This window comes from Phyllobates terribilis, unplaced genomic scaffold, assembly GCF_046119375.1.
Source record: "Phyllobates terribilis strain yellow unplaced genomic scaffold, ASM4611937v1 Scaffold_1__5_contigs__length_1240528914, whole genome shotgun sequence".
Classification (NCBI taxonomy): domain Eukaryota; kingdom Metazoa; phylum Chordata; class Amphibia; order Anura; family Dendrobatidae; genus Phyllobates; species Phyllobates terribilis.
Genome location: NW_027362761.1, coordinates 1,032,066,575 through 1,032,210,753, shown reverse-complemented (window position 1 = coordinate 1,032,210,753; position 144,179 = coordinate 1,032,066,575). Strand labels below are relative to the sequence as shown.

At 43.6% G+C, this 144,179-nt stretch overlaps 1 protein-coding gene across 1 annotated transcript; it reads right to left on the bottom strand.

Annotated features, from left to right (window-relative positions):
• Nucleotides 1–34,152: 34,152 nt before the first annotated feature.
• On the bottom strand, nt 34,153–133,999 carry GASK1B (golgi associated kinase 1B). Its single transcript, XM_073644846.1, has 4 exons — nt 132,663–133,999; nt 61,842–62,056; nt 39,737–39,963; nt 34,153–36,763 (listed from the first exon to the last, which is right to left on the bottom strand). The coding sequence occupies exons 1-4, from the start codon at nt 133,558–133,560 to the stop codon at nt 36,556–36,558; spliced, it is 1,548 nt and encodes a 515-aa protein (XP_073500947.1). The 5' UTR covers nt 133,561–133,999; the 3' UTR covers nt 34,153–36,555.
• Nucleotides 134,000–144,179: the final 10,180 nt, after the last annotated feature.

Below are 144,179 nucleotides of genomic sequence, written 5' to 3'. Positions count from 1 at the left end.
CTCAGCATCCAACGAGAGTATCTAATTACAAATTTTTAACTGCATCTAGCCCAGGAAATACTTTGTGCCTAGTAGCAGTGTCTGCTAGTCAGCGGATTATCCCGGCTGTTAAGCAAGCTACACCACCTGTGTAGTTTGGACACTTCATTTTTTCAAAGGAAATGCTTCGGGACCACGGGATACTCAGTGAAGAGCATCAGGAGGCACCCCAAGGCATAGGGGCTCGGACTGGCAGTAGGATGCCTTGCGGTGGACAGCCGAGCTCGATCCTTATAAAAGCTTTTTAACTGCAGCAGCTTTAGTGGACGCTACTGGAGCTGGAATTACGCGGCTGCTGGCATGAGACTTGCCCTCCAATAGATCCTTGTAAATGGATTTAAAGTGTATTTATTCAAATTAGAGAGACAATTTAAATTAAAAAGCTTAGAGCTGCCTCCACCACAGGGGGGCTCGCTCGACCCACCAGCAGACAGGCACCAGTATTGGGAGAGGGGGGCTGGCCGTCAGGGTTCACCGCGGCTCTGGCACAAACCCGGCGACACGGAGGTGGCACGGGCAGGAGCGGACTGAACGTGTCGGCTTCTCACTTTTTGGATTTTAGAAGGGCATGACATGCCTATATCTGTGTCTCCCCCTCCTTTTACTCCTCCACCTCTTTTCTTTTCGCATGACTATATGTACTTGTCACTTTTCCATGTGTTAGTTGTGTCTTCTGAGCAGTTTGTCAGCTTTTGGACACCTTTGAAGGTGTTTTCTATGTGTTTCTATGTGTTTTTGTTTGCCTGCCATTGGTTTTAACGGTGTTCGAAGGTGTTCGACGAACAGTTCGACGAACAGTTCGGCAAACACACGGGTGTTCGACGAACCGAACCGAACTCGAACACTACGGGGGTGGCTCAACACTAATCCTGACCACTACCAGCATGATCAGGCACATGGCAGCAAAGCACCCGACTAAGTGGGCCGAACCCAAGGGTCCAGCAACAGTGTTTGTGGGTGACACAACTGCTTGTTCTGCTGTTGTGCGTGCACGCCAATCCCCCGTCCATGGCGCATGCCAAGATGCCTCTCGCCCTGCACCTGTCGTTGCATACTCTCAACTAACACCATCAGAAAGCACATTCACATCCTTATCCCAGTGCAGCGTTCAGTTGTCCCTACCCCAGTCCTTGGAACGCAAGCGCAAATACGCAGCCAAAGCCCCACAGGCCACACTACTAAATTCACACATTTCGCGAATGCTTGCGCTCGAAATGTTGCCTTTTATGCTCGTGGAGATGGAAGCTTTCTGCAACCTGATGGTGGCAGCCATCCCTTGGTACTCGGTCCCCAGCCACCACTGTTTCTCCCGGTGTGCCGTCCCCGCATTACACGAGTAAGTGTCCAAGAAGATTAGACGTGCTCTAAACAACACAGTTACTGGGAAAGTACACCTAACCACAGACACATGGACAAGTGCTTGTGGGCAGGTAAGGTACATCTCATTGATGGCACACTGGGTTAATATAGTGGAAGCCAGCACACAGTCGGACCTTGGGATGTAACACGTCCTCCCGACGCCGAGGATTGCGGGCCCTGAGTCAATCAGGGTTGCCCCCAGATTCTACAGCTCCTGCACCTCCTCCTCCTCTTCAGCCTCCATCTCCGAAATGATCACATCAGTCACAAGCTGGAAGCACTGCAGCACTGCCTCGACCAAGCGGCAACAGGCTGTGCTGAAGCTAATATGCTTAGGTGACAAACTGCACAATGCTGAAGAGTTGTGGACAGCTCTGAAAGAGCAGGCAGATCTGTGGCTGACACCGCTGAACCTACAGCCAGGCATGGTCATGTGTGACAATGGCCAGAACCTGGTGGTGGCTCTGAGGCGAAGCGAGCTCACACACGTACCATGCCTGGCCCATGTGCTTAACCTCGTGGTTCATCGGTTTCTCAAAACCTACCCGGATCTGTGAGATCTGCTTGTCAAAGTACGCCGCCTGTGTGCACATTTTAGAAAGTCAGCTACAGCTTCCGCTGCCCTTGCTGTGCTTCAGCAGTGTTTACAGCTTCTAGCTCACCGACTGATCTGCGATGTCCCCACGTGTTGGAACTCTACATTGCAGATGTTGGGAAGGATTTGTGAGCAGAAGAGGGCAGTTGTTGACTACCAGCATCAACAAGGCCATCGGTATTCAGGTCAGACTCCACTCATAAAACCTCAGGAGTGGACATGGATGTCATACATATGTACCATCCTCCAAAACTTTTAGGACTCCACCAAGATGGTGAGCGGCAATGATGCCATAATTAGTGTCACCATCCTGTTTCTCTGTCTTCTGAAACGCTCTCTGCTCACAATTAAAGAGGATGCATTGCAGGCGGAGCATGATGAGATGGAGCAAGGAACCATACAGGGAGATTTCACACAGCCCAGCCTCATCTCATCCCAATGTGGATTGGGTGACAATGAGGAAGAGGAGGAGGAGGAAGAACAGGATCTAGTTTCCTGTGTATAGACGGTACTACTTGCACCACTGTCATACCGTCTGTTCAGTGTGGATGGCCTGAGGACAGGGAGGAGGAGGAAGAGGAGGAGGATGAGGAAGAGAGCATGGTCAGTCGTCCACTTGATGAGGACACGGAAGTCTTGTCTCTTTGCAGTTTGGCACACATGGCTGAGTTTATGTTACGCTGCCTTTCCCATGACCCTCGCATTGTCCAAATTTTGGGTGGCAGTCATAATTGGTTGGTGACAATTCTAAACCCACGCTACAAGGAGAACTTTCTGTCTCTTATTCCCTTGCAGGACAGGCCTAATAAAATGGTGCCGTAAGAGAAGGCCCTTGTTGCGGAATTATTAAAAAACTTCCCATCTGAAAACGCTGGCAGCAGAGGTTACAGTTCGTTGGACAACCAAGGAGTACAGGTGAGAGAGACACAAATGCAATCGAGCAGAGGCAGAGGAACACTGTCAAAGTTCTGGGACAGTTTTCTCAGACCCTCCCATCACACAAGCCCTGATGCGCAGGGTACTCTCTCAAGGAGGGAAAAGTTGCAGAAGATGCTGAGGGAGTACCTTGCCAACTGTACCAACGTCCTCCGTGATTCCTCTGTGCCTTATAATTATTGGGTATCCAAGCTGGACACGTGGCATGAACTTTCTCTCTACGCCTTGGAGGTCCTGGCCTGTCCTGCCGCTAGCATTTTGACAGAGCGGGTTTTTAGTGCCGCCGGTGGAATTATAACCGATAGGCGCATCCGCCTGTCAACTAAAAATGCTGACAGGCTGACTCTTATAAAAATGAACAAGGGCTGGATTGTGCCAGACTTCTCAACACCACCAAATGATAGCAGCGTAACATAAACTCACATACAGTGTCTTTTTTTTGGGAGGTCTAACTCTATTCCCATGCATCTCTGTCTTCACACCCAGATATGGGTATACGCTTCCTGATTTTGTTTACTTGCTCTTGTCCTTCTCCTTCTCCGCATCCTCATCCTCAACCACTATATCACTACCGTATGTACCATATCAACATATCTACATCTCTTGCAAGGGGCATTGGAGTTCCTCCAAATTTTTGGCAGCCGTTGCTTCACTGCATAGGCAAACAGTATGGGAGACACACTTCCTAATAATGGGATAATTTTTTTCAGGAGGCCATCCGACCTCTATGTCTCTTGCAAGGGGCATTGGAGTTCCTCCAAATTTTTGGCAGCCGTTGCTTCACTGCATGGGCAAACAGTATGGGAGACACACTTCCTAATAATGGGAACATTGTTTTCAGGAGGCCCTCTGACCTCTACGTCTCTTGCAAGGGGCATTGGAGTTCCTCCAAATTTTTGGCAGCCGTTGCTTCACTGTATAGGCAAACAGTATGGGAGACACACTTCCTAATAATGGGAGCATTTTTTGCACAAGACCCTCCGACATCTACGTCTCTTGCAAGGGGCATTGGAGTTTCTCCAAATTTTTAGCAGCCGTTGCAGTCACTGCATACGCAATAACATTATAGGAGACCCACTCGTTAATAATGGGAACAACCAAGCATAGCCGACTGCTGGTCCTTTAAGAATAGTGAATAGTAAGGGCCGCCTGATGGCCCTATAAAAATAGTCTTTGTGACTTTCAGAGTCCCTCCATCATAAATGAAACAGGATGTGTCCGATGATGTGTCACACACCACATGGCCAGATAAGGTTGTAAGATGTTAAAATGACATTTCCTGGTGAATGCATTTGTATTGGTTGAAAGCAATGCAAAAGTGCAAAAACACATCAAAAACGCTATGTGTGAACATAGCCCAAGGTTTGGAGGAGAATATTTGTTTTTGGTTATGTATTTTGCCTTATATACAAGTCATTACCCTGTAAAGGATGTTCCTTAACATATTTCCCAGGAAAATCCATTTTGGTTTCATTTTTGTATGTTTTATTGTGAGTCCGTAAAAGTGGCATAATACCTCTGATAACGTTGTTGACAGCAGTGACCTGGGAGTCAGAATTGCTTCCAGGGGTCTTTCCCATGCTGTTCCCATGTCATTTGAGCACTGCTCCCATCGATTTGGGCAATTTTTAGACCACCGGGGGGAACCGCCGTAAAAATGCTCGAGTTTCCCATAGACTTACATTGGGCCCGTTACTCGGTCCGAGCACTCGAGCATTCCAATTTGCTTGACTCGAGCAACGAGTACCCGAGCATTTTAGTGCTCGCTCATAACTACAGGTGACCTTTTTTCTGATGGACTCGTTCACTTTTCCCGGTTTTTCCAGATGCCCGGACCGCCATGAAACCTTCTTCCAGCTACAACTCGTCTGTAGAGTTTACAACAAACACACATTCGACTTTTCACATTTCCAGCACTACCCCATCTATTCCCAACCTGCACAAACTTCTCATCCTACTGTCAATCCAATGCCAAGCCTTATGCTGCTGTATTTGTCCCTGTTAAAAGACCTGCTGTGTGGCACAAAAACAGTGCTCCTCTTTGTACTTAATAATGCCCACCTCTGTGCTTCTTATTAAGTAAAATGCCTTCTTTTATATGACAAAATTGCTCTTAAGAAAATATGAATGCCTTGTGCAAGTGCCCTAGATAACAGTGCCCACATTTTGTCCCCTAGCAAATAAAAATGCCTCCTATGTGCCTCTTTGAAGGACACAATGCCCTAAGTGTCCCTATAACATAATGCATCTTCAATGCCTACTAAAATATAATAATGTCACCTGAATCCCCCCACCTACTGTAATACTGTCCTCTCAGTCCTCCTATGAACAATCCCTATGTACAGTAATAATGTCCATAGTCCCCCATTCACAGTAATAATAACCCCTGAGCCCTCCCATTTATAGCTCCTCTATACACGTCTACAGCCCACCTATACACAGTATAATGTGTTCACAGCTCCATATACACAGTACGATGATGCCTCAACAGATTCCCAATGCACACATTTATGTCCTCACAGCTCTCATATACACAGTAAGATAGACCAGCAGCTCCCCTATACACAGTATCATCCACTCACATCTACCTTATACACAGTATAATGCCTCTACAGCTCCCTTATACACAGTATGATGCCTCCATAGTTCCTGTATATACAGTATGGTGGGCCCACAGCTCCCTTATACATAGTGTAATGGACCCAGTGCTCCTATATACACATTATGATGTATGAGGGTCCTCAAAGTATGAGGGTCCTCAAAGCCCTCCTAGTCATAGTATAACGCCCCCAAATCAGGCTATGAACAGTATAATGCTGCCTACATTTTATGATGGACCTCAAAGCCACACGTAACACAATATAATGCCCCCAAGATCACCTCTAAACAGTATAATTCCTCAAAAGTAGTCCTTACACATAGAATAAAGCCTCCCATAGCTTCCTATACACAGTATAATGCCCTCTATACTGTATGATGTTCCTCACAGTTGTCCCCACACTGTATGATTGCCCCCACAGTAGCCCCCACACTGTATGATGCTCCCATATTTCACTATAAGTAATATTAAAATAAAATTCATATGCCCACCAAACCCCACATCCTTGTGAGTCTGCCGCCAGTGGTAGGACCCGTAGACAATCAGCAATTTATCACCTATCTTTGGCTTTTACAGTCAACATTATACAATATGTGTGGCCAAATTTATTTAAACAAAGTCAATTTTTAAGCAAACGATAGTGTCAGAAAAAGGTCATATCTGATAGTATTTTATTTTCAAGCGAATATGAAAAACCATGCAGGCTTATGCCTTTGATCTGCAGTCACATAACTGGTAAGTGCTTTTTTAACATTGGAATCTTTGAAACAAAATGTTATCTGATAAGCATAAATTGCAAAACTAAGACAGTGATCACCATCTTGGTTTTAAGAATATTATGTCTCAATCTCACCATCCTCAGTCATAACAATGTTGAATGCATTTGGACGGACATATTTATAAAAAAATGTCGAATTTATGAAAAGTTACTTTTGAATTTAATTGTTCCATACTCCTATGTGTAACTGATGGGATGAAACAGTACCAGTTCATCGGTATAGTTCTGTAACAAGTATAATAAGTCACTGTATATCCATTTCATTCGAATTTAGCCCAAAATTTTCAAATCGTAATCCAACTGTGTGTAATTTACAATTATATTTTTGTTTTATTTATGCAACAATCTCATGGGTGGCAACCCCATAAAGAGTTTTATTGGTTGGCTATGATGGCTACTTCACACTACCTCAATCTGTCTTCATAATTGAGAATCAGAGGCATAGCTAGGGGTTCAGCCCGGGAGGGGTGGGGGAGAAACATCTGAGTGGACAGTAAACCCAAATTACAACTAAGGTGGTGATTTCTAATTGTGGGTATAGGGGAACCTCAGCAGATAACCATGGTGTTACTGAAATTATATCTCTATACATAGACCATTACTGATATTACTGCCATATGGTGACCGTATATGATAAATATCAGTTCTACAGAACATACAAGAGATAACAGTACAGTTATAGAGACTTACCGCTGACATTTTTTCTGATGGTGTCACTGACTTTACCCGTCTTTTCAATTGCCCTCTAGATGGTAAAATAACCCTCAAGAAGATATTAATGCCCTCCCCCCTGTATGAGGGGCCCCAATACTTTTTGATACCCCTACAATCACACCAGAAGTTTTAATTAAAATAAAAAACATCATATACTCACCTAATACAGGATCCTGATGAGTGCACTGGCATTGATGTCATTGAGCCGGCATACACACAGGGCGTCAGAGTCCCGATGCGACAAGATGACGTAACAGCGCTGGGACTCTGATGTCCTGTGTGTGCGCCTGCGCCTTTACCACTGCATCGCCCTGGCATTCTGTAGACCACAGGCTTATAACGACCTGTGGTCTACAGACAGAGAGCAGTAGTGCAGGCAGATCATGTCTCAACAAGAGGTAGGCGCTTTTGTGAAAAAAGACTTGTGATGAGTATGGTCCACCAGAGGATTTGATTCTGAGGGCCCACCTTTCTCCCCCGCTCAAGAATCCCATAGCAGCTGCAAGGTTTGCGCTATCATGAACTCTCCTGATGGAGAAGCCAGGGCCCACCCGAGGATTCTCTGGTGGGAGCATCCAACCCTGCCGAGAAGCAGCCCTGACTAAGAAAAGTGTGTAGGAAGGTTCTCGGACACTCTATGGCTGCTTTTCTACTGAGGGGGAAACCCACGCAAACAGGGAGAACATACAAAATCCTTGCAGATGTTGTCCTTGCTGGGATTTGAACCCAGGATCCCAGCGCTGCAAGGCTTCAGTGCTAACCACTGAGCCACTGTGCTGCCGTTCACCCTCTGATATCTAACAGGCTGGAGAAACTTGCACCTACTGCCATTCTGTATCTTTGTGAGAAACTAATGTATTTGGGCAGCCACTCAGTCTACCAAATAAAATTTCTGAGAAGGAAATTGGGGATGACTTCGCTACTGGTACTGGGGGTAGTGCTAATACCATGGCGTCATACAATAGTTCACAGGAAATATTCCAGGCTGGTAGGAGGCAAGCAGATTCCCACAGAAAAGTACCAGCAGTAATGTTCTGGGACTTGTGCTTGTGGAAGATGGGGACGACACCGGAAGAAATAGTGGCGAGTATGGAGACCCGGCCTCTGCCATGAGGTTGTGAAAAGCTTCCGCCTCCACGAGCCTAAAAGGCAACATTTCAAGTGCAAGCAGCTGTCCAGAAATGTGGTCTGTGGGTGGGTGACTGGCTGGCTGCATACTTACGCTTGTATTCCAAGTAACAGAAAACTAACCAGATGGTGGCCAATATCATCATCATGACCTCACCTCGGTACTATGAACTCTCCTGAAGGAGAAGCCAGGGCCCACCTGAGGAATCTCTGGTTCTCTGGTGGGCCCGTCCAACCCTGCCGAGAAGCAGCCCTAGCTAAGGAAAGTGTGTGGGACTGTTCCCGGACACTCTATGGCTGCTTTTTTTTACTGTGGACTGGCTCCAGCAATCTAGAAGATTGGAATCTATGATCCCTTCACTAGCCCCCCAGTTCAAAACCTGTAACCATGACACGCAAAGCCATCCACAATCTGTCTGCTCCACATATCTGTGAACTGGTCTCCCGGTACATACCTGCACTCAACCTCCAATCCTCACAAGATCTCCTTTCCTACTCCCGTCTTCTCTCCTCTTCCCACAGTCGCATACAAGATTTTTCCCTTCCACCTCTTCTACTCTTGAACTCTGTACCCCAACATATCAGACTCTCACCTACTGTTAATACCTTTAAAAGGAAGCTGAAGACCCACCTCTTCCAACAAGCCTACAACCTGCAGTAACACTTGCTCCACCATATCGCTGCACGATCAGCTGTACCCTCACCTACTGTATCCTCACCCATCCCTTATAGACTGTGCGCCCTCACGGGCAGGGTCCTTTCTGCTCTTGTACCAGTCAGTGACTTCTTTTCACATGTAAAGCGCAATGGAATAAATGGCACTATAATAATAAATAATAATTATACTACTTGTACTCTGGGTCAATTGATGGCACTTTCCTGGTGACTACCCCTAAATTGATGTGTTTTGTCAACTTTTGGTCCAGTTTGAAGGTGTTGTGTATACGTTTGGTTTTGGCACCGATTGAATCCAATGGTGTTCGACAATGTTCGGCGAATATTCGACAATTACATTGGTGAATATTGCAAAAACGGCGATTGTAATCTGAAAGGAATATTGAAATCAGAAACACCTTTAAAAAAAATTATTTGGGTGTTGCATCACTGTCTCCCTGGTGATATGGTGGTGGAGGAGAAGGGGGAGGGCAGCATAAAATAGAACAATTCTGGGTGTGAAAGGGAGCATGGGAATAGACCCCTCCAAAAAATAGCCACAGGATTTGAGTTTATGTTTGATGCTATCATCTGGTGGTGTTGAGAAGTCTGGCCCAATCCAGCCCTTGTTCATTTTTATAAGAGTCAGCTTGTCGGCATTTTCAGTTGACAGGTGGATGAGCCTATCAGTTTTATCAGTTATAATGCCCCCGGCGGCACTAAAAACCATCTCTGTCAAAACGCTAGCGGCCAGGACCTCCAAGGCATAAAAAGACAGTTCATGCCACGTGTCCTGCTTGCATCTTCCAAAACTTTTCCCTCCTTGTTAAAGTACCCTGTTTATCAGGTCCTGGGGGCTAGGAGGATCTGAGAAAACTGTCCCAGACCTTTGACAATGTTCTCCTGCCTCTGCCGCATCTGGTTTGTGTCTCCCTCACTTGTACTTCTTGGTTGTCCAATGAACTGTCTGACTGTGACCTCTGCCGCCAACGTTGTCAGATGGGAATTTTTTTTTTGTTATAAGTCTTCAACAAGAGCCTGAACTTAATATCTCCAAAAATGAACTCCTTTGGTTTCCTCCATCTACAAACCTACCTATACCTGACTTCCTATAATTTCCTTTAGGTGCTGCCACCATAACTCCCACTTGGCTTGCCTGCTATCTTGGAGTAATATTTGACCCACAACTTTCCTTTATTCAACGTGGAAAATCACTCACTCGCTCATGTCACCTGCACCTTAAAAACTTCTGCAGAAGTCGACCTTTTCTCACCTTTGATACTGCAAAAACTCTTAATATAGCACTTAATCACTACTGCAACTCTCTTCTAATCTGTCTCCCTCTAAACAAACTGTCTCCTCTCCAATCCTTTCTGAATGCAGCAGCCAGGGGTGTATTTTTATAATGCTGCTTCACCGACGCCTCTACCCTGTGCCAGTCATTGCACGGGTTAGGTTAAACAATTACTACAGAATACAATACAAACTCATCTTTCTCACCTACCAAGCTGTCCACAGTTCTGCACTGGCCTATATCTCTTCCCTCATTTCTGTGTATCACCCTCCTGTGCCCTTTGTTCCACAACTGATCTAAGACAGACACCCTCCTTAATCAGAACATCACACCCCCGTCTACAAGAATTCTCTTGTGCCGTGCCAGTTTTCTGTAATGCCCAAAATGCGTACAATGCAATGGTCACGGTAAAGGCAGGGGAACATAAAGTCAGCCTTTTGTGCCAACTGCCAACAGCCAAGACTTCCCTGTTCTCACCAAGAGTACGACTGTCTATGTTCTCTTCCTCCTCCGCCTCCTCATTATCACCCAATCCGCGTTGAGATGAGATGAGGTTGGGCTGGGTAGCATCACCCTGTATAGTTCCTTGCTCCTCCTGCAATGCCTCCTTTTTAATTGTGAGCAGCGAGCGTTTCAGTAGACAGAGAAGCGGGATGGTGACACTAATTATGGCATCATCACCGCTCACCATCTTGGTGGAGATATCAGACATCCATGCCCACTCAACAGTTCTTATGTGCGGAAGCTGACCTGAATGTCGACGGACGTGTTGAAGCTGGTACTCAACAACTGCTCTCTTCTGCTCAAAATCATTCCAAACATCTACAATGATGATTTCCAACGCGTAGTCACAACCAGCTGAGCTGGAAGCTGCAAACGCTGCTGAAGCCCTGCAAGGGCGGCGGAAGCTGTAGCTGACTTTCTGAAATTTGCACACATGCGGCCTACTTTCACAAGCATCTCTGGAAGCTCCATGTAGATTTTGAGAAACTGAAGAACCACTAAGTTGAGCACATGGGCCAGGCATCGTACATGTGCGAGCTTGCCTAGCTTCAGAGCCGCTACCAGACTCTCTGATAAAGCTTCCAACAACAATGGGTGAACACATTCAGCTGTCCACGTGTTTGTGGTTAGGAGGTCCTTCCCACTTTAGTCCACTGGGGAGGGCACTGGTAATGTTGTGGGACCCGTGCTTGTGGAAGGCGGAGACGACACCAGGAGAAATAGTGGCGGCTGGGGATGAGGATGGACACCCGGCCACTGCCATGAGGTTGTGGACAGCTTCCGCCTCCACGAGCCTAAAAGGCCACATTTCAAGTGCAAGCAGCTGCCCACATATCTGGCAGTTGACTATTGCAGCCTGTGGGTGGGTGGCTGGATACTTGCGCTTGCATTCCAAGGAATGGGTTAGGGACAACTGACCGCTGTGCTGGGACAAGGATGTGGACGGTGATTGTTGCAAGTCTGCAATGACAGGTGCATGACGGGAGGCATCTTCACATGCGCCTAGGATCGCTTCTGATGGGCACACTTTTAGGCAGTGACCTGGGAGTCAGAGATGCTTCCAGGGGTCTTCCCCATGCTGTTCCCATGTCTTTTCAGCACTGTATGCATGTGTCTGATCATGCCTCACACACCACATGGCCAGATAACATTATAAAATGTTAAAATGACATTTCCAGGTGAATGCATTTGTCTTGGTTGAAAGCAATGCAGAAGTGAAAAAAGACATCAAAAACGGTACGTGTCAACATAGCCCAAGGTGTGGAGGAGCATTTTTTTTGCATATTTATTTTGCCTTATATACAAGTCATTGCCCTGGAAAGGATGTTCCTTAACATGTTTCCCAGGCAAATACATTTTGGTTTTGTTTTTGCATGTTTTATTTTGAGTCCGTAAAAGTGGCGTAATACTTCTGACAACATTGTTGACAGCAGTGACCTGGGAGTCAGAAATGCTTCCAGGGGTCTTCCCCATGCTGTTCCCATGCAATTTGAGCATGGTTCCCATCGATTTGGGCAATTTTTAGGCCCTCTGTAGACCGCCAGGGGGATCCACCAGAAAAATGCTCGAGTTTCCCATAGACTTACATTGGGCTCGTTACTCGGACCGAGCACTCGAACATTCCAAGTTGCTCGACTCGAACAACGAATACTCGAACATTTTAGTGCTCGCTCATCACTAGTTCCTACTAATATAATTCTTTTACTTTCGCCTTTGCAGTGTTCGTTTGCAATTACTTAGCTAGGCATCAACTATACTCATCTCTCTACATTCCTCCCTTCTTTAAAATTGCCAGTCCTCAGGTGAGAAGTGTCTTTGTGCCCTTTAATGTTCTTCATGAGGCAGGCCAGATGCCCACAGTTTTCGAACCAATTCCTGCGTCTTTTGCACTACACTTTGCCAGAGGAAATCATCCAGCGCTTATCTCATGGGTGGGACACCAGTGTGGACACGCTGAGTTCCTCAAGGCCCCTCTTAAATTTTCTTGTCAAGAGTACTCAGAACTTCAGGTACCTCATGTGGAAGTTCGACATCTGGCTCTTCTCCATGGGATTCAGTAACCTCCGTCACTAAGTCACCTGACTGCACTTCACCATCAGGTCTCTCCAGCCTCATAGCCATTCAAAACATGGAGTGGCACTCTCGTACGCGGTATCTCCTTCAGCTGTGTTAGCGTCTTGTAACCAACACCTGACTGTGCATTAGCTGAGTCCCACCTCTGCCTCTTCTCTGGGGCCGCAGTCATATTCATCTTCTTCTGTGGCGCACACCGGCTCCACCCGAGTCGCTTCCATGCTCCAGGATAATCCATATATCTTCCTGCTGGCAAATGACGCCATCTCCCTCACTTCTTGGCGTCCTGCAGTACAGCTCCGCCTTGCTCTGGGTGAGGTTCCCCTCTGCTAACCATTCCACTTCCTCCAGGTCTCTGTCTATCCTCTGTGGTCACTCTGCAACAGGCGGACCTTCTCCCTCCACTCCGTCCTACTGCAGCGGGTGTTCCTCACCAATTATTAACTCCTCCAGGTGCTGCACTCTCTCCAGAAGGCATGACTGTTGGAGGAGGGAACGAATCTTCGTCGTTGGGTGTCTCGCATGGGGCATCTCCTTGACATGTGTCACATTTTTCCACAAGTTCAATACTCAATTCTGAGCCTGTCTGGTAAGTGCCTCGGTGTGTATCGCTGTCTTCTGAGATAGGGATACCCCCTCTGTAATCGTTCTTCATCCCAGGGTATGGGATTCGATTCCAGGGTAGATGCATGTTTTTTTTTGTGCTCTGTAGATCTCCTCTAATTTCTCGCATTTAATGCCGTAATTCACTGGTCCAGTCTAGTTCAGCATCCAGGGGCCCCAAGGCAGTTGCTTCTTAGTTTCGGACCATACCAGCCACAGTCAGGGCCTCTTGTTCTTGGACTCTAGCTTCTGCTCCAACCACGAGGAAGCTCATGATGGGATTGTAGCCTAAACGTTCTTTCAGGGCCTGCATCAGGTAAGTGTCTCTCAGGCTTGCAACCAACTGATCTCTCAATACTTCATCCAGGGTGTCTGGTCCTCCATATTTACCACCAGTCTTCTTGGTGATGTGGGCCGTTACCTCCTGCAGAGCGTTCAAGTATTGAGTAAATGTCTCTCCCCCTCTCTGAAACGGCCGAAAGAGGCGAGTGAGTAAATTACCTAAATCGGTCGTGTCACTGTGCAAGTCCTCTAAAATCTTGATCACCTTATCTACCATATCACGATCTCATGTTTGTCTGAACATGACCGTCTGCCGGGCATCCCCATCCAAAGTCAACACGATTTACTCAGCCTCAGGGTCAGCGTCAGCACCTGGGCAAGTGCCGGGGCCCTGAACAAACAGAGGGGCCCACTCGCCGTCATGGGATGAGGGGAGGCAGTGCATGTTCTGCGGTCATTCATTTGTATTTGCGTCTTTACAGACGTGAATGCAAATAAAGATGCAAGAGCCGACACTTCCGGGATCTTCTCCCTACCTGACATGCAGCGTGATGAGGTCATCTCATCACGCTGCAGGCATCATGAAAGCGCCGCAGAGGACTGGACAGCATGGGTGCAGCAGCCGGGAGATGGTAAGCGCTCGTAGAGCTGAAGACATGGCCATATATACATAGGAGATTAATATGGAAAGGGGCTCGTATGGGGATGCGGTATTACATCTGGGTGAGTCTTTATGGAGATGCTGAAGTATAAATGGCTCAATATGCAAATATAGGGCACGTTAATATGAAGATGGGGCAGTATAGGGGTCTCCATATAGAAATGGGGCAGTATAAGTGTGTTTTATTAGGAGATGGGGCAGTATATGGTGCTCTTTATGGAGATTGGATAGTGTAAGGGGATTCTGTATGGAAATGGGCACTAAAGGGCACTATAGGGGGTTGTGTATGGAGATGGAGCAGTATAGGGGGGATTCTGTATGGAAATGGGCACTATAGGGGGTTGTGTATGGAGATGGAGCAGTATAGGGGGGATTCTGTATGGAAATGGGCACTATAGGGGTTCTGTATGGAGATGGGGCAGTATAGGGGGATTCTGTATGGATATGGGCCAGTATAGGGTGCTCTGTATCAAGATGGGCAGAATAGGGCGCTCTATATGGAGATGGGGAAATATACGAGGACTCTTTTTGGAGATGGGGCAGTATAGGGGGCATAGCATGGCAATTGGTAGCATAGGGATGCTCTTTATAAAGATGGGTCAGTAATGTTGTCTTTGTGTGGAGATGAGGCAGTGCAGGGGGACTCTGTACGATATGCGGCAGCATAGGGGGCTCAATATGGAGATGGTGCAGTGTTTTGGTTCACTTTGTGGACATAAGACAGTATGGAGATCGGTCTGAAAGAGGGGGGCGGCTCTGCATGGAGTTGGGGTAGTATGTGAGGATTTGGTGTGGAGATTGGGAAGTATAGGGGGGACTCAGTGTGCAGATGGATCAATATGGGGAGTCTGTAACTGGAGATTGGGCAGTATGGGGATCAGAATGGAGAAGGGCAGCATTGGAAGTACAGTGTAAAGAACAGGCTCAGTAATGAGTTAGGGAACAGTGTGAAGAGTGGGCTCAATATGGAGTGAAAGCATAGTGGGGGGGTCAGCATTAGGGGAAAACAATGTGGAGGTCAGAGTCCATAAAGAAGGAAGGTGTTTTGGATATATCTCCAATGGAGGAAAATGTGGCAGTTGTAGTTCACCAGGGCATACAGCATGGTGGTAGTCATAGTAAAAAAAAAAAGGTGGAACAGTACGATGGGAATATGTTATAAGAAGGGACAGTGTGGACACTATGTAGCATAAGAGACAATGTGGAGTAATTTTTGTGCAAAGAGCACAGTGAGGGGCAATTATTTACTCCGGGGCACAGTGTAGGGCTTATTTAGGGCACAGCATGGGTGGTCATATTTATTCTATACCTATATCTCTCTGCCATATCTGTGCATCATGAATCGTGGCATATGTTAAAGGGGCCCACTGAGACTCTTTCGCCCGGGGCCCACGAAAACCTGGAGCTGGCCCTGCTCAGCCTGTAAGCAGGTGTCATGGTGTACACACATAACATATTTTTCAGATGTTCAACACAGTCCCACATCATTACATTGTCACTCGGAAATTTTGATATATTGCTAAGCATAGATCCAAGGTGAATGCTTCTCCTGGTAGGTCCAGTTTCAGACTGATCCGTCATTTCTGCACTTGAGTGTTGCATCCAGCCAACTACGCCAAATGTAAGCTGGTTACTTAAATGCAACAGCGCAGACAATGAGGAGACCGTGGTACTTAACCAACACTATTTATGTAACTCACAGAAAAAGGAAAATCTAATTATATATAAATATATATTATATATACATACCTTCCCTTGATAATGCCTGTATGCTCCACGCGAAATGCGCACCGGGAAGCGGGATACGTTCACCCTGACACTACCCAGGAGCCTTTTACTTACGGGGTAAGTTGTGTAGTATACATTTTACCACGCTCTATGCACATTCTTATAATATGCCTTCTATAGTTTTGACTGTGTTTGACTTTTTGTGATATGTCACATAAAATGCATTAGACCACTTGGTCTGCATTTCTAACTACCAGCCAGTACTCCTTACATATGGGCATTATACTACTACACCCTTCCCCCCACCCTCATTGGTTATATATTAGGATCAATTATCTTATTCCCTGTTCTTGGCTCCTTGAGTGTATCAGTTCTTTACCTTGCACACTCTTTATCTATTTATGTATTGTATGTATATGTGTCTAACTTAATACCTAATAAAGAATTGTTTTATACTCATAACCTATAAACTCCTTTATTCTCCTATATTTCCATGTCTTATGGAGTGGTTTTCCCATGGCGGCATACTCTCGTTTGTATGTGTTGATGCGCCGACCACCGATATTAAAAACCTTACCATGTGTCAAAGTTGACCTCTGTGTGAATAAGGGCAGACTGAGGCCCCGGTCCCAAACTAGGAACACCAACCAAGGGAAGCTTTTTAAATGTGTTGTCCAGCTCTAGGCAGGGAAGCCACACCCAGGTTTGCACAGAATGCAAAATATACAAAGAAAAAACACAAAATTTGAGCTTGGTTTAAAATGGTATACATGCAGCACATAAATGCATGTTTCACAATGGCCATGAATCAGAAAAACCTACAAGAAGCAACATGAAAATAAACCCTGCTGTAAATAAGTAAAAAGCAAGTGCATTTAAATAAAATAGGGTTCTTAGTAACACTGTTTTTGATCAAAAATAGTATGAAAGCTATCCCACCAGCGACAAGGTGAACCCATTCGGGATAGAACCTACTCTGTCTAATATTAAAAACCTTACCATGTGTCAAGTTGACCTCTGTGTGAATAAGGGTAGACTGAGGCCCCGGTCCCAAACTAACTGTTTTTTTTTCTTTTATAATTAGTAGCTGAGACACAGGTGTCACCTGACCTGGTGTGTAGTCTTCCAAACTCTTCCTCCGGGAAACATGTACTTCTTTCTTGGGATCCTACTAATATAATTCTTTCTTTACTTTCACTTTCACCTTTGACCAGCAGATGGCAGTGTTCATTTGCAATTACTCAGCTAGGCATCAACTATACTCATCTCTCTACATAGTACCCAGCGGACTACAAGTAGATGGCCAAGCTCCGCAATTAAGTACTTACGGCCGGCGGCTACCACCGGCTGGGTGTCAGACCCAGGCCAATCAGACATTGATGCCCTATCCTGAAGATAGGGCTTCAATGTAAAAGTAGTGGATTTTAACCTCGTGATTTCTAATCTTACAATGAAAATTTTTAGTTCGCTCTTGTTTCTATGATATCAAAGAGTTTTCCTTTTACTGCTACATATAATTAATGCATAAAAGTTTCAGTACTTTTAAACATTATTATTTTTGCAAATATAAAGATGCAGAATATTTTGTTATACCAATTTTCTGATATTTATTTAGAGAAACAATTCAAATAACTAAAACATGTCTAAACAATGCAAAAGGACGTTAGCCTGCTCTCCAATTCTCATTGGATAGCAGTCATCTTAGTTATACGCTGGCTACTCGCCAGTGTGAGCATACCCTTGGACTTTAAAAAAGGATTATCAGTGTCATATATAAACCATATTCTTAAAGACCCATCGTGTTATCACTTGGATGACAATGTTCTCCATTGTCTTCAACTTTGATTTACCTTTGAATTATGAACATAAGCATGTGGAGTATTGCAATATGCTACTGGATATACCATAATTGCAGATGGCCAATTTGGCCTTTGGTAGTACATAATGACTGATGCTGCAGTGTTCCATCTAAGGCACAAAGATTTTTAAAGCGGTCAAGAAGAATGTGCTTTCTAGTGGAAACTGCTTCAGGAAATGCACTTTCTTTGGAGGTGTTTTTGGAGGAGTTTAAATTTCCTGATGTGGTTTTAAGCAGTTTTTAAAGAGTTGTGGAAGATTATTTTTCTTAAGAATTTTTTGCAGTCTTTTGTTTTGATAGTGACTAGTTTGGAATAAATTGAATTAGTAGCTGATTAACCCCATCCTGACATGTGCCTTATATGTATGGCGCTGCAGTAGCTGTGTTCCTGCAAACTGCCATACATATACTTCTTCACGATGGCATGGATCGCTGCAATCGCACCAGCCCGAAGAATAAAGTCGTCTAATCACTTATACCGCCCGAGAAATGGCGTAAAAAATTAATAAAACCAATTCTTCACCTGCTGTTGATTTGTTCATTCTGCCTCCCAAAGATCGCAATAAGGCTCAGCTCACATTTATCCTGCGCTCTACACTGAATTTTACACCGGGGTTTCCGTGTAAATCTCTGAAATATGTGATTCAGACGGAATACCCGGTGCCAGATTCCCTATAATGAGGCAGATGTAAGCACTGTGGACGCCGTCTGACCTGTGATCTGGCAGTGTCCATCTTTTTAGGTGTGCATAAAAGTGCAGGCCGCCACAGTTTTGTGCACTTCTGAAAAGAAGGACAACACTGAACAGAGGCAAGTTTGAGTCCAGAGCAACTCTGCTGCCTCATTATAGTGAGCGGCTCCCTCGGGGGTTTCATCTGAATCACGCCACTCGCAGATTTAGATATAACCCCAAAGTAAGTGCTCAGCGTAGAGCGCCGGATAAATGTGATCCCAAACGTTATGTTCCTAATAAAAGCTTCAACTCAATCCACAAAAAAAGCAAGTTCCCACTCAGGTCTGTCATTTGTTAACGGAAAAATAGGGGACTTCCATATTACTGGTAGTACAAAGGTTCTGGAAAAGCGCTATGCCTCCTTGCCCCCCCAAAAAGAAATTCAGCAAATTCTGCGCTCTCAAATCCAAATGCCACCTCCCTTCTGAGCCCCATTGTTCCTAAACCACATTTAGTGTCCACATGTTTGCCATTTCTGTAGGGATGACATCCCACCTAATTTACAGGTGCATGTCTCCAGAAGTTTGAGCTGGGCACTACAACGTACTGGTCACTGCAACATACTGGTGACTACAATATACTGGGCACTACAATGGCAGTTTGCAAATTTCTCTCAGCAACATCCACTACTGCTTCTTTCCGGAAAACACCCGTGGAGTCAAAATCGTCACTACACCTGTAGATAAATTCCCAAAGGGGTATAATTTCCAAAATAGGGTCACTTGATGGGGGATTATGCTCTTCTAGCACTTAGGGTATCTGTATATATGGAGTCCGCAAACTATTCTAGGAAAATCTGCGCTCCAGGAGCACTCTGCTCCTCCTGACTCTTGCCATGTGGCTAAGCAGTACTGTACAGCCACATATGGGATATTTCTACATTCAGCAGAAATTGTGGGACAAATTTTGCCATTATTTTTACCCATTTCACAAAGTAGTGATTGGAGGTATAAATGTAATTATTTTTTCTTCACTGTCCAATGGTATAAAATGGTATAAAATTCTGTGACACACCTGTGGTGTCAAAATGATTACTGCACCCCTAGATGAAATCATTGAGAGGAGTAGTTTGTAAAATGGGATCACTTATGGAGGGTTCTGCTGTTCCGGCACCTCAGGGGCTCTGCCAATGTGACATGGCAAAAGTTTCTGGAATCATTAGCGAACTCCATGTCACGTTTGGAGAGCCGCTGATGTGCCTAAACAGTGGGACCCCCCCACAAGTGACCCCATTTTGGAAACTAGTCTCCTCAAAGAACTTATCTAGATGTGTGGTGAGCACCTTGAACCCCAAAGTTCATCACAGAAAGTTTATGACGTTGAGCGGTCAAAATAAATAAAATAACATTTTTCCTATAAAAATGTTCTTTTAGCCCCAAATTTGTTGTGCAATTTCTCCAGAGTAAGCAGATACCCCATATGTGCGGAGAAAACTACTGTTTGGGTGCATGGCAGGTCTCAGAAAGGAAGAAGCGACGTTTTGATGGAATGGTCTGTGGGTGTCATGCTGAGTTTGGAGAGCCCCTGATGTGCCTAAACAGTGGAAACCCCCCACAAGTCACCCCATTTTGGAAACTAGATCCCTCAACGACTTTATGTAGACATTTGGTGGGCAGCTTGAACCTACAGCTGTTTCACAGAATTTTACAATGTTGATCTGTGAAAATGAAAAAAAATATTTTTCTCACAAAAATGTTTTTTAGTTCCAAATTTTTTCATTTTCACAAAAATAGCAGGAGAAAATGGACCCCAAAATTTGTTGTGCAATTTCTCCTGAGTATGCCGATACCTCATATGTGGTCAAAAACTACATTTGAGGCACAGCGCAAAGCTCAGAAGGGAAGAAGTGCCATATTGGAGTTCAGATTTCGCAGGACTGTTTTTTTTCCTCCAATAAGATCAATGAAGCTGAACAGCAAAGAAAACATTAAAACGCTCATTTTAATACAGGATTACCGCTGTGTTTTTCAGGCTTTCCTGCAGAAAAAATACAGCAAAAACACTTTGAGTAAGCATATCATTGCAGAAATTCTTTGCACAGTTATTTGATAACGAGTGTGAGTATTGTTTCTTTCTGCAAGAAAGTGAGTTCTGTTTTTTTTTTGCCAACTCCATAGTATGTCCATATCATTAATAATAAAACATATCTTATATTCAACAAAAAAGGAGGGAGATATAATAGCATAGACCCATTATCTTTGACATTTACAAGTGAACTTAATTCTGTACAAAAACGACTTTTACATATTTTTATTAATTAAACTTGTCAACATGTTACAAATAAAACACTTACCAACATGGTAAAATGGTGATTTCATGAGATTTCACTTTTACATTGGTGTATGACAATGAAATCTAGTATAATTGCCTTGCAGGTAAGGTTTATTTACATCATTATTGCTGTTCACAAATCATATTCTCTCCTACAAATATGACAAAATTCAAGTGCTGACAAATGTATAACTTTTACATATAAAATCCTATACTTAAATACCGTATATTTTGTGCAAAGTCCTTTTTCTTGAATTTTTCTGTAAACATTTCAAATGTGTAGTTTTAAAAATGTCATATGTGATGATCTACAATGTATATAAAATTATGTTAGTCGAGCAACTGATTTGCTGATTAGGCTTCAGCAATATATGTAAAACAGAGAAATACAATTAGTCACAGTAAGGAATGGAAGGAAAGGTGAAGAGAGGAGGTTAAAAAGAGCTGCTCTCAAGTATTCTGTACACAACTTCCATAATACACAAGGGGGGGATTTATTAAGACTAGTGTTATAACCCAGTCTTAATGTAAAGTGTGCTGGAATAAGACAGAAAGCACAGACCATCTGCAGTGGATATAAAAAAAATCTATACACCTCCGTTAAAATGCCAGGTTTTTGTCATGTAAAAAATTCATACCAGTAAGAATTATTTCAAACTTTCTCCATCTTTAATGTCACCCATAATCTGTACAAATCCATTGAGGAACAAGTTGAATTAATTTTGAGGGGGGAAATAAAAATAACAAAACTAAAATAATGTGGTTGGGTAAGTGTGAATACCGTTTTAAAATTGGGGATGTTGTTGTGTTCAGAATTAGCCAAACATATTTAAACTCATGTTAAATAGTAGTCAGTACACAGCTGCCATCATTTATAGTGATTCTGAATGGCCCCATATAAAGTTTAGCTCTTCTAGTAGGATTTTCTTGACAATTACAGTTGCATTTTACAGCAAAAGCCATGGTCCGTAAACAGCTTACAACACAGCAGAGGTATCTCATTGTTGATTGTTATCAGTCAGAAGGAGGGTTGAAAAAAAATTCTAAGGCACTAGATATACCCATGTAAGGCCCCCTTCACATGTTCGAATAAAACCGGTATCAGAAAAAACAGTACCGGTGTCATTGGATCAGTGTATCATCAGTGTGCCTTCCTAGTTTTTCCAGTATGGATAAAGAAAAAAATACTTCACAAAGCTTCCTTTATGCTTTGTAATGTTAAACACATACAGCACACAAATGCTATCCGTGTGCTGTATGTTTTTGTCACAGACCTATCGACTTGCATTGTCATTTGTGCTGCCGGAAAAAAATGGATATGTCTCCATGTGGTTCACACAGACACATTTCTGTGTGACCATGTGAAAACACGGACATGTGAAGATCACCATAGATTATAATGGGTACGTGTGGTATCTGTGAAAAAAATGGATGCCACACATATATGTGAAGGGGGCCTAACACTGAAGACGGCCATCGAGAAGTGACTTAAATTTAGCACAATTGTGGTATTACCTAGAACTGGACGTCACTCAAAAATTGATAAACAGACAAGAAGAAAATACACACGTGGTCAAAATTGTTGGTACCCCTTGTTTAATGAAAGAAAAACCCACAATGGTCACAGGAATACAGTTATATGAAAAAGTTTGGGCACCCCTATTAATCTTAAGCTTATTGTTTTATAAAAATTGGTGTTTTTGCAACAGCTATTTCAGTTTGATATATGTAATAACTGTTGGACACAGTAATGTTTCTGCCTTGAAAGGAGGTTTATTGTACTAACAGAAAATGTGCAATCTGCATTCAAACAAAATTTGACAGGTGCATAAGTATGGGCACCTCACCAGAAAAGTGACATTAATATTTAGTAGATCCTCCTTTTGCAAATATAACAGCCTCTAGTAGCTTCCTGTAGCTTTTAATGAGTTCCTGGATCCTGGATGAAGGTATTTTTGACCATTCCTCTTTACAAAACAATTCCAGTTCAGTTAAGTTTGATGGTCTCCGAGCATGGACAGCCCTCTTCAAATGATCCCACAGATGTTCAATGATATTCAGGTCTGGGGACTGGGATGGCCATTCCAGAACATTGTAATTGTTCCTCTGCATGAATGCCTGAGTAGATTTGGAGCAGTATTTTTGATCATTGTCTTGCAGAAAGATCCATCCCCTGCGTAACTTCAACTTTATCACTGATTCTTGAACATTATTGTCAAGAATCTGCTGACACTGAGAGGAATCCATGCGTCCCTCAACTTTAACAGGATTCTCGGTGCCGGCATTGGCCAAACAGCCCCAAAGCATGATGGAACCTCCACCAAATTTTACTGTGGGTAGCAAGTGTTTTTCTTGGAATGCTGTGCTTTTTTGCCGCCATGCATAATGCCTTTTTGTATGACCAAACAACTCAATCTTGGTTTCATCAGTCCACAGGACCTTCTTCCAAAAAGAAATTGGCTTTTTCAAATGTGCTTTTGCATACCTCAGCCGACTCTGTTTGTGGCGTTGTTTCGCATCACTCTCCCATACAGCTTCTCCTTGTGCAAAGTGCGTTGTATAGTTGACCGATGCACAGTGACACCATCTGCAGCAAGTTGATGCTGCAGCTCTCTGGAGGTGATCTGAGGATTGTCCTTGACTGATCTCACCATTCTTCTTCTCTGCCTTTCTGATGTTTTTCTTGGCCTGTCACTTCTGGCCTTAACAAGAACTGTCCCTGTGTTCTTCCATTTCCTTACTAAGTTCCTCACAGTGGAAACTGACAGGTTAAATCTCTGAGACAGCTTTTTGTATCCTTCCCCTGAACAACTATGTTGAATAATCTTTGTTTTCAGATCATTTGACAGTTGTTTTGAGGAGCCCATGATGCCACTCTTCAGAGGAGATTCAAACAGGAGAACAACTTGCAAGTGGCCACTTTAAGTAGCTTTTCTCATGATTGCATACACCTGGCTATGAAGTTCAAAGCTCAATGAGGTTACAAAACCAAAAAAAAGGGCTTTAGTAAGTCAGTAAAAAGTAGGTAGGAGTATTTAAAACAAGAAAATGTTAAGGGTGCCCATACTTATGCACCTGTCAAATTTTGTTTGAATGCAGATTGCACATTTTCTGTTAGTACAATAAACCTCATTTCAAGGCAGAAACATTACTGTGTCCAACAGTTATTACATATATCAAACTGAAATAGCTGTTGCAAAAACACCAATTTTTATAAAACATTAAGCTTAAGATTAATAGGGGTGCCCAAACTTTTTCATATAACTGTAACTTGAATCTGACAAAAGTAATAATAAATTAAAAATCTATGAAAATAAACAAATGAATGTCAGTCATTGCTTTTCAACCCTGCTTCCACAGAATTTTAAAAAAAATTTAACTCATGAAATAGGTCTGGACAGAAATGATGGTACCCCTGAAAATAATGTGTCTACAATCTTGTAATCAGTCAGTGGGCCTGTATATAGGACTACAGATACTCACTGTGCTGTTTGGTGACATGGTGTGTACCACACTCAACATGGACCAGAGGAAGCAAAGGAAAGAGTTGTCTCAGGAGATTAAAAAGAAAATTATAGACAAGCATGGGTAAAGGTTATAAGACCATCTCCAAGCAGCTTGATGTTCCTGTGACTACAGTTGCACATATTATTCAGAAATTTAAGATCCATGGGACTGTAGCGTACCTCCCTGGACGTGGCCGCAGGAGGAAAATTGATGACAGATCAAAGAGACAGATAATACGAATGGTAACAAAAGAGCCCAGGATAACTTCTAAAGAGATTACAGGTGAACTTCAAGCTCAAGGAACGTCAGAGTCAGATTGCACCATCCGTCGTTGTTTGATCCAAAGTGGACTTTATCGGAGATGACTAAGGAGAACACCATTGTTGAATAAAAAACATAAAAAAAACAGACTGGAATTTGCCAAACTACATGTTGACAAGTCACAAAGCTTCTGGGAGAATGTCCTATGGACAGATAAGACAAAAATGGAAGTTTTTGGCAAGGCATATCACCTTGATGTTCACAGATGGAAAAATGAAGCATATCAAGAAAAGAACACTGTCCCTACTCTGAAACATGGAGGAGACTCTGTAATGTTCTGGGGCTGCTTTGCTGCATCTGGCACAGGGTGTCTTGAATCTGTGCAAGGTACAATGAAATCTCAAGACTATCAAGGGATTCTAGAGAGAAATGTGCTGCCCAGTGTCAAAAAGCTTGGTCTCAGTCGCAGACCCAAGAATGGCTAGGAGGAAAACATTGGACTATTCTGAAGTGGCCTATTGTGGGAACTGACCTAAATACTATTGAGCGTCTTTGGAAAGGGCTGAAACATGCCGTCAGGAAAAGGCAACCTTCAAACACGAGACAACTGGAGCAGTTTGCTCATGAGGAGTGGGCCAAAATACCTGTCGAGAGGTGCAGAAGTCTCATTGACAGTTACAGGAATCATTTGATTGCAGTGATTGCCTCAAAAGGTTGTTCAACAAAATATTAAGTTAAGAGTACCATAATTTCTGTCCAGGCCTATTTCATGAGTTTAGTTTTTATTGTGTGGAAACAGGGTTGAAAAGCAATAACTGACTTTCATTTGTTCATTTTCATAGATTTTTCTTTCACTAAACGAGGAGTACCAACAATTTTGACCACGTGTGTAGGTCCAGGAGGCTGCCAAGAAGCCTACAGCAACATTATAGGAGCTGCAGGAATTTCTGGCAATTACTGGTTATGTACTGCATGTGATGAAAACAATCTCCTGTATTCTTCATACATCTGGTCAATGGGATATGGTGGCAATACAGAAACCTTTTCTTACATCGAAAACCGTCCAAGGCCAACTGTGTTTTAACCAAAACCTACATTAAGTCTTCCAAACGTATGAGGGGAATTGTGTTATGGTCTGGTCAGACCAAGGTTAAACTTTTTGGTTATAATCCCAAAAGCTACAGTACAGACCAAAAGTTTGGACACACCTTCTTTTTTAAAGATTTTTAAAGATTTTTCTGTATTTCCATGACTATGAAAATTGTACATTCACACTGAAGTCATCAAAACTATGAGTTAACACATGTGGAATTATATACTTAACAAAAAAGTGTGAAACAACTGAAAATATGTCTTATATTCTTGGTTCTTCAAAGTAGCCACCTCTTGCTTTGATGACTGCTTTGCACAATCTTGGCATTCTCTTGATAAGCTTTAAGAGGTAGTCACCGGAAATGGTTTTCACTTCACAGGTGTGCCCTGTCAGGTTTAATAAGTGGGATTTCTTGCCTTATTAATGGGATTGGGACCATCAGTTGTGTTGTGCAGAAGTCTGGTGGATACACAGCTGATAGTCCTACTGAATAGACTGTTAGAATTTGTATTATGGCAAGAAAAAAGCAGCTAAGTAAAGAAAAATGAGTGGCCATCATTACTTTAAGAAATGAAGGTCAGTCAGTCTGAAAAATTGGGAAAACTTTGAAAGTGTCCCCAAGTGCAGTTGCAAAAACCATCAAGCGCTACAAAGAAACTGGCTCACATGAGGACCGCCTCAGGCAAGGAAGACCAAGAGTCACCTCTGCTTCTGAGGACAAGTTTATCCGAGTCACCAGCCTCAGAAGTCGCAGGTTAACAGCAGCTCAGATTAGAGACCAGGTCAATGCCACACAGAGTTCTAGCAGCAGACACATCTCTTCAACAACTGTTAAGAGGAGACTTTGTGCAGCAGGCCTTCATGGTAAAATAGCTGCTAGGAAACCACTGCTAAGGACAGGCAACAAGCAGAAGAGACTTGTTTGGGCTTAAGAACACAAAGAATGTACATTAGACCAGTGGAAATCTGTGCTTTGTTCTGATGAGTCCAAATTTGAGATCTTTGGTTCCAACCACCGTGTCTTTGTGCGATGAAGAAAAGGTGAACGGATGGACTCTACATGCCTGGTTCCCACCGTGAAGCATGGAGGAGAAGGTGTGATGGTGTGGGGGTGCTTTGCTGGTGACACTGTTGGGGATTTATTCAAAATTGAAGGCATACTGAACCAGCATGGCTACCACAGCATCTTGCAGTGCATGCTATTCCATCGGGTTTGCGTTTAGTTGGACCATAATTTATTTTTCAAAAGGACAATGACCCCAAACACACCTCCAGGCTGTGTAAGGGCTATTTGATCAAGAACGAGAGTGATGGGGTGCTACGCCAGATGACCTGGCCTCCACAGTCACCAGACCTGAACCCAATCGAGATGGTTTGGGGAGAGCTGGACCGCAAAGTGAAGGCAAAAGGGCCAAGAAGTGCTAAGCATCTCTGGGAACTCCTTCAAGATTGTTGGAAGACCATTTCCGGTGACTACCTCTTGAAGCTCATCAAGAGAATGCCAAGAGTGTGCAAAGCAGTCATCAAAGCAAAAGGTGGCTACTTTGAAGAACCTAGAATATAAGACATATTTTCAGTTGTTTCACACTTTTTTGTTAAGTATATAATTCCACATGTGTTAATTCATAGTTTTGATGCCTTAAGTGTGAATGTACAATTTTCAAAGTCATGAAAATACAGAAAAATCTTTAAATGAGAAGGTGTGTCCAAACTTTTGGTGTGTACTGTATGTTTGGTGCAAACCTAACAATGCACATCATGAAAAGAACTCCATTCTCACAGTGAAGCATGATGGAGGCAGCATTATGCTTTGGGGCTATTTTTTGGTAGCTGCAACTGGGGCTTTAGTCAAGGTGGACGGAATTATGAACAGTTCCATATACCAATTTTATAATAAATTCTTCAGGCCTCTGCTAAAAACCTGAAAATGAAGAGGAATTTCACCTTTTATGCACAACAATAACCCTAAACATACAGTACAGACCAAAAGTTTGGACACACCATCTCATTTAAAGATTTTTCTGTATTTTCATGACTTTGAAAATTGTACATTCACACTTAAGGCATCAAAACTATGAATTAACACATGTGGAATTATATACTTAACAAATAAGTGTGAAACAACTGAAAATATGTCTTATATTCTAGGTTCTTCAAAGTAGCCATCTTTTGCTTTGATGACTGCTTTGCACACTCTTGGCATTCTCTTGATGAGCTTCAAGAGGTAGTCACCGGAAATGGTTTTCACTTCACAGGTGTGCCCTGTCAGGTTTAATAAGTGGGATTTCTTGCCTTATAAATGGGGTTAGGACCATCAGTTGAGTTGTGCAGAAGTCTGGTGGATACACAGCTGATAGTCCTACTGAATAGACTGTTAGAATTTGTATTATGGCAAGAAAAAAGCAGCTAAGTAAAGAAAAATGAGTGGCCATCATTACTTTAAGAAATGAAGGTCAGTCAGTCCGAAAAATTGGGAAAACTTTGAAAGTGTCCCCAAGTGCAGTTGCAAAAACCATCAAGCGCTACAAAGAAACTGGCTCACATGAGGATCGCCCCAGGAAAGGAAGACCAAGAGTCACCTCTGCTTCTGAGGATAAGTTTATCCGAGTCACCAACCTCAGAAATCGCAGGTTAACAGCAGCTCAGATTAGAGACCAGGTCAATGCCACACAGAGTTCTAGCAGCAGACACATCTCTTCAACAACTGTTAAAGAGGAGACTTTGTGCAGCAGGCCTTCATGGTAAAATAGCTGCTAGGAAACCACTGCTAAGGACAGGAAACAAGCAGAAGAGATTTGTTTGGGCTTAAGAACACAAGGAATGTACATTAGACCAGTGGAAATCTGTGCTTTGTTCTGATGAGTCCAAATTTGAGATCTTTGGTTCCAACCACCGTGTCTTTGTGCGACGCAGAAAAGGTGAACGGATGGACTCTACATGCTTGGTTCCCACCGTGAAGCATGGAGGAGGAGGTGTGATGGTGTGGGGGTGCTTTTCTGGTGACACTGTTGGGGATTTATTCAAAATTGAAGGCATACTGAACCAGCATGGCTACCACAGCATCTTGCAGCGGCATGCTATTCCATCTGGTTTGCGTTTAGTTGGACCATCATTTATTTTTCAACAGGACAAAGACCCCAAACACACCTCCAGGCTGTGTAAGGGCTATTTGACCAAGAAGCAGAGTGATGGGGTGCTACGCCAGATGACCTTGCCTCCACAGTCACCAGACCGAGATGGTCTGGGGTGAGCTGGACCGCAGATTGAAGGCAAAAGGGCCAACAAGTGCTAAGCATCTCTGGGAACGCCTTCAAGATTGTTGGAAGATTGGAAGACCATTTCCAGTGACTACCTCTTGAAGCTCATCAAGAGAATGCCAAGAGTGTGCAAAGCAGTCATCAAAGCAAAAAGTGGCTACTTTGAAGAACCTAGAATATAAGACATATTTTCAGTTGTTTCACGCTTTTTTGTTAAGTATATAATTTCACATGTGTTAATTCATAGTTTTGATGCCTTCAGTGTGAATGTACAATTTTCAAAGTCATGTAAATACAGAAAAACCTTTAAATGAAAAGGTGTGTCCAAACTTTTGGTCTGTACTGTACTTCCAAATCAACAAAAGAATGGTTTCACCAGAATAACATCAAAGGTTTGGATTGGCCCAACCTGACCCAGACCTGAATCCAATTGAAAACCTGTGGGCTGACGTGAAGAGGGCAGCACACAGTTCATGATTAAGGGTGCTATTGCACCAGAAATGCATTGATAAAATATTTTTCATTTTAGTTTTTCCTTGCTCATTTTAATTGTACTTTGTCCATGGCTATTTTTTGTACTCCTCCACTGAACAAACTATTTTGTACAATGGCGGAGCTTAACATTTTCTCTTTTTCCACACAGGAGTTGCCCTCACAATCTGACAAACTTGGAGAGCTACTGCAAGGAAGAGTGGGCAAAGATTGCCAATTATAGATGTGCCATGATGATAGACTCTTATGCAAAAGACTGATTGCTGTCATAAATTTTACTACTTCAACAAAGTATTAGTATAAGGGTTTGCAACCACTTTATTTTAGGTCTTTATTTTTTATTTTCCACTCCAAAATATGTCTGTTTATTTTTCAATTGAATTGTACAGATTGTGGATGATATTAAAAGGTAGAAAAAGTTCTGAAATGGTATAAGGGTATAAATTTTTTACATGACAAAAAACTGCCATTTTAATAGGAGGCAGGTAGACTTTTTATGTCCACTGTATGTGCTAGACGGTCATAGCTGATGTAGATTTTGACTATAATTTACACCAAATTCTGGCATGAATTACCGATATACAGTATTAAATTTATTGAGTCACCCCTTCTACTAAGTCCTACCCAGTTTTTTAGAAAATTGTCACAGGAAAAAGTTTCTCCAATATTTTCCACAATTCCACCCCACAGCTATTAATAAATATCCTCCAATATATTTTCTTGAGCTCTCATACTACTTGATAGGAAAGAACATGGTGATTTCTGGAGGTTCTGTATGGCAGTATATGAGCTGGATACTGATCTGTTATATAATGCCCATAAAACTTATCTGTCTATAAGTGTTATACTATGGGGCCAGTCTTGCTAAGGTACGAGGCACCTAATTTATTAAGAGTCACACACCATTTACTGAATATGGTGCCTCTTTTAAATGGCGTGAACATCCATGTGCCACACAAGAGATGCTACTTCAGTCTGGCGTACAAAACATTGGCACTTTTGATGAAATTGACAGGCGAACATGGCCACGCCCCATCTAGGCTTCTCCCCAGCTACATTAATTTTGGCAGAGCTTATTTAAACAGTCGTGAAAACACCAAAAGTTGGAAAATTTTGGAGCATCTCCCCATTGTACAAAGACCTTGTGACTTTCCAAAGATTCTATAACAGTTTTCTGGAATAACAACTTTGAGTCTGCTTTGTGCTTCTGTTTGTGGGATGTTCTATCAGATACAGAGAATACCTCCATAATATGGTGCCATACACAGACACAATGAGGGTTTTTAAAAAAAAAAATACACATAAAATACATGGAACAAAAGGTAATAAAGAGGCCAATAACATTGCAACTGATTGAAGCATAGCTATTCATACTGTGCAACTCTTAGACAGCGCTAACTTAGACTTGTCAGTCTTAATATGAGCCAGATTTATCATAGTGGTTCACTCTGTTGATAAATCTAGTGTTTTTAGACTGTATTTTCTAAGTTTACATAGCCAATTAAATGGCTTACTTTGCGCCCATAATGTGCACCCCAGTATTGGGACACACTATCACATGTAAGGCCATGCCCATTTGTGCTAATTCACACCCGTTTTCAGTGAGGTCACACATGCAGTCAGACAAGTCAAAGAAAGTGTTGGGAAAGACACACAAACTGCACCAGAATTCTGACACATTTAGTTGATATTTTACTGTATTATATAATATAGGTACTCTCCCCTACAAACATTACTGAGGGTCCCAGTGTATCCTGACTGTAGTAGTTTCTGTAAAAATAATCCTTTTAAGTAATAAAAAAAAGTTAGAAATAATAATGAGGAGTGAAAGACATTTATACACTAAAACAAAGAAAACCAAATTTTGGTCCTATTTAGACGAATATTACCCCTTCGAGCAGGTTTTCAACTGATTGTAAACCATAGTTGGAAACAGTTACCTAAGAAGTGAAGTGACATTGGATATTAAACTTTCCGTGTCACTTTCTTAAAGATAATGCACATGGTTGTATTATGGGTCCTAGTGCCACATGAAAGCATTAGAGCACACAACAAATTTCTGTAACTGATAATTTCTTACATTCATCTGGTTGGGGTTGTTTTGGCAGCGAGAACGTGAATTTCCACAAGCCCCATTCAAATGAATAGGACTGCTGCAGACATTCTGCAACAAGTTTGTCAAGAGTTAAATCACCCATACAGTTACATGTAACACTAGTGGACACTGACAGAAAAGGGCCCATGTGCAAGAACAATACATGGGCCTTTTGCATCCCAATAGCTCATCATTATGCAAAATTTCACCTGCTTTGAAAGTGGAAATGGGCCCTCATACCTTTTGGGGCCCGTGCGGTTGCTCCAGTGGTTTTTCCACCACTGACATGTAATGTATATTTAGGGCAAAGCATGAGATTGGATCCCTAGAAGGCCAGGAAAGCATGTCCCCAAGCCTTTTTTTTTCATTGTTTCAGGAAGGGTTAGGTTTCCATAAGTTTTACCAAATGTATAGCTCATGCACTGCCATAATATGTGCAACAGCTGTATACTTCTAGGATTTTCTGCAATGATTTCTTGAAGAAACAAGTGGTAAAGTTCCATGTAGAAGAAGCAAGCAATACTTACCACAGTAATCCGTCCTCCTCTCCAGCATTGACCTTTTGAAGGACTCCGATATAGGCGCCATGAATATCAGTGACCTGGCCAAATAGTCAAGTAATTGGTGGTTGGGATGTCATAACTTAATGTCTACATCAGAGTAACATTGGCCAAACTCACCGATATCAACGGCCTTGGAAGACAGTCTAATGTGCATGATGTCGGATAAGAGAAGGCTCTGCCATGGCTGATTTTGGACTACCAATCATTTTGTTCTCAGTGAGATAAACCACCACCAGAGGAATTTAGCAGCAGATTTCTCTCTGACAAGCGCCCCTGAGTATGCAGGAGTCAGGAGAGATAGTTGGTAGCGAAACGATCGTCAGAACCATCTTTTCATCTATTGTGTATGAGCACTTCATAGTTGAGTAGTGACCATCGGGGGCAGATTTCAGTGGAAATCTTGCCTCTTTTACATGGATCTATACTCTCTGGTAACTTCAAGAAAGTTATAGAAAAACATTTAATTCCAATGATACCTTAGCACATGGAGTCTTCAACTGTTCAAAAAGGTTATAATGATAAATGTTTCAGCTATTCAACCCATATATACTGTACAGTGGGGGAAAAAAGTATTTGATCCCTTGCTGTTTTTGTAAGTTTTCCCACTGACAAAGACAAGCACAGTCTATAATTTTAAGGGTAGGTTAATTTTAACATTGAGAAATAGAATAGCCAAAAAATAAATCAAGAAAATCACATTGTATAAATTAGATAATTTTTTTTGCATTTTGCAGTGAGAAATAAGTATTTGATCCCTCTGGCAAACAACACTTAATACTTGGTGGTAAAACCGTTGTTGGCAAGCACAGCAGTCAGAGTTTTTTTGTAGTTGATGATGAGGATTGCGCACATGTCAGGAGGAATTTTGGTCCTCTCCTCTTTGAAGATCATCTCTAAATCATTCAGATTTTGAGGCTGTCGCTTGGGAACTTGGAGCTTCAACTCCCTCCATAAGTTTTCTATGGGACTAAGGTCTGGAGATTGGCTAGGCAACTCCATGACCTTACTGTGCTTCTTTTTGAGCCACTCCTTTGTTGCCTTGGCTGTATGTTTTGGGTCATTGTCTTGCTGGAAGACCCATCCACGACCCATCTTCAATGCACTTACTGAGGGAAGGAGGTTGTGGCCAAAATCTCGCGATACATGACGCCATCCATCTTCCCTTCAGTACAGTGCAGTCGTCATGTCCCCTTTGCAGAAAAGCACCCCCAAAGTATAATGTTTTCCCCAGCTTCATGGCTGGGACAATGTTCTTAGGGTTGTACTCATCCTTCTTCTTCCTCCAAACACGGCGAGTTGAGTTAATGCCAAAGAGCTCAATTTTTGTCTCATCTGATCACAACACCTTCTCCCAATAACTCACAGAATCATCCAGGTGTTCATTGGCAAACTTCAGATAGGCCTCCACATGTGCCATCTTGAGAAGGGGGACTTTGCGGGCACTGCAGGATTTTAAACCTTTAAGGCGTAATGTGTTACCAATTGTTTTCTTGGTGACTGTGGTCCCAGCTGCCTTGAGATCATTAACAAGTTCCCCCCATGTAGTTTTAGGCTGATCTCTCACCTTCCTCATGATCAAGGATACCCCACAAGGTGAGATTTTGCATGGTGCCCCAGATCGATGACGATAGACAGTCATTTTGTATTTCTTCCATTTTCTTACTATTGCACCAACAGTTGTCTTCTTCTCACCCAGCGTCTTACTTATGGTTTTGTAGCCCATTCCAGCTTTGTGCAGGTCTATGATCTTGTCCCTGACATCCTTAAAAAGCTCTTTGGTCTTACCCATGTTGTAGAGGTTAGAGTCTGACTGATTAATTGAGTCTGTGGACAGGAGTCTTTTATACAGGTGACTATGTAAGACAGCTGTCTTTAATGCAGGTAAAGAGTTTATTAGGAACGTCTAACTGGTCTGTAGGAGCCAGATCTCATAATGGTTTATAGTGGATCAAATACTTATTTCTCACTGCAAAATGCAAAAAAAATTATCTAATTTATACAATGTGATTTTCTTGATTTTTTTTGGATATTCTATCTCTCAATGTTAAAATTAGCCTACCCTTAAAATTATAGACTGTTCATGACTTTGTCAGTGAGCAAACTTACAAAACAACAAGGGATCAAATACTTATTTCCCCCACTTTAAGTTATTATTTACGGTAGTTTTTCTATATATCTAAAGATTTTGGCACACAATATTTTTGGACAAGTGTCTGTCAATTATTTGGATATTCCCCAATTCAAATAAATTATTAAATACCATTGACTTTACCAGGCAGTTCCTGAGATTTCTTATTATTTTCACTCTTACCTCTTACTTAAAGGGTATGTACAACTTGGCAGCTATTTTTTTACTTCTCCAATATTGTATATCAAAATTAAAAAAAACCTACTGGATGAAAAATATCCATGTTGATAAATTTTCTGTCACTTTATTCATTTACCTTCTTTGTTACAGGCCACAAATAATTAATCTCTGTTAGACCCTTCTATTACTATGTAGGCTACCAAAAAGGAATGTTCAAATGTAAGGACATGTTCACACGTACAGTATTTCATGAGGTTTTTTTACCTCAGTATTTGTAAGCCAAAACCACTAGTGGATAAAAAATATAGAAGTGGTTTCTATTATACTTTTCCTCTGATTGGAAGCCCCTGGTCAATATGAGTAAGGGGGCACATGGGAATATTGGACTTTGCTTATTTTATTATGGTTTATTACGGTGCCTAACTGTTTTCTCTGAGCTCCATTAAGGGTTAATCTGAGGACTTACCAGGTTACTGGGCTGAAGTGGAAGCACGTATATGGCTTTTCCCGCATTTTCTGGCCCTGATGATTGAAGGATGCTGCATGATGGCGGATTCTCAGACCTTATTTAACCCCTGGAAACCCCGTGCATTCCTTTCAAGAAAATTGAAGGTTTTTCCCCACCCTCCCTTTAATATTCTAATTCTGTCGCATTGCTTTATTGGTGTGAGGTAAACCCAGCCGTCTAGCTGCAGTTTTATGATTATTTATGAATGGACTGAATGATCGTCTCGAGTCAATTAAGGACTGAGCCCTTATTAGATTTGATATGTTATGTTTAATTGAGTTGATATTGAGGATTCAATTATTTATTTAACTTATTCTTTAGCCTTAATAAAGCATTGCGGCCTGTTTTATCCAACTAAGTGTTATGTCATTTATTTATGATTATGGTTGTTTGTTAAATTGTGTGTTTGTTACTTGTATTAATTGTAAAGAATAGAACATATATTACCATGTTCCACTCCTGGTTTTGGCTTACAAATACTGAGGTAAAAAACTCACCAAATACTGAGCGTGTGAACGTGGCCTAAAGGAGTAACATGCTAAGGCAATGTGCACACATTGAGTATTTGAGTTTTTTGCCTCAGTATTTGTAAACCAAAACCAGGAGTGGAACAATCAGAGGAAAAATATAATAGAAACACGTCACCACTTCTGTATTTATCACCCACTCCTGGTTTTGACTTACACATACTGAGGTAAAAAACTCAAATACTCAATGTGTGCACATTGCCTTAGCATGTTACTCCTTTAGGCCACGTTCACACGCTCAGTATTTGGTCAGTATTTCACCTCAGTATTTGTAAGCTAAAACCAGAAGTGGAACAATCAGAGGAAAAGTATAATAGAAACCTGTCACCACTTCTGTATTTATCACCCACTCCTGGTTTAGACTTATAAATACTGAGGTAAAAAACTCACCATATACCCAACCTATGCATGTGTCATCGTATGGTGCACTGTAATAAGATGCACCAAGTTGATAAAGAGGCATGCGCCACAGTAGATAATGTGCTCCTCAGGGACTGGAGTACACTTCTGATGTTATATTCACTGGTGTGCCATAAATTATAATATAGTTGTCATCTGTGCTTGACCATTCCCCATCCCAACTAAGCTGCACCTACTATGCAAAAAGTTTATGGACCTGGATAGATCTGGTCAGCGCAAAAATGCTAAAAGTTGCACAGTTTTTACTCAACTACAAGTTGCACAAATATTTTGCAACATTTCAAACAGTTTTATGCCACAATTCGTATGAAAATCTTTGAATCATCCCCTAAAGCTTTGCTTACATTTACATTGGATTGCGTCATATATATTTGGAAAAAATGGTGGTATTTCTGGTAAAATGGTGGACCCTATGACAGAACTTGAATAAAAGTCATTTGACTGATCTGGCTATCCATACTATGAATTTGTGAAAAGAAATGTGAACTGAACCTTAGTGATCAGATATTTGTCTGTGACATTAGTTCAGTTTTATCTTTCCATCTTGTTCCCATGTAATACTTTATCTTGGTATAAGTGATATGGCAAAACATAATAATAATTAATAATAATAGACCTTTTCTAGGTAAAGATAATATCCCTGAAATATTGCATGTCTTTTAATTAAATTAGGGAAGTCCAATTATTTTAGATGCTTGTCTGCTAATTTGGTCATTTAATCATTCATCGGTATGACTTTTATTCCATGAGCATTGATGTAAGTCAACAGGATTTTGGCCCTTCTCTCTATCACGTCAATCAGTTTTTCAATCCCTTGGCGTCCATTTTGACTTTCCCAAAATACTCTATCTAGAAAAAATGACTGGAGGAGTTTTTCTCGAAGTCTGTGACTTTTTAGCACCAAAACAGTTGATTCAGGAAACCTGGAAAAGAGATAGTGACAATTAGGAATAGACATATGTAAACCGTCTGTAAACCAGACAAACCGATTGATATTTTGCTAAAAAGGCAACACAATTTGAGAAATGGAAATACACTGAATTGTATTAGTTATAAAAAGGAGGATTTGAAAAAGGGGCTATTTAAAAAAAAAACAGTGACACTCTTGTCCATGGGCTGTGTTTGGCATTGTGGCTGATAACCATTGACCAGGAACCAATTGTAAATTCTCTCTAACGAGAAACTGTCCCCTGATTCATGCTGTCCAAAGCGTCGGCAGCAAGTACAGGTGCATCTCAGAAAATTAGAATATCATCAAAAAGTTAATTTATTTCAGTTCTTCAATACAAAAAGTGAAACTCATATATTATATAGCGTCATTACAGAGTGATCTATTTCAAGTGTTTATTTCTGTTAATGTTGATGATTATGGATTACAGACAATGAAAACACAAAAGTCATTATCTCAGTAAATTAAAATGATTAACAAAAGCCACATGCAAAGGCTTTCTAAGTGTTTAAAAAGGTCCCTTAGTCTGTTTCATTAGGCTCCACAATCATGGGGAAGACTGCTGACTTGACACATGTCCAGAAAGAAGTCATTGACACTAAGTAAATGTAAAGTAAATTTTGCATTTCATTTGGAAATCAATGTCCCAGAGTCTGGAGGAAGAGTGGAGAGGCACACAATCCAAGCTGCTTGAGGTCTAGTGTGAAGATTCCACAATCAGTGATGGTTTGGGGAGCCATGTCATCTGCTGGTGTAGGTCCACTATGTTGTATCAAGACCAAAGTCAGCGCAGCCGTCTACCAGGAAATTTTAGAGCACTTCATGCTTCCCTCTGCCGACAACTTTTTGGAGATGGAAATTTCATTCTCCAGCAGGACTTGGCACCTGTCCACACTGCCAAAAGTGCCAATACCTGGTTTAAAAACAACAGTATCACTGTTCTTGATTGGCCAGTAAACTCGCCTGACCTTAACTGGTATTGTCAAGAGGAAGATGAGAGACACCAGACCCAACAATGCAGATGAGCTGAAGGCTGCTAACAAAGCAACCTGGTCTTCCAAAACACCTCAGCAGGGCCACAGGCTGATCGTCTCTATAACATGCCGCATTGATGCAGTAATTGATGCAAAAGAAGCCCTGACCAAGTATTGAGTGCATTTACTAAACATACATTTCAGTAGGCGAACATTTCAGATTTTAAAAACATTTTTCAAGCTGTTGCTATAAAGTATTCTAATTTACTGAGATAATGACTTTTGTGTTTTCATTGGCTGTAAGCCATAATCATCAACATTAACAGAAATAAACACTTGAAATAGATCACTCTGTTTGTAATGACTCTACATAATATGAGTTTCACTTTTTGTATTGAAGAACTGAAATAAATTAACTTTTTGATGATATTCTAATTTAGTGAGATGCACCTGTATCGAAGTATGTCTGCACAATTGCAGCCAGGCATGTTTTTCTGGAGAATTTCAGAGAAAATATGTTTTAAAGAGAATCTGTCACCACACTTGACCTATCTAAACTATTAATATGGGCATACAGGTTATAGACAGCTGAAAAGTCCTCCCTGTATGCCTCATATCAGATATCTTGTTGTTGAAAAATCATCTTTTATCACTTTATATAAATGACTAGAGAGATGAGCGAAGCCGAACTTAAAAGTTCGGTGTTCGTACCAGACAGTTAGTGTCCAGTGCTAAACGCCAAACACAGATATCTTACGGAAGTCCGTTGCAATGTTCGGAGTTCCTGGAGGAGAGCGAGAGAGTGAATTTTCCAGAACAAAAGTTCTGGTCCTCATTGTTTTCAATGGGGTTCAGATTCTGGTTTAAGATCTGATACATTTCTGGTACCCGAACCGAACTTTGAAATAAAGTTCGGGTTGGGTACCAAAACTCGAACTTCCACGAGTCCGCTCATCCCTGATGCTAACTCTTCCCAGCGATCAGCGTGAGCAAGGGACAATGTTGAGAGTAGTATTCTGCTCCTGCTGTCTTCAAGTGTAAAAATAAGAATAAAATAAAAAAATCCTTATACTTACCTGTCCGAAGATCAATAATCCAGTGTCCTAAGCTATAATCCATCTGACCGACATTTCTTCATCAGCGTGCGCAGTGGCTTGAGGTGACCGCACACTCTGAGGAGCAGAGGAGAATGACTCGATGTCATCCATGTGTCATCAGTGTGCACGTGTGTGGGACGTTTTGCATCCCGTGCTGTATGTAAAAAAATGGACATGTCAGCACGTTTTGCCCAAGGACACACGGTCCGTGAAAACACACTGACATGTGTTTAGACCCATTCATATTATACTGATCGAATACTGACCAAATACTGATAGTGGGGCCGTGGCCTTACCCAATGACTCTGTCATTTAATCTGTGCTCCACTGGGAACTGCTGATCTGTGATGGCCGAAATACTGACCACCACTGTACAAGGTATGAAAATCCGCTCTGTGTCATAGCTGCAGCGCATTACAGGGAGTCCTGCATGGCAACGTAAAATTACGTTAACCGGCTCTCTGACGCTTCTGCAGTGTAGGAAAGGACTTGTTTTTTATTGCGAATGGCGAATCTAATCTCAAAATGTTCGCGTTTGTACTAAACCTCAAAATTTAGGAAATTCTACTCAAAGTTGACCTTCTGCAGATCAATCCACTTATCTCTATTTAAAGTAGCGTTTCAGAAAAAAAATTCAGATTCTGACACATGTTGCCTGTGGTTTTGGCAGCATAAATCATATGGTAGGTCCCTTTAAATGAACACATTCAATTTGCTAAAGCCAGGCTAAAGAATAAATTCAGCTAAAAGTTTGTCTATGTAAACAAAGTCATATTGCTAGAATATGCCAAACTCTACTTTGGGAAAACTAACAAAGACAAAGTATCTGTGATCAGAAGTGGGGGGTTGTAACTTAATCAGTAATATCATACTCACTCTTTGATTCCTTCCAACAATTTAAAATCTAAATTATCTTCACTTCTATCAAAATATCCTTTGTTCTTAACAAACACCAAGTGGCGAGGGTCATGCTTCCTTTGTACAATGTGTGTTAAGTCAATATTGCTGGGGTTATCACATTTCAAGTATAGACCTTGTTGCACACATTCATCTTCTTTCCGGGGTCTGAAACCACAACAGTGTTTATCAAGGCGACTGTAAACCTACGAAACATAAGAACAAAGATGCATAAATATGTAAAAATAGATGTCAGCAGTGCAGAGTAAACTCACAATGTTCCCGTCATGGTATCATCATCACAAGTCATTAACTCATTGATAATTACTGTATAATCAGATGATGATTATAATCAGCATGTGTCAGTGTGTGAATAAAATCCTTATTATTATTATGACATAATGACGCGCCCTCAGGGCAATGGGGTACTCGGCAGCCGGGCCTATGGATGCTGGTGGGGGATATGTCACAGTGGCTGGCTCGGTCCGTGGCCCAGGGTGGTCAACTAAAAATGGGATTGTAACTTGGATAGAAAATAAAGATAATGTAAATAGTTTGTGACGCCACCTGTGATACCTGGTAAGGTTTACCAGCGCTGCTGCAGACCTCCGGGGGGTGATGGGATGGCAGCTGAGGTATTTCTGCTCCCCACAGGTGGAGCGGGCCCCCGGGGCAGTGTGGAGTTTGATGGTGGTGATGCTGGGACTTGTAGTGCAGGCGGATGGCGCAGCAGGAGTAACTGACAGAGACAGGGGATTCGCTTCAATACCTTTACTGGCGCGGATGTCAGGTACGGTCCAGGGTACTCAGTAGGATGGGTGCACTTCAGGGCTTCTCCCCAGTGAGCGGGTATAAGGCCTCCTGGTCCGTGTCTGCCTCTCTGTATGCTCCTGGCCAGCCTGCAACTGGGCCTAGCTTATGTGTCGTGCTGTTCCTTCACCTGTCGCTCGGTAGTAGGACTTTCTGCTGGTAACCACTCTCCCTGGACGCTGGGGCCTTGTGGTTCCTGGTCCTGTAATGGGTCTAGCTTCAGGTTGGCCAGGGACATGTAGTCCTCCTGGAATGCCGGTGATCCCTACTGGGTATAAAGGGATCCTGTAGGCGTGGACCCGGCGTACGGTTTGTATATCGGAGTGAGCCTATGATGCTCCTCTGCCCCCTCAACTCATCTCTCCTTTCTCCTCTTGCCTTCGGCCACACTCGGGGCCCTCAGAACTCAGCAGCAGACGCGCTGCGTCTTCGCTGCTCTCAGCATCAGCACGCACTCAGACTCTCTCTCAGTCTGACTAAACTCTCAAAACTGACTGACTGGCTGGCTCCACCCCCCATATATATATCCCTAACGGGCTCCCTCTGCTGGTATGAGGTGGAAGGGTGGAAGTGTTTGTATGTAATGAGGGCCTCTTGTGGAAAAGTCCGTCCATGCACCCTGGGTCCTGTGATACCTGTGCACAGCAGGGTGTCACAATCCCCCCTAGTACAATTCAGTACTCCTGGACTGAAGCATTTTTTTGTAACAGGTTACAACAATAACAATTATAATAACAACAAGTATAATAACATTAATTAAGTTACAGTAAGTCCCGCAACCAGGTGTCCATTTCACCGATTAAAGTGCAAAATGAGTAACATGAGGGACCCGCCTGAAAACCCTCAACGTAGGCCCTGGGCATGGCTACAGGGCATAAGTGATCCAGGTGTTGGACCACGTCTTCGGCCACGCCAAACGGGTTTTTGTTCAGTGGTCTTATAAGGGGGCACTTTGATAAGTGCAACTATTTACAAATAAAGTTTTTGGTTGCTCACAGTCCTCAGCCTACAATACTTTATACCCTTACGGGTAACTACAGGCACACATTAATTTCAGTTTATACAATAAACAATAGTAGGCAACAACCAACTGGGTAACTATTTACAATTTAGGCACTTCAAGCTTATTCCCTAAACCGGGCAAGGATTTGACCTTGTGTGCTGCGTGTGGACCTTCGTAGCACTGGGGTGTCACTAGTGTCTGTGCATGCACTTTCTGTTAATCTAGCAGGTGTACGTGCTGGTAGATTATAGAACTGCCTTAATCTCTCTATGGGACTGGCAAGTACACTGTCCACTGGGCCTTCAGGCTCCGTCTCAAAGGGTGATCCTCCTCTTACTGGGGACTCTTCCTGTTCCTGAGCAGGTTCTTCTAGAGCGCTCACAGGTTCTTCTTGTGGCTGATAGAAGTGTATTACGGGTATAATCACTGCTCCATCAAGTTGAGGCCAGTCCGCAGGGAAATCTCCTAGAACTGTGTGAAGCACGCCTTCCTTGGGTTCTTCCGGTGCTATAGGAGGTACTTCTTCTTCCTTTGTCTTCAGTAGACTTGGGCACACTTTCAGGTGGTCTCTTGAGACTGTTGCAGTTGTTTTACCTCCATCTTTGTTAATCAGGCAGGTTTTACTGTTGTCAAACTTGGAGTTCAACACTGTGTAGGGCTCTCTTTCCCACTGGTCATCGAGCTTGTGACCTCTTCTCTTCCGCTTTAGCACTATCTCTCCAGGTGCCAAGGGTTCTGCTGGTGCATGTTTATTGTACTGTTCTTCCTGTTTTTCCCTTACTCTGTTCAGACTGTCTTCGACACAGGCCTGTACTCTCCTGTACTGCTCTTGACGATTTGTATCCCAGTCTTCAGTAGACATATCTGCTTCAGGTTCTACCACTTCGAGTTCCAGGTCCATGGGCAACTTTCCGGGTCTTGCTCTCATGAGGTACACTGGAGTACAATTTGTAGAACTCACAGGTATGTGATTGTACAGATCTACCAGGTCAGGTAGCTTGTCTGGCCACTGATTTCTTTCTTCCAAGGGTAAGGTGTTCAGCAGGTCTATGACGATGTTGTTCTTTTTCTCACACAAACCATTGGTCTGAGGGTGGCACGGCGTAGTCCGGATCTTTTTGCACCCATACAGCTGACAGAATTCTTTAAACAGCTCGGCTTCAATGGCAGGGCCTTGATCCGTCAGGACTTTGTCTGGGTATCCATGGGGCCTGCAGAAGTATGCTTGGAATGTTCTTGCTGCAGTTTCTGCTGTCAGATCCTTGACAGGGGCTACCACCTGGAACCGGGAATAATGATCCACCATGGTCAGTGCATAGGAACAGCCTGACCTGATGGGTGACAGCTTGACGTGATCCAGAGCGACGATCTCCAGGGGCTGGGTTGTCTTGATGGACTGAAAGGGTGCTTTCTGGCTGCCGTAGTCTTTTCTTCTGAGGCTACAGGGCCCACAGTTCCGGCACCACCTATCTATGGAGCTCCGCATTCCAACCCAGTAGAACCGGTCCTTCAGCAGGGTTTCCAGCTTCTTCCAGCCAAAGTGACCTGCTTGATCATGGTAGGCCTCCAACACCATCTGGATATCCGTTCTGGGTACAACAATCTGCCACACCATTTCATGGGTCTTGGGGTTGACATATCTTCAGCACAGCTTCTCTCTATAGATGAACAGCCGGCTTCTCTCATTCCACAGTTGCTTGGCTTGTGGAGGAGCATCCTTCTCCAGGTGAGAACCTTCCTGGGTGATCAGTCTTTTGATGAGGCTGACAACCGGGTCACTGTCCTGAGTCTCCTTCCAACTGTGGTGGGGTAGAGGATTCAGCGTCCTTCCCTGACGTCTTCTGGTGACGTGTTGCTCATGGACCACTCCGCTTCGGTGGAAAGCAGGTAATTCAACTTCCTCTAAATCATCCACTTCATCCTCGGTGTCTGACTGGTGGAGCATCCTTGACAGGGCGTCAGCATTGGTGTTCTTGTGACCTGCCCGGTACTTGATGGTGAACTGATAATTTGACAGTCTGGCCACCCAACGCTGTTCCATGGCTCCCAACCTGGCTGTCTCCAGGTGTGTCAAGGGATTGTTGTCAGTAAAAGCTGTAAACTTAGTTGAGGTTAGGTAATGCTTGAACCTTTCAGTGATAGCCCAGACCAAGGCCAAGAACTCCAGCTTGAAGGAACTGTAGATCTCCGGGTTCCTCTCGGTAGGGCGTAGCTTTCTGCTGGCATATGCAATTACCTTCTCTCTTCCATTCTGCTTCTGGGACAACACAGCTCCCAGTCCCTCATTGCTGGTGTCAGTGTACAGCAGGAAAGGCTGGCTGTAGTCAGGGTAAGCCAGGATTTCTTCACCAGTCAGGATTTCCTTCATTACTGCATAGGATTCAGCCTGTTCTTTGCCCCACTTGAATGGGGGACTCTTTCCTCTTTTGGACTGTCCTACCAGGAGGTCTTGTAGAGGTGCTACCTTTTTGGTATAGTCCTTTATGAACCTCCTGTAGTACCCGACCAGTCCCAGGAATTGCCGTACTTCTTTGATGCTTCTCGGTTCAGGCCACTTCTGGATGGCAGTGACCTTCTCCGGGTCTGGTGCTACTCCCTCCGAGCTGACTATATGCCCCAGGTATTGAACCTTCTGCTTGAGCAAGTGGCATTTAGGAGGCTTTAGTTTCATCCCGTACCGGGACAATGCATCAAATACCTCCACCAGGTGCTTCAGATGGTCCTCATATGTCCTCGAGTACACGATAACTTCATCCATGTACAGCAGCACTGTCTCGATGTTCTGGTGCCCATCAGCCTCTGGAACGTTCCGGGTGCATTGCAGAGTCCAAATGGCATACTGTTGAACTCGCACAGTCCCATCGGGGTGGTGAAGGCCGTCTTCTCCCGGTCTTCCTCAGCAACAGAGACTTGCCAGTACCTGCTAGTGAGATCCAGTGCAGAGAAGTAATTGGCAGTTTTTAGTGCAGCCAGGGATTCCTCTATACGGGGCAAAGGGTATGCATCTTTATGTGTTATGTGATTAATTTGTCTATAATCTACACACATCCTCATGCTACTGTTCTTTTTCCTGACCAGGACCAGGGGAGCTGACCAAGGGCTACAGCTATCCCTTACTACCCCTGCCTTTTTCATGTCACGCAACATTTCCTTGGCTTGCTGATAATGTGCTGGTGGTATGGGTCGGTAACGCTCCTTAATGGGTGGATGGTTACCGGTGGGTATTTGGTGTTGTACCCCTTTAACCCTTCCAAAATCAAGTGGGTGTTTACTAAACACTTGTTCATATTCCTCAACCACTCTGTAAACACCTTGCTTCTGATGGACAGGAGTGGCGTCAGTCCCAACATGGAGCTGTTGACACCAATCCTCCAGCTGAGCTTTGGAGTCATTGTCCTCCACTGTATCTGGTGGGGTCAAGGATTCCACAGTGTGTATGGCATCATCATTCACAGTATACAATCTAGCAACAGTGGCATACCTTGGCAATTTGACTTCCTCCTCCCCACAATTTAGGAGTCGTACGGGCACCCTCCCATTGCGCACGTCAACTACCCCTCTAGCAGTTAGGAGTGTAGGTCTGTGCTCTGAGCTAATGGGCTCCACTACCGCCTGGTAGTTCTGTCCCTTGAGACCTATTGCTGCCCTACACCAAATCAGCATCTCACTCATTGGGGGAATCACAATGGGTATCGGGTCTGTCACCCGTACATTACCAATCTCACCACCTGTTAGCTTTACCTGTTGTTGGTACAGGAGGGCTCGAATTTCTCTCTGGAGCACCTTTCTCTGCCCTGGTTTGGCAGTTGCAGCAATCTGTTGGAGTAAAAAGAACACTTCTCCAAAACAGTTACCAACAATATTTGTACCAAGTATCATATACAAGTCTGTATCACCAGGGTTAGATTCTATGACAATTAGTCCTTGGTCCTTTAGTTCCACTCTCCCCACCTTCACTGTCACGTCCTTAACCCCTACTAGGTTAAGAGGAAGGCCGTTAGAGGCATACACAGAGAGGTTCGGGGAGGGCGGGTGGCGTTCATCTATGGACCAGTACCTTTTGTAGAGGACATCAGGTATGATGGTTACCTGTGAGCCGGTGTCCAGTAACGCAGGTGTTGCTATGCCGTCCAGCACGATGGACAGGAAAGGCCTTCCTCCTATGAACCGGTGGTACCAGCTTGATGGGCCTGGTTGATTTACTCCTGGGTGTCGGCCCTCGGGCCCAGGGTTTGCGCGTTTAAAGGACAGTTCCGCGCGGTGTGGCCTGCCTTGTGGCAACGGTAGCAGATGAAGTCTCCTGGAGGGCGACGTTGGTCGTTGGTCCTCCCACGGGGTGGCATTGTCCTCCTCCGGGGTGGCGTTGTCCTCCTATGGGGTGGCGTTGTCCTCCTTGTTCTCCTCATCCAGGGGACATCCTCAGGGCTGTCGGCGAGTAGAATCCTTCCTTCCGGCTTGGGCTCCGTCTGTAGCTGCAGGGTGCTCAGGACAGTGGCCAGGGTTTTACTTAGCTGACGCACTTCAGAGCGCAGGCTGTCCAGCTCGCTAGGAGGCACTGTTTGCATTTCTGTTTCAGCTGTTAATGAAGGAGCAGTGGGTGCTGCGGGTACTGTGGTGGCCCCACACTGGTTACACTGGATAGCAGTCCCTGATGTTTCCAGGGGCTGTAGACCCTTAATAGCCGTGTCCTTCAGGGTGTCAAAGGTGGCATCTGGATGATCTAAAGCCCACCACTGTACAGTCCTGCTCTCCTCCTGGGACCTCAACCCCCGGATGAACTGTTCCATCAGCATTTTATTCTCATCTTGTATGCTGGCTGGACTAACCTGTTTCAGGGCCCACAAGGCTTCCGGTAAGCGCCAGGCGTAGTCCCGGATACTGTCCTCAGGATTCTGGGTACAGTGGTAGAACCTCATTCAGAGATCTGTCTCAATGCAGTTTTCAAAGACAGTTTGCAGTCTCTTAAAGATAATGGATACTGATTCCTGGTCTGCGGTTGGCCAGGTTTCAACTTCCCGCTCTGCGGCACCAGTCAATTGTCCCAGCACAACAGTGGCTCTCTGTTTACCAGACATAGAATACATGTCCAGTACACCGCATATTTTTCTCTTGAACCCAGACAGGGTATCTGGTTTGCCATCATACTGGGGAAGCCATTTCGCTCCAGGGATATACGGCAGGGCCATGGGTATCAACAGAGTCAAGACCCCTGCGGTGGGGCGGCCGCTCCGGCCTGTGCAGCGCCGGGCACAAGTTAAGCATCAGGAGCATTAACCGGTGCTCCGGCGGCTTGCTGGTCGTCGGCCATGGTTGCGCCCCCCTAGTAAACCGTAGCCTACCTTCTTTACTTGGATCGGGTAGGCCGCAGCTCCGCAGGTGACGGTCTCCTTCCAGGACCTTGCGTCTCCCTCGCGGCTGACGTCAGAGCGTGCGCTTGACAACGGTCTCCTTCTAGGACCTGACGCTTCCTGGTTCGGCGTCAAGGCGCAAGGCAGGACCTGGGCTTTGCGCGCTTCAAGCGGTTACGCCTCTCCGATTCTCGCGGTTTCGCCCCTCTTCTTCCTGCGCGGCGACAGGAAAATGGCGGATAATTGCGGGAAATCTCAGGAATCTTCACCATAGTAAGTGTTACAGTCTTTTAAGGCACACAGTACCCGGTGGCAACAGGCACGGAATCCTGTTCGTGACGCCAGAAGTTGACGCGCCCCCAGGGCAATGGGGTACTCGTCAGCCGGGCCTATGGATGCTGGTGGGGGATATGTCACAGTGGCTGGCCCGGTCCGTTGTCCAGGGTGGTCAACCAAAAAGGGGATTGTAACTTGGATAGAAAATAAAGATAAAATTAATAGTTTGTGACGCCACCTGTGGTACCTGGTAAGGTTTACCAGCGCTGCTGAAGACCTCCAGGGGGTGATGGGATGGCAGCTGAGGTGTTTCTGCTCCCCATAGATGGAGCGGGCCCCCGGGGCAGTGTGGAGTTTGATGGTGGTGATGGTGGGACTTGTAGTGCAGGTGGATGGTGCAGCAGGAGTAACTGACAGAGACAGGGGATTCGCTTCAATACCTTTACTGGTGCGGATATCAGGTACGGTCCAGAGTACTCAGTAGGATGGGTGCACTTCAGGACTTCTCCCCAGTGAGCGGGTATAAGGCCTCCTGGTCTGTATCTGCCTCTCTGTATGCTACTGGCCAGCCTGCAACTGGGCCTAGCTTATGTGTCGTGCTGTTCCTTCACCTGTCGCTCGGTAGTAGGACCTTCTGCTGGTAACCACTCTCCCTGGATGGTGGGGCCTTGTGGTTCTTGGTCCTGTAATGGGTCTAGCTTCAGGTCGGCCAGGGACTTGTAGTCCTCCTGGAATGCTGGTGATCCCTACTGGGTATAAAGGGACCCTGTAGGCGTGGACCCGGCATCCGGTTTGTATATCAGGGTGAGCCTATGATGCTCCTCTGCTCCCTCAACTCCTCTCTCCTCTCTCCTCTTGCCTTCGGCCACACTTGGGGCCCTCAGAACTCAGCAGCAGACGCGCTGTATCTTCGCTGCTCTCAGCGTCAGCACGCACTCAGACTCTCTCTCAGTCTGACTAAACTCTCAAAACTGACTGACTGGCTGGCTCCACCCTCCATATATATATCCCTAACGGGCTCCCTCTGCTGGTATGAGGTGGAAGGGTGGAGGTGTTTGTATGTAATGAGGGCCTCTTGTGGAGAAGTCCGTCCATGCACCCTGGGTCCTGTGGTACCTGTGCACAGCAGGATGCCACAATAACAGTACTGCTGGCTATTAAAGAGTGGGAGGACATAGTGAAGTAAATTTAGGCCTGTTTGACATTATGCTTTTGTATCAGTTTGTACTTTAAAAAAAAATATTTAAAAGGATATGCTTATATGTACATAGAATAAAATAGGGAAAACATACCGTGGGTACGGAAAGTATTCAGACCACTTTAAATTTTTCACTCTTTTACATTGCAGCCATTTGGTGAATTCTAAAAAGTTCATTTTTTTTTCTCATTAATGGTAACACATTACGCCTTAAAGGTTTAAAATCCTGCAGTGCCGCAAGGTCCCCCTGCTCAAGAAGGCAGATATGCAGGCCAGTCTGAAGTTTGCCAATGAACATCTGGATGATTCTGTGAGCTATTGAGAGAAGGTGCTGTGGTCAGATGAGACAAAAATTGAGCTCTTTGGCATTAACTCAACTCGCCGTGTTTGGAGGAAGAGAAATGCTGCCTATGACCCAAAGAACACCGTCCCCACTGTCAAGCACGGAGGTGGAAACATTATGTTTTGGGGGTGTTTCTCTGCTAATAGCACAGGACTACTTCACCGCCTCAATGGGAGAATGGATGGAGCCATGTACCATAAAATCCTGAGTGACAACCTCCTTTTTTCTGCCAGGACATAAAAAATGGGTTGTGGCTGGGTCTTCCAGCAAGACAATGATCCAAAACATGCAGCCAAGGCAACAAAGGAGTGTCTCAAAAAGAAGCACAGTAAGGTCATGGAGTGGCCTAGCCAGTCTCCAGACCTTAATCCCATAGAAAATTTATGGAGGGAGTTGAAGCTCCAAGTTGCCAAACGACAGTCTCAAAATCTGAATGATTTAGAGATGATCTGCAAAGAGGAGTGGGCCAAAATTCCTCCTGACATGTGCACAATCCTCATCATCAACTACAAAAAACCTCTGACTGCTGTGCTTGCCAACAAGGGTTTTACCACCAAGTATTAAGTGTTGTTTGCCAGAGGGTTCAAATACATTTATCTAATTTATACAATGTGATTTTCTTGATTTTTGGGGGGGGATATTATATTTCTCAATGTTAAAATTAACTACCCTTAAACATATAGACTGTTCATGTCTTTGTCAGTAGGCAAACTTACAAAAACAGCAAAGGATCAAATAATTATTTCCTTCACTGTATAGCATAAAATGCTGCTATCCTGCATTATCTAGGCCTCCAGCAATATAGCAAAGTTTCCAATTCAGCAGTCCTTTATTAATAATAATACTAATTAGAATAATGACCCTGTCTATACAGCAAATATGACAAGTAAGGAGCAGAAAACATAAAGTGCCAGCCTAGTGTGACTATTCTAGTTACCAGTGTGAAAACTGGAATATTTCAATGTATTTTTATGTAGTTAGTAGCAAAAATAAGACATAATCTAATAAAAAAAATTGTAATATAAGCTTGCCATGAATAATGTCATCTCTGAATGCAAATGTCCTTAATGTATCAAACATATATGCTGTAATATTAAAACAATATTGATGATGTTGTTAACACTTAGAAAACTCAATATAATAGATTGATTTAGAAATGCTTCCCTCATCATTGGTGACATATTGTGAAGATAATCCTTCATTTTAACCTAAAATTGAATCAGGTCACATTACGCTCCTAAATATTATTTCAGGAAATTGACTACGTTTCCTGCTTGCCCAGACACCACCCTGGCAAAGCTATGTTTAGCTTGGAGAACATAAATGTATGATGCCACTGCTAAATATAGGCTTTTAAGCCAGACAGAACAAGGTCTTTTCCGTGATGATGAAGCAGACTGCCGAAACCACAAACATCCCCTCATCCACAGTCTGTACTTAGTCTGCTCCATAAAAGTTACCATGGTCATTCTAGAATACTTACTTGTGCCCACACCAATGTGTATATGATGTTACTGTGTTCATTTTAAATTCATAACACTTGGGGTTAATAACTATATAAGATTAGAGAATAAGAAGAAAATATTTCATCTATCCCTGCTGTAGATGTACTGTAAGGTGTGAGCGGCTTCTCAAAAGGTTTAGGGCACAGTGATAGTAACTTTTACTCCTCATAATTTAGTACTGACAATTAGTGTTGAGCGATACCTTCCGATATCGGGAAATATCGGATCGGATTGGATCAGACCGATACCCAAAAAGTATCGGATATCGCCGATTCCGATACCGGAAACCAATGCAAGTCAATGGGACACAAATATCGGAATAAAAATAAACCCTTTCTTTCCTTGTAGGTTAATTCTACATGAAGGAAAACAACTAAGAATAATGTAGAATGTATTACATGAAAAGCCGGCAATTCAGCAGCGGCATACACCGGTACCCGACAATTTAGAACAGAAAGAATAGAACATCACACATAGATTAGATAGATAGAAACATGTCAGTCACATATATATGAAGTACAATGACAGTGTTGCTTACTGTACTTGTCATTTAGTGTAAAGGATTTATTAAAAAAAATAACAGTGTTTTCATGCACCGTCTCTTTAAAAAAGCCGGCCGGCAATTCAGCAGCGGTACCCGACTATTTAGAATAGAAAGAATAGAGAATCACAGATTACATAGATAGAAACATGTCAGTCACATATATAAGAAGTACAGTGATAGTGTTGATTACTGTACTTGTCATTTAGTGTTAAAATAAAGGATTTATTAAAAAAAAAATTGGCGTGAGGTTCCCCGTAATTTTAGGCTCTAGCAGAGATTAAGCAGACATCTGGGGCAGATGTTTGAAGCCTGGGAAGGGGGTAATACCCACGGAGCTTCCCAGGCTACTAATATCAGCCCCCAGCTGAATACCTAGCCTTTACTAGCTATTAAAATGGGGGACCACCCAAAAAATGACGTCTGGTCCCCCCTATTTTAATAGCTAGCAAAGGCTAGGCAGACAGCTGGGGGCTGATATTAATAGCCAAGGAAGGGTGCCATGAATATTGGCCCCCTCCCAGGCTAGAAGCACCAGCTATCAGCCGCCCATAGGATGTGCCAATTCTGGCACTTAGCCTCGCTCTTCCCACTGCCCTGTAGCGGTGGCAGTGGAGTAATAGGGCTGGGGTTGATGTCAGCTTATAATGCCAGCTGACATCAAGCCCAGGTTAGTAATGGAGAGGCGTCTATAAGACACCCCCATTACTAACCCCATAGTCAAAGTAAAAAAAAAAACACAAACACCCAGAATAAAGTCCTTTAATTGAAATAAAGACACAATTCTTTATGGTTCTAAATTAAACTCTATTTACCATCACGCCCATTCCAGCTGAAGCCAACGATCTCCTGCAATAAAAGTAAAATAATAAAGCAACCTCATCCTTACTTTTCCATGGTTCCCACGACGGCTCCAGCTCTGCTACATTCACATGACAGGCTGGATCGCAGCAGAACGCTGCCGTCCAGCTTGCCATGCCACAGACACTGAGAAGCGCAGGCATGCTTGCGCTCCTCAGTGTCTCGCTGTGACGGCATAAAGATAAGCCGAGGTCATGTCCAATGAACTCAGCTCACCTCATGCACATCACTGACAGCGTGGGAAAATTCTCCTGCTCAAGCGCTGAGCGCAGGAGAATTTTCCCACTCTGTCAGTGATGTGCATGAGGTGAGCTGAGTTCATTGGACATGAGCTCACCTCATGCACGTCACTGACAGCGTGGGAAAATTCTCCTGCACTGGTAGTGAGCGTGGCGTGAGAGAATTATCCTGCTGAAGCGCTGAGCGCAGGAGAATTTTTCCACGCTGTCAGTGACGTGCATGAGGTGAGCTCATGTCCAATGAACTCAGCTCACCTCATGCACGTCACTGACAGCGTGGGAAAATTCTCCTGCGCTCAGCGCTTGAGCAGGAGAATTCTCCCACGCTGTCAGTGACGTGCATGAGGTGTGCTGAGTTCATTGGACATGACCTCGGCTCATCTTTATGCTGTCACAGCGAGACACTGAGGAGCGCAAGCATGCCTGCGCTTCTCAGTCTCTGCGGCATGACAAGCTGGATGGCAGCGTTCTGCTGCGATCCAGCCTGTCATGTCAATGTAGCAGAGCTGAAGCTGTCGTGGGAACCATGGAAAGGTAAAGATGATGTTGCTTTATTATTTTAATTTTATTGCAGAAGACATTGGCTTCAGCTGGAATGGGCGTGATGGTAAGTATGGTTTAATTTAGAACATTAAAAAATTGTGTGTTTATTTCAATTAAAGGACTTTATTCTGGGTGTTTGTGTGTTTTTTTTTAACTTTGACTATGGGGTTAGTAATGGGGGTGTCTTATAGACGCCTCTCCATTACTAACCTGGGCTTGATGTCAGCTGGCATTATAAGCTGACATCAACCCCAGCCCTATTACCCCACTGCCACCACTACAGGGCTGTGGGAAGAGCGGGGCTAAGTGCCAGAATTGGCGCATCCTATGGATGCGCCATTTCTGGGGTGGCTGACGGCTGGTGTTTCTAGCCTGGGAGGGGGCCAATATTCATGGCACCCTTCCGGGGCTATTAACATCAGCCCCCTGCTGTCAGCCTAGCCTTTGCTAGCTATTAAAATAGGGGGGACCCCACGTCATTTTATTGGGGGGGTCCCCCATTTTAATAGCTAGTAAAGGCTAGGTATTCAGCTGGGGGCTGATATCAGTAGCCTGGGAAGCTCCCAGGCTTCAAACATCTGCCCCAGCCGTCTGCTTAACCTCCGCTAGAGCCTAAAATTACGGGGAACCCCACGCCAATTTTTATTTTAATTAATTCTTTATTTTAACACTAAATGACAAGTACAGTAATCAACACTGTCACTGTACTTCTTATATATGTGACTGACGTGTTTCTATCTATCTAATCTATGTGTGATGCTCTATTCTTTCTATTCTAAATTGTCAGGTACCGCTGCTGAATTGCCAGCCGGCTTTTTTAAAGAGACGGTGCATGAAAACATTATTATTTTTTTTAATAAATCCTTTACACTAAATGACAAGTACAGTAAGCAACACTTTCACTGTACTTCTTATATATGTGACTGACATGTTTCTATCTATCTAATCTATGTGTGATGCTCTATTCTTTCTGTTGTAAATTGTCAGGTACCGGTGTATGCCGCTGCTGAATTGCCGGCCAGCATTTTTAAAGAGACGGTGCATGAAAACACTATTATTTTTTTAAATAAATCCTTTAACACTAAATGACAAGTACAGTAAGCTGAGCGCTGCCATCCAGCTTGTCATCCTTCAGAGACACTGCAAAGCGCAGGCATTATGGGAACTTCCGATTCCGGTATTCGATATTCTAAAAGTATCGGAACTCAGTATCGGAACTCCGATACCACGAATATCGGTCGATACCCGATATTTCAGTACCGGAATGCTCAACACTACTGACAATGCTACACACTGATTGAACCAGTATCCAAACTATATCACATACTTTCCTGCTCAAATTGTGTCTCAATGCTGTCTTAGGCTGCGTGCACACGATGCGTTTTTCATGTGTTTATGCTGCGGAATTTACGCAGCGGAAACGCATCAAAAACGCATGGTAATCCGCACCCCATGGTCCCCAATGGCATTCCGCAATGTCAATACACATGCTGCGGATTTTTCCGCAGCGTTTCTGCAGCGCTCATAAATCCGCAGCATGTTCATTAATTTTGTGGAAGCGCCGCCATTGACTTGCATTGAGACGCATAGAATGCGCGTCTGTACATTTGTACAAGCGGATTCCATGCGTCTCTATGTGCGGATGGTACCCAGTTCGGAAGGAGAGGAGACTCTCATCCAGACCTGGGTACCATTGTACCTGTAAAAAAAGAATAAAATAAAAAATAAAGTTTATACTCACCTGTCCAACGTCTTCTCTCGGCAAGCCGGCAGTGCTGAAGGACCTTCGGTGACGTCACAGTCATGTGACCGCAGGCCCTTCACCGCTGTGTCTCGTGATATGCTGGCAGCCGGGAACCAGACAGGAACGAGCGCTGCAGCCACGCCGGGGCATCGGGGGTGAGTATAGCTTTATTTTAAGCATTGTTTTACGGTCACACTATATAAATCCATGCTGTTTGCATGGATTTATATAGTGTGACCTAGTTGTCAAGCACTTTCCAAGTGGTGCTAATCGCCTGGAAAGCGCTTGTCAATCTGCATGCGGAAACGCAAGTGAATCCGCATGTGAATCCGCATGTGAATCCGCATGTATTCTGCAGGAAAAACGCATGCACAATCTGCATGCGTTTTTTCTGTCAGGGAGATGCAGAAATGCTGCAGAAATTTTCTGCTTCATTTCTGCATCGTGGGCACATAGCCTTAGGCTGTGTTTCCAGTAAAACTGACTGTGCAGGAACATGGTCTGATCATGCCACAGCTCCTGGGCAGGGGAGGAAGCAAAAGAGTATACAGATATTACAGCCAGGGATTGCAAATGAGTCTTTCTTCGAGATAAAACATTTTTTAAAATCGGGCAGGGAAATGTTTTACCTCACAAAAAGAATCAGCTGCGATCCCAAACTGTAATGTCTGTATACTCTTTTGCGTCCTCCCCTGCCCAGGAGATGTGGTATGATCAGACCATGTTCCTGCACGGTCAGACACAGCCATTACACAGTACACAGAAGGGGAACATTTATAATTATCTCAGCACAGGAACATTTTATTTAAACACATACAATTGTGGAAGTTATTATTATTCCGAGATCTATTGATTAAAATTAACTTTTGTTCGTGGGAAAACCCCTTTAAGGACCTTATGTTTTAGCGTGTTTTCCCGGATATAATTAGTTATCAATAACCAATAAGTTAATAGTTTACTCCTGTTTAGGTTCCCTGTTTCTGTAACTTATTAACTGGAGGTAATAAAGCTGGTATCTGACTTTGTACCATACAAAGGGCCTGGATTATTATGATTTCCTAAGGTTTGCTAGGTTTGCTAACATGTCCTCTGTAGACCTGGGGAATGTGACTGGGTGGTGAAGAATGCTGCGACTATGGTGTTACACATTACACACATTGATGCTTCACAATTACAGAACCTCTGATCTGAGTGCAAAGCACACAATTATTTATGGCTGTATGATATCATGTAGATAGTAAAGAGTTGTATGTCATCACAAGCCTGCCATATTACATGCTCAAAGGGGAATCTCTGGATTCTCAAAAAGGTACCCAATATCAGGAATTGTTCCAAAAAATGAAAAAATAAAAATCTCCAGAGCCATCTCTCTGGTAATCCCTGCTGGTCTTGCAGCGATGATGTCATACATGCAAGTGTCACCGCTTTGGTTAGTGATTGGCTGCAGTGGTTAAGTGATGTCATCTATGCAGGAATGGTGGGGATTACTGGAGAGACACCGTATGAGAAGAGGGGCATTTAACAAGTAAGTATAATTAAAAGTTCTATCTTTTTATTTCATCAATTCCTGCAAATTCTTGTTGGGTGACTATTTCAAATGTACATATGTTGGAACATGCTCATGTGTTGAATTTGTATAATGATTGAAAGAACTTTACCATAAAGTATTTCTTTTTCTTAGTAAATATAGTAAAGCTGCCAAGATTTTACTTGAGACGCCGGCTTTTTTTTGTTATATTGAATGATGGCATATCCTTAGGATAGGTCATGAATATCTAATTGGTGGGGGTACGAAACCAGACACCCCCACTGATCAGCTGTTCCCAGTGTCGGTGGCGCTTGGAACTGCTCAGTTGTGGAGTTGCACAGCTCCATAGACTGTATTGTGGCTGTGGCCGGGTACTGCACATCTGCCACCTATTCAAATAAATAGGGGGTCGATGTGCAGTACCCGGCCCCAGCCACTATTCCATCAACAGAGTTGTACTGTTCAGCTCTGCAACTGAGCAGTTCTGGTTGCCACTAACACCGTGTACAGCTGATCGGCGGCGGGGTGCCGGGAGTTGCACCCCCACCAATCAGACATTGGTGACCTATCCTAAGGAGAGGCCATCAAGGTTAAAGTCCTGGACAACCCCTTTAAAGCACCCTGCTATCAATTACAGTCTAATGGTTCCCATTGTGCTCTACCGGTTTCCATTTTAAAAAAACTTGTGTACCCAGGCTCAGTTTGTTTTAAATAAAAAATAAATTGCCTTTAATCACCCTCCCCTGGTCCAGCGCTGAGTCTCTGCTTCTGCCAAGGTGTCTGTTTTATTCTGCAGTGCTGAAGTAATGTCAACTTTGCTGCAGCCAATCAGTGAGCTCAGCAGCTTGCGCCATCTACACGGGCATTGGCGGTATGGCTATGTCGGGGAATGAGACAATATTTACTTTGGATTAATATCACCTTTTATTTGTCATTCTCTGCTCATATAAAGGTTTTGGGTTATGCCATTAATCTACAGGTTCATGAGGAATCACTATACAGGTAGAAGAACGCTCAAATTCTAAGCATTCATAAAGCATAAGGCTCTTTGTTTCATGCAGTATGTATATTTCCCTGGAAAAAAAACTTTGACCTGGGATTACAAGGGTAATGAGCTCACATTTTCCCACTCATCTGACTGAGCTGTTGATAGGGTCTATAAGATGAAAAGCAGACTCCTATTAATAAGCTGACATGTATTCTGAAGTGTGACACACACCAAACTATTTCTAAAGGACTTGTACTATGTTTGGGGTCTATATAATCCTCACATGATTTTTATATTACATTCCAGGCATAGCACAGTCACAAAAGGACAGTTATATATGTAACAGCACAAAGGAGCCATTCCTGGAGGGAGACATCCTATTTTTGTCTCCTAAATTCTTTCTGCACAGATGTATTATATATAACTATGATATAGCGACACCGTTCCACATGTCACTGCCACAGTAAAAATGTCTTGTTTCAAGGATCCCATTTTCATGTCAAATTAAAATATCATTTACTAAAGCATTCCTGTCCTTTCACACACAACTTATAGAAAAGTATGACAAGAGGTCAAAGCTGCTCTTAGGTTTCACAGACCAGTCTAATATGTTCAGGAACTGTGCCTATTCTCATGCTGTGTAGCTTGCTATCCACTACTTCCTATTGGCCGGTTTTACATTCTATCAGCACTATAGGTGCAGGAATTTCATTTCCCTCACTTCTCAGCTTACATTGCCTCTGTCACTGTCAAATGGCTTGCCTGCCCTGTACTAAAAGTCCACCTGACTTTTATGCACTTAGACAGGAGAGCAAGAGCAGAGACAAAGACCTGTCCTTACATCCTGTTATCCATCTCTGCTGCTAAATATGGATTACTCTTGATCAGGGCTTCTCTTTTTTTTAAATAGAACCTCACCAGACTAACTAAGATAATGCCCAAGTAAACAATGGTGCAGCGGTCTCAGAGAGCGCCAAAGGAATACTGGACAATTTGATAGATGGACCCCACCTGATGAAGACGGCTTAGACCGTTGAAACGCGTTGTGGCAGTGGTATTGGAGGAAGAATAAAAGTCGGTTGCCATCTATCAAATTGTCCAGTATTCCTTTGGCGCTCCCTGAGACCGCTGCACCATTGTTTACTTGGGAAATATCTCCATACGGAGCCAAAGCGGCAGGAGCAGCCTGGTCTATTTGGATGTGTGAGGACCTGCGGTTATCCAGCCACCGGGTTAAACTACTGAGGACCTGCGGTGACGTGGTATCTGGTCCGGCAGGATCGTGTGACCACTTGAGGAGCACGGAGTTGCGAGGCAAACACCGACAGGATGGTACTACAAATAGAGGTGACCCGGAGCCTCATTAATCACACGCTTAATCTTGGTTGTGTAGACGTACACAACCATCACAGGTGAGTGTACTGGCACTTTTTAAATTATTTAAATAGCCCTGTGAGTCTACACATGCGCCCTTTCTTTTCTTTTCGCATAAGATAATGCCCAGGCCTTGCCAGGCACACCAAGATCATTTCTGCGCCTCACAATCAGGGGTGGATTAAGAGTAGCAAGGGCCCTGGGCAGTTTAGAAGGCGCATTGCATTGGAACACATTGAATCCGCATCACTGCATCTGTACATGCAGAATCCATGCGTTTCAATGTGCGGATGGTACCCGGGTTTGGAGAAGAGGAGACTCTCCTCCGGAACCGGGTACAATAGAACCTGTAAAAAAAGAATAAAATAAAAAATAAATATTATACTTACTTTCTGATGGCCCCCGGTGTCTTTATCCGATGCGTCCTGGCTTGCCGGCAGCTCGCGGGAGGCCGCACGGCACCATCTATACACAGCGGGAGGCCGCACGACGCCACCTATACACAGCGGGAGGCCGCACGGCGCCATCTATACACAGCAGGAGGCCACACGGCGCCATCTATACACAGCAGGATGCCGCACGGCGCCCTCTATACACAGCAGGAGGCCGCACGGCGCCACCTATACACAGCGGGAGGCCGCATGATGCCATCTATACACAGCAGGAGGCCGCATGTAGCCCTCTATACACAGCCGGAGACCGCACGTAGCCATCTATACACAACGGGAGGCCGCATGGCTCCATCTATACACAGCGGGAGGCCACATGGTGCCATCTATACACAGCGGCAGGCCGCACGATTCCATCTATACACAGCAGGAAGCTGCACGGCGCCATCTATACACAGCAGGAGGACACACGGCGCCACCTATACACAGCGGGAGGCCGCACGGCACCATCTATACACAAAGGGAGGCCGCACGGCGCCACCTATACACAGCGGGAGGCCGCATGGCGCCATCTATACACAACAGGAGGCCACACGGCGCCATCTATACACAGCAGGAGGCCGCACGGCGCCATTTATACACAGCAGGAGGCCGCATGGCACCACCTATACACAGCGGGAGGCCGCACAATGCCATCTATACACAGCAGGAGGCTGCGCGGCGCCATCTATACACAGCGGGAGGCTGCACGGCGCCCCCCCCCAGAGACAGCAGGAGGCCGCACGGGGCCATCTACACAGCGGGAGGCTGCACGGTGCCATCTATACACAGCAGGGGGCCACACGGTGCCATCTATACACAGCGGGAGGCCGCACAATGCCATCTATACACAGCAGGGGGGCGCACGGTGCCATCTATACACAGCAGGAGGCCGCACGATGCCATCTATACACAGCAGGGGGCCGCACGATCGCATCTATACACAGCGGAAGGCCACACGGCACCATCTATACACAGCGGGAGGCCGCGCGGCGCCATCTATACTCAGCGGGAGGCTGTACGGCGCCATCTATACACAGCGGGAGGCCGCACGGCGCCCCCCTCCCCAGAGACAGCAGGAGGCCGCACGCAGTCACGCACGGAAACAAACATATACAGACATATACATACACGCATAAACACATTTGAAACACAAAAATATATATAAACAGACATCACACAATGATATCTGCCTGCACACACACACACTTACATACATACATACATACACACACAGACACACACACACTCACCATCCCCCGGCTAGGGCTCCAGTCTTCCTGCTCTTTTCCGATGCAGCATTGCAGGCCGGGTGCGCACTGCGTGACATCACAGCTAGGAGACACGGCCGCGCACAGGGCCATGTCTCCTAGCAGTGACGCGGCCGGGCCAGCACAGGGAAGTTAACTGCTGCAGTGCTGGCCCGGCCGAAGAAGAAGCAGCGGCCGTGCGCCGCTGCTGGGGGAGCGGTCCGGGGCCCCCAGCCACTGTCTGCCGGTATGTGCCGCGGTGCCGCACATATAATGAGGACAATCTGGCCATAGACGCCCCGGGCACCCTGGAGGTTCAGGGCCCTGGGCGGTTGCCCAGATCGTCCTCATTATAATCCGCCTATGCTCACAATCTGTCATGAAATTCCATATTCTGATTAAAAATATCTATTCATTTTACTATTTTTTTACCCCCTTAACAATGTAAAAGCTTAATATAAGAGCATAATTAATAAATGATGTTGCTAAATGAGAGATTGCTGCAGCCATGGAAAATGCTGTGCTGCATATGATCATTTTTAAGAAAACTGCCTCTCTCGTTACGCCTCATCAATAAGGTGACTCCTCAGTAGTGAAGCCAGCCTCACAGATGGAGAAGCACTGCTCTTGACAAATGATAGAGGACAGCAAGAACACCTAGAGGTAGAAGACATATAGTGGCCCTCATAGTGGAGTAGAGGTTCAGGGGAAGGTTAGGCTCACAGTATAAAATATCGGTCCGATTTTTATCCAGAAAAGTGGGATGATTTTTTACGCACTTGTCACCCGTATATAATCCGTTTGTTTACTCAGCAGCTATTAATCATTTACAGGACCATTAACAGTTTCCAATGTTACAGAATTGTAATGTATCAGTAATAATCGCATACTGCACCGTGGCATCCGATTTTTTTCTCACGCTTGTAGACTTGAATGGGTGAGTCACATCTGATTTCCGAAGGAAAATCGTGCATGCTGTGATTTTTTTTCACACACAGATTCAGTCAGTGAAAAAAATCGGTCATCTGCACTGCCCCATTGAATAACATAGGTTTCAGTGCGATCTGTTTTTTTAACAGGTAACACTCACACCAAAAATACAGTACTGTGCACGAGTAATAAGACAGCGCAGTTTATGAATAGACTAGGGTCACATGATAGTATAAAAAAATCGGTCCAATTTTCATCCAGAAAAGTGGTATAATTTTTTTTCTTACTTGTCATCCATGTACAGTCTGTATTTTTAACTCAGCTGCTACTAACCATTTACAGTTTCCTGTAATGTATCTGTAAAAATCAAATGCTGTACTGCGGCTCCGTATGGCATCCGATCTTTTTCAGAGTTAAGTCCAACATGCTGCGATTTTTTTCACAGACAGATTCTGTGAAAAAAACCTGCAATGCCCCATTGAGTAATATTGGTCCGAGTGCTGTCGGATAAAAAATCAGATAGCACTCATTCAATTTATATGGTGCTGTGAACCAGTCAATAAAGTGATTTTCCGCTTGTCTATTTATTACATTATCTTCCACATAAGAGATAAGGCTATTTGGGGATTTTTCTTTGTGTTTTTTGCATTGGCCTCCCTTCCTATAGCTGGATAGATTTAAAAAGCTTCCTTTGGCTGGTGTCCACAGTTCGGGACCCGGTCCTTTGTCTGCCCTTATTTACTCAGAGGTCAACTTTGACACATGGTAAGGTATTTAATATTAGGACTATCCCAAACGGATTCACATTGTTGTGGTGGGATAGCTTTCATACTATTTTTGATCAAAGACAGTGTTACTAAGAACCCTATTTATTTTAATGCACTTGCTTTTTATTTATTTACAGCAGATTTCTCCAGGCTTAAATAATATATTTTATTTGATATTCATGATACATGCTCTGTGCAATGTCAAAAAGCGAGAGTTGAGAAAAGTGTAGACATTCAAATAACACTATGAGCAGGAAGCAAACACTGCCATGTTCAGAACTACTATGCACAATGCATCATAAGGCAGTTCTACTCCATTTATTCCATAGAGTACAGTCTCTACTTTTTTGACCATGTATCGTCTCTGATGTACAATATACTTATTACAGTCACAATGTGTTCCCTTACTTGCAGAAGAAAGTCAAAAAGTGCCATCTTGGACCACTCATGATGATGGACTTCTGGACAGCCCAGATCTGCTTTGGGGACTTTTCCATTCAACCAACACTTGTGTGTAAGGATCTTTTGGTAACTTCCCCATTTGAGATTTGTGGAAGATTGTGTGATGTTGTCTGTTGAAGATAAAAGGGAGTCCCACAAAATAACCGGACAGGGAAGGATATCTGCAAAACAAAGAATATGCCATGTTTAGTTTATTGGTGGTAATAGCAATGGCCTGTAAGCATACTTTCCTAGGGTAAATTTACACCTGTGATTGTCACCATAATTGCTAATTAAACAAAGGTAATCTAGACAGACCCTGTTATAAGTCAATGAAGTCTTGTATTCACTGAATAGCAGATTCTTTATAGGATCTTGTGTTACTATTTAAAAGGATGTCACACCACCACTCTGAGTATTAGGAAGTGTTCACAAAAACATCCAATAAGTGGCTTATACAGTGGTGGCCAAAAGTATTGGCACCCCTGCAATTCTGTCAGATAATACTCAGTTTCTTCCTGAAAATGATTGCAATCACAAATTCTTTGGTATTATTATCTTCATTTAATTTGCTTGTAAAGAAAAAACACAAAAAGAATTGTCCTAACGCCAAATTGGATAGAATTCCACACCAAACCTAAAAACGGGGGTGGACAAAAGTATTGGCACTGTTTGAAAAATCATGCAATGCTTCTCTAATTTGTGTAATTAACAGCACCTGTAACTTACCTGTGGCACCTAAGAGGTGTTGGCAATAACTAAATCACACCAAATTGTGAGGAAGCATGAGCAATCTCAAGGCTACAAGTCCATCTCCAAAGACCTGAATGTTCCTGTGTCTTTCGTGCGCAGTGTCATCAAGAAGTTTAAAGCCCATGGCACTGTGGCTAACCTCCCTAGATGTGGACGGAAAAGAAAAATTGACGAGAGATTTCAACGCAAGATTGTGCGGATGGTGGATAAAGAACCTCGACTAACATCCAAACAAGTTGAAGCTGCCCTGCAGTCCGAGGGTACAACATTGTTAACTCGTACTATCCGTCGGCGTCTGAATGAAAAGGGACTGTATGGTAGGATACCCAGGAAGACCCCACTTCTTACCCCGAGACATAAAAAAGCCAGGCAGGAGTTTGCCAAAACTTACCTGAGAAAGCCTAAAACGTTTTGGAAGAATGTTCTCTGGTCAGATGAGACAAAAGTAGAGCTTTTTGGGAAAAAGCATCAACATAGAGTGTACAGGTAAAAAAAAGAGGCATTCAAAGAAAAGAACATGGTCCCTACAGTCAAACATGGCGGAGGTTCCCTGATGTTTTGGGGTTGCTTTGCTGCCTCTGGTACTGGACTGCTTGACCGTGTGCATGGCATTATGAAGTCTGAAGACTACCAACAAATTTTGCAGCATAATCTAGGGCCCGGTGTGAGAAAGCTGGGTCTCCCTCAGAGGTCATGGGTCTTCCAGCAGGACAATGACCCAAAACACACTTCCAAAAGCACTATAAAATGGTTTGAGAGAAAGCACTGGAGACTTGTAAGGTGGCCAGCAATGAGTCCAGACCTGAATCCCATAGAACACCTGTGGAGAGATCTCAAAATGGCAGTTTGGAGAAGGCACCCTTCAAATATCAGGGACCTGGAGCAGTTTGCCAAAGAAGAATGGTCTACAATTACAGCAGAGCATTGTAAGAAACTCATTAATGGTTACCGGAAGCGGTTGTTCGCAGTTATTTTGGCTAAAGGTTGTGCAACCAAGTATTAGGCTGAGGGTGCCAATACTTTTGTCTGGCCCATTTTTGGAGTTTTGTGTGAAATGATCACTGATTTGATTTTTGCTTCATTCTCTTTTGTGTTTTTTCCTTGCAAGCAAATTAAATTAAGATAATAATACCAAAGAATTTGTGATTGCAATCATTTTCGGGAAGAAACTGAGTATTATCTGACAGAATTGCAGGGGTGCCAATACTTTTGGCCACCACTGTAGGGTAATAGTGAAGTTTATGCTTGATGCGTTTCGAAGTGCTCTGACTTCTTCATCAGGAGCACGATTGAGGGCGCTGTATGGATGACGTAGGACATCCACATGAAGCAAGTAGGAGAACGGCAATTGTGAGGAGAGAGGAGGCGCAAGCAAGACCAGTAAAGCTCATCGAACCAGACAATACCATATGGGGGGATAATAACAGGTATTTTTTGGGTTATGCAGAGGACGTGTGGGACTTATATACAAATTGACTTAAAGGTGATGGCCATAGTTTATATTAGGTAAGCCTGGTCACAGATTCCATTTAAAAATTGGAATACTCAGGAGAGCAGTGGCAACAAAATAAGACCAAAAATGAACCACTTTTTACCTGGATGACAGCTCCTGTAAGTTCTCCAGTTGTCATATGACAGATTTCTTGCTGGGTAGTAAATCAACCATTCAGTTTTCAGCTACTTCAAGTCTCTAATCTCCACTTTAACATCTGTTACATGTTACTTTAGAATATGCCCTCATCACCCTTATACTGTGTAAGAATGCAACTGAACTTTTGAATCTTTCAGAAAATATGTAATCACATAACTGTGCTGAGTGATATTTTCAATGCATCTCTAGTACACGCACATACCATGCGAGATAACCTGCGCCTGACATTATCCTGCCATAAAGTAACAGCTAATAGGCAATGATGCAAATCTGATTGCGAAGAAATATGCAGTATGACGCGGAAATACAGACTGGACAGCATAAGGCCTCCTTAAAACAGTTTTCTTTTCCGCTTTTCTTTTGCTTGTAAATATCACCATGAATTTCAAGCCTTTTCCATTGTGGTTTACTTTTTTGTTTATGGTGATATTTTTTCTATTTCTATTATGTCTAATTGACACCCAGAAAACATCTGGCTGAAGTAATTTTTGTCATAAAAAAGCAGTATATGTTACACTGTAAACTCCTCGGAGCTGATTCATCAAACAGCAATCATCAGAATTCTGACATAAAACTCTTTGAAATGTCGCAATATTTTTGTAAAAGTCTTACATGAGAAAAAAATATTGTGACTTATTGTGTTTTTATGCCAACTTTTTAAAATTGGGTTCAGCTTCACCAGACAGGGCATGACCTAGCATGGCCGACAAATTCATCATAACTTAACGACTAAAATTATAACGGAAATGTACTCTAGTTCCTGACTAAAGTATTTTTTTTGTCAAGATATATATAGGGAAGGTATTCCATAAAGAGAAAATACAGCTTTCATATTCTTTAATTATAATGAGTTGTCATGCGGCTCTGGGATGGGTTACTTTGTGGTTTACTGTTTTTATGGTTGTTTTGATTTATTGTTTTAAATGAGTTTTACAGGATTAGACATATGTGGCTGAGTTTATAGACTTTGCAGCTCTACCTCGTTTACTTTAAATAAGCTGAGCTGTAATACCAGACACAACCCATGGACAAGTGTGGTGCTGTTTTGGAAAAAAAAAAAAAAAGCAGATTTTAAATTGTCTACAACACCTTTAAATACGGGAGGTTAGTCAGGTGTACAAGTCAAACTATTGTATGGGTATAAGCCTAGTTAGGAACAGCATGTAAGCAGATCAGTTTTTGTTCTGCGGCCCATTGACCCCAGACATGGCTCCCCTAATCAGGTGAATATGACGATGTACATAGACCACACATGTTAAACTCTGGCCCGCGGTCCAAATCTGGCCCTCAGGGTGAGTATATTTGGCCCGTGAAGCCATGGGGCCCATTATTCTGTATGGAGGACTATGTGGGGTCATTATACTGTATGGAGCACTATGTGGACCCCGTTATGTTGTATGGAGGACTATGTGTGGTTATTATACTGTATGGAGCATTAAGTGGGGTTATTATTCTATATGGAGCACTATGTGGGGCCCATTATTCTGTATGGAGGACTATGTAGGGTTATTATACTGTATGGAGGACTATGTGGGGTTATTATACTGTATGGAGCACTATGTGGGGTTACTATACTGTATAGAGCACTATGTGGGGTCATTAAACTGTATGGAGGTTTCTGTGGGGCCATTATACTGTATGGAGGACTATGTGGGGGTATCTTACTGTTTGGGGTCACTTTTGTTGGTATTATACTTTATCTGCATTATTCAAGGTCTTTTTATCCTTTGTTATTATATATTTAAATTAGACCATTGGGCCATATGAAAAAGTTTATTGTTATATTTGATGACAAAGAAAAACTTCCTCAATTGTAGACATTTTTTAATAAATATCAAGGTTGGCCCGCGACTTTGTCCATGCTTTTACTTTTGGTCCTCTGTGTATTTGAGTTTGACATCCCTGACATAGACACAGCATGATACAGAAACTGTTTTTACTTCAATATGAGATAGGTAACATCTCTCAGTGAGGTTAAAAGCTTAAAAGGGTTGTTCTCTTACAGAAACCATTTCATCTCAGGCATAATGAATTTTTTAAAAAAAAAATCTGTGCTTTACCTATCTTCCCAGGGACTAGCGTTTTGTCTCTGCCATTTTCCTGGTCTGTGTTGTTTGGCTGCAGTGGTGACGTCTCTGCAACCAACATCACTGCAACCAATCACTGATCTTAGCAGCTCATTCTGATTACTTCGGAAGAGCCGCTGAGCTCAACGATTGGCTGCTGCACTGTCAGAGTGACATCACCACAGTAGCCAAATGATGGAGACTAGGGCCACAGTGGACACACAGTCTGGGACCTGAGGAGCGTAAGTAAAACAAAGATTGTTTTTGCAAAGCTAACTGTGTCTTCAGGCACAAGTTTTTTAAAGGGAACTACCTTCTTAATGATTATACAACAGTTCTTGATGGTTATAGTTCAATAAGGAGGTACAGAGCTTGGCAGTTTTGCTACTCTACTATAGCACATGTTTGATAGTTAAAGCCATTTACAGAAACAGACTGTAACATGTAAAGCAGGCACCACACATTGAAGAAAACCAAAAATTATACAAGGGGTACAACATATTTTGTGTGATATCATAAGAACATCTTATTTCTAAGCATGTCATACTACAACGATACCCCTTAGATCTCAGTCTTAAGCCTCTTGCCTAACCAAATCAGATCTCACACTTTGCACTGACGAGGAGCAACACCCCGAAACACTGTGTCTGCAAATTGACATTCTGGTTTGGCTTTTATCCCAAGTCATATATGGCAAGACTTGTTAAAGGATCGATATTGACTTTTACAAACTACCTACAACTCCAACAAACTACAGCAGCACAATTCAGGAAGGTTTCACTGCCCACATTAAGCCAAAAGCTCTAAAAATGCTATTGCTCTATCCATAGAATTTGGATACTGCAAATCTAACAGAAAACTTCAAAATAGGACATTAGCCAAAGTGCTTATAATAGAAAAAGAAGATGAAGCTAGTAGAGATAATCAAGCACTAAAATGCTCGAAGTGTTCGGTACTCAAATCAAGCAGGTTGGATGCTCGGACGGGCTCGACTCGAGTATCAAGTATAATGGAAATCAATTCGAAACTCGTGCATTTTTCTGTAAGACCCATCAGGAGGGGTGGGGAGGGCAAGAAAATTGAAGAAATGGATGGAAACAGCGCTCAAATGGCATGGGAACAGCATGGGGAAGACCCTGGAAACATCTATGACTCCCAGGTCGCTTCTGGGAACAATGTTGTCTGAGTATTATTCCACTTTTACGGACTAACAATAAAACATACAAAAACAAAGATAAAATGGATTTTACAGGAAAAAATTTAGGAATCATTCTTTTCTGTATAATAACTTTTATATAAGGCAAAATTAAAAAGAGAAAAAAAAAGCCTCCTCCACCCCTTAATAGCTGGACCATCTCTCGCTGTATTTCCCCATTGCCTATCACTCCAGTAGATGAAATAGTAGAGGGGAAAAATAAAACTACACCTACCAGTAGTCACCGGTAAATGTAATTTTAATATTTTACTGCCTTATCTGGGCATGTGATGTGTGACATGGTCAGACACATCCTGTTTAATTTATGAAGGAGGGACTCTGAAACTCACAAAGCCTATGCAGACAATGCAAGAACTGCCAAAAATTAGAAGGAAGAGGGATTCGGATACACCCAGTATTAGACATAAAGGAGGGCCTCATACACATTCTGTTAAAATTGTTAGGTAGCGGGACTCCTAGACTCATAAAGCCTATGCACTAAGTGCAAGGGCTGCCAAAAAATAGAAGGAAGGGACTGCAATACACCCTGGAAGACAAGTAGAGGAGGGCCTCAGAAAACCTTTTTTTTCCCACTTTTAAGAAGTAGGACTCCTAGACTGGTAAAGCCTGTGCACCAAGTGCAAGGGCTGAAAAATATTTACCCCTAGTTAAGAGAATTGTAGAGGTAGGCCTTATATGCATCCTGTAAAAATTATGAAGGAGAGCATCATACTCTCCCTGGAAAAATGCATGATGACCTTCTAAAAATTATGAGCGAGGGCAGCCTGTTTACTCTCTAAAAATTATGAGTGCGGGTCGTCTGAAAACCCTCTAAAAATTATAAGCTAGGTCTCGAGGATAAGCATGTTTGTTGTGCTCCCGCAGCAGGCACAGTTTCACCTGGCCCACGGCCTCGGCCTCTGCGTGCACCATCAGCAGCACGTCCACTTCCCCGTCTCTTATCACACACCTGGCACATTTTCAATTAGGTATATAATATATGCCTGAAAACTTTCCAGTATTAATAGGGAAAAGAAAATATGTAGCCCTGAATAGGACTTTTGTTGCAGCAGCAGTATAACTATAGAAAGTCTGTAAGGCAATAAAACCTGCCTATATGCCTCTAATCCAAAACTATCCCTCCTCCATCAGCTATCCCTACACTGAATGCAGGTAACAGTGGTTTCACTAGAGAAAGGATAGTATGTAGCCCTGAAAAGGACTTTTATTTTAATGGTATACAGCAGTATACAAGTACTGCAATAGCAATTAAACACTGCCTGTATGCCTGCTCTTATCTAAGCTCTCCCTCTTAGATCAATTCTCCTTGAACTGCTTCCAGAGGAGAGTGTGCCGAGAATCGCATCACTGAGTCTTATATAAGACCCGATGACGCAATGCGGCCGGCCAATCACAGCAATGTCAGTAGCCAACATGGCTATAGCATTACCATGTATGGCAGGAAATCCCCGCATGTGTATTGGCTGTCTAACAGTCGCAAAACACGCAGGGCGAGGACTCGAGCAAGTTATGAGCGCACCCGTGCACCCCTATGCCCGATCGAGTATCAAGCAGTGGCGAGCTAGCTCGCTCATCACTAGAAGCTAATCATTTTGTAGTCTGAAAAAGTGAAACCCCAGTAATTTGAATTATAAAATAATCTACTGATTCTCTAATGACCTCATTTGACTCATGACACATTTTTGAACTTAAAATATATAAAACAGAACAGTAATTCATTGTAGCGCAAAACAGAGCACAGATCCTTACATAATTCATCCAATGAAATTTTCCTAAATATTTGCATCAATCATGATTTTAGGTAAATGACAATGCTATCATTGCAGTCCCTTAATATACAGTATTATCAACGAGACACTCAATCTCTTATAAGCTCTGGGCTGCTTTAAGATAAGATATATTGATTTTAGTAACACGGAGGCTTAAAAGGGAAAAAAGAATTATTATTGATAAGGCCATATTATATCATTTTGATCCTATTACCAACTTCTCATAATGATATGATATAATGGAATTGTATTCATAAAAATTTAATGCCTCGTGAATATTCGGTGTGTATCCGATATTATTTATGCACCAATAGACTTGAATGGGTGAGTCTCATCCAAGACGCAGAAGAGAACAGTGCATGATGTAACTTTTTTCTCGCCAACAGTTGGACCAAGAGGGAAATCAGTTATCTGAACAGCTTTATTGAATAACATGAGTCATGGGTCAGGGTGCTGTCCGTGTGCTATCTGATTAAAATTCGGACAGCACACGTCTAATTTATGAGCTCATCTGCATGAACCTTTACTATGACAGCTTTTCTATTATTATTATTATAATGCCCATTTCTTTGAAAAGAGAAGACCACTCTTCCAATAGAGTTTTTGGTAGTTGTCTCAAAATGCCTTACATTTTAGTCTCTTTTTACAGAGACAAACCCACATTCAGTGACCACCATTTTTTAAATGGAATTTTATAGCATCATGCTAGACTGCACACAACATATTGCTATTTTCTATGGAATGCAATGTAGCGTGGGGCATCAAGGCCTAGTAGATGATAGGAGGAAGCCAGAAGAGAGGACTCAAATGTCAACCTTTGATTATCCTCTGCTCATTCCCTCACCAAGGTGATACATGCCTTCATTACATACAGCTCAGAGGGGCAATGCGCCACTTACTGAAGGATGGGAAAGTGTGGCAAATGTCACGCTACATCTGAACTGAGTTCAGTTCATGCCATAAGCTGCTGTAGCACCACCTGCAGAAGCCATCATTTGAAGGATAGCAAATTAGCTTGAGTATAATGAGAAAGATAAGAGACACTTCTATTAGATGAAGTGAAGTCACCTTGGAGACTGAGAATCAATTCTTGAAACTGAAAAGAGAGGTCAACATGTTAATCTCTAGTTCAAATAAAACTAAAACTCCCATCATGCATTTCAAGTAATTGTCCTTGTGCAGATAATGCGTTTATTCTACGTGTACACAAGAAAGTCCCCAATATATATTCTATACTTGTCTATAGGCTTCTATTGCTAGATGGGGCCAAAGGAGCATGCTTTTTGTCCCTAGGTTGCAACAAAAATAGTATAGGAAATAGTATAGTAAGCAGGTTTATTCCATACATTTCATACTTCCTATTTAAAAATGTTATACTTTTAACGAATGTGATAATGGGTGACATATGCCACTTTATGACATCTATCACTGGCGTCTACATTGTCACTGTCCATATACAAAAAGTTATCACAGAAGTTTCCACAGGTGACCCAGCTGCAAGATGCTGATGAGTGAGCCAGGAGATCCAGAGATGATGGCAGGAACCAGGCATTCAGCTATTTGCATTGTCCCTTAGAGGAATAGGGGGGCAGTGGGAATTTGGTAGGAAGCTGTGCATTCTGTTCTTCAGGACCCATTTTGTCATTTGAGTGAGCATTACAGGCCTCTCGCCTCCATGGTCAGTAATTCCTTTGAGTATGTAGACAAGATAGAAAGTGCTATCTCACCTACAGAATTGGTGCATTGTCCGACATTGCAGGAACCAGTTCTATAGGAGCTGGTATGAATGAGATCTGCCTAGAGAAGCATCAGTAACTGTTACATATGGACCTCATAGTGACAGGTACATCGATCACAGAAGGATCCCAAGAAAGTCTGCCATGAGCTCTTTTGGAGGACTATTCATGCAAAGGCTCAAACAAAAAGCACAAGACCTTCTGCAGCCAAAACCAACTATCTCAGTTAGAACCAACTATCTCAGTTAGAACCAACTATTTCAGTTAGAACTATTTACAGTCTCTTAGCATTCTCAAGGTAGACAATGCTTTACAATTATCTCAGGGTGCGCCTGTGCTCACATTACACACACACATGCCACTCCAGTGTACACAGGACTCATAACTTCTTTTGAGGCAGTTCAACATCCTGGACCTCTCACTCTGTCTCTCTCTGCCCAAACTTCCCAGTTAAAGGGAATTTGTCAGCAGGTTTTTTACTATATAACTTGAAGACAGCAGGAGATAGGGGCTGAAACACAGATTTCAATGATGTGTCATTTATTAGGCTGTGTGCTATTGGTTACTTACAATGAAGGCTTTATCGCCAGGGCATTATCACTGCCCTCTCCTCTGAGAAGCAGCTCACTGTCAATCGATAATGTACATAGAGAGTGTAACATACCTGGCGGCGTCCTTGCATAGTGGTCCATCTCCCACTGTGCAAGAGCGCGCACTTGATCTCCAGTCCAGTCTGTTAGCCTGGCTTCCCTTCATGCTGTCTGCTTGCCTCTGTTTCTGCTGCTTAAGGGCGGCGCCCGATCACTTCCTGCTTCTTGTAGCTGCTGCAGGCACACCCCTTGTGCGTCCTCAGCCTATTGCTGTCTGTCACCTGGTATTTAACCCAGCTCCTCCCTGGAATCCATGCCTGAGCATTGTGTTCTGTCAGTTGGCTTCCAGTCACTGATGTGCCAGGTCCTGTCTATGCTTCCTGCCTTGCGGTATCAGTTCCCGTGTCTGAACTGTGTCCTGTCTGAACTATCTTCTAGCCTGTTGTCTTCTGCCTATCCTGGAGGCTGTATTTCCATGCCAGTGTGAACACGCTCCTAGCCTGTTCTTTCTGCCTTCTAGGGGCCGCATACCTAGACCCGTTCCTGTATCTTGCCTGTTCCTGTCTGAACACGCTCCTAACCTTTTCGTTCCACCTTCTAGGGGCCGCATACCTAGACCCGCTCCTGTATCTTGCTGCTGTGTCTGTTCTTGTCTGAATACTCTCCTAGCCTGTTACCTGTTTTTCTCTATGTCCGTACCTTCCCTTTTCCTGCAGAATCTGATCCTGTACCTAACTCCTACTCGTTGTCCCTGTACTCCCGTTTGTGAGTTTAGAGTCCACTCGCTACTTCATTGCAAGTATCCTGTGTGCACCTGGTTCTGCCTTTCCCTTCCAGTCTGTTCTGTGTGAACAGAGCACTGTCCCCTCTGCTCTGCCTTGCTCACTGCTCCGGCGGTTCTTGCCTGCTCTGCCTTGCTCACCGCTCCTGCGGTTTCCGCTCTGCTCTGCCTTGCTCACTGCTCCGGCAGTCTGGCTCTGCTCTGACCCTTTGCTCGCTGCTCCGGCAGTCTCGCTCTGCTCTGACCCTTTGCTCGCTGCTCCGGCAGTCTCGCTCTGCTCTGACCCTTTGCTCGCTGCTCCGGCAGTCTCGCTCTGCTCTGACCCTTTGCTCGCTGCTCCGGCAGTCTCGCTTTGCTCTGACCCTTTGCTCGCTGCTTCGGCAGTCTCATCCTGCTCCTCTCGCGCTCACCGCTCCAGGCGGCCTTGTCCTGCTCTTCTCTCGCTCACCGATCCAGGCGGTCTAGTCTTGTTCTGCTCTTGCTCGCCACTCTGGGCGGCCTCACTCTGCTGTTTGTCCACCGCATCTGCGGTTCTGTTTCTGAGTCCCAGTCTGTACTGGGTCCTATCCACTCGGTGCTTCAACCTGTCGTACCTGCCAGTACCTCCCTGCCTGCATACCAGTCGTGCTTACCAGCATCCGCCAGTCTGCATACCAGCTGTGTCTGCCTATACCCAGCAGTCTGTGTGCCAGCCTAACCTGCCTGTTCCTGTATTCCCCTGTGTCCGGGGTCTGTCCTGGAGTAGCACCTGGTCCCTCTGCTCAGTTCCTCCTTGGTGCACTGGCGTCGTATGCCGTCGTACGACCATGGTCGGTTCGGATGGATACTTAGTTACGCCCCTCCAGGCATTCACACTCCGGCACGGTCCAGTGGAATCACTACATATACAAGCACACGCCACTCAGCCCGGGCGTGTGCATTACAGAGAGATTTTATTGTTCAAATATAAAAATGTGGGAGGACACACAAACAAAAGGAGAAGGGTCCAAATCACAAGTGGGGTAATAAAATTGACATATGCCAAGGGTAAGAAGGGAGACATGCTGCATGGTAACATAGTTAATGCATATACAATGTAAAACCAAAGTCAAGTGTATAGATGTACAGTATGTAGCTTAATTTAAGGCAATGTAGATATGGTCTACAGATGTAGCTGGCTGTGGTAATGGAAGTATAAGTGGGTAATACATACAGGTAATTATATAAGTACTTACAGAATGCCCACCCCTTGATGAAGGCATCGCCGAAACGCACGTTGGTTGTGCTCATAACATAACAGTTCCTGTTGCTACCTTGGTATGTGTTAACCAACTTAAGCTGCTGTATATATATTTTTGCTGGCTTCTGTAAGTACTTACGCACTTGCAGATACAGAGGCGACTTAAGCTCACCCAGGACAGGATCCTCCATGCACAGAACCTTGCAGTGCACCACGGAATAATTCCGAAAATTCAGAAAAAATCCAGGAAAGGCAGGAGATCCATAAAAACTTTAACTTTATTGAAAAATCCGCAAATCCATGAAAACCTGTAGAGTAATGAACCGCAGCAAGCGCGTTTCAGACGTAGTGCTTATTCATTGCTTACGTATATACTTACCTATACTTATAACCCACTTACTGTATACTTCCACTTTCACAGCCAGCTACATCTGTAGACCATATCTACATTGCCCTTAAATTAAGCTACAGCGCTGGCCAAAAGTATTGGCACCCCTGCAATTCTGTCAGATAATACTCAGTTTCTTCCTTAAAATGATTGCAATCACAAATTCTTTGGTATTATTCTCTTCATTTAATTTGCTTGTAAGGAAAAAACACAAAAGAGAATGAAGCAAAAATCAAATCATTGATCATTTCACACAAAACTCCAAAAAAGGGCCGGACAAAAGTATTGGCACCCTAAGCCTAATACTTGGTTGCACAACCTTTAGCCAAAATAACTGTGAACAACCACTTCCGGTAACCATCAATGAGTTTCTTACAATGCTCTGCTGGAATTGTAGACCATTCTTCTTTGGCAAACTGCTCCAGGTCCCTGATATTTGAAGGGTGTCTTCTCCAAACTGCCATTTTGAGATCTCTCCACAGGTGTTCTATGGGATTTAGGTCTGGACTCATTGCTGGCCACCTTAGAAGTCTCCAGTGCTTTCTCTAAAACCATTTTATAGTGCTTTTGGAAGTGTGCTTTGGGTCATTGTCCTGTTGGAAGACCCATGACCTCTGAGGGAGACCCAGCTTTCTCACACTGGGCCCTACATTATGCTGCAAAATTTGTTGGTAGTCTTCAGACTTCATAATGCCATGCACACGGTCAAGCAGTCCAGTGCCAGAGGCAGCAAAGCAACCCCAAAACATCAGGGAACCTCCGCCATGTTTGACTGTAGGGACCGTGTTCTTTTCTTTGAATGCCTCTTTTTTTTTCCTGTACACTCTCTGTTGATGCTTTTTCCCAAAAAGCTCTACTTTTGTCTCATCTGACCAGAGAACATTCTTCCAAAACGTTTTAGGCTTTCTCACGTAAGTTTTGGCAAACTCCAGCCTGGCTTTTTTATGTCTCGGGGTAAGAAGTGGGGTCTTCTTGGCTATCCTACATACAGTCCCTTTTCATTCAGACGTCGACGGATAGTACGGGTTCACACTGTTGTACCCTCGGACTGCTGGGCAGCTTGAACTTGTTTGGATGTTAGTCGAGGTTCTTTATCCACCATCAGCACAATCTTGTGTTGAAATCTCTCGTCAATTTTTCTTTTCCGTCTACATCTAGGGAGGTTAGCCACAGTGTCATGGGCTTTAAACTTCTTGATGACACTGCGCACGGAAGACACAGGAACATTCAGGTCTTTGGAGATGGACTTGTAGCCTTGAGATTGCTCATGCTTCCTCACAATTTGGTTTCTCAAGTCCTCAGACAGTTCTTTGGTCTTCTTTCTTTTCTCCATGCTCAATGTGGTACACACAAGGACAGAAGACAGAGGTTGAGTCAACTTTAATCCATGTTAACTGGCTGCAAGTGTGATTTAGTTATTGCCAACACCTTTTAGGTGCCACAGGTAAGTTACAGGTGCTGTTAGATACACGAATAAGAGAAACATCACATGATTTTTCAAAGGGTGCCAATACTTTTGTCCGCCCCCTTTTTTAGGCTTGGTGTGGAATTATATCCTATTTGGTATTAGGACAATTCTTTTTGTGTTTTTTTCATTGAAGACAAATGAAATGAAGAGAATAATACCAAAGAATTTGTGATTGCAATCATTTTCAGGAAGAAAAGGAGTATTATCTCAAAGAATTGCAGTGGTGCCAATACTTTTGGCCAGCACTGTATATACATCTATATACATTGTATATGCATTATCTATATCGCCATGCAGCATGTCTCCTTTCTTACCCTTGGCACATATCAATTTTATTACCCCACTTGTGATTTGCGCTTTTCTCCTTTTGTGTGTAACCCCACATTTTTATACTTGAACAATAAAATCTAATTTTATAATTATATCCTGTCCTACTGACTTTTTATCGATCTTGGTGTTTTGTTCATATTTATTGTACAGATTATTCTTTTGGCAATCACTATTCAGACATATGCACATATTTATTGTATTATTTATTATGTTTATATTTATACCTACAGCTATATATTCATGTGCATATTGACTCTCTTTGTTCCTTGCAATCTTTTTTCTTCTTAATGTACATAGGGAGCCTGGTGTGGGCGGGGTCAGCTTTCAGAGCTCTGCTACATGCTACATCTTAGGTCACGTTCACATGTTCAGGATTTGGTCAGTATTTTACATCAGTATTTGTAAGCCAAAATCAGGAATGTAACAATCAGAGGAAAAGTATAATAGAAACCCATCACCACTTTTGCGTTTTTCACCCATTCCTCAAATACTGAATGTGTGAACGTGGCCTAAAAACTCTGATTGTGTCAGACTCCACCCCCGGAAAGGGGGTGGAGTCTGTCTATATGTTAAGACGTGTCTAAAGCCTACAATACGGGAGGATGTATGGGAGGGAAATGAGGAGGTCGAGTCCTTATGGGTGGAGATACATGGGGCAAAAAACAATAATAAAATTATCATAGGAGTCTGTTATAAACCACCAAATATAGCAGAAGCCACGGAAAGTCTATTAATGAGACAAATAGACGAAGTAGCAATAAATAACGAGGTGATTATTATGGGGGACTTCAACTACACCGATATAGACTGGGAAACCGAAAGCTGTAGATCTCAGAAAGGAAACAGGTTTCTGTCAATTATCAAAGACAATTATTTGTCACAACTTGTGCAGGAACCAACTAGAGGGACGGCCCTTTTAGACTTAATATTAACTAACAGGCCAGACAGAATAACTGAGGTGCCGGTCGGGGGGCACCTGGGAAATAGTGACCACAACATTATACAATTCCACATGTGCTTCAGTAGGGTGCCCAGCAAGGGAGTCACAAAAACACTGAACTTCAGGAGGGCAAAGTTTGATCAGCTAAGAGATGCCATTCACCTTATAGACTGGGATAGTATCTTCAGTAATAGGAGCACGGATAGAAAATGGGAAATTTTCAAAACAGTCCTACATAGTCACTGTAGAAGGTACATACCTTATGGGAATAAAAGGGCTAGGAATAGGAGGAAGCCAATGTGGCTAAATAAGGAAGTCAAGAGGGCAATGAAAAACAAAAAAAGGGCTTTCAGTAAACTTAAACAAGAAGGCAGCGAGGAAGCGCTAATATCTTATAGGGAAAAAAACAAAATCTGTAAGAAACAAATAAGAATAGCAAAAGAGGAGACAGAGAGACTAATTGCCAAGGAAAGTAAAACAAATCCCAAACTGTTCTTTAACTATATAAACAGTAAAAGGATTAAAAGTGATGGAGTTGGCCCATTGAAAAATAACTTGGGTAAAATCATAGAGGGCGATGAGGGTAAAGCAAACCTACTCAATAGCTTCTTCTCCACTGTTTTCACAAAAGAAAACAATTTATCGGAGGAAATGCAGAGTGATAAAGTAAACCCTCCGCTAAATATCACCCACCTAACCCAGGAGGAAGTTCAGAAACGCCTAAATAATATCAAAATAGACAAGTCACCAGGCCCAGATGACATACACCCCCGAGTACTAAAAGAATTAAGTAATGTGATAGACAGGCCACTGTATCTTATATTCAAGCACTCTTTATGGACAGGGACTGTCCCACTAGACTGGCGCCAAGCAAATGTGGTACCAATATTCAAAAAGGGGTCTAAAAGTGACCCTGGGAACTATAGACCAGTAAGCTTAACGTCTGCTGTGTGTAAACTGTTTGAAGGATTTCTTAGAGAAGCTATTGTAGAATATCTTAATGATAATAACTGTCTAACTCCATATCAACATGGATTCATGAGGGATCGCTCCTGCCAAACAAACCTGATGGCCTTCTACGAGGAGGTGAGCTCACAGCTGGACCGGAGAGAGTCAGTGGATGTTGTATACCTTGACTTCTCCAAAGCGTTTGATACCGTGCCACACAAAAGGTTGGTATATAAAATGAGAATGCTTGGCCTGGGGGATAATGTGTGCAAGTGGGTAAATAGCTGGCTGAGTGATAGAAAGCAGAGGGTGGTTATCAATGGAGTAAGCTTAGGGTGTGTCAGGGTTACTAGCGGGGTGCCTCAAGGGTCTGTCTGGGGCCCTATATTATTTAATATATTTATTAATGATCTAGTGGAAGGGTTGCATAGTAAAATAGCAATATTTGCAGATGATACTAAACTTTGTAAAGTAGTTAATACAGATGAGGATAGGGCACAGCTACAGGAGGATTTAGATAAATTGGGGAGTTGGGCCAAAAAATGGCAAATGGGGTTCAATGCCGATAAATGTAAGGTCATGCACATGGGAAAGAAAAACAGCAGTCACCCATACATATTAAATGGGAAACCGTTGGGGAAATCTGACATGGAGAAGGACCTGGGCGTCTTGGTAAACAGCAAATTAAATTGGAGTGCCCAGTGTCAGGCAGCAGCTGCGAAGGCAAATAGAGTCATGGCATGCATCAGAAGAGGAATAGGGGCATATGATGAGAACATTGTTATAAAGTGCTGGTAAGGCCGCACTTAGAATATTGTGCACTGTTCTGGGCTCCGGTGCTCAGGAAAGACATATTGGAGCTAGAGAGGGTACAAAGGAGGGCGACTAAGGTAATAAAGGGAATGGAGGGACTAGAATACCCAGAGAGGTTGTCAAAATTAGGCCTATTTACGTTGGAAAAGAGAAGGCTTAGGGAAGATGTCAAAAACATGTATAAATACATCAGGGGGCAGTACAGAGATCTCTCCCATGACCTGTTTATACCAAGGATGGTGACAAAGACGAGGGGGCACACTATGCGTCTGGAGGAAAGGAGGTTCCTGCACCAGCATAGAAGGGGATTCTTTACAGTCAGAGCCTTGAGACTCTGGAACTCTCTGGAAAAGGAAGTGGTGATGTCCAACTCACTTAATGAGTTCAAGAGAGGCCTGGACGCCTTTCTTGAGAACAATAAAATTACATCTTATGCTTAGTGATAGTTAATTAATCCAGGGATTTAATCTGACTGCCAGATTGGAGTCGGGAAGTGAATTTTTCCTCAATGAAGTAAATTGGCCTATACCGCATGTTTTTTTTTTTGCCTTCCCCTGGATCAACGCTGCGGAATAGCTGCAGTGCACAAGAAATAGGCTGAACTGGATGGACGCTTGTCTTTTTTCGGCCTTATAAACTATGCAACTATGTAACTATCTTTCATCATGCTGCTCTCAAATAAGGTAGCAAAAACCTGCTGACAGATTCCCTTTAAACCCAATCTCACTCTGTCCACTCCCAGCAGAATTCTGCACATCTGTAATTGGCATCATACACCCTTGTCCCTGCAGTTTCTTTCTCCTCACAGAACAGTCTAATTTTGGGCTACTGTCTTGCCCACCTGACTTTGGCCTGCTGGCATCCACCCATTGGTAATTTGAGTCACCACTTATACAGATATTCCCACTACTTCATTAAATACTGAAAAACATCATTAGACACAGAAAAAGAGTTGTGGTGATCATCAGGTTCTATAAAGATACATTTCTATTTTAGACTTCAGTTCTATCAGTCCACAGTCAGTCCATTTTCCCACATAATGTAAACTCTTTCATATACCCCATTAAGCTTCTACAGCCTCCATGCCAGAAGATTTATCAATTTGATACTTTACTTAAGAGCAGCAAAGTATTGTTTATACTAGTTAGTGGCATAGTGCTTGTAAAAAGTGCCATTGGATCAGGGTATTAAGTTGTTCAATTACAATTTACTTTTCTTTTTGGAAGTCTGGAAGTTGCTTCTTCAAGCATTGCTACATAAATTATTCTGAATGCATAGTAAAATACAACAGTTGAGTTAACTGGCTTCTGGCCAATAAGTAGAGATGGTGTGAATCGATCCGCATGACCAAGTCCAGCAGCAGAGCCAGTAATCTGTGGCTGATGGACAGGAGCCGTACGAGCCACCTCCTACTTGCCAGCATTTGCAGCACATCTTTTGATTAGCTGACATGTGCGTCATGCCACAATGATTCATCAGATATCAGGCAGTCTGCAGGGCTCCCATACGTTGCCATGCTCCTGCAAATGGATTTGCATCATCTCTACCAATAATCTTTCACTATTTATATGCCAGCATTTGAGAGATCAAAGTATTAAAAAACTATTTTTGACTTTAGACTGTCATAAATAATCTTTATTCTGAAAACTGAAAATCTTTCTAGGAAGTCCCATACTGTTAATAATAGCGCATTTTATTTAATCTCTCAGCATCAGTACTAAATTAATGAAAGGATTTAAGGTTTTGTAAAACAAAGTAAGCTAAAAAAGTTATAAAGTGGAATAAACACTAATGGTGTAAATGAGGATCAAGAATAAAGCATTTCAAGTCGTTAATTGATTTATATCAGTTTGTATTATAGTCAAAGTCAGAAAACAGGAACTAAATATAAAAAGCATTAATTGCATGTCAGCATGATTTTAGCCAAAATTAACCCAATATTCAACCTACTGTAGTCATACTCACATTGATCCAGAAAGTGTTTTAGTAGAGATGAGTCGATCGATCCACTGTGGACCGATTTGGAGTCAAATTCCCCAAATACGCAGGTCAACGCGAATTCAAACAGTTCACAATTCGATTCACAAGGGTCAGCGGAAAAAAATAAATTGCCTGGAGCCATTGCACACACTGCTGAAGACTCAGAGAGTGAACTAAGAATGTCGGGCCAGTCTTCCCTATAATGCCTTGCAGCTATCCCATCACATGAGAAGCATATAGAACTCCAATGGCACTCCAACAAAGCTTAAACCTACACAGAACAAGGAGCTTACTACTTCTTACAGGGCTTGTTACTACTTGTTACAGGGCTCCTTGTGGTGTCTGTTTTATATCTCCTTTTAAATATTTTTTTCATGCTGTTATACATAATTGTATTGAATAGAAGTGTTTATTTTACATGATTTTGGCTGTTAAGCTCCTTGCTCTGTGTAGATTTATCCCATTACATGGTCTGGTGCAGCCAATCACATACACAATTGAAAAATAGGGATGGCAAAGCAGCAACATTATTGACTTGTACAACTTTCGGATAGGAGGTCAGAGCACACAGCTCATTCCATATTGGGATAGAAAAAGGCTTAAATTGAATCTGTCAGGTAATTTCTTTGTAGTATACTAATAGTATCCTGAAATAGGGCTTGGGCATCCCTTTCAGGATATGTAATTTTTATTTCTCTACATGGCCCCCTTGTCTTGCCCGAAGCCGAGGAAAAATGTATTGCCTAGCGCCGGCAAGTCAAGCATATGTAAATGGAATAATAATATAATAATAATAATTTTTATTTATATAGCACCAACATATTCCGCAGCACTTTACAATTAAGCGGGTGAATGTACAGACAATAAATCCAATACAAGGTAAGACAGTTTAAACAGTTACATTAGGAGTGAGGTCTCTGCTTGCAAGCTTACAATCTACATATGGCATATGAATATTCTCCCCTCCCCATAATCCCACTCACCCCTCTGCCAGTGTCACTGATTAGCCAAGCGTATATGTGCACTCTCCCCCGCCCATAATCCCGCCCACCCCGACTACCATATGCCCGAGGATCATATCGCAATCCTTGGACTGGCTGTCTGCTCTGCTGACCTGAGAGTGACAGCTGCATAGAAATACATGCCCATGAAATGGCATTACCTGTTAATGTAGGGAAAACAAACTGACGAGCAAGATGACGAATGCTCAAGCTGTCTTTCTGGTAGCCAATCAACACTCACAAGCAATGTCTTGTCATTGTCATCAGTCCCATCATCATTCTCATCTACGGCTTTCTGTACTATTTTCCTCTGTCTATATTGTGTCATCAGTTAGTCTTTTACATGCCCACGAAAAGTGTTCAGAACTGCATGTTCTCAGCTTCAATGGAAGTTAGTCTGCTGTCAGTATTTTATGAAAAAAGCAGTCCCTGCCAAGATTTGCCACAAAATGCAAAATTTTTCCCAAAACAAAATATATTGCGTTCCAGGCATCAAATTTTCAATATATCTCTCAACTCTTACCTTCTTTGTAATATTGGGTGAAATTAAATTTTATTGTGCCTGTATCTAGGGTGACTTTTCTCAGTAGCACAGAATTGGGCCCCAGCATAGGGCATGGCGCAAAAGGTAAAAGTGTCAAATTATCAAACCTTAATTCTTAGAATTCTGTAAATTAAATTTTCTTCATTAAAATTCTATAAAAGTTCTTAAGGGCGCTGGTGGGTATAGTTAAGTTAACCTGCAGCACGTAGTAAGGGGCACCATATACCACATAAGCATAAAACCTAAAATAAACGAGATCTACTGCGCTGGTATACTCACTTTAAATGACACGAGAGGTTAAGAAGATAAAAAAATATTTTTATTTTTATTCATACAAAAACTAGTTAAAATAAGGATAAAATATGAGGCTAAAATTCCCAGAAGAAGCGAGGTTCGGTGGAGGAATATGAACGAAATATCAGTGGATTATTCTCGGTATATCCAGGACGTACAGGTACCTGTGAAGGGTATATATACTATGGTAAGTATAGGAATAGTTGGCGGATTATCTTATTAGTATATAGAGATTTTAGTTACCTGAAAGGTAATTAGGTGGTGGAAGAGTAATCACATATGGATGCCTCTGGCTAGTTCTCTTGAACCTGTCAGCTGTGAGTAAAAGAAGGGGGGCTAATTATTAAGAGACAGGGTATTACCACGTTTAAAGTTTGAGTTGGGTATTTTACCTGTATAGTAGAAATCTTAAATAAGTGGAAGGGTCTGTATATATCTGGTAGGATTAGGGGGGTACTCCCCTGGGTTACTGCAGAGACTATAGGGTACTAGAAAGTGGGAATAGAAAATTAAAACGTTAAAACGTATATAGATCTAAATAGCACACTTAGCCAGAGGCATCCATATGTGATTACATAGTCATGAAAATACAGAAAAATCTTTAAATGAGGTGTGTCCAAACTTTTGGTCTGTACTGTATAAGAAAGTAATTGAGTTACAATAGGCTGTATATCAAATAAATTATCGGCAGGATACTTTAAGAAAAATATATGTAAAGTATATCCTACGAAATAATATTATAACATGGATAGAAATTACATGTTTTATATAAGTATTTTATATTTACAGGTCTTTTTTATGTGTTTTTTCATGAAGATTGAGGTAAAGTAAGTTGTGCCATAATTGATTAATCAGTGACACAATACATCCCAACCTACCCCTATAAAGGGGATGGATGTTTTTTTTATGTGTATTATACCTGAAGGACTTGATCCAACTTCGAAAAGCATTGTTTTTCTAATAAAGTCATTGCTTCCATGCCTTGTTCACCGCTACAATCTTGACAGCGTCGGGACTACACTGTTGGTTTCTCTTCATTTCCCTTTGTAATTGTCCAATCATTTTAAAAATAGCAAACCTATTGTGGATCCCAAGAAAAAGATAATTTTTGCAAGCAAAGTTGAAACTATATTGGTTCTTGATGTTCAAAACAGCACACCTGTTTTTACTCCCTAAATAAAGGGATAATTTTTGGATGAATTCTGAAAAAACTATCACTTTTTCATTTAGCAAAGAACAGAGCTCTTGATACTCCTCAAACAGGGACAATTTTTGCAGCACTCAATATAAAAAGCCATGTGTTCTTTAGCTTCCACCATCTGTGTATAAAAACAGCAAGGTAGGCATCTACCCCCCAAAAGAGATAATTTTTGGACACTTTCTCCAATTTAAGAAGCATAAAAAGTGTAATATTGTAGTGTGTTGTTAAATTGGCTGTTGGTTACCACCAGATACCATCTCTTTTCCCCTAGACAGTTAGATTGAGGTCCCTTAGACATTAGTGTCTGTGTTTGCATTACAGAACTTAAAAGCTCAAAAACTTACTTGAAAAGTCACCAGGGACTGAGCCACATGGGAGACTAGTTGTGCAGGCTGGTCCCCGGTGGCTACTTTCCGCCTGCTGCCAGTGACACAGGTCTCTCTCTATATGCAAATGTAGGGAGAAACCTGATAATCCAGGGCAGAAGGCAGGGAGACCCCCCTCCAGCACGGCTCAGTCTCCGGTGGCTTTTAAAGTTTGAGCTTCAGAGTCAAACATGCCTGGCTGAGATCATACAGCCAATGTCTGAAACATGCTGCCCGTGAATCAGGCACCATGTAATAACGGTCAGAATGCATTTAACAGCTTCTAATTAACTGTCCAAATGAGCTTTTATATCTTAGTAATACTACCTAAAAAAATAAGAACTAATTCTAAAATATAAATAACTAAACTTTCAGGCATTATAATCAGAATAGGCGAGTTTAGTTTGAAAAGATTTTAGTGTATATTTGTTTAGCTATTAGAAGTAAGCTCTGTTCATTATTATTTACAATTATATGCTACTTATTATTTTTGTTCTGACATTTATAATGGAAGTTACAATATTTTCAATGACTTTGTCATGGTTTGCATAATTTTTATCTCACAAAGTGTTACTAGATTTGTGATGGAAAGTTTTGAACATACATTTGAATAGAGTCTTACCCATTATTCCATTGTTCAGGCTGATACAATTGTAGTTTTGTTTTCAATTAAAAATGAAAAATATTTATGACATTTTAGTACAATTTTAAAAGATCTGAATGCATAAAATTAGTTTACCTGATAATGGATATTATACTTCAATCTTGCATTAGCAATCACAGAAAAATGGTAGAGCTATATAACTTTCTCTGCTATGATTTCCATTACAAATTATATATTGATGTAGTTAAAACAAAATATATTTGGCAACATGTAAATTAATCAGGTTACGCAGTGAAGAAATTTAAATCGGAGGAGCTTAAATTTTAGAATGGTAATGCCAAAAAGAAGAAACATGCAGAAAAACGGAAATCACACTCTGACTCAAGTGTACACAGACGAAGAATGCAATAAAATTTAGTTTAATTACTATGTGTGAAAAGTCCCTTGCCGGTAAATTGGCAGGATTGTGCTCTAAATTTGTCAAGTACATTATGATAAAGAAACATTTAAAGTATAGATCATGTGGAGAGCCAGTCACTTCTTCAAATACATAAGAAATCAGCATCATTTGTGCTCAGAACAGTAATATAACTAAGTAGAGTTCTTCTGCTAAACATTAATGACTATGTCTACTGCTAGTGACAGGCAGGCAAAGCAGAATAAAATGCCGTAACTGTTTCCACTGTATATATTAGATGCAGATAAGAAACAATGAATGAAGGAGAGCAAGCCAAGATGTGGGGTGGAAAGTGTTCTGTGTAATACATCCTGTTGGTACCCCCTATACAGTGGCATATAAAAGTTTGGGAACCTCTGGTCAAAATTACTGTTATTGTGAACAGTTAAAAAAGTTGAAGATGAAATGATCTCTAAAAGGCCTCAAGTTAAAGATGACACATTTCCTTTGTATTTTAGGCAAAATATATATATAAATTTACATCCTTTACATTTTAAAAATTACAAAAAAGGAAAACATGTGGACGCAAGAGGTGTGGTACCCCACTATCGGGTAAGGAGGGAGTACTACCCGGGACCCACACACCCACTTCCAACACCACATCACTCCAGTAGGGAAGGTCGAGATTGCTCCTGAGGGAGAGCACAGTCCCTGTCCCTGTCTGGAGGGGAGAACTAGGTAGATGAGGTGGGTGGAGGAAGTAGTTTAGGGGAGCACTGAAGGAAGGAGTGAAGGTAGAGGGGACCACGTAGAGTGACAGTTGGTGATGTGGGTCACATGTAGTATAAAAGGAAAGGTAGAAAGATCTAGAAAGGCAGCTAGTTAGTCAGTCAGAGCAGTTGGTAACAGGAGTCTGTCACAGGGAGTGAAGAGAGAAGGGGTCCTAGGAGTAAGAGAGCAGTGAGTGAGGACCGTTGAAGAATGAGGGTCCAGTCAGAGGGCCCAGTAAGAGAAAGAACGAGAGGAGCGAGGGAGTCAGAGAGAAGGGCTCCAGAGACAGAGAAAGGATCATAGGGGCACGAGAAGTGCGGAGTCCACCCGTGCGCCCGAGTTCACGTCGACTGTGAAGGGATCAGGTCGCAGTAGCGGACCGGCCCCAGACTAGTGGAGGACTGCAGGACTCAGCTAGCAAACTGGAGGTTGCGGTATCTCTAAGTGCCATAGCCAAAACCATACACATTCACGGAAAAGGTGGCCATGTAGGACCAAGGTGACAGAGAGGATGTCGCCCGACAAGGCCCGGGGCCACAGGCTCAGGACACTGTGTGTGAGGCGCAGAGCAGGAGGGTGAGAGCCAGCGCAGAGAAATGACCCGGGAAGGTATACAAGAAGGGGGCCCCGATCAATTGCACCCAAGTTACCTGAGAGTTGCTGGATCACTTCCCCGGAGGACACAGGACTCAGTGGGCTGTTATAACATGGCCAGCAGTTGTAACCTGGAGCACCGTAAAAACTGTGAGTAAAAACTTGAAGACTGCACCCCACTGTGTCCCAGACTTAATTGCTGCGTCACCTGCCTTGCACTACACCACCAACATCAAAAATTCCTATTTAACTGCTCTGAGGCCTAGCTCTACCCGTGGAGAGCTGAACTATCTCTGCTGCGTCACCAATGGCCCCAGTGGATCCGAACAGCAGCAGCAGCCACCTAGAGCCGCATACCACGGGTGGCGTCACGAAACTTTATCCCCAAAACATTATTCCCCTCTTTTCCTTTGTTATTGACCGCCCGGGGCCACGGACCGGGTCACGCCGCCGTGACTATCCTAAAAGAACCGACCGGTCCGGCTACCGAGTACCCCACGGCCCCAGGGGGCGCATCATGTGCAAATTTATTAGGCCAAAAAAGAAGATTTAACTAACTCTGAAAAGTCAAAAATTCGTACAGAGGTATGAAGCACTCTTGAAATTGCTAAGATATTGCGGCGTGATCACAGAACCATCAAAAGTTTTGTTGCAAATAGTCAACAGGGTCACAAAATATGTGTTGAGAAAAAAATATACATATTTTTTTCACCCAATGCTCAGAAACATGGCTGATGTAAGGAACCCTGAAACCCAATCATCACTGAACAAGACACATAAGATGAAACATCAAGAAGGGGCCAAGGAATATCTGAAGACAGATTTTTCAAAAGCTTAATGGGCTGATGAGATGACATTTACTCTTGACAGACCAGATGGATGGGCCTGTGCCTGGATCAGTAACAGGCATAGAACTTTACTTTGACTCAGATACCAGAAAGGCGGAGATGGGGTACTGCTATATGTAAGTATTATTGAAGATGAGCTAGTTGGCCGTTTTGGGGGTAGAAGATGAAATCAAAATTAACTCCTAAACTTACTGCCATTTTTTAGATGATGCTGCCTTCAACAAGTGGTACAGGAAAAAGGCTGTATCTTTCAAGAAAACCATGATTTTTATGCAGGACAATGCTCCAATGCATGCATCTAAGTCTCCACTGCTTGGCTGCTAATAAAGGCTTTAAGGATGAAAGTATAATGACATGACCCCTTCGTCACCCGACCTACACCCTATTAAAAACTTGTGGGCTCTTGTTAAATGGGAGATTTACAGTGAAGGAAAGCACTACACCTCTCTGAACAGTGTCTGGGAGGCTGGGGTTGGTGCTGCCCAAAAAGTTGATCGTCAACAGATTAAGAAACTGTCAGACTCCATGGATGGGCTTATAACTGTTACTGAAAATTATTGAAAAGCAGGGTGGCTATATTGGTCACTGAGATTTTTTTTTAAATGTTAGAAATGCATTTTTGCACATTTTGAATTGTTTGGTGATTATTCTCACTTTAACATATGAAAATAAACAATTGAGATAGGAAAATATATGTTTTTAATGTAGTTGCATAATAGTTCTGCACATTTATACTTGCCCAATAGTTCTACACACAAAGATATTCTGCAAAGTAAGACAACATTTCACTTAAATATTCAATTTTTGGGTTCATTAACCTTTTGGTTTCACCAACAGCACAGTAGTTGTTCAATAATAAAATTAATCATTAAAACAGTGTAGGTGTTGGCATTTTGAATATTTGCTACGTGGTTTTGAATTACCGCTTGTTTGTGGACTCATTGTCAGGCATAAAGATGCACGAGGAATATTATGGTACAACTGAAATGTGCATGCCAAGCGAATGTCCAAAATTCTTACTGATGATAGTATATCTCAGTTTTATCTTCATACACTATTTATAACAAGTTTAGTAAAAAATAATAAATACAAGAAAGTTGCCTTCTAATTAACATCTGCCAAACATGTCCACCCAAATACTCACATTCATCTGGGAACAGCAGAGCAAATACTTACAGAAGTCACCCATATATAACCTCACGTGCCAGAATGCAAAACAAACTTCCTACAATATGTTTATCTTATGTCACATATTTTTTTGCTGCTCAGTAAGTAATTTGTTGCCGCCAAAATCATAATGGATCAAATTACCTGTCTTGAGGACAAAACTGTTAACATTAGTGCAACAAAACAATTGTATCAGCAGGTAACAGCCACATTTTTAGCATTAGTCTCCTTCCTGAGGAAACTGCTTAGAGAGAATGCAAGATCATTACATACTTAACACACAATGTGAACTCTGTCACTTCTTGTCTTATGCTGGCCAGTGCTCACGCACATCATTATTTTTTAGCTAGATTGCTGGAATTGTATGAACAATTTTACATTCAGAAAATGAAATATATTTGTAAAAAATAGTGAAAAATAAAATTAACGTACAGTGCTCAGCAAATATGAGTACACCCCCTTTGAAAAGTAAGATTTTAATCAATATGTCACTGAACACAAGAACAATATCAAAAATGTTGACAAGACTGAGTTTTGTAGAACATTTTTTAACTCATACCATGAAAGTAAGGTTAATAATATAACTTTCATTTCAAAATCTTCAGTTTTACTCAAATTAATTGATGCAAAAATGAGTACACCCCACAACAAAAACGACTACAGCTAGTAATTTGTATGACCTCCATTATTTTTAAGAACAGCACCAAGTCTTCTAGGCATGGAATGAACAGGTTGGTGACCTATTGCAACATCTATCTTTTTCCATAGTTCAAGAATGACTTCTTTTAGAGCCTGGAGGCTGGATGGAGAGTGATTATCAACTCGTCTCTTCAGAATTCATCATGGATGTTTTGGTTGAGTTCAGATCAGGAGACGTACTTGGCCACTCAATCAATATCACTCTGTTATTATTCAAAAATTCAACAGATGTGTTTTGGATCATTGTCATGTTGGAAAAATGCACATCTACCAAGGACACGGAGTGATGGTAGCAGTATCTCTTTCAACACAGAGCAATACATCTGTGAATTTAGAATACCATCAATGAAATGTAGCCCCCTGACACCAGCAGCACTCATGCAGCCACATATAAGGACACTGCCTCCACCATGTTTCACTGTAGTCACAATCAGTTATCAGCGAACCCCACACACATTAGAGTGTTGATTGAAACCATCAATATCAGTGGATTCAGCCATTAGTCTACTGTGTATGGGAGCCTTAAGAGTGCATTTACACAACACAATTATGAAGATAAGCCTGACTAGGTATTCTTTTTTCCCCAATAATTGTTCAGTGTAGACAGTGTCAATTAACCAACAAACAAGTAAAACGCTCATTCTTGGCAGCACATCATCATAGGACATGTGTTGCCCAGAACAATTACAATCTATGTGCACAGAAAAGATCTATTATTGATTGTTCTGTGCTCATTGTAAGCTAAATTAGCCTATCTAAACAGGCTATTAAATAACAACCAATTGGTAAACATGTGGCTGATCAGCGGTCGTTTAATGACATGGTTTGTGTATTTTAAGAAATCGAACTGTATTTGCAATAAACTTTGCATAAATCAATAGTACAGGTGATTATAAGAAACTGTATAATGTATAATATATAACTGTATACCAGAGAAAGCTGTGTGTTTCTCCACTTATTAGACGTACCATCCCGCTCCACCTGTTAGACTTAACATCCACTCTGAAAAGCAGCTCAAATCTTTCTCAGACAAGACTGACTGCCATCTCATTATGGTGTCCTGTGTCTCAGCCCACTATACCCTACAGAGAGGGGAAGGTGAGGAGCACATTTAGGAAGACATAGAAAGATCATGCTGAGTTCTCTAACAAGTCTTTCATCTCATCCCAGACCTTGATTCAAATCTAGACAGTTCAGGACTGCCGAGTAATTTCCTCCATACTGATGACTCTCTCTGATAGAAAGGAAAGAAGAGTAGGAATCCTTTTTGTGTGTGATGCGCATGGGTGAGATCACATCAGCTAGTCTGCTTCCATCACCTGAGAATGGACTGCAAATAAAGAAATAGCGCCTGTAGAGTGGAAGATTGGTAAAAATGCATAATACAAGTCATGTAATTGCCAGAAATTATATTATTCTTCCTGCACACCCACAGAAAATTTATTCTGATAAATTACTTGAAAGTACAGTTACCCTTTAAAGGCCTATTTACATAAACTGTGTTCATCTGCTATTGCCGTTCAAGTATATATTAGACAGTGCTTGTAATGAACACTGACCCATTAAAGTGAAAGGGCCAATTCACATGTGGAACTTTATACATAATTTTATACATAGACCATTGGTCAGAAAATCACAGCATGAACCACTTTCAAAAAACAGAAACAGAAACCCAATTCAACTTGAATGGAAAATCTGGTGAAGCACAGACTTGTTTGACATAGTTTATCTGAATACATTAGACAAATCATTTACATGGAAAAGAAGACTTCAAGTTAATAAATTTTAGAAATCTGAAAATTATTTAACAAAAGTTTTAAAAACACCACACATCCTAGGAGAAAGTGGGAGAATTACTTCTACTGCTGAAAGAGGACTTGTGGTATTTTTTGTATATCAGAGACTAAATAATATCATCTGGATATGTCATAAATCTCAGAAACAGCAACTCCTCTTTACAGGGTTAGTTTTAGATAAATTGGGGCCTTGGGCAAAATTAAAAGTGGGGTTGCATTAATGTTAAGATATTGCACCATCACTTAGAAACATTTAAGGTGCATTTATATACGTCAACTTCAGTTTGTTACTTGAGCGCCAGTCGACAATATACAAATCATTCAGCTCTTGACACAGACTGACGATGGCGCAGGACAATTACTAATACGATTGTTCTATTCTCATAGAATATCATGTTAAAGGCGGCACATTCCCTGTTTATATGGGGCAATGTGTTGCCAATAATAATGATTCATATCAGCAGAAACAATGCAATCAAGTGATAAACAAGCATCTTGTTCCTTTGTTGGGTGATTGTTCACGTGCTTACATGGGTGGATAATCTCATGAATGCATGTATCATGTTCTGTTATCATTTTTAGACATGGATATTGTAACTCCACCAGCAACATGATGAAAACTATATATCACTGGATAATGAAGGCTAAAAATAGGGTGACTCCTAATAAAACCAGGTAAATTGAAATGTCTGTAATCATAGGCGGATTATAATGAGGACGATCTGGACTACCGCCCGGGGTCCGAGGCTCCGTGGGGCCCATGGCCAGATTGCCCTCATTATAATGTTTCCTGCAGGGCAGAGGCAGCGGGACCGCACTGTACCTACATGCTGTTAGAGGCCGGCCGGTCACATCACAGGGAGGCAGACACGCCCCCTGCACTGCACTGGCTGCCTCTCCAGGACTGACGTCACACAGCAGTGCCTGGAGCTGCATCATCCTGCCGGAGAGGAGCTCGTGCATTGGACCTCAGTGGATGGCGGTATAATGAGGTCGGGCCCAGGGCAGGATGTCTGAAGTGAGGTGGGGGCTGCAGGACGCTGCTCTCCTCCTGATAAGTGCACACAGGATTCCATAGTGTCCGGTCAGCAGCCGCTCTGCTGGGGCTCTGTGTGATTTATTGCAGATCAGGTCACTCTGGGTCATCGGCTCCAGCATCACCAGATCTGCAGGAAAATTCAGAGTCCTGCAATAAATCACACTGAGCCCCAGCAGAGCAACCACAGACATCGCATACAGGATCCTGCACTGACTGATCAACCCTGAACCTACAGGACATCACATATTATACTGCTCCATATATAATATGTGAGGTCCTGTAGGCAGGTGTGATCAGTACAGTGTATATCCCTGTACAAAGAATGTCATATCCAGTATACAGATTACTGTACGGTATACTGTGGTACAGACATCAGATGGGATATAACAATGTGTATAGTATATAACATCTGATGTCTGTACTACAGTATATCGTACTAGCTATTGAACTCGTTCTACATCTGCGTGGTGAGCTTTTTTCTTAGTACATTTACAGCGCCTTTTTTTTTATGACACTGTATGCGAATTTGCATACACAGTGTCTTCAATAAAATGGTGCCGGATAGCGTGTTATGCGCATGCACTGACTACAGCACCATTTCATTGAAATATTGTGCTACAAAATTAAAGGGATCTTTTCATCAGAAATAAAGCTATTAACCTGCATATATAACAGTCAATCTGCAGGTTAACAACGTTATTATGCTGCCCAGCAGCTGAATGCAGAGGGGAGAAAATTAACTTTATTCTCCTCGCCAGCATTCTGTTTCAGTCATGGGGGCGGGACGGTGCTGGTTCGGTCACCACTGAGTATACAGAGCGTCCCCTATAACTGCGCCCCCAGCACTGACTGACACTGGCTCTACATTGAGGCTGGCTGTCAGTCAGGGCCGGGGTTACATCAGCTGCTCTGTATTCTCAAAGCAATGACTGAACCAGCGCCGGACCTGATCCCATGACTGAAACCGAATGCTCCCCCATCCCGGTGTATGCTCCCCCATCCTGGTATATGCTCCTCCATCCGGGTCTCCCATCCTGGTATATGCTCCCCCATCCTGGTATATGGTCCCCTTATCCGGGTCCCCCATCCTGGTCCATGCTCCCACATCCAGGTCCCCCATCCTGGTATATGCTCCTCCCATACTGGTATATGGTCCCTTTATCCAGGTCCCCCATCCTGGTACATGCTCCCCACCTTCCTGATATATGGTCCCCTTATCCGGGTCCCCCATCCTGGTCCATGCTCCCACATCCAGGTCCCCCATCCTGGTATATGCTTCCCCCATCCTGGTATATGGTCCCTTTATCCAGGTCCCCCATCCTGGTACATGCTCCCCATCATCCTGGTATATGGCTCCCTTATCCGGGTCCCCCATCCTGGTCCATGCTCCCACATCCAGGTCCCCCATCCTGGTATATGCTCCCCCCATCCTGGTATATGGTCCCCCCATCCAGGTATATGGTCCCTTTATCCAGGCCCCCCATCCTGGTACATGCTCTCCACCATCCTGGTATATGGCTCCCTTATGCGGGTCCCCCGTCCTGGTCCATGCTACCACATCCAGGTCCCCCATCCTGGTCCATGCTACCACATCCAGGTCTCCCATCCTGGTACATGCTCCTCCATCCTGGTATATGGTCCCCTTATCCAGGTCCCCCATCCTGGTCCATGCTCCCCCATCTAGGTCTCCCATCCTGGTACATGCTCCTCCATCCTGGTATATGCTCCCCCATCCTGCCTGTTCTGCTGTTCTTCCATCCATAAAAAAAGCAAAAAAACACTCCGATTCACCTTTTCCCCTCCCCCTTGCAGCGCCTCCTCGATCTCCGGCGAGGCTGGAGGAGTGTGGTGCCAGAGTTCGTGCCTGGACATATTGCAATTATTTATTTGCGTGACAGCGTGGAAAATCAGGGATCTTTATAGGCGGAGACGATTTTTTGGCGCGAACAAGCCGCAACCCCGAATACGAACCCGAAATTGAAATGCCGAACAAATTCTCTCAACACTAATTGCAATCTCCGGCGCCATTTTGTTGAAGACAAATTTGCACACAGTGTCTTCAACAAAATGGAGTCAGCTCTTACTCATACTGTGATCTCTGGCATCACAATCCTTTATCCTCGTCCTCCTGCCTCTCACCTGTAATGTCTGATGTGTTCTTCTGTCTCTGGCCAGACTGTGCATGCGCATTGCGTGCATAGTCTATAAAGGCTTCGAACAGACGGACACATCTCTGATTATATTATAGATAGCAGTCATGTATTCTCATATAGACTGTATAGGGCAGTACCTAGGGGAAGAGGAGGGGAAAGTGACCTGGGTACAGCCGTCAGGGGGGTGGCTTCCCCACTGATCTGTTTGTAATTTTAAGGGCACTGAAATATACACAAAACCATATAATGGTTTGGTTGCTCTTGAAAAATATATTTCGTTTTAAGAAGAAACATTGAAGGGAGATAAAATCAACTTGAACAGAATACTGATGTCCAATACAAAGTAACATGCCCAGCTGTTCACAGGATGATCCCCTCTGGGGACAAGAGCACACCCTTTCAAACTGGAGAAAAAAATGGTTCAGTCGCCAAAGGCGTGAAGGGATCTTTTCTGTAAATGGAGTGATGCTGGAACGTATAAATGATGAATCACTTCAAGAAGGTTTAGGTGTTGATAAAACAATAAACTATAATGGATTTTAAATCCTAATAAATAAAGAGGAAACTCAGATCCAGTAAAATATGTCTTATAATATATCAAATTCATATTATCTATAACATTTCAAAACACCCCTACACTAGTTTCGCCCACCCTCTTCTGGGGGTGTATCAGGATGGGTTATTACCAGAAATATTTAAAGGGTGCAAGAACAATTAGCAGACAATGGTCCAAGACATGATAAACAAGAAAAGTAAAGTTTATCTTTATGCATAGTTTTTGCGGTTGTGCTTTGTCATGGCCTAGTTATGCAAAGCTGTGTCTTAAATGGAGCGGAGGTGATTATGCTTGACTTCTGCACCATTCATTGTCTGTGACACTGACGAAAATACCCAAGCTCTGAGCTCGACTTTCATTGGCAGTGCCATAGACAATGAATAGAGCAGAGGTCGAGTATTTGGTCGGCCACCAGTGATTGGTAAGTTATCCACTATCCTAAGGACATCACATTTTGTCAATAAGGCTTTAACCACTTCGCGCCAGAGCCTGTTTTTGCCTTCGTGACCGGGCCAATTTTTTCAATTCTGACCACTGTCAATTTATGAGGTAATTACTCTGGAACGCTTCAACGGATTCCCCTGATTCTGAGATTGTTTTTTCGTGACATATTGTACTTCATGATAGTGGTAAAATTTCTTCGATAGCACTTGTGTTTATTTGTGAAAAAATTGTAAATTTGGCGAAAATGTTGAAAATTTAGCAATTTTCAAAGTTTGAATTTTCATGCCCTTAAATCAGAGAGATATGTCACACAAAATAGTTAATAAATAACATTTCTCACATGTCTACTTCACATCAGCACAATTTTGGAACCAAAATTTTTTTTTGTTAGGAAGCTATAAGGGTTAAAATTTGACCAGCGATTTCTCATTTTTACAACAAAATTTACAAAAACATTTTTTTAGGGACCACATCTTATTTGAAGTGACTTTGAGGGGCCTTTATGACAGAAAAAAAACAAAAGTGATACCATTCTAAAAACTTCACCCCTCAAGGTGCTCAAAACCACATTCAAGAAGTTTATTAACCCTTCAGGTGCTTCACAGGAATTTTTGGAATGTGGAAGAAAACAATGAACATTTAACTTTTTTTCACAAAACTGCTACTTTAACCTCAAATTTTTAACTTTCACAAGGGCAGATAGAAAAAATGGACCCCAAAATGTGTTGTGCAATTTCTCCTGAGCACGCTGATACCCCATATGTGGTGCAAAACCACTGTTTGGGCGCACGGCATGGCTTGGAAGGTAAGGAGCGCCATTTGACTTTTGGAATGGAAATTTGACTGGAATCGATAGCGGACGCCATGTTGCATTTGGAGAGCCCCTGAGGTGCCTAAACAGTGGAAACCCCCAACAAGTTTCCCCATTTTGGAAACTAGACCCCTCAAGGAACTTATCTAGATGTGTGGTGAGCACCTTGAACCCCCAGGGGCTTCACAGAATTTTATAATGTTGAAGTGTGAAAATAAAAAAACACATTTTTAACACAAAACTGCTACTTTAGCCTCAAATTTTTAATTTTCACAAGGGCAGCCAGAAAAAATGGACCCCAAAATGTGTTGTGCAATTTCTCCTGAGCACGCTGATACCCCATATGTGGTGCAAAACCACTGTTTGGGCGCACGGCATGGCTTGGAAGGTAAGGAGCGCCATTTGACTTTTGGAATGGAAATTTGGCTGAAATCGATAGCGGACGCCATGTTGCATTTGGAGAGCCCCTGAGGTGCCTAAACAGAGGAAACCCCCAACAAGTGACCCCATTTTGGAAATGACACCCCTCTGGGAATTCATCTATGGGTTTAGTGACCATTTTAACTCAATGGATGATTTCCAGAAACAAGCACGCAATGGAAGGTTTAGATTCTGGAGAACCCCCCCTGGAAATTAAGTGAGCTCTAAATGAACCAAGTGTTTGAATGACAAATTGGGATACATTTTTATAGTTTAAAAACGTGGTTCTGTGTGGAAGATTGTAAAGCAGTCAGTGACGCATAAGGCTGGCAATGATGGGCATTGTGGGCAATAGTAGCGGGTATCACGTCTCATTCCTCTCTTAGTACATACACAACATCTTTTCTGGGGGTTCCTTCTTGTTTCCGTTGCTGGAATAAGTGCAATAAAATGTTGCTCAGTGAGTCTTTTCACATCCTCAGATTCTAATGGATGAGCGGGGCTAACACTTTGAAAGACAAGATTTTCAATTACCTTTTCTTGATAATCAAGAAAAGGATCTGAATTTCCTGCTTTTTTGTACAACACAAAAGAATTGTATGTGGCCACCTGAAACAAATAAATAACCAACTTTTTATACCAGGTATAGGACTTTCTTGATACCTGGTATGGCTGTAGAACCTGGTCTGCAAGGTCCACACCCCCCATGTGTTTGTTGTAGTCAATGACTGACACAGGTTTTTGCTTCGGAGTGGTGGATCCTAGTTCTACAGTGGCCCTTGTGGCATCTGTGTGGATCGAGCTGAGGACAAAAATATCCCTCTTATCCCTATATTTCAGGGCAAGCAGCTCTCCGTTGCGTACAGCCCCTGACTGCTCCTTTTGGAACTTTTGGTTGACCAATGGCTGTGGAAACCCCTGACGGTTTTTACGAATGGTCCCACAAGCCCCGATGTTGTGTTCAACCAGACTTTTAAATCGGGGTATGCTGGTGTAATAATTGTCCACATATAGATTGTAGCCTTTTTGAAAAAATGGACTTATCAGCTCCCAAACAATTTTTCCAGATGTCCCCAGATAAGTAGGGCATCCTGGTGGGTTTAGTTGGCTATCTTTCCCCTCGTATATGCGAAAAGCGGATGTGTATCCGGTTGAACTTTCGCACATTTTATAGATCTTTATTCCAAACCTTGCCCTTTTAGATGGGATAAATTGCTTGAGGTGCAGTCTTCCTTTGAATTTTACAAGGGACTCATCTATAGAAATATTTTGTGTTGGGGTGTAGAGCCTTAAGAATTTTTCTGACAAATTTTCAATGATGGGTCTAATTTTATATAACCTGTCATGTTCTGGGGCATTTCTGGGCAGGCATTGACTATTGTCGTTAAAATGCCAAAACCGCATGAGCATTTCATAATGGGTCCTAGGCAGAACGACTGAAAACATAGGGGTGGCTTGAACAGGGTGGTTGGACCAGTAGGATCGAATGCTCGGTTTTTTAACAAGCCCCATGGCAAATGTAAGTCCTAAAAAATTTTTTATTTCCGGGACATTAGTTGGTGTCCATAAATTTGCCCTAGCATAGTAAGATCGGGGATTCTGGCTTATGAATTGGGATGCATATAAATTTGTTTGCACGACAATATGCTCTAGCAAGCTGTCTGTAAAAAACAAATTAAAAAAATGAATTGGTCCAAAATCTTCCACCTCCACATTTATACCAGGAGTGGCGTTGAAATCAGGGTTGAATGGAGCAGCCGAATCCGAAGCCTCCCATCTGGGAAATGCTAGATCATGTGGCAAAGCCCCTTGTACACTGGCGTGCGCCAATTCACTAGTAGCAGGGACAGCGCTTATACTGGGCAGTGTTCCCTGATTTGGAGACGTTTCTCCAGTAGCGCTATTTGCCCCTATTGCTGTACTGGTCCTTGGGCTTGAGGATGGACCAGAATAACTGCTCATTTCTGAGCTCTCAGTGTCACCGCTACTAAAGCCCTCAAAATCCATATCTCCATCTGAGATTGCACTGTCATCACTATCAGAACACAGCAGGGCATACACCTCTTCTGCAGTATAAGTCTGACGGGCCATTTTATTTTTATATTTTTTGACTGGACTGAACGGACCGGACTGAACGGACTGGACTGACCGGACTGACTGACTGACCGGACTGACTGACAGGACTGACTGAATGACAGGACTGACTGATCTGACAGGACTGACTGACTGGACAGACTGATCTGACAGGACTGACTGATCTGACAGGACTGATCTGACAGGACTGACTGATCTGACAGGACTGACTGACTGACTGATCTGACAGGACTGACTGACTGACAGGACTGACTGATCTGACAGGACTGACTGACTGACAGGACTGACTGATCTGACAGGACTGACTGACTGACAGGACTGACTGACTGATCTGACAGGACTGACTGATCTGACACGACTGACAGGACTGACTGATCTGACAGGACTGACTGACTGACAGGACTAACTGATCTGACAGGACTGACTGACTGATCTGACAGGACTGACTGACAGGTCTGACAGGACTGACTGATCTGACAGGACTGACTGACTGACAGATCTGACAGGACTGACTGATCTGACAGGACTAACTAACCCTAACTCTTACTTTCTTTTTTATTTTATTTTTTTCAATTTTACAGTGGCAAGGCTGACAGCTCTTGTCACACTGTTTCTCCTCTGCTCTCTCACTGAGATCGGAGGAGAAACAGTGTTTTATCAGCCAGATCGCCCGGGAAAGTTTGTTGCTAAAACAAACTTCCCTGGTGATCTCTCTGATTGGCTGGTGTGACGCTGACATCATCGAGACCTGAGCCAATCAGGTCTCGATGATGTCAGAGGTCACAGCACCGGGATCCCCGCCGCTCCTGAGGTATGTGGGGGGTCCCGATCACCGACCACCGGCTGTCACTATCTTTTAAATGATCGCGGCATCTAGAAGATAGGAACAGGTTAACATCATGGGGACCTGATCCAATCAGGTCCCCATGATGCCACATGTCAGAGCTATCGCTCTGAACCGGTACCGCAGCGCTAGCAGGACCCTGGGGGTCCTGTGCGCTGCGGGACCACCCACCGTTTTTAAACGTCGGCGCTGCACAGAGCCCAGCAAGCGCCGACGTTTATGTACAGTGGGCGGTTGGGAACCGGTTAATCTTCATCACTGCTGCACATTTTCCCATTTTTTTCCTGAAAAAACGCAGCAGCAATCTATACTTCTTTACTTTGTTTTGCTGTATCCACTGTATACGGAGCAGAGTTCATGAGGGGAGAAATCCTCTCTCTACAGTGATAGGAAAACCGCGTTCTTCCAAGCAATTCTGCATTCCACCATAATCCCTGAGAACACAATGAGTTTGTTCACAGTCAATGGGTGGAGGCCTTTTCCCTTTACCCTGATTATATGGATTCTTTCAGGTGTATTCATTCACCATATCTCTAACAGCAATCAATGATACTGATCTATATGGCAGATAACTTATTAAAGTGTACAGCACGTTACAAGGTAAATACAGTAGGTTTTTCATAGATTTGTCACATATTTTCTTAAACTGCTCTTAATCCTTTACTTGTGTTTATCTTAAAAACAAGCCTGTGCATGACAGCCATTATAGAGCTATAATGTCATACTCAGGCCCTATCGTTTATCTTTGATTAGTGAAGCCAGCCTGTTGTAGAAGAAATGAGGATGCATCTAGAGTAAGACCCAGCCCATGCTGAAGTTTTGAGCATTCTCGCTACTCTGCATAGACATCTCGCAAGCAGATTTGCACATAACAGCAGGACCACATTATTTTCTGTATCATCTACTAAGACTAATTTTCTTACTGTACATAATATATTGAAAAATATTTGTATGCTTTACTGGCATGTCTAAGTAAATGCTTGACTGCCACTGAAATCATAATTCTGAAGCATCATCTTTAGGCCCTGGCTCCACTATCAGTATTTGGTCCCTGTGTAAAAATAAGAATAAAATAATAAAATCCATATACTCACCTGTCTGGAGATGTCCCCCGCTGTAATCCTCTGACCGCTCAGCAGAGGAGCCGGGGAGAATGAGCCGCTCCAGCGAGCAGGCCCCGGAGCTGAGCTCAGTAGCGGTGTCCTGTCACTCAGTGAGCGCAGCTCCGGAGCGGCTCATTCTCCCCGACTCAGGTGAGAATAAGGATATTATTATTTTATTCTAATTTTTACACAGGGACACAGCGGGAGCAGATTACTACTACACTCATCATTGTCCCTGCTGGTGCTGATTGATGCGCCGGCAGGAACCATGATGAGGCCAGTGTTCAGCACCCGGCGCTTGGAAACATGGCTAACTGTACACTGATTCCCAGGCGCCGGTACGTGTCACAAGAATGACACATGGATGTCATCCGCTTGGAACATCTTGCGAACCGTGCATCTGCAAAAAAACAGACATGTCAGCGTGTGGAGCACATGGGTCTGGGTGCGTCAGTGTCTCCAGTACGTGTGGAAACACGGACGAGTGAAAGAGCCCTTAGGGTGTATAGGCGCATGGTCCATTGACAGAGGGAATGCTTACAACCTGTTGTCAATTTATGAAAGCACAATAAATAAAAAGTCAGCTCACCCTCAAAGTTCCTGGGGCTCGGGAAGCCAGCTGAGCCGCCGGGAAACAGATAAGAGAGGAAGGAATGCATCCAGCTTCAGGTAACTTGTAAAATCCAAAAACTTTATTGAAACAATTAAAAATATGGATAGGCAAGTAGCATATAGTCACAACCCCATGGGGGGTCTGACCAGAGCAGACGCGTTTTGAACCTAGTGGTCTTGTTGTCAATTGATGTTATGGCTACAATGTGATTTTGGCTGGGACACCTGTTGTGTGGTCAAAGTTCACTATGGGTATCTGCTACATCGCAGCACAATACAAGTGAATGGGGTAGGATTTTTTTTGTGTTGCAATGTAACCCTATTCACATGTATTGTGCTGCAACAAGTGCCATGGCCAAAGCTGCTGTGTAGCCATAGCTTTATACATACATTTCCAGCTGGAAGAACAGAGAAATGGTACAATGCAAAGTTGTAAAAAAAAGCACTAGAATAGTTACTTTGGGAAATGCAAGAATTTACTAAGATAGGTATAGGACCACTTAGACTGGCCGATATTCAGGAAACAGGCATTGGTAGGAAAGCTCATTCATGATTATTATTCTTCTTAAACAAACACCCAAAAATTATCAGCAGCACATTGTCCTTTATAAACAGGAGATGTGCTGCACATTCGCACGGAGCAATTGTAATTATTAATTGCTCAATGCACACAGAATTGTGGTCGACCTGTCTAAACAGGCCATTAAAGTACTGCGTATTGGCTTACATGTAGCTAATCGGCAGTAGTTTAATGGACGAATTATGCTGTGTAAGGCCGGCATATGTTCTGAGAGCTGATAGATCCTCCTAAGGCCATGGCCCCACTATCAGTATTTGGTCAGTATTCAGTCAGTATTTGGAGCCAAAACCAGGAATGGGTGATAAATGCAGAATTGGTGACTTGTTTCTATTATACTTTTTCTCTGATTGTTCCTCACCTGGTTTTGGCTCCCACTTTTGAGAAAAAATACTGACCGAATACAGACCAAATACTGATAGTGAGGCCATGGCCTGAGTGTCAAAACGTGTTTGTATGTGAGGTCTCAGCTTTCAGAATAACATAATGGGACATCCTATTACATTGGTGCTTCTCAGGGAGTATACGATGAAGTTTGCATAACAAATTGGTTGGTTAAATTAAAAACAAAAGGTATAGAGCCCCTGTAATGCTGCCGACTGCTGCCATTACTTAACAGTATAAGTAATGAGGTCCTGTTTGGGTCTAGCACTAATAGCAACTATGTACATCAATGGCTTGATGTTCTTGAAAGGCTTTACCAGTTGACAAAATATGTCACCTCTTAGTTACTTTATGCCATCAAAAATTCTAGTACAACATTTAGAATAAAGCTCAACATGGGACATGCTGAGTAGTAGGGCTATTTTCTAGCATTGGCCCTGTGAGAGTGTGAAATGTGATAACAGCAGGAGAGCACTAGGACCCTGTGACTTTTGCCTGGCTGAGCTCAAAGGAGGGGCAGTGCTAGAAGCTTTGTGTATTCTAGAAGCGTCTGATGTGTGAGTCTAGACAGGAAGTCTGTTAGAAGGCGCTGCAAGAATCTTTACACTCTTCCCTATGGAGTTTTGTTTACCCCTTTCTCTGTTTAAGGACAAGTGCTGAGCTGGGGAAGCTGTGTGGCTCTGTGGAGTTTTGTGGAAGTCCATGCTGAGTGGATTATAGACTTTGTGCTGAAGGAGTCACATGTCGAGTGATGAAGGGACTGAGTAACCCATTTCTGTGACTGAGCACGCAGTTGGGGTACTGGATAACAGTGAGAGACTTCGGGAGGAAAGAAAGTTTCTGGTGCCATTTACACTGAGAGGATATTGACAAGACTTTGAGAAGAAATATTCCCAGACCTTAATCTGAAGCTACAGGACTAAAGTCCCCGGCATGTGGGCTCGGCATCGGCCGACAAGACAAGGAATTTTTGCTGTTTTGTGAACTTTGTTTTTGTTTTGCCGCCAAAATTTTCCGGGACTAGCTGCAGCCACCGTGATTCACAGGCCTGTGATAGACTGCATCTGAGGCTAACGGTACCATAACTTTAAGATATCCGGATATCCTGATAATAAGTGTATAAGAGCAATTGATATAGTTTCATGCATTATTATTGTTCATAGAGGTAGGATTGTATGCAGTGTGTCATCTCAGGGGGTCCCAATAGACCGCCCTCACTAGACTGACTCAATATTTAGGTAAAATTGTTCCAGATCTCTATAATAATTCACATAAGCTGGAAACCTTGAGATTGGCACATTGATTTCAGCTCTTGCTGATTATGTGTATTTAGTAGAGACAGTGTCCCAGGCAGAACCTGAGACTGATTCTTTCAATACTGAATTTTAGTCTAATCCCTGTTTTAGTAAAGAAAGTGTTGTTTATTTCTGTCTCTGTCTCAGTTTGTGACTCACTGGATCTCTCTCGGACCTCTGGTCATTACAGGCCCTCTGGGAAGAAAGAAGCCACGGAAATCAAAACATACAGCTGTTGTCATAGAGAAAAATCCTACACACAATGGTACAGAATAAACGTATGGTCCGTAGTTATTGTGTGCTGTGTCCTGTGATGGCGTCAGTGACTGGAGGGTCGCATGTCCTGGAAACGAGCAGCTATGATTCTGCATGGTGGTGAAACATTAAACAGGGCAGTGCGCCTCTACACATGACAGACTCATCAGTATCTTATATGGTATTTTGTGTTTTATTTTATCATCAATTAAAACAAAAATGTGCAGCAATTATATTCATGCCTTGGTTTGTTACTTACAAGGACTTCACCTGGGTCGCTGTGTTGTAATTCCCAATTTATTTATTTATTTTACTCACTTATATAGCGCCATTAATTCCACAGCGCTTTACAGACATTATCATCGCTGTCCCCATTGGGGCTCACAATCTACATTCCCTATCAGTATGTCTTTGGAGTGTGGGAGGAAACTGGAGGAAACCCACGCGAACACGGGGAGAACATCATACAAACTCCTTGCAGATGTTGTCCTTGGTGGGATTTGAACCCAGGACCCCAGCGCTGCTGCTAATCACTGAGCCACCGTGCTGCCCAATTTAGCAAGTGGCCAGAGGTGGCGCTGTTTTGGGAAAAAAAAGCTGCTCTTTCACTTCAGGCATCGGTGGAGAGCCCCTTTGCTTCACTGTTAGTTTTAATGTAGTTAAAAGATATCCAATCCAATAGCATACAACCAGTTGTATCATTCATCAAATGCATATCACTCATCACAGATATAACACATACATGTGCGCGCACGTCGTGCTACATGACTGTCAGTAAATTGTAAGAAGTGAGCTCAATATTATTCTTCCATTTTTCTTGGTCTTAGCTGGAGCGGAGAGCATTATTATTACCACAGTCCGCAATCTCTCCAATTTATTATATCATTAATTTTAGATCCCGATTCATTAAGACTGATGTTTTGCATGCCAGTCTTAATGAAGGCATCACTGTAGCAAGATGCACCTAATTCATTAAGAGGTGCGCACCTCTTAATGAATTAGTCGCATTTTACAAGTGCCAAAAAATGTCAGTGTATGGAGTACATTTCTGTCATAAATTACGCCACAAAAGTGAATTTTAAAGATTTTTTTTATCCGGGCAGACATCACCACGCCTCATTCTGCCACAATTCTGCTTATATAGGTGAGATTGGTGTAAAATGGCAAAAGCCGCAAAATTTTGCAACATTTAAAGGTGTTTTACGCCAGAATTCTAGTGGAGAGACCATAATAAATTGGCTTCTTAGGCCATGCCCCCACTATCAGTATTCGGTAAGTATTTTTTCTCAGGAGTGGGAGCCAAAACCAGGTGAGGAACAATCAGAGAAAAGGTATAATAGAAACAAGTCACCAATTCTGCATTTATCACCCACTCCTGATTTTGGCTCCCACTCCTGAGAAAAAATACTGACCGAATACTGACCAAATACTGATAGTGGGGCCGTGGCCTTACACAGAAAGTGAACAGTACTTATGGGTTGCACGTAGCATTATTTTTAGTCCACAGGATACCTATAAACTAGGGCATTGTCCATTTTAATAAATCTCCCCCATAGCAAATTATTAAAACAGAAGAGAGAGGTTGTATTAACCTGATACTGACCTGCTGCATACATATGTAGTAAAGCAGAGGATCTGTACAGCTTTTTCAGCCTCTGGAGTTAGAAAATATTGTAATTTATATTTTTGTTGTTGCTACATACAGTATATTAAAATGAAGTCCTGACTTTTGGCAGATTTCTCTTTGGCCATTAAAATGATTTTCTCATCATCATAAATTGATGGAATTGTTAAGTGCTTGCAAAACAGAGAGATTTTTAATTCCATTGTGTTCTGCTTGTTGCCTAGGTTACCAGCTCTTACCTGAAGTCCAGGTGCCTCGTTTCCTAGAAAGGATTGTGCTCCTTCAAGCTTTTTGCTATAGCATTTGTACAGTAAGTGATGCTGATCGCCTGATCTGGCCAGCTTCAGTGTCCAAACAAAGTGTCCAGATAAAGCTGCCTCCACTTTCAGTATCAGGGAATGCAGAGTTCAAGCCAGTGGCTCAGCTATGCCGCTGATCAAACCTGTCAGTCTTCAGGATTGCACCGCCCCTGCCAGGCAGGAAACCGGGAGGCAGTACAATCATGAGAATAACTATTTAAAGGGGTTCTCCACTACTTAACAACCTCTTCTTTAATGCTACAGTCCCCCATATGAAATAAAAAAAAAACGTATACTCACCTCCAGGTCCGCCGCAGTTCAAGCTATGTAGGCACTATGTCTCCTGACAGCAATGTCATGTAAGTGACTAGAGCCACAGTGCCAACATCGCAACCAACATATGGGGAACTATACCACTTAAGAAGGGGTTGTCCAGTAGTGAACAGTCCCTTTAAAGGGAAAGAAGAAGGAAGACAGCTTTGCAAGAAGAAGGGAGGCATCAGACCAAGGCAGCGACGCCCATCGGACCCGACAGCCCCGTATTTAAGTATAATAAAAGGTGTTTTTCTTGTCTTGCAGGCCGGATTGGGGGCATCTATACTGTTATGATCTGCTACAAGAACTAAGGAAAGATAGGAAAACTGTCCCTACAATAGGACTAAGCTGATTCCCTACGATGCAGCGGGCAACCTGTTCCTTGTGTACAGACCCGCCTTCGTCCTCAGCTAGTCTGAATACAGACCTATAGATATAAGGGAGGGGTCCCTAAAAGTACTAAGGACTGGGACAAAATTGGACACCTCCTAGCAGAAGTTGTCGCGGAGCAAAAAGACAAACAGACAAAAATACTTAGAGGTCCAAGGACCAAGCAAACTATAGAGATAGGTACAAAGCACCTGGCTAGATTAAGAGTCAAAGTAACACTGAAGTCCAGCGAAGCCAGAAGGGCGGAGCTGGAATAAATAGGCAGCAGGTCACATGACCACAAAATAGAAAAAAACTAACAGGAGGGTTCTAACATATACAGCATACACTCCCTGACAGAAGTTATGTCGCTTATCCATGTTAGGTAAATAAAAGCTTATAACCTGACGTTAAATTCATCCATTGGTTTTATAAATGACTCTTTTGAAAGATGAAACCCTCCCAAATTTGGTTTCGGAGAAGAAAATAAATTGGCATCAATGCTGAAATATTGATCGTTTAATGAACACAGAATGGTCAGATTTTGGCAAGACAAAAGTTTTGTCGCCCACAGAAAGTAATGTGATATTCAAACAAATAATTATCTTAAAATACAAATATATGTTGCATAACATTGGTGAATGAAGTTGTGGTGCTATTAGTCATATTTAATATTTTGTGTGACTTCCATGAGCTTGAAGGACTGCATCCATGCGGTTCAACAATGATTCATACAATTTTTTAATGAAGTCATCAGGAATAGCAAAGAATGCCATCTTACATGCCTCCCAGAGTTCATCTAGATTTTTTGATTTTGTATTCCAAGCTCCCTCTTTCATCCTACCCCAAACATGCACAATGATGTTCATGTCTGGTGACTGGGCTGGCCAGTCCTTGAGCACCTTGATCTTTTTTGTCTGGAGGAACTTTGTTGTAGAGATGGATGTATGAGATGGAGCACCATCCTGCTGCAGAATTTGACCTCTTTTATGATTTGGAATGTAAGAGGTAGCTAGTACTTCTTGATATTTTAGGCTATTGATATTGCCTTCCACCTTGCAAATGTATCGCACGCCCCCATACTGAATGTAACCCCAGACCATGATCTTTCCACCACCAAATGTATCTGTTTTCTGGGTGTTTTTTGGATCCATACGGGCTCCAGTAGGTCTCCTGCAGTATTTGCGGCGGCTGTGGTGTAATTCTACTGAAGATTCATTAGAGAAATCCACCTTCTGCCACTTTTCCAGCGTCCATCTGTTTAGCAGGCTGTGGGACTTTGCAAATGCCACACGGTTTTTTATTTGCCTTTTGTTTAATGCTGGCTTCTGGGCACTGATTCGACCATGGAGGCTATTTCGAGACAGAATCCTACAAACTGTTCTAGTTGACACAGGAACTTGAGGTGACCAGGCCTGTTGGAGCTCTACTGCAGTGGAAGAGGGGCTTGCTTTGGATTTTCTAACCAACAAACGTTCCTCCTGAGCAGTTGTCTTGCGGGGTCTGCCGGACCTGGGCTTGTCAAATACATCTCCAGTCTCTTCAAATCTTTTTTTAATTCTTTGCACTTGACGCTGAGACACATTAAAGGTGCCAGCCACCTCTGCAGTGGATCTGGTCTTCAGCCTCTTGATAATCAAGGGGCTTTGGTCGCAGGATGGATTTTTGGCATGTTGTCAGAGGTCAAGTTGCAGTTCGAGTGAAGGTATGGGGTGCTGGGTTTCTTTTTATACACACCTACTAATTAACCGATCATTTACTGAGCACTGGTGAGGATGTAAACTAGGATTGGGTGCATTATATGACCAGGCGACAAAACTTTTGTCTTGCCAAAATCTGACCATTCTGTATTTATTAAATGATCAATATTTCAGCATTGATGCCAATTTATTTTCTTCACCGAAACCAAATTTGGGAGGGTTTCAGCTTTCAAAAGAGTAATTTATAAAACCAATGGATGAATTTAACGTCAGGTTATAAGCTTTTATTTACATAACATGGATAAGCGACATAATTTCTGTCAGGGAGTGTATTAGAATACTGTATATCAGTGCTGAAAGGTGGTGGCCTTATCCCATATGGGACAAACCTGGTGACAGCTTCCCTTCAAAGAAAACCAGTTATATGCAAAAATGATATATACCTGCATATATAGAGTTAAAGCCCGTCACTTTCAGCCACAGGAGCATTCACAGAGCAGCTACTGTCACAACTCACTATACTCTGAGTGGCAGCTATAATTACTCCCCGAACTTCGACTGACAGACTGCTCTGCACACACACACACACTGCAGAGCAGACTGTCAATCAAAGTGTTGGAACGTGATTATAGCCGCCACAGTGTAGTGAGTGGTGATTGTAAATGCTCCGTGCACGCACCTAGGACTAAGAGCAAGTGTCTCCGGGGAGGATATAAATTAATTTCCTCCCAGTAGCTGTGCTTTAAGTAAGTTGGCCAGGCTACATTTTACTGCTCTTTACTTGCAGATTAATCTTAGATGTCCAGAAAATAGCATTCTTGCACATGACAGGTTACCTTTAAGCCTTACATTAAAATACAAGATTAGTTGCAATCGTAATAATAGAAGATAAAAAGCACACAAATGGGTGACAAATTTGGCAGTGTTAAGTAATGCCGGTGTCTAATATTGCACATAGGGTGTCTCAACATAAGGAAGTATAAGGAATATTCCATGTGGAGTCAATTAATCCAAAATCATTGAACACATAGTGTAATGTAACCCTAATTAGTCCAAAAGGACAAATATATCCGGGAAACACAATGATGTATATAGATGAATGAGCTTACCCATGTCGTGCTTACTGAGCCAAATTTGACTGAAAAGCAGAAGCCCTGGATATATTTGTCCTTTTGGACTAATTAGGGTTACATTACACTATGTGTTCAATGATTTTGGATTAATTGACTCCACATGGAATATTCCTTATACTTCCTTATGTTGAGACACCCTATGTGCAATATTAGACACCGGCATTACTTAACAGTGCCAAATTTGTCACCCATTTGTGTGCTTTTTATCTTCTATTATTACGATTGCAACTCATCTTGTATTTTAATGGATCTAATAAACTTTAGTATGTTTTATATGTAATGATTGTTTTGATTATTGGGTCATAACTACCTGATTTCCTATATTGTTCACTATATCTAGCTTTGGGAGGACTCCTTTTGCTACTATGGTCCTGACCTATTTCTATAGTTCCATTCTTATTTGTACCTTTAAGCCTTATAGTAGGCTGAAACTTTGTACAGATTTTACTGAAACTTTGCAGAGATCACTTTTTTGCAGTCATTTTATCATCACAGCCAGGAGTACAATCAGGCTAAGGCACACATGCCAAATCTGACCCTCAGGGTGATTATATTTGGCCCGCAATGACGACGGGGACTATATGGGCTCATTATACTGTATGGGGGACTATGTGGGGCCCATTATACTGTATGGAGGACTATGTGGGGCCCATTATTCTGCATGGAGGACTATCTGAGGCCCATTATACTGTATGAAGGACTATGTGGAACCCATCATACTATATGGAGGACTATGTGGGGCCCATTATTCTGTATGGAGGACTATGTGGGGCCCATTATACTGTATGAAGGACTATGTGGGGCCCATTATGGTGTGTGGAAGTTTGTGTGGGGATCACCGTTGGGGCATCATATTGTGATGGAGTCACCATACTTTGCTGCGGGGGTACAGTAGAGTCATCATACCACGCGTGTGGAGGAATTCCCTGTGGGGGTATCCTACTATGCTTGGGGGCACTTTTGTTGCCATCATACTTTATTATCTGTATTATTATTCATTAAAAGTTTTTCATCATTTGTGATTACATATTTAAATTAGGCCATTGGGCTTTTTACTGCTCTTACATAACATATTATATTATTCCAGTAAGCCCCATTTGTGATTATGTGCCTTAGCACAATTTGAATGTACTTTGTTCGTGGGACAATCCCTTTAAGTTTGTTTCCATATAAAAAGTTTCATCAGTATATTTGATGATAAGGAAAAACATTCTCAATTGTAGACATTTTTTAATAAATATTAAGGTTGGCTCGTGATGTTGTCCAAGTTTTTAATTTTGGCCCTCTGTGTATTTAAGTTTGACATCCCTGAGTTAAAGGGAATCTGTCAGCATGATTTTGCTATGTAATCTGAGAGCAGCATAATGTAGGGGCTGAGACCCTGATTTCAGACATCTGTCACTTGCTGATCTGCATGCTGTCATTTTGATAAAATCTCTGTTTATCCGCTGCAGATCTAGCAGTGTGCAGAATGCTGAGCTGTGCATAACCCCACCCACAATGCTGATTAGCTGCTGTGTACACTGTAGACTGACATAAAGCTGCAAATCAGCTGTGGGGGAGTAGATATACAGAGCAGGAGGACTACATGGCAGGAAGCAGCTAGTCCTGTAGTGATAATCTCCGGCTTATAAAACTCTGATTTTACTGAAACAGCAACATACAGCCTAGTAAGTGACACATCAGTGGAATCAAGGTCTCAGCCCCTACATCATGCTGCTCTCAGATTATATAGAAAAACCTGCTGACAGATTGCCTTTAATAAGATATATCCAGTCTATTATGTCATATTTCCTTACAACTTCTGTAAAACATATTTCTGAATGCTGCTATCATCAGCTCAAGGAAGACGACTGCCCTCATAATTATGTATAAACGATGTAAACATTATATAGTCTTTAACAAAAGGATATTTTCCAATATCAAGTTTTAATTATTAAGCAATATTTCCTTTAATTATTTTGTTTTTCATTATTAGTTTCCTAATAAAATGTATAGAAGATTAAATCTCTTGAAAGATCTTTTCATCAGGTTATAAAGAGCGAGTGGATGTTGTAAAATACATATACTGTTATGGCTGAAAGTTTTGGCACCCTTGAAATTGTTCCAGAAAATAAAGTATTTCTCCTAGAAAATTATTTCAATTACTCATGTTTTTTACACATGTTTATTTCCTTTGTGTGTATTGGAACTAGTGTTGAGCCACCCCCGTAGTGTTCGAGTTCGGTTCGGTTCGTCGAACACCTTCGAACACCGTTAAAACCAATGGCAGGAAAACAAAAACACATAGAAACACATAGAAAACACCTTCAAAGGTGTCCAAAAGCTGACAAACTGCTCAGAAGACATAACTAACACATGGAAAAGTGACAAGTACATATAGTCATGCGAAAATAAAAGAGGTGGAGGAGTAAAAGGAGAGGGAGACACAGATATAGGCATGTCATGCCCTTCTAAAATCCAAAAAGTGAGAAGCCGACACGGCCAGTCCGCTCCTGCCCGTGCCACCTCCGTGTCGCCGGGTTTGTGCCAGAGCCGCGGTGAACCCTGACGGCCAGCCCCCCTCTCCCAATACTGGTGCCTGTCCGCTGGTGGGTCGAGCGAGCCCCCCTGTGGTGGAGGCAGCTCTAAGCTTTTTAATTTAAATTGTCTCTCTAATTTGAATGAATACACTTTAAATCCATTTACAAGGATCTATTGGAGGGCAAGTCTCATGCCAGCAGCCACGGTAATTCCAGCTCCAGTAGCGTCCACTAAAGCTGCTGCAGTTAAAAAGCTTTTATAAGGATCGAGCTCGGCTGTCCACCGCAAGGCATCCTACTGCCAGTCCCAGCCCCTATGCCTTGGGGTGCCTCCTGATGCTCTTCACTAAGTATCCCATGGTCCCGAAGCATTTCCTTTGAAAAAATTAAGTGTCTAAACTACAGGTGGTGCAGCTTGCTTAACAGCCGGGATAATCCGCTCACTAGCAGACACTGCTACTAGGCACAAAGTATTTCCTGGGCTAGATGCAGTTAAAAATTTGTAATTAGATACTCTCGTTGAATGCTGAGAAAGCATTCCATAGAGTCTCCTGGCACGCCATATATGATTCTCTTAAAAAGCTTGGGGTAGGGGTCTAGGGGACCCTTTTATAGCCAAAATCACGGCCCTGTATCGCAATACGTCACCTAGGCTGAAGATAAATGGAACTGTAGCACCCTGAGGGCTCGGTTGCTACAGACGTATTGCACCTCACCCAGAAGTGTGATATCTCACTCTCAGGTAAGGATGGAGTGTGGATCAGGACCCGACACCTGCATGCATTACACCACATTGCCGTGGGGCAGGGCGACCAATATGCCCCTGAGATGGGCACGACAGTCCCTGTCCCTGGCTGGAGTGGGGGGAGGGAACACTGAGGAAGGGGAACCCTGTAGTGCAGGAGCAGGGAGGAAGCAGTTCCTGGGTGCATTGAGAAGGGAGTATGAAAGGTGGACACCATCTTAGTTCAGTGCAGAGAAGTCTGAGCAGAAGTGGCAGGGAGCAGGGGCTCTGCATGAGCTCTGCTCCGGAGGCGGGCCTAGTAACAGAGGCCCAGGCCTGGAAGAGGGAGAAGGAAGGAAGAGGAGCGGAGAAGGCTCCAGGAACGAGGAATGAAGGGATCCCAGGGGTGCGGACGGGCGAGTCGCCACCGCACGCCCGAATCCACCTGCGTGGAGGGGTCAGGCCAAAGGGGGAGACCGGTCCCCGAACTAGTGGAGGCAGGAAACGACCCTCAGCTAGAAACCGGAGGCTCTGACATTTTATGTGGCGCAGCCCCTCGCTACACCCGCTAGGAAGGCACCACATAGGGTCAGGGAAACTGGCGCCAAGTTTACCAAGAGGAGGCCCGAGGCAGCCGGACAGAAGTGTTGGTAAGAAAGGCCAGACAAAGGACACACAAAGGGGGTCCTGTGAAGTGCTCCAAAGTTATCTGGGAGTTGTCTGAGCCCCTCACCTGGTGAGCACAGTACGACGTGGGCAGCCGTTACCTGCAGACGTGGTCTGGATAATAAGAACTGTGAGTAAAGGCCCTGAACTGCATCACTGACTCCGTGTCGTTACTGCTGCTGCCCTGCACCATCACCCCCATCCTCCGCATACACTGCCCTGAGGCTATACTCCTCCCGTGGGGAGTTATGCTACGCTCTGCTGCACCCACAACACCAGCCTCAGTGGTCTGCCCTGTAGCGGCGGTTCACTCTGACCGCAATCCACGGGTGGCGTAGTCGGACATTTAAACATGAAAACCACATAAATAGTTCCGCCACTGGTTTGACCGCCCTGAGCCACGGAACTGGGTCGCCGCCACGAAGACTACAACCACCAGCATCCACCAAAAAGGGTCCGGCTCCGGGTGTCCCAAGGCCCAGGGGGTGCGTCAGAACATTTTCATCACCTTTCACAATCACCAATGGGACAAGGCAGTGATGTCCTCTGTCCCCTCTCTTATACATCCTAGTGACGGAGCACCTGCTCTCATCAATTCGCCATAACTCCAATATTAGGTGGATTGAGGTGGGAGGCACCGAGTACAAGTGTTCTCTATTTGCTGATGATGTCCTAGTATATATCACTCAATCACATATATCCATCCATGCTGTTATGGCTGAAATAGATCACTTTGTTACATGGTAAAATTTTAAAATCAATGCAGCGAAGTCTGAGGCCCTCGATGTCTCCCTCCCCAAATCCATATAGGATTCCATCCAGTCCAACTTTCCCTTTGCCTGGCCCTCACAGGGTATCAAATACTTAGGAATTCCTATTCATAGAGACCTCTCCCATCTATGTTATCTTAATTTTGGGCCCTTTATTGAACAACTCCATACAGACCACGGTTGGCAAGTTAGAACTGTAAGATTCACTACGTGAACCACTGGTGTTTTGTGGAAAAGCACATGTACACTGCGTTCCAAATTATTATACAAAAAGTGTTTAGGAGTGATAAGGGAAGAATTTGTTTGTTTGTCAGTTAAACTCATTGATGGTGATGTGTGTCAGGGCTCTTTATATCACTGTAAGCAATTGCAGACACCTGTGCTAATTAGTTTGGCAGGTGTGTCCAATGAAAGGCAAGACTACTTAAGAAGGCTCTCTCACATTATTAAGCAGCCTACATTTTCTGCCAAAATGGGAAAGAAAAAGGATGTGTCGGCTGCTGAGAAGCAACAAATTGTGGAGTGTTTAGGTCAAGGCATGACTACAATCAACATTGTGCGATGATCAGGATGAAGTGTCTTGGCAATCAAGAAGTATGTAGCTGATTCACAGTACACACGTGTGCGTGCTGATAAGGGCAAATTGAGGACTCTTTCCTACAGGCAATTACGTCAGGTTGAAAGAGCAGCGGCAAAAAAGCCTTGTCATAGCAGCAGACAAGTTTTTGAAGCTGCTTGTGCCTCCAACGTCCCCCGAACAACAAGATGCAGGGTCCTTCAGAGGTTTGCAGCTGTGCATGCGCCATCCTGTCGACCTCCTCTATCCACTTCACACAAGCAGAAACGGCTCCAGTGGGCCAAACATTACATGAAGACTGATTTCAAAACTGTTTTGTTCACGGATGAGTGCCGTGCAGCGCTCGATGGTCCAGATGGATGGAGTGGAGGATGGCTGGTTGATGGACACCCCACGCAAACACGGCTACAGCGCCAACAAGGAGGAGGTGGAGTAATGTTTTGGGCTGGAATCATGGGGAGAGAGATTGTCGGCCCCTTTAGGATCCCTGAAGGCGCTAAAGATGAACTCCATAATGTATGTGGATTTTCTCAAACAGCACTTCCTGCCATGGTTCAAGAAGAAGAACCGTGTATTTCACAGCAAGATCATTTTTCTGCATGATAATGCACCATCTCATGCTGCACATAAAACATCTGCATCTCTGGCTGATATGGGCATAAAAGGGGACAAACTTATGGTGTGACCCCCATGCTCCCCTGACCTCTACCCCATTCAGAACCTTTGGAGCATCATTAAAAGGAGTGTCTATGATGGCGGGAGGCAGTTCACATCTAAGCAACAGCTCTGGGAGGGTATTCTGTCCTCATGCAAAACAATTGAAGCAGAAACCATCCAAAACCTGACAAATTCAATGGACGAGAGAGTTCAGAAGCTCCTTTCGAACAAGGGGTCCTATGTGAAAATGTAACATCACCTAGAATAAAGTTTTGAGTTGAAAACTGTTTGATTTCAGTTTCTAACAACCTGCTAATGCTTATAATTTCAAAAATGACCATTTTTTTGGTCTTTATTAAAATGAAAAGGTTGATCGAAAAGTTTGGGGGATCTAAGAGTGTGGCAACCCAGTAGTCATGATTACTTCGAATTCTGACAATATGAGGGTCATGCTGCAGGTAGTGCAGCAAGAAGGCACTTATGTGCCTTGCGCATCTCGGAGCCCCAAAATTATTTTCCGGGCTAGATGCAGCTAAAAATTATTTTTAATTTTAAATCTGGTGAAGCTTTAGTATAGATGGCCTAATAGGATCAGTGCTGCACACTGCTACAAAGCCCAAATTATTTTCCAGTCAAGATACAGATAAACATGATTAGTAATTTGAAAGCTTAAAACGGTTGGTAGGGTGATTTTAACCAATCATCAAGCTTTTACTCTCCCCAGGATGACACAGGGGTAGAAAAGTCGTTTCGGATCCATGATTTGTTCATCTTTATGAACGTGAGTCTGTCTACATTATCAGTGGAGAGCCGCGTGCGCTTATCTGTCAGCACACCACCAGCAGCGCTGAACACACGTTCAGACAGAATGCTGGCTGCGGGGCATGACAAGATCTCCAAGGCGTAAGTGGCTAGCTCCGGCCATTTATCCAGATTGGAAGCCCAAAAAGAGCAAGGGTCCAGTGACACAGTCGTGGCTTCAATGTTTACTTGGAGATACTCCTGTACCATCGTCTCTAGGCGTTGACTATGTGTCAGACTTCTTGTCTCCTGTGGCCTTGCAAAGGATGGGCTAAAAAAGTGGTGAAATGATTCCGCAAAATTGATGTTACCAGCAGATACTGTGGTTCTGTTACGGTTTGAGTGCTGAACACTTGACGGTCCCACGGTTGGCAAGTTGGAACTGTGAGATTCACTACGTGCACCACTGGTATTTTGTGGAAAAGCACATGTAAGATTCTGCAACAGTCTCTGCTGATACTCCTGCATGCGTGCATCCCTTTCTATGGCAGGAATAATTTCTGCAAATTTACTTTTGTACCGGGGATCTAACAGTGTGGCAACCCAGTAGTCAGGATTATTTCTAATTCTCACAATTCGAGGGTCATGTTGCAGGTAGTGCAGCAAGAAGGCACTCATGTGTGTTGTGCATCCAGGAGCACCAAGTCCCTGTTGTGTTGGTGGCGAGGTAACAATCATGCTTCCTTCCTCTGTCCTCTCCCCCCAACCTCGCACAACAGAAATGTGATCAAGGTCTCCCTCATCTGATGAGTCTTCCATCAGTTCGTCCTCCACTTCTTCCTGGGCTCCTGCACCTTCCTCACTAGTTTGGCTGCTACCATGCGCTCTGGTAAAACCATCTCCCCCACCCTCACATGCCTGCCGCCTTGGTGCTGCCGACCGTCTGGACCTTGCAGATGTTAGCCCTTCCGCATACAACTCCTCCTCCTCTACTTCCTCCACCTCCTCTTGTGCCACCACCTGACTCCGAATTCTGTTTAACATGTGCTCCAGCATGTAAATCACCGGAATAGTCATGCTGATAATGGCATCGTCAGCACTACACATCTTCATCGCCATTTCAAAACTGTGCAGAAGGGTGCATAGGTCCCTGATCTGAGACCACTCCTCCAGCGTGATTTGCCCCACCTCTGAATCTCGTTGGCCCAGGCTATACGTCAGAACGTATTGCACCAGAGCTTGTCGGTGCTGCCACAGTCGCTGCAACATGTGCAGAGTTGAATTCCACCGGGTAGGCACATCGCATTTTAGCCGGTGAAGTGGCAGGCCCAACGACTTCTGTAGAGATGTAAGTCGCTGAGCTGCGGGATGCGAACGGCGGAAGTGAGCACACAGCGACCGTGCCCTCTGCAGAAGGCCATCTAGTCTGGGATAGTGGGCTAAAAATTGCTGGACAACCAGGTTCAACACGTGAGCCATACAAGGCACGTGTGTGACATTGCCCCGGCGAAGGGCCGCACCCAGGTTTGCAGCATTGTCGCACACGGCCTTCCCTGGTTTCAGGTCCAGTGGAGACAACCATTCATGAAATTGGTTCTCCAGAGCTGACCACAACTCCTCAGCTGTGTGACTCACATTTCCCAGACATTTCAATGTAAAAACTGCCTGATGACGTTGAGCCCTACTGCCAGCATAGTAAGGAGGTGTGCAGGATCCCTTCTGCGCAGTTAGAAAGCTTGTGGCATGACCAGACAGGCTTTGGGTGCAGGTGGAAGACCGAGAGGAGGTTGAGGAGGCAGAAGCAGTGGAGGAACTTTGACATAAAGAGGATTGATGCACAACTCGTGGGGACGGCAAGACTTGGACAGCAGCCCCTTGTCCTGCTGTCACCATAGTTACCCAGTGCCCAGTCAGCGACATGTAACGCCCCTGTCCATGCCTACTCGTCCAAGTGTCTGTGGTGAAATGCACCCTGTCACACACAGAGTTTCTCAAAGAAGCGGTGATGTTGTGTGCGACATGCTGGTGGAGCGCAGGCACACCTTTCTTTGAGAAGTAGTGCCGACTGGGCATCTGGTACTGGGGCACTGCGACGGACATAAGGTCTCGAAAATCCTCTGTGTCCACCAGGCGGAAAGGCAGTATTTCGGTAGCCAAGAGCTTGCAGATGGTGAAATTCAACCTCTTAGCTTTCTCATGGCTAGGAGGAAATGGTCTTTTACTTGTCCACATCTGAGGGACCGAGGGCTGGCTATTGTGCTTAGACGGGGTTGATAAGGGTGTCCCCGGCAAACTGCCGGTCTGTGAGGAAGATGCAGGCGGACATGTTAGGTTGCCTTGATCCAAAGGTGGTGCTATCGATGTCGGACAGCGCTCAACACCAGCTGGTGTTACCACCTCCAAAGAAAATGATGACCTGCCAATCACGCTGGCTGTTGCGGGTAAAGAGGTGGCAGGTCTGCGCCCCAAAACAGGTGTGACTGCTGTCCCCCCAGTCACTGAGGATGAAGAGGCCGCGGATGCACAAGATATGGCAGACGGTGATTGGCCCGGCCGGCTAGGCCGCATTGTAGCACACTGAGCTTCCCACTGCAACTTATGCTTCATGTCCATGTGCCGGTTCATGCATGAAGTACTCAAACTATGTATTTTTTGGCCTCTACTTAGCTTTTGCTGACAAATGTTACAGATAACAAGAGTTGGGTCATCTTTATCGATCTGAAAAAATGCCCAGGCTATGCAAGGCTTAGCACCCATGCGACCTGAAGAGCCACCACGACTTGTGGTGAGAGGCAGAGTTGTGTTTGAGGATGCAGTTGTTGACGTGCTTCCAGTACTACGTCTCTGTCCAGGAAGGCGCAACCTGACCTCGTCGTCACTAGCATCTTCCTCCACCTCCTCTGCTGACCTCATCTCTTGGCTGACTGTGGGTTGACAGTAAGTGGGATCTCCGACCTCATCATCATCACCCTGTGCGTTATCACACCCGTCGTCCTCAGAGCCAACCTGTTCCTGCCCTGACAAAAAACTAAAGTTGTCGCTCCAATCAGGTATTTGAGTCTTATCATCGTCTTCCTCATTGTCTCCACCAACAGGAGTTACAGTTTGGGAATGAGGGTCTACATTATGGTCAGAACCTTCTGCGTCTGGTCCTGGATCCGACTCATAAAGATTCTGGGCATCAGTGCAGATCATTTCCTCGTCTGGATTCACAGAAGCGCTGGAGTCGACCTCTGATTCCCAGGCTATAGTATGAGTAAACAGCTCTGCAGACTCAACCATCTGTTCTACCTCATACTCAGACGGGCAGCTGGAGATTTGGGAGCTGTGAGGAAGCAAGTGCGATTTGGGTGACACCTTTGAGGACTGGAGTATTTGTGATGTTGAAGTTGATGTGGAGGAGAGCCCACTTAAAGGAGCACTTGATATCCGTTGAAGCACCTGCTGTTTTTGTGCCTCATCTGGAATTTGTAGCGATTGGCGTGGCCGTAAGAAAGGGATCTTATCACATTGTCCGCTAAAAGAAGTAGACATTTTAGTTTGGCTGGAAGATGGTCTTTCTTCTGCAGATGTTACTGTTGCTTTAACACCTACCCCACGGACACAACCTTTTTTCCCCTTCCCAACACGCCTATTCCCCTTTCCACCAGCAGCAGGCCTTTTTCCACTCATTTTGGTGGTTAACTAATTCACAACTCTGGAGTTGTTTGCACAAAAAAACAATGGATGGTAACCGAGCAGAGCTGAGTGGCCAAACTGTGGTATTAGGCCAAAACTATTGGCTGGGTTAGATGCAGAAAAAAATTATTTTGAATTTGCAACCTGATGGAGGTCAGTATAGATGGACTAATACAAATAGTCCCACACACTGCTAGAAGCCCAAATATTTTTTCAGAGGTACTGTAGATGCAGATAAAAATTATTTTTAATTTGCAACCTGATGGAGGTCAGTATAGATGGACTAATAGACCAAGTCCCACACACTGCTAGAAGCCCAAATATTTTTTCAGAGCTAGATGCAGAAAAAAATTATTTTTAATTTGCAACCTGATGGAGGTCAGTATAGATGGACTAATAGACCAAGTTCCACACACCGCTAGAAGCCCAACTATTTTTTCAGAGCTAGATGCAGAAAAAAATTATATTCAATTTGCAACCTGCTGGAGGTCAGTATAGAAGGACTAATAGAACAAGTCCCACACACTGCTAGAAGCCCAAATATTTTTTCAGAGCTAAATGAAGAAAAAAATTATTTTTAATTTGCAACCTGATGGAGGTCAGTATAGATGGACTAATAGACCAAGTCCCACACACTGCTAGAAGCCCAAATATTTTTTCAGAGCTAGATGCAGAAAAAAATTATTTTTAATTTGCAACCTGATGGAGGTCAGTATAGATGGACTAATAGACCAAGTCCCACACACCGCTAGAAGCCCAAATATTTTTTCAGAGCTAGATGCAGAAAAAAATTATTTTTAATTTGCAACCTGATGGAGGTCAGTATAGATGGACTAATAGACCAAGTCCCACACACTGCTAGAAGCCCAAATATTTTTTCAGAGCTAGATGCAGAAAAAAATTATTTTTAATTTGCAACCTGATGGAGGTCAGTATAGATGGACTAATAGACCAAATCCCACACACCGCTAGAAGCCCAAATATTTTTTCAGAGCTAGATGCAGAAAAAAATTATTTTTAATTTGCAACCTGATGGAGGTCAGTATAGATGGACTAATAGACCAAGTCCCACACACTGCTAGAAGCCCAAATATTTTTTCAGAGCTAGATGCAGAAAAAAATTATTTTTAATTTGCAACCTGATGGAGGTCAGTATAGATGGACTAATAGACCAAGTCCCACACACCGCTAGAAGCCCAACTATTTTTTCAGAGCTAGATGCAGAAAAAAATTATATTCAATTTGCAACCTGCTGGAGGTCAGTATAGAAGGACTAATAGAACAAGTCCCACACACTGCTAGAAGCCCAAATATTTTTTCAGAGCTAAATGAAGAAAAAAATTATTTTTAATTTGCAACCTGATGGAGGTCAGTATAGATGGACTAATAGACCAAGTCCCACACACTGCTAGAAGCCCAAATATTTTTTCAGAGCTAGATGCAGAAAAAAATTATTTTTAATTTGCAACCTGATGGAGGTCAGTATAGATGGACTAATAGACCAAGTCCCACACACTGCTAGAAGCCCAAATATTTTTTCAGAGCTAGATGCAGAAAAAAATTATTTTTAATTTGCAACCTGATGGAGGTCAGTATAGATGGACTAATAGACCAAGTCCCACACACCGCTAGAAGCCCAACTATTTTTTCAGAGCTAGATGCAGAAAAAAATTATATTCAATTTGCAACCTGCTGGAGGTCAGTATAGAAGGACTAATAGAACAAGTCCCACACACTGCTAGAAGCCCAAATATTTTTTCAGAGCTAAATGAAGAAAAAAATTATTTTTAATTTGCAACCTGATGGAGGTCAGTATAGATGGACTAATAGACCAAGTCCCACACACTGCTAGAAGCCCAAATATTTTTTCAGAGCTAGATGCAGAAAAAAAATATATTCAGTTTGCAACCTGATGGAGGTCAGTATAGATGGACTAATAGAATGATGCTATGCCCAAAAGATTTTACTTCACTAGGTGCAGTAAAAAAATTGGTATTCTATACACAGGTGTTATATCTTGCAACACAGATAGGCTACTCCACTTACTAACACACTCTGCAATAGACCAAAAAGGATTAGCTTTGCTAGATTCAGCCAAATGCTGTGAAAAAAACTTGCACAGCACTGGCACAGACCTGCCTGGCAAAAACTGATAGGAACTCATGTAACCTAGTCCTGAAAAGGACTCCAATTACAATTAGTCTTTACTCCCACAACCTATCTATTTAAGAGCACAGACCTCCCTGATAAAAGTCGTAGGAAATGCTGTAACCTAGTCCTTAAAAGGACTGCAATCACAACTATTCCCTACTCCCAAGCTATCTGTATATTTGTGCGAAAATTGGCTTGAAATTACCAAGGTATAGCGCACACAGCAACAGCGGTGCCGTCTAACACGCAGCTGCAGCAGTGAGAAAATGGTGGCGACGGGGAAAATGGCTTGGTCTTATAGGGCAAGGACATGTGACATACACTGCCAATGACACATGCCCTTGCTTGTGTGAAAAAAAGCACTTCGCTCCGTGTGTGCGCTGCTGATAGGCTGACAGATTGCACCTCCCCACTGCAAATGCGGGAAAGAGAAAAAAAAATGGAGATCTTCATTGTTCCTGCAGAGATCCATCCCCTGCCCCTCCCCCCACCCCGCTGTACACTCAAACTGCGTATTAACATTAATTTTCATCATTACTGAGAAAAAATCCAGTTATGATTTTGGTGCACAAACAGTTATCGAACATAACCTCGAACAGCCGAATTTTTCTCAAATTGTTCGTGTTCGCCGAACGGCTCGAACACCGCCCAAAACAGCTCGAATTTGAGATTGGCGAACAGTTCGAGTAGAACAACGCTCATCTCTAATTGGAACAACACAAAAAAAAACAGAAAAAAAGGCAAATTGGACATTATTTCACACAAAACCCCAAAAATGGGCTGGTCAAAATTGTTGCCACCTTTCCAAAATTGTGGTTAAACAAATTTGTTTCAAGCATGTGATGCTTGTTGAAACTCACCTGTGGCAAGTAACAGGTGTGGGCAATATGAAAATCAAACCTGAAACCAAAAAAAAGGGGAGAAGTTGACTCAATCTTTGCTTTGTGTGTCTTTGTGTGCCACACTAAGCATGGAGAACAGAAAGCGGAGAAGAGATTTGTCTGGGGAATTGAGAACCAAAATTGTTGAAAAATATCAACAATCTTAGGGTTACAAGTCCATCTCCAGAGATTTGATGTTCCTTTGTCCATGGTGCGCAACCTAATCAAGAAGTTTATACCCCATGGCATGGTAGCTAATCTCCCTGGACGTAGACGGCAGAGAAAAATTGATGAAAGGTTGCAACGGAGGATAGTCCAGATAGTGGATAAGCAGCCACAATCAAGTTCCAAAGAAATTCAAGTTGTCCTGCAAGCTCTGGGTGCATCCATGTGAGTGCGAACTATCCATCAACATTTGAATGAAATGAAACGCTATGGCAGGAGACCCAGGAGGACCCCACTACTGACACAGAGACATAAAAAGACTAGACTTCAGTTTGCCAAAATGTACGTAAGTTAAAACCCTTCCGGAAAAGCGTTTTGTGGACAGATGAGACCAAGATAGAGCTTTTTTGTAAAGTACATCATTCTACTGTTTACCAAAAGCAGAATGAGTCCTACAAAGAAAATAATGCAGTACATACAGTCAAATATGGTGGAGGTTCAAAGATGTTTGGGGTTGTTTTGCTGCTTCTGACACTGGGTGCCTCGACTGTGTGCAAGGCATCATGACATCTGAAGATTACCAAAGGATTTTTGGGTTGCAGTGTCAGAAAGCTGAGTTTGCGTCCTAGGTCATGGGTCTTCCAGCAGAACAATGACCCCAAACATACTTCAAGAAGCACCCAGAAATGGATGGAATCAAAGTGCTGTAGAGTTCTGAAGTGGACAGCAATGAGTCTGGATCTAAATCCCATTGAACACTTGTGGAGAGATCTTAAAATTGCTGTTGGGAGAAGGCAGCCTTCCAATATGAGAGACCTGGAGCAGTTTGCAAAAGATGACTGGTCCAAAATTCCAGTTGAGAGGTGTAAGAAGCTCATTGATGGTTATAGGAAGTGATTGATTGCAGTTATTTATTCCAAAGGGTGTGCAACCAAATATTAAGTTGAGGGTGATAACAGTTTTGTCTGGCCCAATTTTGGGGTTTTGTGTGAAATTATGTCCAATTTGCCTTTTTTTTCATTTTTTTTTGTGTTGTTCCAATACACAGAAAGGAAATAAACGTGTATAACAAAACATGTGTAATTGTAATAATTTTCTGGGAGAAATAATTAGTTTTTATGGAAAAATTTCAAGGGTGCCAACTCTTTAGGCCATGATTCGATATGTATAAGTTTAGTTGGCAGTGGCGTAACTATAATAGGTGCATGACTTGCAATCACACTCGGGCCCTGGAGCCTAGGGAGGTCGAAAAGGCCCCTTTTCCTCATATAATAAGATTATTACTATTAAATACCTGTTATAGTTGGGGCCCTGTTGGAGATTTTGCATTGGGTCCACAATCTTTAAATGACATCACTGTTAATTGGGTATATACTTATAGTACGATGTTTCTCAGAATAGAAGTAGGAGGATTGGATTACAATTATCAGCCTTATCAGCCTTTAATGATGCATTCCAATGGCTTGATACAAGCACAGCCCCAGCTCACTAGGATGAAGGCAGAGCAAACACGCTCTCAGAATTCCTTTTAACATCAGTAAACAATATAAACAGAACATTTTCTGAGAAAAGTCTTACACTGCTATTTACTTATCAAATATACAGGTTTTAGCTGTATATTACTTTACTAGCAACTATTTTGTTTGTTTACAACATTAAAAGCTTCATCAAGGGACCACAAAAACAGACCAAGTACTCTGATGACCAAATCTTATAAAAAGGAGTTGTCCAGGTAGGACAACCCTTTAGTAATGACAGACTGGCGGAGCATGCCTTTTATGGCCAATGCTCCACTCTGGCAGGACATCTCAGTGCCCCATTCTTAGGTCTGGTGGAGCTGACAGTATTCGATCAGAAAGTTCACGTATCCTGAGAATGTTGGGATTACCATGCATTTTTTTGGGGGGGGGTTCAGCACTGGAGTGGTGCAACTGATGTAAGTTCCCTGTCTCTAGTATCATACATACCAGTTGCCGACGTCAGCTGTTCCCAGCACCGCTACGGTCCTGCATTGCCATCTTCTGACTGACTAGAAGTTAGAGGTCACAGTCACAAGTTATCAGAATAAGTCTGTGACAGTCTCATTCTGGCTCTCATAGTCCTGCAATGACTTATGACTTCCAGATCCCCCAGCAAACACTGGAGTGATCCGGCAGGTCACAAAGTGCTGGAGACCAACCACAGTAGCGCCGTGAACAGATGAAAATGGCAGCTGGTAAGTATGAGACTAATTGCAGGGATCTTGGATTAGTGACACTACGGCTGTAAAATAAATAAAATAACTCTGGAGTGGTGCTTTAAGGAGTTCACACAATTCTGATTTTATGGCCAATTTGAGTGGTTACGCCAGTACTAGAAGTGATGCCATATTGACTGTTTTGCATGTAACGACTGCAGCCAATCGCTTGCCTCAGAAGGTGAGGTTTACATGTATGGCATGTGACCACTCCTGCAAGTGATTAATAGATCAGATGTCATCACTTCCAGTACCAGTGGTGAGGTAACCGTGGAGCGATCAGGGATACGATAGTTAAGTATTGGTTGTTTCTTTATTTTACAACATTTCTTACTCTTTGCTCACTTTTTATGATCATGGAAAACCCCCTCTATAGCCATTTTCTTAACAATTCTGTACTGGCTAAGGGGTTAACCTATAATCTATTATTTTTTTCAAACTCCGTTTATCTGGCGAACGCCTTATGTCATTTTCCTGCCACAGCTGCTCCATAATAATTGTGTGTGTCTGCACATTGTAAAGTAGGCGGTAGTTCAGTGCTGCCCATGTGATAACTGTGAACATAGGCGGATTATAATGAGGGCAATCTGGGCTACCGCCCGGGGCTCCGGGGTGTCTATGGCCAGATTGCACTCATTATAATATGTGCGGCACCGTGGCACATACCGGCAGACAGTGGCGTGGGGGCCCCGGACGGCTCCCCCAGCAGCGGCGCACGGCCACTACTTCTTCTTCGGCCGGGCCAGCACTGCAGCTGTTAACTTCCCGGTGCTGGCCCGGCCGCGTCACTGCTAGGAGAAACCGCCCTGTGCGCGGTCGTGTCTCCTAGCTGTGACGTCACGCAGTGCACGCCCGGCCTGCACTGCTGCACTGGAGAGGAGCAGGAGGACTGGAGCTGGAGGATGGTGAGTGAGAGTGTGTGTGTGAGTGTGTGTGATTGAGTGAGTATGTGTGTGCTGGCAGATATCATTGTGTAATGTCTGTTTATATGTATTTTTGTATGTATATGTCTGTATATGTTTGTGTGTGCGTGACTGCGTGCGGCCTCCCGCTGTGTATAGTTGGCGCCGTACGGCCTCCTGCTGTGAATAGATGGCGCCGTGCGGCCTCCTGCTGTGTGTAGATGGCACTGTGTGGCCCCCTGCTGTGTATAGATGGCTACGTGCGGCCTCCCGCTGTGTATAGATGGCACCGTGCGGCCCCCTGCTGTGCATAAATGGCACTGTGCGGCCTCCCGCTGTGTATAGATGGCTACGTGCGGCCTCCCGCTGTGTATAGATGGCACCATGCGGCCTCCTGCTGTGTATTGATGGCGCCGTGCGGCCTCCCACTGTGTATAGATGGCTACGTGCGGCCTCCCGCTGTGTATAGATGGCACCGTGCGGCCCCCTGCTGTGTATAGATGGCTATGTGCGGCCTCCCACTGTGTAGAGATGGCTATGTGCGGCCTCCTGCTGTGTATAGATGGCTACCTGTGGCCTCCTGCTGTGTATAGATGGCTACGTGCGGCCTCCCGCTGTGTATAGATGGCTATGTGAGGCCTCCTGCTGTGTATAGATGGCTATGTGCGGCCTCCCACTGTGTAGAGATGGCTATGTGCGGCCTCCTGCTGTGTATAGATGGCTACCTGTGGCCTCCTGCTGTGTATAGATGGCTACGTGCGGCCTCCCGCTGTGTATAGATGGCTATGTGAGGCCTCCTGCTGTGTATTGATGGCACCATGTGGCCTCCTGCTGTGTATAGATAGCTACGTGCGGCCTCCTGCTGTGCATAGATGGCTACGTGCGGCCTCCCGCTGTGTATAGATGGCGCCGTGCGGCCTCCCGCTGTGTATAGATGGCTACGTGCGGCCTCCTGCTGTGTATAGATGGCTATGTGCGGCCTCCCGCTGTATATAGATGGCTGCGTGCGGCCTCCTGCTGTGTATAGATGGCGCCGTGCGGCCTCCCGCTGTGTATAGATGGCTACGTGCGGCCTCCTGCTGTGTATAGATGGCTATGTGCGGCCTCCTGCTGTGTATTGATGGCACCGTGCGGCCTCCCGCTGTGTATAGATGGCTACGTGCGGTCTCCTGCTGTGTATAGATGGCTACGTGCGGCCTCCTGCTGTGTATAGATGGCTACGTGCGGCCTCCCGCTGTGCATAGATGGCGCCATGCGGCCTCCCGCCGTGTATAGATGGCTACGTGTGCTCAATATTGAGTCATACAATTATTGTAAGGCTAAGTGCCCACGATGCAGAAATGCTCCGGATTTTTTTTGAGCGTTTCTGCATCTCGCTGGCAGAAAAAACGCATGCAGATTGTACATGCGTTTTTCCTGCCAGGGACAAGCGGATGTGAAGCGTTCTTCACATGCATTTCCGCATGAGGGTTGTCAAGCGCTTTCCAAGCGATTTTAGCATCACTTGAAAAGTGCTTGACAACTTGGTCACACTATATAAATCAATGCAACCGGCATGGATTTATATAATGTGACCGTAAAAGAATGGTAAAAAATAAATATATACTTACCTTCTGATGGCCTGCCGACGTCAGCGGTCGCGTGACCCGTCACATGACTAAATGACGTCACGGCAGGTCCTTTTCAGACCATCGCGAGCTGCCGAAAAGCCAGGACGCATCGGATAAAGACACCGGGGGCCATCAGAAGGTAAGTATAATATTTATTTTTTATTTTATTCTTTTTTTACAGGTTCTATGGTACCCGGGTCCGGAGGAGAGTCTCCTGTCCTCCACACCCGGGTACCATCCGCACATTGAAACGCATGGAATCCGCATGTACAGATGTAGTGATGCGGATATTATGCGTTCCAATACAAGTCAATGGCGGCGAAACGCTGCGCTTCTGCAAAATAATTGGTAGTGATGCGGATTTTTCCACAATGATAATCCGCAGCGGAAATTTCCACAGCATGTGCACAGCACATGCGGATTACCATTGGGGAACATGGCAGACCTTCTACCAAGCATTTTTTAAGCGTTTCTGCAGCGGAATTGCCGCTGCGGAAATGCTTAAAAAACGCATATTGGGCACACAGCCTAAAAAAAATTATTATATTTAATATTGTGCCAAATTAATTTCACGTGAACTATCACATGATCTATCACAGGGGATCATGTGACATGTGATACTTCAGGTGTGTGTGGTGTGGGGGGGAGGCCGCGCCTTCTAAACTGCCCGAGGCCCTTGCTACTCTTAATCCACCCCTGACTGTGAGCTACATTTCCCATAACCCCTTGCTTCCTCTCAAGGCTCCCTGCTCTCCCCAATGCACAGATAACATTAGCTACTCCTCCAAACTTCTCTGTGATCTGCTATGGCAGCAAGAGCAGAGCCGACAGGAGGAAACATTCTTGTCTATCCCTAACACTCTGTGTAATGATTTCTAATCCTCCTTCTTCAATTTCTGCATGTGTTATAGGTATATTCTCCCAATGTGTCCTCTCCTGGGTCTAAAAACGATCCTTATTGTCCATAGCAGTCAATCACAGCACATATTTCATTTCATCAAAGCTGTTTAGAAAATGAAAGGTGATCTCTGATTGGTTGTTGTGGGCAACAAAGACAGTTTCTCTTTTAGACCATATAGATAAATGAGGTTCCGTTTATAGGTAGCAGTGTCTATTATGACAAATATGGGCTTAAAGGGGTTGTCTGGTCCAAATCGATAAGTCAGCAGTCATTCTGTGTGACTGCAGACTTACAAATCCCCCCAACTCATGCACTGTGTGCTGCGAGGATTCACTGGTTTCTGACCCGGGGTCTGGAGGGTATGCATGAGTTAGACATACTCCTGGCCAGTGGGCGCAGACTCTCTTCCATACACTTGTATGGAGCAAGGCCATGCCCTCTAGTTGTCCACGCCTATGTCACTAGACGGGGTGCAGCACTCAATACATGTGTACAGTATGTAGAGGCCATGCCCACAAGACGGCTTCTGCCCTGGAGTATGTATAACGCATACATACCCTCCAATCCCGACTCAGAAACTGGCGAAACCACACAGCGCGCAGTGCATGCATTGGGGGATTCATAAGTCTGCAGTCATGCAGAGTGACTGAAGACTTATCGATTTGGACCGAACAACCCCATTAAATAATCAAGCTTTCAATGAGAAAAACTTTGGTGGTTTAGTAACTGATACTTCCCTCTATCACGCAGCTGAGCAGTGAAGCCAGAGAGGATAGTTTATCCTTTTAGGCTATGTGCCCACGATGCAGAAATGCTCAGGATTTTTTCCTGAGCATTTCTGCATCTCCCTGGTAGAAAAAAACGCATGCGGATTGTACATGCGGATTGTACATGTGTTTTCCTGCCAGGGACATGCGGAAATGAAGCGTTCTTCACATGCATTTCCACATGCGGGCTGACAAGCACTTTCCAAGCGATTTTAGCATCACTTGGAAAGTGCTTGTCAACTTGGACACATTATATAAATCCATGCAACCGCCATGGATTTATATAGTGTGACCCGAGAGAATGTCAAAAAATAAAAATATATTTACCCTCCGATGGCCCGCGCTGTCTTGCTTCACCGTCCTGGCTGCCGGCAGCGGTAGAGTGAAGGACCTGCCGACGTCAGCGTCGCGTGACCCGTCACATGACTCTGACGTCAGCGCAGGTCCTTCAGTACATCGCGAATTGCCGACAAGTGAGGAGGAGCGTACCGCGGGCCGCCAGAAGGTAAGTATATATATATTTTTTTATTTTTTTTTACAGTTTTCTATGGTACCCGGGTCCGGAGGAGACTCTCCTCTTCTCTAGACCTGGGTACCATCCGCACATTAGAATGCATGGAATGCGCATCTACATATACAGTGATGCGTAATCCATGCGGTCTAATGCAAGTCAATGGCAGCGAAAACGCAGCACTTCCGCAAAATAATTGGTAGTGCTGCGTTTTTTTCCGCAATGATAATCCGCAGCGGAAATTTCCGCAGCATGTGCACAGCACATGTGGATTATCATTGGGGAACATGGCAGGCCTTCTACCATGCGTTTTTTAACACCTTACAGTAGAGGGCGAACGTTACCCATGTCCAGCTTGTGCAGTTAGAACGGTGCAATGATGCATGTGCCAGAAGATAGCCACTACAGAATAGCTGGAATCTACTGAGCATGTGCGACCTTGTCATGCAATAACTACAGGACATATTCATAGACAGCTATGTAGGCTAGAGCCTAAGACTTGTGGGTTGTCAATGAGTAGCAAGCACGTTTGGTAATTTACTGTATTTGACAACTGGCTGCAGGAACGTCCTTCCACTGCTTTGCCCAGGGTTGCCAACTGTCCAGAAATTCCAGGACAGTCAGTAAAAATAGGGCACTTTTTTCCTCAGTCCATAAAAAAATTGATATGTCTGTGATTTTTTGGAAGCTGAAGAGACTTGCACAGATTTTTATGACCCTTTTACAGTTCACAGTAAATGCAACTTTTGTCTTCATATCTGAATTATGAACTGTGGATATGTATAACTTATTATAATGATTTATTATGGTCATCGAATGAGTCCGTAAAAAAGTTGGCTGTCCGTGATTTTTAGAGAAACTGTCCAGAAAAAAATTAAAAACAAAGTTGGCAACCCTGACTTTGCCTGCTGGAGGACAGCAGGAATACTACATCCCAACCCATGACTAAGCCTAATGTCCTCAGTTAACTGATTGCTTCAGAAACATGCAGGAAATCCTGTAGACTGACATTGTTAGCAAGTTTATCTCTTGCTTATCATCCAATTTTAAGCTTATTGTTCTCTAAATGCTAAGCCATGTTCACATGTGACAGATGGGTGATCAAAGTACAGTACAATGCAAATACGGCTGATTTCACAAGTCTGACGACGTTCAAGGTTCTAGTGCGGACCACAAAGTCTGGATCGGATATGGGTCCCTGACCCTGACTAAACAGCCTTACATATACCTACGTGAAACCCTTAATGTAGTAGTAGAAAACATAATTCACTTGTTATTGTAATTTTTTCAGTATAATGCAGCAAAAAAGAATCCACAGTGCGTGAACTAACCGTAGGCAGGGCGACGTTATTTCAGATTTTCTGAAAATTTGCAACAAACTACAGAACAATGCAAAGTACAGAACAATGCAAGTATGTAGGTTTAAAAACAAACACATTTACGTGTGGCAGAAAAATAATCTGCAGGGATATTAGGGACGATTTATTACTGAATTTTGCCATAGATTATAGAGATCTGAACCACATTTGCAACAAATAACTTAATCCATCAGTAGAAAAATCAACAGATTTTCAGAAGATTTGCTGTGAATTTTAATGGTTCTGAAATGTTATCAGAGAATAAGTCAAGTATATGACAGCTGTATTTAAAGTTGACTTTGGAGCGTTCATGATATACATGGCAGTTTTACAAAGCAGCAATAAAAAAAAAAAAAGTAAAATTCTATTGGGCCAAACCTCCATATGATACTTTTTTTCTGGCAAATGTATTTGGACACAAACACAAGTGTGACCTCCTCCACTGGATGCAGTATTATGGGGCTCCTCTTATATATGGCACCATCGAGCAGCACATAAAGCACCATCGAGCAACACATATGCCATACACAGCTTTGGCCCTGTTCACAGCATGTTGTGGTCCACTCACTGGCTTATACCCGGAAAAAAAGTTCCAAAAGTACATGCCAAGCGTATTTGTATGATTCCACTTACCCAACAGAGGTCAAAAGAGTACCCTTCTTATATCTGTCAGGACGTTATACCTCAATATACATTTTTATATTTTGGTACAGAATGGCATAGAAGAATATACTATTCCATATATTGGTATATAACTCCAAACATATATGCCAAGTATATCCAAAAAGCCCCATTCATCCAAAAGAGTGTCCTTCTGGCCACTATTGGGCTAGTATCCATTGGTATACTTGCAGTATCTAATAGTGTAGTGGAAGCTATTTCATACGATGGTATACAGTAATAAAATGTATGCTGCACCATATACTTTTTTCTCTCAATGTAAATCTAAGGGCGTTTCCTACTGTATGCCTATAGAGTAGGGAATGCTGCAGCCATCCATTAAAGGTATACATGGGAGCATTTACCAGCATCTAACATTGGAGGTACATGTCAGGAAGATGTTCTCTGACAGAAGGCTCTGACATATGGCACTGTGCAAGGAACACAGTGGTCTTTGACTTTATTTGTAAAAAAAATAATATATTGCATGATACACTTATTTTTCCAGTGACTCTCTGTATAAAAATCATTGTCAGCTCAGCTCTATACAGGTGAAAAATGGCATACCAAATTATACTATTCCTGGTATACCGGTAAATTATTTTTGGCCTTCATTAGGTAAATGAAATCCTATGGATATGTTTAACAAATACACGACGGATGAAAAACACTCATCAAAATTCATCTATTTTTTTTTTGCAAAAAACCCCCTAAAAACATCTTCTTCGAATATTTTTTGTTCTTGTCAGTAACTTTCAAGACCTCAGCTTACCCAATTTAACTTTTTAGAGTGAAAATTGTAATATTTATCATAATATTGATAAACACACAATGACAAAACAGAGAGAACACTCCTACTTCATGACGAGTAACACTGATACATATTATTCACTCCATATTCATTTATATTAAGTTTTAAATGTTTTTACAAGTTCTCCCAGAAATCATATAATTTGCAGAAGAACATGAAATAAATTCTGACGTAGTCCTGACTCCCTAGAAAATATCACTTTCCCCAATCTAAAGGGATGATCCTTGTCTTTTATCTCCTGCCAACATATCAGATTAGCTATTTGGAACTTTATAAAAGCTGCTGTAATAGGAGCCATATGCTATGTCATCCAGCTTTCCCATACGCAGATATAAACAGGAAACAAAATTATTTTTTTACTCCTGGAGTGTAAAAGGATTTTTATGCTCTGCATTTTTTTTGTGAGCAAACCTCAACAATTAGATATGTGAATTAATCTGAGATAATGCATTAAGGGGTCTAAATGTAGATTTGACAGGTGGCAGTAATACATCAAATTCAGGAAACCAGAGCCACACCACAATAGAACAATACATCCTCTTACCTTGGGCGAACTCAAACTTTCTGCTCACAGATGGCAGAGTTCGGTTAAGCCCCAGTATCCGATCCAAGTGGAAAGCAAACACTTCACTCATGTCCAAGGGTCTTCTAACAAGACCACAAATTCCTTGGCACCCTGAGAATGGTGTGGATGGAGCAGGATTTTTCCTGGATGGGGTTTCGTACTTGAGATATGCTTGGTTAGAAGGCAACTGTGTTATTCTCTGTATCCTTGTGTCAGCTAGGAACTTCATTGCCCTGATGTCTTCATCACTAAACCACGGAGGGGCACGATCACTGTAAATCCGAATGTTACTCTGGTGACTATCCCCCCTTGCATCCCTCAATATGATTTCCCCTGTGTCCCCAGATTTATGAGTTGGGGCTCCTTTATGTATATACATTTTCATATGTTTGTCCTCAAGTCTACCAGTGTCTTGCTGCATCCTGTAGCCCAACTCATGCTGTCCAACAACCCCAAATTTCCTCCTCTTCTTTGGTCTCACTGTTCCCCTGATGTTGGCTGGTTTGCTCCTCTTGGACCTCAAAGTGATATACACAACATTTGGCTGGAGTGTTGTAGAACTGTTGAGAGCGCCTCCAAGTGGCTGGGAATTTTCAACATAAAAAGTGTTTTGTTCCAAAAAATTCCTCTGCTGCTCAGAAACTCCATCTCCATCTGCCTGATCAGTCCTCCTAGGATCTTTATAGTGTGGGAAAAAATTACCTGCCTGGGTCACGACAAAAATGCCATAGAGCAGACAAGCAGCGCAGACCAGCAGCAGATTCCTTCTGCTCTTGGGACGTCTCCCAGCCCAAGTCCTAAAAATCCAGGAGCAGAATAATAGTATGAATGAGCCTCCAAGTGTTCCTGGGCGAGTAGAGGTCATCTCTCCAGGCATCCTACATAGTGACAGCTGCTAAAAAGCTGGTATCTCCTGCTGGGATCTTGCATGCTGCTTAGAAATACTGTATGAAGCAATGGAAGTAGACTGTGCTGAGCCTGAGAACAGGAATGTGACTGTGACCCTCCACTGCACAGAGACTTCTATCAACCACCACTAGGGAAGTGAATGAATGGAGACAACTGTGTAAACACAGAGAGGAGGAGATCTCCAGTGCAAATGTCAGGGGCTGCCTTCCTCGCAATTGTTATACCGAGCTCTTCTCTGTCTTGCCAGCAAATGGCTCTGTGCATTAAGAGTTAATTCCTCAGCTCATGATGAGTATCATCCTATAAAACTATGCACTAAGAGCTGACAGTAACTATTATATAATAGCCTAGGAATTCCAGAGAGAATTAGAAACATGCTTGTGCTTTATTATACTTAGATGGAAAAAATGTCTAAACACCCCAACGCCCTTATTTCCTAGGAAGCGTCTTAAATGGCTATGTGCCCATAAAGTTGTTTTTTTTTAGTTGGTTTGAGCGGGTCTACTCGGAAAAAAAAGTTACCTGAAAAAAAATTATCAAAAATCACTTGAAAGACTTTTCCTTTTTGAACACCACAAAAAAAACTCTGTGTGCATATAGCCTGACAATGACAGGTCTCAATGATCAGTTCATTTCTGATCCATTAAGGTCTTAGCTCAAGTCCTGCCATGGATGTGGTTGCTGGTTCTGTCTGATCTTTGCAGTATATTGTTAGTTCTGGCTTGTAAAGAGCAATTCCCTTAGAGCTGTAATATGTGAAGTGGAAATATTGTATTCTATCTGTAGTCAGCAGCTGAGCAATCATCTGTTCAGTGACCTCCTCCTTATTCTCTGGGAGTTTCTGCTTCTAGTAAGGAGGCTGTGGAAAGCAAGGAGAGGAAATAGTGTGCACATTGTATTATGTACAGGTAAACTGGTGACTGATGTGGAATTAGTTATTTTTGATGCACATCTGCATATATATATAAATTACTGTGCAAAATCAGCAGGTTTTTGCTATGTAATCGGAGAGCTGCATGATGTAGGGGGTACAGACCCAGAGTTCAGCGATGTAGTACTTATTGGGCTGCTTGGTGCAGTTTTGACACAATCCCTGTTTTTTCTGCTGCAGATTTAGCAGTGGTCAGAATGCAGAGCTCTGTATAACCCCCACCCACACATCTGATTGGCAGCTTCCTGTGTACACCATGCCTCTTCAACAGGCTGCCAATCAGTGAAGGGGGTGGGATTACACATTTTAGCTGGTCTGGCTCGCATGCGACACCTAGGCCGGCAATGATAATCTGTTGCTGATAAAACACTGATTGTACTGAAACTAAATAAGCTGTTGAGAAAGTGACATATCACTAAAATCAGGCTCTCTGCACCTACATTATGCTGCTCTCAGATTAAATAGCTTATAAACTAATACAATTCAAAGTGAATAACAAGGGAGAAATCTCTATTAAATCAATACTTGGTGTGACTACTATTTGCCTTCAAAATAGCATCAATTCTTTGAAGTACACTTTCACATAATGTTTTCAGGAGCTTAGGAGCTTAGAAGGAAGGTTAGTCCAAACATCTTGGGAGAACTAACCACAGATCTTCTGTGGATGTCTCTTCATATAATTGCAGAGAGAATTATCACTTTTTAGTGACATTGGCTGTATGTTTGGGGTTCCTGTTTTGCTACAGAATGAATTTGGAGCCAATCATATGCCTCCCTTCTGATATTGCATGATGACTAAGTATCTGCCTGCATTCCTCAGCATTAAAAACAATATTAATCCTGACCAAATCCCCAACTCCATTTGCAGAAATGCAGCCTCACACTTCCAAGGAACCTCCACCAAGCTTCACTGTTTCCCACCTTTTGGTGAAAAATCATCCTTTTGTTAAGGCCAAATATTTCACATTTGACCATATAATAGAAAATTAGGTGGACACTACTCTCAAAAACAGTATAAACACATTCAGATAGAAAATGGTATTTGTACGTGTGGTGCACAATACCTGAGAAAGTTCAAATGTACGACATCAAAAAGTAGATTGGCACTCACCACATAGTATGATAAATACAGCTGTTTATTTTTCATGCATAGTTGAGAGTTATACAATAATATTCAGCAGGTCAGGAGTTTTAAGCACAGGTGCTTTCTTAAAAAGATCCCTTTCTTGCCGCGGCCAATTTTCGTTTTTTAATTCCCCCCCCTTCTTCCAAGAGCCTTAACTTTTTTATTTTACCATCCACATAGCCGTATGAGGGCTTTTATTTTTTTGCGGTACGTGTTGTACTTTTCAATGACACCATTCATTGTATCATGTGAACACTGGAAAGTGGGAAAAAAATATTAAGTGCGTTGCAAAAAATTTATTACCATTGATTATATGGAAAAAGCGATAATATTATTCTCCAGGGCCAGTACGAGTACACAGATACCAAACATGCATAGATTTTTTTTTAATGACGCACCTGTAGCACCCTGAGGATTCGGCTGCTACAGGGGTATTGCACCTCAACCCAGAGGTGTGATATTCCACTCCCGAGTAAGGAAGGAGTGTGGAACTGAGCTCGGTAGGCTGCATGCACTACACACATCCCATTTCCGAGGAGCAGACCGACGGTACTCCCACTTAGAAATGTGCAGGTACGACCGAGTCTGTTCCTGGCTGGAGTGGGAGGGGGGTGGTACATCCCAAGTAGTGTAGGGGCAGATAGGGGGAGCAGCCTGGGTAAAGATAGGAGCTCATTGGGTGCTGGTCACCTGAGCTCACACATAGAGGGATATATAAGGTGGGCACCAACTAAGAACAGGGTCAGTTGCAGAGAGAAAGTCAGCGAGCAGAGGAGAAGAGAGACCCAGAGTGAGAGAGGAGAAAGAGAGACCCAGAGGGGGAAACAGAAGAAGAGGACTCTAAGACCCCAAATCCAATCCACGGGTGAAGAGTCGGCATCAGGGTACCGGAACCCAAGCTGGTGGGGGCAAAAACACACCCCAGCCAGAGACCGGAGGCCGTGGGCAGCGTCTGCCACGGCCACCCACCACATCCACCACGAAGGCATACCACGTGGAGGGTCAGGGAACCCAAGGCCAAGGGTCTCCCAACAGAAGGCCCGAGGGAGCTGGACCTGGGTGGATCAATAGTGGGGACGGCCAGAGAAAGGACAGAAGGAGAGCTCAGGGTCACGCTCCGGACTTATTTGGGGGTTGGCTGGATCCAGAACCTGGTGGACGCAGCACGGCTCGGGAGGTCACTCGAAGCTGGAGTGACCGGAACATCAGCAGTGAGTAAACATCCTAAACTGCATAACCCGACTCTGTCTCTGATTGCCGTCTACACTGCATCACCACAACCCCCATCCTCTGCACCTGATCCCCCTGAGGCTATACCCCACCCGTTGGGGGTTATATCACCAAAGCTGCACCTACACCATCAGCCTCAGCGGACCCTGCTGCAGCGGCGGCCGTAGTGACCGCAATACAACGGGTGGCGTAGTCGACATTAAGAACTTAATAACATCTGTAGGACTGCCACATACAACTGAGTTTGACACCCTGGGCACGGACCGGGTCACAGCCACTCGGAAGACTACAACTCCCATCTGATCCGGCTCCGGATATTCCCACTAAAGAATATGGCCCAGGGGGCGCGTCAACTTTGGCGTAGTCGGCAGGATTACGTGCCCGCAACAACCGGGTACTGCGTGCCTGAAGAAAAGAATGAGTTTACCTCAAAAAGAAGTCTCCTGCCGGTTCCGGAGGGTCCCCGCCATCGGACCCCATCACCAGTCGATTCCAGCCGGTTGTCCGCCATTAACAGCGTTTTCCCGCCATCTGCAGAGTTTCCCGCCACTGGGAAGCGATTCCCGCCATTTCCAAAGGTTTCCCGCCTTGGAAGAGCGGACGCCATTATGGGCGTGCCAGAGGGTGGCAAGAGGCCACCTCCCATCGTGGGCCAGGACCGAAAATGGCGCCAAAAGTGGAAACCGCCCCCACCAACAGAGACTGTGATGCTAGAGGTGTCTGTCAGCGTGAAAGAACCGCCCCTGGAGCTGACAGTCACCAAGTGGCCCCGGGACCGCCCTCGAAGGGGGAGGAGACGAAAGGAGAGAACAAAGATGGGTGCCGCTTGGAGCAGTCTAGAGCGAGCGCACCCGGAGGCAAGAAGCCTGGAGAAGAGTATCGGAGGAGCTTACCCGGAGATGGCGAGAAAGCAGAGCAGCACCGGCCCGTTGGCCAGGAGCCTGCTAGAGACAGAGGAGGGAGAGCAGAGCAGCACCAGCCCGCTGGCCAGGAGCCTGCTGGAGACGACTGTAGGAGAGCAGAGCAGCACCGACCCGTTGGTCAGGAGCCTGCTGGAAACCACGACCCCACTAGGACTAGTGGAGGTCCTAGCACAGCTCCCCCGAGACCGGGAGTGTGCACAGACCGCTCTGGAGGGCCTCGCACGGAGGATGGCCCGGGTACAGCGAGAGACATTGGCGGAGTGGAGCCGAGAGATGGCCCAGCAAACCAAGACCCGGAGCACGCCAGCCAAGATGAGGAGACAGACCGCCTCTGAGGATGGCGCGGGAGGACCCAAGGCCGGAGACGGCGCCGAGAAGGGAGCCGAACGCATGGAGGCAGGTAAAGGGGACGTCTATATCCCAAACCGGGAAACTGCTTACCTGCCCCAGCTCCCCGTCGCAGAGCCCGAAAGTCCCCCTGCTGTGCCCGAAAACGCCATGTCACCGACGCAGACTAGGCCCCAACCGGAAGCCGCCGCCGCGACCCCTGTGACGCCATGCGCAACGACCCCGAGCGTGGCAAAACAGGAAGCAACACCAGCCTGGTCGCAGGGCCTAGAATCCCCGGGCGTCGCATCACCAACAGCGCCCCCTACCTCCGCGGAGCCTCCGGCCTGGCCGCAAGGCCAGGTAGCCCAGGGCGCCGCCGTCCTAACGGTGCCCTTCACCTTCCAGGTGCCCCAGGCCTGGCCGCAAGGCCTGGGCAACCCGGGCGCCACCACCACCGCGCCCGCGCCCGTAAAACCAAGGGTGCCGCGTCTGGGAGAGGACTTGTTTGCCCAGCACACGTGGCCGGACGGGCAGCCTTTCATCTGGCCCCAGGAATATTATGGACTGGAGCACCAGAGGAGGGTTGGGGCCATGTGTGCACCCCTGATTCCGGCTCCGAAGCCCGTGATAAGGATCTCGCCCCCGCTTGAAGAGACCCAATTTGAGTGGGACCCCACCGGAGAAGATCTAATGGGGTTCACTCAAGAAACCAGGGCAGCTGCAGCGGAGCGTGCTGAGTGCTGCCGCCAACAGCTCGAGGACTTCGAGAGGGAGCGGAGAGAGAGGCGGGTCCGGGAACAGCAAGCTCAAATAAGGAGCGCGGAGCAGAAGAGCCGGGCCAGGAGAGACCCCCGTGCAGCGCATAGTCCCCGCACCACCGGGACTGTGATAAAGTTTAACCTGCAGCATGGGTGGGGCTTCATCCGAGACCACCACACCCTAGGCGACGTCTTTGTAACCAGGAGAGACGTTGAGTCCCACCTACCGGAGGGACACAGAGGTCGTGACCTTTACATCGGGGACGAGGTCACCTTCACCCGGCACAAGTGTGCCAAAGGTCCCTACGCCCTCCATGTGCATCGCCTGACGGAGGAAGAGCTGCGGTGTGAGGAGGAAGAGCAAGAGGACCCGGACGGGTCTGAAGCCAAAGGTAACCATAAAGCAAGAGCAGGAGGACGCCGTCGCTAAGGACAGCGAAGCAGAAGCTGTATATAGTTGCCCGTCGGGGCACCGTAAACTGAAACCGTGAACTGAAACTGAACTGAAACTGTTGCTGCTAATATAGTCCCCGTTGGGACCAGCAAGTGTGAACTGTTACCCGTTTAACCCCTAAATCCCACTGACCGAGGACTGAGAGCGGTCATTCCTCCCCAATACCTGGTCGAGGACTGAGAGCGGCCATAATCCCTGTATATAGTTGCGCGTCCTAAAGCGCCCCCTACCGGTTTTATAGGAAAACCAGTTTTCCAGAGAGACTGTCGCACTTTACCCGGTCACATGTTGCACAGTGACCGGAGGAGGAGCCAGAGGCGACGAGAATGTTTTATATATATATAATGTTTTATATGTTTTAAATGTTATGCAAAAATTTGTATGTTTTTGGTGTTATGTCTTACAGCCCGAGGACGTGCTGTGATTTACCAGGGGGGAATGTAGCACCCTGAGGATTCGGCTGCTACAGGGGTATTGCACCTCAACCCAGAGGTGTGATATTCCACTCCCGAGTAAGGAAGGAGTGTGGAACTGAGCTCGGTAGGCTGCATGCACTACACACATCCCATTTCCGAGGAGCAGACCGACGGTACTCCCACTTAGAAATGTGCAGGTACGACCGAGTCTGTTCCTGGCTGGAGTGGGAGGGGGGTGGTACATCCCAAGTAGTGTAGGGGCAGATAGGGGGAGCAGCCTGGGTAAAGATAGGAGCTCATTGGGTGCTGGTCACCTGAGCTCACACATAGAGGGATATATAAGGTGGGCACCAACTAAGAACAGGGTCAGTTGCAGAGAGAAAGTCAGCGAGCAGAGGAGAAGAGAGACCCAGAGTGAGAGAGGAGAAAGAGAGACCCAGAGGGGGAAACAGAAGAAGAGGACTCTAAGACCCCAAATCCAATCCACGGGTGAAGAGTCGGCATCAGGGTACCGGAACCCAAGCTGGTGGGGGCAAAAACACACCCCAGCCAGAGACCGGAGGCCGTGGGCAGCGTCTGCCACGGCCACCCACCACATCCACCACGAAGGCATACCACGTGGAGGGTCAGGGAACCCAAGGCCAAGGGTCTCCCAACAGAAGGCCCGAGGGAGCTGGACCTGGGTGGATCAATAGTGGGGACGGCCAGAGAAAGGACAGAAGGAGAGCTCAGGGTCACGCTCCGGACTTATTTGGGGGTTGGCTGGATCCAGAACCTGGTGGACGCAGCACGGCTCGGGAGGTCACTCGAAGCTGGAGTGACCGGAACATCAGCAGTGAGTAAACATCCTAAACTGCATAACCCGACTCTGTCTCTGATTGCCATCTACACTGCATCACCACAACCCCCATCCTCTGCACCTGATCCCCCTGAGGCTATACCCCACCCGTTGGGGGTTATATCACCAAAGCTGCACCTACACCATCAGCCTCAGCGGACCCTGCTGCAGCGGCGGCCGTAGTGACCGCAATACAACGGGTGGCGTAGTCGACATTAAGAACTTAATAACATCTGTAGGACTGCCACATACAACTGAGTTTGACACCCTGGGCACGGACCGGGTCACAGCCACTCGGAAGACTACAACTCCCATCTGATCCGGCTCCGGATATTCCCACTAAAGAATATGGCCCAGGGGGCGCGTCACACCCACCTGCTGGCGCATGTTAGATGCTGCAGTCAGAGATTGACAGTGGCATTTAACAGATTAATAGCCGTAGACAAAGCTTCGGTCCACGCTCAGCGGTTAGATGCCGATAATGTTAGAGGCAGATAATGACTTAATAATTCAGCATCATCAGCAGGGAAAGATGCAGGCTCGGCTTGCGAGCCCTCATCGAAATCAGAGACATAACATATGACGTAACTGTCCGTCATATGTCGTGAAGGGGCTAAGAAAGCATTCTTTGTGTGAAACAGCTGTACGCTACTGACCTACTGAATTGATGCCGCTCTTTTTGTATACCTCTCACTATGCAAAGAAAATAAACAGCTGTATTTATCATACTATGTGGCGAGTGCCAATCTATTTTTTTATGTATTTCACATTTTGACTCATCAGTCCAGAGCACCTGCTGCCAATGTTCTGTACCACAGTTGCAATGTTTCCTGAATAGTTGGGTTGCTTGACCATGTTTCCATGTCAAAAGATATGGCTTATTGGCTGCAATTCTTTCATGAAGACCACCTACTATTCATACTTCTCTGAACAGTTGATGGAGGTAAGGGTGCTTTCACACTACATTTTGACACCCATTCGTTGATCCCGTTGGAGCTTATGTCTGAAACCCCCGCAAAACGGGATTTGGATTTATGTGCCGATGGGGCCATAGACTATAATGATTGCGACAGATTAAACGTGTGCTCTGTCATACATAATTTTCAACTGTGTACGCCTACTGGAGGCGGACACTCAGATGTAGTAGACTGCGTCTGAGTGTCCGTCTCCACTAGGCATACGTGCCCAAAAATCATGCACGACAGACCACACATTGTTAGGCAATCCCTGCATGTGTCACAACAACTGTCTAACCGCCATGAATCATGCAGCCGTGGCAGCTCAAACATAGATGCCGAGCAAGCCGAAACTACTCAGCGAGTCCCTGAGCGTGCCCGTTTAAGGGGTTAAATGAGCATGCTCGCTCAACACTAATAACCAATCAATATATATATATACAGTATAGACCAAAAGTTTGGACACACCTTTTCATTTAAAGATTTTTCTGTATTTTCATGACTTTGAAAATTGTACATTCACACTGAAGGCATCAAAACTATGAATTAACACATGTGGAATTATATACTTAACAAAAAAAGTGTGAAACAACTGAAAATATGTCTTATATTCTAGGTTCTTCAAAGTAGCCACTTTTTGCTTTGATGACTGCTTTGCACACTCTTGGCATTCTCTTGATGAGCTTCAAGAGGTAGTAACCGGAAATGGTCTTCCAACAATCTTGAAGGAGTTCCCAGAGATGCTTAGCACTTGTTGGCCCTTTTGCCTTAACTCTGCGGTCCAGCTCACCCCAAACCATCTCGATTGGGTTCAGGTCTGGTGACTGTGGAGGCCAGGTCATCTGGCGTAGCACCCCATCACTCTCCTTCTTGGTCAAATAGCCCTCACACAGCCTGGAGGTGTGTTTGGGGTCATTGTCCTGTTGAAAAATAAATGATGGTCCAACTAAACGCAAACCGGATGGAATAGCATGCCGCTGCAAGATGCTGTGGTAGCCATGCTGGTTCAGTATGCCTTCAATTTTGAATAAATCCCCAAAAGTGTCACCAGCAAAGCACCCCCACACCATCACACCTCCTCCTCCATGCTTCACGGTGGGAACCAGGCATGTAGAGTCCATCCGTTCACCTTTTCTGCGTCGCACAAAGACACGGTGGTTGGAACCAAAGATCTCAAATTTGGACTCATCAGACCAAAGCACAGATTTCCACTGGTCTAATGTCCATTCCTTGTGTTCTTTGGCCCAAACAAGTCTCTTCTGCTTGTTGCCTGTCCTTAGCAGTGGTTTCCTAGCAGCTATTTTACCATGAAGGCCTGCTGCACAAAGTCTCCTCTTAACAGTTGTTGTAGAGATGTGTCTGCTGCTAGAACTCTGTGTGGCATTGACCTGGTCTCTAATCTGAGCTGCTGTTAACCTGCGATTTCTGAGGCTGGTGACTCGGATAAGCTTATCCTCAGAAGCAGAGATGACACTTGATCTTCCTTTCCTGGGGCGGTCCTCATGTGAGCCAGTTTATTTGTAGCGCTTGATGTTTTTTGCAACCGCACTTGGGGACACATTCACAGTTTGCCCAATTTTTCGGACTGACTGACCTTCATTTCTTAAAGTAATGATGGCCACTCGTTTTTCTTTACTTAGCTGCTTTTTTCTTGCCATATTACAAATTATAACAGTCTATTCAGTAGGACTATCAGCTGTGTATCCACCTGACATCTGCGCAATACAACTGATGGTCCCAACCCCATTTATAAGGCTAGAAATCCCACTTATTAAACCTGACAGGGCACACCTGTGAAGGGAACACCATTTCTGGTGACTACCTCTTAAAGCTCATCAAGAGAATGCCAAGAGTGTGCAAAGCAGTCATCAAAGCAAAAAGGTGGCTACTTTGAAGAACCTAGAATATAAGACATATTTTCAGTTGTTTCACACTTTTTTGTTAAGTATATAATTCCCCATGTGTTAATTCATAGTTTTGATGCCTTCAGTGTGAATGTACAATTTTCAAAGTCATGAAAATACAGAAAAATCTTTAAATGAGGTGTGTCCAAACTTTTGGTCTATACTGTATATAAGAGATCTATCCTCTAGTTCACACATATGAAATATTTCGCTATCCAAAATTAGCAGGTGCGCAAGAGCAAAAAAACATGCAATTAGAAACAAACAAAAAAAAGTAGCCAATAAATATATAAGAGAGATCTATCCTCTAGTTCATACATATATCTCATAGAAGAACAAAGCGATCAGAAAGACCCAAACGAATATTTATCAGTATAAAGTACGCCCCCTGAAGAAGGCAGCGCCGAAACGCGCGTTGGGGTGGACGCGCGGTCCGTCTGTGAGCTCCCACACCATACTGTCCAGAGTCCAGGTATGAACCATTCAATTTTCCTCATGTCTACCCCTTGTGGCTAGCTGGATATTTAATTCTATGGTGATTATCTAATGCACTGGCAATGATAGATTAGTACTAACTTCCTGGACACCTACAATACATATATTCTGATTGGGACTGTATTATGGTAATGTGGGTTACGCAATATCAGTACACATTACCTTAGAGCTATTGTGGTTCTCACAGAATGGACCTCGTCGGTCCTACACCATGATGGATTTTTTA

Coding starts and splice junctions, on each gene's coding strand:
- GASK1B (XM_073644846.1), bottom strand. CDS start 133,560: ATGCCTGGAGAGATGACCTCTACTCGCCCAGGAACACTTGGAGGCTCA. Junction 39,964..61,841: donor TTTTTGACTTTCTTCTGCAA/GTAAGGGAACAC, acceptor TATGTTTCGTAG/GTTTACAGTCGCCTTGATAA. Junction 36,764..39,736: donor TTGTTGGAAGGAATCAAAGA/GTGAGTATGATA, acceptor TCTCTTTTCCAG/GTTTCCTGAATCAACTGTTT.